General features: G+C 38.0%; 1 protein-coding gene across 3 annotated transcripts; it reads right to left on the bottom strand.

Annotated features, from left to right (window-relative positions):
* Window positions 1-42,061: 42,061 nt before the first annotated feature.
* Window positions 42,062-95,295, bottom strand: MDFIC (MyoD family inhibitor domain containing). Of its 3 annotated transcripts, none has more exons than XM_075059141.1 (5): window positions 95,195-95,295; window positions 92,905-93,060; window positions 81,251-81,382; window positions 58,133-58,408; window positions 42,062-45,716 (listed from the first exon to the last, which is right to left on the bottom strand). In XM_075059141.1, the coding sequence occupies exons 2-5, from the start codon at window positions 92,993-92,995 to the stop codon at window positions 45,469-45,471; spliced, it is 747 nt and encodes a 248-aa protein (XP_074915242.1). In that variant the 5' UTR covers window positions 92,996-93,060; window positions 95,195-95,295; the 3' UTR covers window positions 42,062-45,468. The 3 variants fall into 3 exon arrangements, with proteins under 3 accessions (XP_074915242.1, XP_074915243.1, XP_074915244.1); XM_075059142.1 differs by lacking the exon at window positions 95,195-95,295 and adding an exon at window positions 93,363-93,504; XM_075059143.1 differs by lacking the exon at window positions 95,195-95,295 and adding an exon at window positions 92,604-92,734 and having other exon boundaries at window positions 81,251-81,377.
* Between the last annotated feature and the right edge of the window lie 48,884 nt (window positions 95,296-144,179).

The following is a 144,179-nucleotide window of genomic DNA, read 5'->3' as shown; positions in this document are numbered from 1 at the left end:
TAAAGTCCACCTATGTGCTTAAGAAGAAGAGTCAAACTTAGCAGGACCTGAGCACTGAATTAAGTAGAGAAATATAGAGAAATTCAACAATACAGAGCTATGTTAACAGATGCTTTCAAACAAAAATAGAAGAGGAACTGTAGTGAATATCCCTGAAAAGAAGATATGAAATTAAAAGCCTTTTTTTTTTTTTTTTCATATGGGACCCAGAAGAGGACCAAGAGTGATTGCTGCTAGCACTGCCATTATCTAGAATACAGATCTCCAGGTAACTAGCAAGGGATAGTCTACTTTAAATAGTAGATGTGAAATAATCTTTCAAAGATGTTGAAACTCTGCCTACTTGCTATGAAGACTGAAGCTGGATTTTCCCTAATCAGAACAGTGTGTAATTGCCTTTGGACTCTTGCCATTGTTTTCAGTCCATGCAGTAGTTATTTTACATGAAGAAGCTGAAGCTAAACAGAGCTCTCTATGCCATTGATCGTATTTATGACAGTCTTGATCCTGTAGTGAAATGAGTTCAGACACAGACAGAGCACATTCTTGGATCTGCAGCTAACTAGCTGGTATGAAAGCTCCTGATTAATAAGCACTAGGTTCCATATCTGTTCCCTTGCGTCATTCCCAAGGCCATAACCCATCCCATCATCCACAACAAAATAAGATCAGCATCTCAGTTCATACCACAACACCAAATGTTGTGTTTGCCACCCGTTGAGTCTGCCTGGTATAGAGTACTCAACTTCACTGTTCCGTGCTTAAGGAGAACTGGAATGTCTTACGCTGTATTTAAATTTACGCAAATCTTGTTGGCACAAAATTTCACACGCTTGGTTACAGTATGCGAGATTACTTGGGCACCATACTCAAAAGGCAAAGAATATATCCTGTCTCCTCCCTGTGGCACAGAGAGAGGCGATCAATCAAAAAGGTGCTTGGAGTCAGACAAAATGGCCGTATGGTGCTTCAGTGTTCAAATTATGTGTGTTCTTTAAAAAAATTGAATGCTGGATAATGATTTGCCACACCGCTATACTACAGGTAAGTTCAAAAGCAGTCATTGTCAGTATGCTGATTGATGTAAAGCTTTCAGTCTCTGGGGGGAAGAGTATAGCACTTCCTACTGCTTGATCCATAAAGCAGCATTTACTGCAGCCCACCTTCCTGGTCTGTGCTGCATAATACATTGCCAGATTATGGGAGTTAGGGAATTAAAAGGAAAATAAAAGAATGGATGAAAAAGCCGTGACCCCCTCCTCCACAGGTGAAATATTTAAGTCCCTGCCTCAGGGTATTGGAAGTAGACACTAATTGCCATCCAGATACCCACTACTCACTTTCACCTAAATATTTCCCACTTCTGGCTGATCAACCAACCTAAAATTTAATTGAAAAAGTTTTCATTTAATGTTTGCATCCTGTGATGACTAGCTGGGACTGGAAGCATTCACTATCAGAGCTACAGTATAAAAAGGGAGAATAGCACGGTGTGAAGGAGCCCAAGTAAAAGGCAAGAAATGAGAAGGGTAAAAATAAAAAGCTTTTAAGGATACACACTTCAAGTTTCTTTTACTAAGAACCAACAACTAGCACTTCAAGTGATACTTCATGTGCCAGGTACTGTGCCAGCTGTTTGATTCTGTATTTGCTACTTAGTGATCACTATCTGGATTTTTGTAGGCATTTTCTCATGGCTGTTGAACAGAAACCTGCAACACTATCCACAGACAGGAAGGGGAAAGTATTATTGATCTGTGTCTGCTTTGATGTGCTGCTTTCTGGGAGTGAAAACCAATCTGTTACAATCAGATGCTGCACAGCCTGAATTATATTGAGGTTCCCATCGATATATAGAATATGTGGGAGCAAATAAACAGTAGCCACAAAAGAAAGACTTGACCAGATTATTAACCAACTGTGGGTGTTGAAAAAGGAAATTCATGTGGGATCCAGACAGGTCTCATTCTTAAAGACCTTTTGGGGACAAAAATACAAGAAAGGAAGCGTTTGATGTTGGAGACCACACAGAGAAGGCAAAGAAGAGGATTTGTGCTTTATGAAGCATTAAAGTGAGTTCTGTAATGATACTCTGTTCTATTTGGAACAGAAATGCCCCATTTTTAAAAAAAAGGGACGAAAGCAGCTGAGATTCAAAACTTGCAAACCTCATTGGCAGCCTTACAGATATTTTCTGTTACAGTTGTACCTAAAAGGGGGAGATGGAGTACAGAACACCAAAACCCAAAATCCTTGCTCAAAAGTGTTTACAGTCTGAGAGGAGGAACATGAGCACAAGCAGTCATGAGAAAGAAAGACTCAAAGGTGATGATTAAAGACAAGGGGAACAAGATGTGAAAGACAAAAGAGTAAATGGATTGATAGTGTTGAGCAGATAACATTCTCCCTATCTCCTTAGAGTTTGCCACCATCTGCCTATCAGCCTCCAGGCAGGGCAGGCAGGCAAAGGGGAATATTGCTTACAAACAGGGACAGATGCCAAAATGAGATTGGCCAAAGGCAGGAACAAATGACGGAATGAAATTTGTTCAGAAACAAAGTCCTTGCAATGATTAAAAGTTTAACAACAAAATTGAAACACAGATGTGTCTTTTACAGATTTAAAATATGTTTGGATTTGATTATGCAATGCTTTGCACCTTGTTTTCTTCCTTAAACTTAGAAATCATCTGCACATCAAAACAGTACTAATTTTTGCAGAGATGTAAACACACAAAGTTCAAGTGTTAGGCTTGTGCAGAAACAACTTCCAGCTGCCTCTCCACATAGAGATTTCTGGTAGGTATCTCACTCTAAATGCAGAGCTGGTAGCGTCTTGCCAAGCCAAAAGTATTTCATAACAGTGGTCAAATGTGGCATGAAGGCTGAATTCATCAGTAGAACAGGTAAAATGGCCAAATAAATGTTAAGGACAATAGCTGAATAGAAGCAGAATTACATAAGCCTAAGGGAAATGTGAAAATACGGGAGGATGGAGTCAAAAGGAGCTTAGAGAATATTACAGCATGACAAGTACTAGACTGACAAAGTAATATAAGGAAGATCCTTTCATTTTGCTTACCTCATCTGATGCATCTCTTCAGCATGCAAAGGTAGAAAACAGAGATAACTGAAACAAAACACTAAAGGCAATGTCAGTACCCTAAACACTGACTGCATTAGAATATCTGGGACATATATGTAGGGCACAGATATGACACAGGACCCACAGAAGACTCACAACCTTGTGAAGTCAAGCAGAATACCTTACAGCGTGTCTAATGGCACTTGACACCTACAACGAGGCACCTGAAATATTCTGAGAGAGAGTCAAAAAAAGTATTTTCTCTCCAAGAAAGTTCTTAAAGAAGAAAAAGGCAGGTTTCAAAGAGAATTGAGTGCTACTGGACTGATGCCTTTGGACATGGGTTATTTTTCTTGCAAATATAAATGGTCATGACCTAATGAGTTAGATGCAGAACAGTATACTGCATAATAAAGGCAGAGGACTCTGAGGCAGGGTCTTAACTTTAATTATTTGGAGAGGTTTATGAGATTCTTCTGTTCTTGGGGTTTCAATTTCTCTTTGGAAGAGTAAATAAAATTAACTCAATTTCCAGCTGTGGACAGATTGTGGGCAGATAGATAATTACCCTGCTGTACCCGTGGGTAGCCAACTTCCCCCACTGTTCAGCAGCATTTGAATTGTTTGCTTTATCTCTTACTGGTTTTGACTTTGTTGAGAAGACTGGAGGTGACATTTATCTCTTAACACAAACATATATTGGTAAGCCATTTTTAGAGATGCAGGTTAAGTGAGGCACCATAAGGCACACATATGGGCAGACATATTACAGCAATTTTAGTAACAACAAAGACCAGAAGGGAATTGTTACATTTGGAGAGAATGTGATTGAAAGTTAAAGGATAAATTCAGGTATGTGTCACTATTCTCTCAATGCTAAAAGAAAGCAGGAAAATAATGACCTGTAATTCCAACAGGGAGCAAAGAATCAGACCTTCTACAGACAATCACCCCATACTCCTCTTTTGATTTCCACATGAAGCCATACACTGAATAAATTCCTGGCAAGTTCTGTCACATTTCCTATCACTGTAGCCCGTTATTAAATATCTAGGTTTGACAAGAGAAGTGACAAATGAGTATTACGTGAAAAGTAAGTATTTTGGTATTGTGGTGGTTTCTTGACACAGCTGCTATGTAATAAATAAGAGCTGGATTCATCCAGATGGCAATGACTTCAGGGTAGGACTACACCACTTAAAGTAATTGTTACAAAAAGCAGGCATCTGACCCCAATCAGGAGCTCCAAAATGTGTTACCCTGGCACCAACATGCTCTACAATCAACAGACAGAGTCAAGGTACTTTGAAGAGACATCAGAAAAGCCCAAGGTTGGCTAGAGTTGGCCAGAAAGAGGGCTGTGTCTGAGCTTCAGCCCCTCGCAAAACCTCAGGTATGGCTCTGCTGTCAGGCTCCGGCCCCAGAGCTGTCGCCTGAGGTCTGATGCATAACTAAGCATGGGCTTTTTGCAAAATACCCTACTGACCAGAGCGCTCAGAGACGGGATACCTGCGTTCCAGCTTCTCCTCAGCTTAAAGAGATTTGATCCCCAAAACGCCGTACCCAACAAGAGTACCCTACCATCAAACTAGAGCTAACGGCAAGAGTAAAAGAGGCTAGTGAGCAGATGCTGCCTAACCTTTCTTTCCAGGCTGGGCCACTGTGCAGTCAAAAGGGCAACAATCTTGAAGTCAAAAGACGATGCAGAATTGAGAGTCTAACTTTCAGGTGTGTGGATAGATAGAGTTAAGTGGAGTCCACCTGTGGATAGATAGGTAGAGTCCACTCCCTAGCCATTTGTAGCATTTCTTAAAATTTATTTATGGAACATACAGTGGATAAAGGTACAAACATCTTGGAAGCCTCCTTTTACCCAATTAATGACCATTCTTGTAGCTTTCAATGTTCTGCAAGATGGAAGATGACAGAAAGAATTGTATATGGTTAGCAAATTAGCCAAACTGACTTTTTTTATATATTTTGAGTCAGAAGTGATGATAGAAACCAACACCTGACATGATAATGCTCAGAGTTTTGGACAAATTCTTCTGAAAAATTGATTTGATTGCATAATAAGTTCATCGTATTCTGTAACTAAAATTTTTTAAATTGTATAAAATTACATAAAATTGCCGTATGCTATCAGTACATTATTTTGTTATTATTATTAGTTTCAATTGATAAACAATGGGAAGGCAACAAAAATGACTTCACTCTCAATTCTAGACAAGAACGTGGAGGCAGCCAAGAAGAATGAACAGAATAGGAAAACGCCACGACGTCTGAGAGCTGGTTTTGACAGAAAGATTTCTAGCATGAATAGTGGCATTGTAAGTAAAATGTGGAAGACTTTGCACAGATTCATAGTCAGTACAGCAGTAACAATCCTTGACACGCATTATTTTTGTGCCACTGCTGCCCCTATGCAATGCGTTAAGACAACGAACTTCCAAACCCAATCAGAAGATGTCACAAACATTACCGCTCCACTCTGTAACACACGGTAGTGAGTCAGGGCAGGCCTCTGGGAGACTTTAAATGAGTGGTGGAGTACAGCACCAAGAGAAGCCCTTGGAGGTTTAAACTCTCCCACTTCTGTCACTGTAACTTGGTCTGACTCAGAGCCAGCAAACGCCGCAGCTGCTGCTCTTTCTCACACTATCTGTAAACAAATGTGCCCTGTGCACTTAGCAGGTCCTTGTTTAAAAAAAAAAACAAAAAAACAAACAAAAAAACCATCAAAAAAAAACAAAAAAGCATAAACCAAACCCCACGTTTTTTTCAGATTAGAAAAAACTGTCCTTTTCTTGTATTCTTTTTTAACCACAGATTTTACTTCACCAAGCTTCTTTTTTCACTCTTACAATATTGTACACCACCTCAGTTCAAAAGAAAGTGAAATTGATATATACATGTGGTATATATGGACCACAAAATTTCTCTGCATGTGTTCTCTGCTACTCAGTTTACATGGGCAATAAGGATAATAGAATTTCCACAGCTTTTTTACCTTTCATACCCGTTCCAGATTCTTTAAGGGTCTCCGAGGGACCGGTTTCAAGCATGCTATTTAATGGCCCATAGAAAATACAAATCCACTAATCTGATTTTAAAAATGCCCACTCACTTTGGTACATAAAGTTATTTGAAAAGTATTTTTTACCAGAATACATATGATACCATTGCAAATGATCACAGGGAATTTGAAAACACAAATTCAAAATATCTGTTGTATACAACCCCTGCATAAATGCAGCCTGATATTGCTCCCTGCTCCCTATATAAAGCTGCAATTAACATCAACAAAAGGTAAATACTTTCAAATTACTCCATATCCCTTCTATCTTTAGAGAGACAGAGTCCACAAGTATCTGATGCAGTCCCAGAGAGATCCAGTCTCTGGTAGCACACAACTATAGCGGCAAGTACAGGCGCTGCAATATGTTGAATGGTTGAGGATGCCAAGGGGTGAGATTTCAGCCTGCAGTGAATCTGAATTTGCCGACTGAGTTCATCTCTAACATACGCTCAGGTTCAAATATATATTTATTGTAAAAATGGTTCCAGAGTACGTATATGCTGAAAACATTTAGGATGCACTAGTTTTGCTTTCGGTGTCTTCTGAAGACTTTGATTGTGCTCTTGAACAGACAGGAGCTTGGAGACCATCAGTCACCATTTTGATTCTAGTTGCAAGAGGTGGAGTGCCATAATTGCGGGTTAGGAAATGCTGGACTGAGTAAATATTTTACCACTGGGCATTAGTGGGCATTTATTACACAATATTACTCACCTTTAGCACAGTGTTTCCTGTATTTCTAGTAAGAAACACTACAAACGTGGCAGTAAACAAAATTACATACAAGCCTCACTTTACATGGACTTCGATGTTTGCATATACAAGGACGCCCTAACAAATTAAATCTTTTATGCTTCATTAAACCTAAACAACAACAAGAACAACAAATCTTCAAACAAATGTTCTTCTGTGGGCTCAATTCTGCAATAGTTGAAGGCCTAATAGGTTTATCAATTGCTGTTTCATCTGAGGCTGAAAAGATAATGACCAAACGCCTTGCTCTTCTGCCATGCTCACCAGAACTCAAAGGAACAATAAACCAGTTACATATATTCAAAAAACTCCTGCCCTCACAGGTCCAGGCCTTTAATGATAGTTACAGATCAGGGCCAAATTGTGGACTTAAGTGCAGGCGTTTATAGTTTAGGGCAATGCCGTTCCTTGCTTCTCAGCGTGCAATTTAGCCAGAAAGGGTTTTATTCAAAACAAATGTGATAAAAGGGAGAATGACAGGAGGGAGACGTGGCTCCTCCTCCTTCCACAAAAGATGCTTCCTCGCTAGCAGAATCCTCCTCTCCTTCTCCCTCCCTCAGTTTGACAATTGCAGAGTGCCAAGACGTGGAAATCATCCTTCCACTGGTGACATCTGTCTCCCCAAAGAGCTCCGGAGGCAGTTATTGTGAGAGCTTTGGAGTCTGTCATATGATTAGGTGAATATCGAACAGTCTGGGACTTCATTCTCTTAATGCTAGTTCCTGTGACTCACATTTGATTGGCTGGAATTAACGTAATGTAGCATTTTATTGTAATTTTTTTGTGCTAAGAAAGGGAAGAAAAAGGCTTAAATAAATTTAAGCATAGGGCTTGCGGTTTAGGAATGCCTTCTCTTTCATTTATTGTGTGGTATATCCATAACTATCAGTCAGCATTGTCCATTTATGCATCTAGTAGAAATACTGAGTTTTCATTGTGAAAAGGCTGATGCTTATGAACATGTAAAAAAAGCTGTATGTGCCACTTCCTTGCAGAGACTTCAGAACACTCTCATTAATGAACCATAAAGGAAAAAGTTTTTTTAAAATAACAACTCTCGTAAGAAATGACATTTAAAAGGAGTACTGATTAAAATCAGAAACAAGTCAAAGAGTTAAAGAAGTTTCAAGTATTATCCTTTTCAGCATGGCTATCAATAGGAAGCTGACAATAGTATTATTGCTATTTACATATTGGTAACACGCTGGTATGAATTTGCATAACGTATTGTGGTTCTATGCTCTAGGGAGTTGCATTGTAACATATTGGTGCTTAATGAACTCTGAAAAAATTGATTTTCCACAGAGTAAATTAAGGAATGCATTATAGCTGTTAAAGCAATCTTAAGGGAAATCTGAGGCTTCCACTGCAGCACCATGCTTAGTAAGTAATAAATTACATGTTATACTTATTTGCCTTAATTCATGCTAATTTTGTCCAATTAATGTATCACAGTAATTCAGAAGCCTGTCACAGGAGAGCTAATTATTTATTGGATTTTTGTGTTCAGCTCCCTAGGAGTCTACTAGCAAACAAACTTGCGACTGTCTTTCTGTTAGGTCCACAATGACATTTTTATGTCTTACTGTGGAAAGAAAAAGAATGTTATTATTTTCTGGTTTCAGTTATAAAAATGGATCATTATTCATGTAAGTTAGTTTTTTGTTTACAAACTGGTGTCACGTCGTGACAGACTGCCATACTGCTAGGATGAGATCCAAGGTTTTTCCTCTTCCTGTAAATGCCTGAACATGACATAATTCTTATTAAAGACCATGGCAGTACTTTTCACAACCTGAAAGCTTCTGCTGAGTGTGTGTAAAGTTCAAAAAAAAACCCTTCTCATTCTTTTCTCTAAAACCTATGTTTTTCAAAATCCATTGGCTTGAAAAATCAAGCACAACGTGCCCATAGCAATTGATACTCTTTCACAAAAATAGATTTTTAACTGTGGCAGAATGTTAATTCACAGCAAAAAAAAAATAAATGAATTATTTATGAGATTAATTTGTGCAATTCATACCTATAAATAATATGGCAGTTGCTAAATAATTTGCACAGAGTGATAAGATGCAGACATCACAGTTAAACAATAAGAGAGTCACCAGCTGTGAAATACCCACTATCTGCTAGCATTCTGTCATGCACAAGCATTTACAGAAAATTATTTGTTGGGGGTGGAAAGTATTAGATCTGATACTTGGTTTCTGCTCATGGGTAGCGGGAGAATACTTGTCAGTTGATTACTGTCTTCTACCCTACGTGAAAAGAAGCGATATTTCTTTAAATGTATAATGCAAAGTGACGTTACCAGCAGGCTACATAAAATCATGTGATGTAACCTGCCATAATATGATGCACATGACCGACTGTGTCACAAATTTAAAGAGACTTATTTTAGAAGAACTGGTGAGAAAAAAAATATTACCCCTACTCCTTTTCAGTCAGTCACCATTGATCTGTGTTTGCCTATAGCCAAATGAATACCTGGTAGTTCAGTAAACGTCTCTGAGCAATACACCATCATACACTTACTGTAGCTAGTATTATCACTTAAAAAACATCTGTCAAATACTTCATAGTTTTCTACCATTGTTTTTCAATCTCTTCATTCCTAGCAAGCACACAAAGCTTGACAAAGAATTAATTATCCAGTCCTTGTTTCCTGGAAAATGGCTGTTTAATTGTTTATGGCATTTAGAATTTGAAATCGTTTTCTTCATTTTCTTCCTTGACTTTTCCACTCCGGAAAATATAAAGCCTACACTTAATGTTAAGCATGTATTAAATCCCATCAAAGTCAACAGGGATAATGAATGAGTTTTCCCCTTAACTAGGAGCTTTATTTTCAAACTGCATTACCTAGGCATTCTGGACAAGGGGACAGAGTATAGGCACCCCTTCCAAGGGTAGGAGCACGTGTGGCCAACCATACCATGCAAACATGATGGCTGTTTTATGAATGGTTCAAAAAAAGGGGGTGAACTGTGCAAAAGAGTAACAATCAACAAAGAAAACCCAAGAATCAGGAAGAAAAGACATCATGACAATGTCAGAAAATTCTTCCTGGCAGCAAATACATCGGTTTTGAAAGCCCACTTGCCTGAAAATATTCATAACTTTTTCCAACTCTCAATTCTTTTTCCTATGAGTAGTCTGCATCATTCCCTGTATGCAGAAGTTTAAATAGCCTTTTCTCGTGAGCCAAAACCTGCACAACCTGACACTGAAAATCATCTAAAACACTAATCATATGGAAGAGGTGACAGAGGGGTTGCATTGTAAAGATGTCACACTACGGATATACAGAATAGCAAAAGCCTAAAAAGTTAAAACAAGATTTGGAATCCCTAGTTGGAATGGACGTTTTAAAGTGCCCATGTTTACTCTCTTGTTAAGCTAATATGTTTGCTTCTGCTAGATGTAGCAGAAACTTATAAGCTAACTTTTGTGTTACTTTAACCTAATATAGAAACTTCAAAAACCACAATACCAAAACACCCTTGGAGAGGGAAGGAAGGCTGGCGATAAGGAACTAAATATTCATTAGAGACTCCATTTGTAACAGAGCTTTGACTATGTTTGCTCCCTCTTTCTCCAAGCCACTCTCCTGTAGAGCCCAGCTGCACAAGGAAGGTAGAGAGGAAGGGTATTGTACCTTCCCTCCGCTTCTTTCTGGTTGTGCCATCTAACAAATGCCTCACTTGAAAATCCTCTTCTTTCCATGGAGGCAGCTGCTATTCTGCTAGTTATTTCATTGGGTTCTGTTATGGTCATTCAGAATATGAGAAAAGAAATCAAGTTTCAAACACCTTCTTGTACCACAGAAATGTATGGAAATCTTGAGTCACACAGCAGCAAGTGGCAAAACTGCTATGAACTTCAGCAACCCGAGAGTTCATCCGCAGTCTCTTGTTACGCTAAACACCTGTAGATGATAATTTCTGGATCTGTAACTTTCCCACCGCCAATGTATTTTGTCATTCCTCCTGACAGCTGACATGTTCTGACACATCATTTCTTTCCAACACAAAGACAACTCCTTTCTCCACACCTGGAATGCCTTTGTCTCACTTCTTTCCCCTCCCATGCCCTCCTGCCACCTCCCTGGCAAATATCCATCAGCAAAGGGTTTCACATCTCCCTTTTCAGACGGACAAGATTTTAGTGGTCTTTCATCAGCCAATGGATGAAGAAAGGCTTTTTATGAAAGCAGAAGTATGTATTTAAGATCACATTCACAATTCAGATTATTTGTGTAATCACTGCCTGTACAGTGTTTCCTGCCATACAAAATCTGTCTTGTTATGCCAATAGGCTGCCTTTGCCAGTCCATAAAAGATATTAAAAAAAAAAAAAAAGTGACATTGGAGCAGGGTGTAATTTTGGGCAAGATCCCCACTGGAAGCAGTGTCTTCCTTCTTCTTTCAAAGGAAACAGAAAAGTTTTACGGATTATAGAGATTACCAAACCAATCCTGGTCTCGGTGGTTTCACAAAACGGTGCTGTTCAAAATAGCTGCATCCTTCTTAGCCACAGCTGGATGCAGAGCCAGCACAAATGTCTTTCTGGCAGTTCATATTATCATGGACGAAATCAGTGCAGGTATCACTAGAGAGAGAGAGAGAAAGATGTGGATACACTCATAAAACTGCAAGCTTATACAAATAGCATTCATCTACTCACTGAGTTCAGAAACAGATTATTTAAAGAAATGGAGGGCAATGATAGCAAGACTTTTAAATGATAACTAAGCAGCACCTTGGCCTCAATTACAACACTAAATTAAAGCAGAAATCATACAAAGAAAAAGGTGACCCAACTCAGCATTAATTATAGAATGACAAAACCACACAGGTTGGAGGGGAGCTCTGGAAGTCATCTCGTTCGACCTTCTGCTCAAAGCAGGTCCCTTGGATCCGGCTGCCCTAACGGTGAATGATCAGCTTACTGGGGCACAGTGGAAATCGGAGATAGCTAGACAAGGAAGGAGGTTAGTGGTTTGAGTGAATTGTAGCAATAGGAAAGAAAAGGGAAACGAAGCTCAAAAATGGCTGTAAAAATGAGGCTGACTATGGCTACAAATAGAAGTTACAGGTGACTACACACCCTGCATCTTGCTCCCATGCTGCCTGACAACATAGGTGACTGAATGAGTTGTCCTAATGGACACCCGCTGCAGATCTTTGCTTTCCTGCCCACCAGTGGTCGATCCAGACTAAGAATTCCCACAGCCCTGCTTCCAGGACTCGCTCATGACCAGATTCCTCATCCCGAGCACCATGAGCTGCTCCTAAGTTCCTGTCGTGTGTATGTGACTTACGTTCCTCTTTCGTGTCTCCCAAACGCTATCAAAATGAGTTATAACTATTTTTCTGTAATTCAAAAGGTGACTCTGATTTTATCCAGAGTTTGAAAACAAGTTTATTTGTTCCTTTTGATATTATCAAGCTGGTTAGAAGAAATAGCAAGAGTTCTGCTTGCTTATCAGTATCTCATACTACTGGGGATTTCCTTCTTTTCCAGCTAGGGATTCTGGTATACATTTACATGCTTTTGCAAGAGAGAGGAGAGAACGCAGCCATTACCTCTATACTGCTTGCTGCTGCACCCGCAGTTGCCGACTTCCTACAAAACTCTGTTTCTTGCAAATGATGGTTGCATACGTAAATATAGGACCTGCAGTGATCAACTTCAGTTGAATAAAATCACTTACGAATCGCCCCATTACACAAGTGGTGCCACTTGATGTGCGGTTGACCCAGTGGTCTATCGGAGGGTTGCACCTCTCCTGCTGCTCATACAAACCTCCTTTTTTCAGCATACTACTACAGTTCACTGTTCTATTTTGTGTTTTATATTGTTCTGCTGGAATTAACAGAGGGACCACTTTGAGATCTTCAGGTGAAATGTATTATAGAAATGCAAATAAACTACTACCTTATTATTTGATGCAGAGGCTGCTGTATAGCTCTACCTAGCCATTACATTTACTTTCCATGCCTATCAGTATGCACTCAGAGATTGATAGATGATGGTTTTATAATTCTTAAATACTTTTTTGATACCCTAAACCTATAGAGCCTTCAGACATTTTGTTCAGGAGATTTGGAATACTTTGCTACTTGAAATAAAAAGAGCTTCAATTGGCAGGGTTTTAAATCCAAACATTTAAGGCATTGATTTTACTTAGTTTTTCTAAAGTAACTCCTTTAGGAAATTGAGTGCTACATTGCTAATTTTAACTTTATTCATTTTAAAGTGCTCCAGGATACTAGCACAAAGGGCACTGTAAAAATTGCATTGTGCTGTATTAGGTTTGAATAGGATGAGTTATAGAACTGTTTGAGACTTTGAATTTCCAGAATTTAGTTATTACAATGCTTATAATACTAAAGGTTTCTTATGTATGCATTTTATGTTTGGGGTTTTTTTCTTAATAATCATAATTTCTAAGAAATATCTACTATATACAGTCTGTCACTAAAGCTTTGTAATATTTTCTATTGCGATACAGCTGTACAAAAAGATTTTATAGAACAGTTACTCACACCTACATAAATATCATTTAAAATGCAAATGTTCATTGCCTAAATTACAGTGGAAACTCATTTTTCATGCAATAAATCTTTAAAATATTTCCAGTGTTGATTAACCTGCAATAGGATTTTTCTTTTGCTATACGATAAATATACTCACCTTGTAGAAGTCTGAGTACAGCATGCAAAAATCTGTCTGAACAGTAAATAGTGAGAGCAAGTGGTTATGTATTTAGAGTAACCAATGCAAAAAGAAATAATTTTTATGTATTTTGAGTTTTAGAACATTTTTACTATAAGAGATTTGGAGGTTTATGGCCTACTACAGCACAATCAAATATACGACAAAAATACAACAAAGATTGTACTCATTTTCCTTTGATGATTATAAAAATTTATTCAGGACTATATAATTGATTTCAGTAAAAACTGGTTCATACTACTTTAACTTTTAAAACAATAATATAGTTTCATAGGTGTATTTTTCCCGTAAGCATTCCTTCAAAAAAATAGATGGCATAGTGTGAAAATGTAAAAGATACAGCAAAACGATTCTGATTTTTCCTATCTGTTTTCCAGTGGTTTGTCTCAATCTCAGGTATAATGTAGCATTCACTGCAAGTGATAAATATCTAACAGAAGCAGGCATAGAAAAACTTTACTTTCAAAGCAAAATTTGAAAAATACTATGAGTTAAGAGGGAAAAATAATCAAAAGTATTCAAAAAGGTAATATTGGCTTTGGAAGAATAAATGGAACATTCCCTAATTGCTTTTTCAAGACCAGTGGAAAATATTCCTCACACTCACAGTGGGGTTTTTTCCCCTGCCTCTCAACATGGATAATTTGTGAAGGGATAAATTAGTGTAGAAAAAACAAGGTGGATGAACTTAAGCAACATTTTAATAGATATACCACCAAACTTCAGCAGGTCACTGGGGAGACAGATCGATGGAATGTATGTTATCACTAACATCAAAAAGAATAGATCTATCACAGAAAAAAAAGCCCAAACTATTTAAAAATTTAAAGCATTATCTATAGCATTTTTATTCAAAGGCTTTTTTGAACAATTGTGTTTGCTTGCACACTTCTTTTTGACAATAGAAAGTTCCCACAAACCCTACTCTCATGGTCAAAGTACTACACGGGCTTTTTAGATTCCATGTGTAACTAGATTTGATACCTACTTCAGTTCTGTTGAGAATATATATGCATTAGTGATTATAAGTCATCTTGGTTTTAAAGAAAGAGGGTAACAGTGCAGTCACCCCAAAGCAAAAAAAAAAATGATAGAAAAGTCAGGCAATGATACACATTTTTACTTTTATCTTCTCTATATTAAAATACATGTTTATCACAATAAAACATGCACTACACAGCATTTATCTTATGTTGTCTGCCTGAGCCATATCCAAAAGAAATTGAAACCCATGGTTATCTTCTCATCTGTCTCTGTATTTCTTGGAGCACATCTTTTGTATATTTCCAGCGTGTCCTTTATTCTTGTACTATAGATCCACCTTCTTCCTTCCTCACTGAGACCAACGAAATTTGTGCTTTTATCATCACCCGCTTGTTCTGTGCCAAAGTACTGTAGAAGTTTTGAACAGAAAGTGGAGTGTTTGTGTTCAAGAGACCCATGGACTTGAATAGCCCAGGGCTTCTAAAGACCTCCAGCCTGCAACGCGTTTATGGCAAAACACGACCTGATGTGCCAGGAAGAATGTAGACGAGAACCGTCAGTAGCAGGGAGGCAACAAACCAGAAGCATCACGCAAAGTTTTGAGCGTGTACGCAACATTCACGTCCTGCTGTTCTTCCGAGGTGGTGAGACAGGGAGACCAGACTTTCTGAGAGAAAGACTAACTGCAGATTTATTACAATCCCGTGATAACCAGGAGGGGTAATTAAATCTGTGATGTGTTCCACAGCTTTAACTGTAAAAATAGTCTGATTAATCTAAATTAACTTAATCTAATAAACTACTTTTCTAGTAGTGAAATCTGCAGTGGGTTAGAAAAGAAGAAAACTGTTTCACACTTCTTATAAGCTGTACAATGGCCGCTCTTTGTATTTAGAAAACAGAAATTTACATCCAAGTGGGAAATGTTTCTCATCCCTAGGGAGAACAATTTTCATCAAAATATTCTGGTTTTCCAATGAAAAGTCAAAACTTTGTCTAGCAAGGAGAAAATAGTTATTTAAACGACGTCTTGCTTTTTCCATCAAGAGTTTCGAGTAAGTATATTCAGTTTTATTTATATGAGTTGCTTTTCTTGGGCAAAATGTTTGTACAAAACAAACAATGTTTACAATAAAATCATTTATTTTGGCTGAATTTAGCATGTTTTAATGTATGAATTAGGCTTGAAGTTTCATTCATCATGGTTATTTAGGACTGGATTACAACACATACCTTTTTTTCCCCTTGGGATACAAGGTAGAACACTGTAAAAAATTCATTGAAATATATTTGCAGTCAAAATTAGTCAGAAAATTCCTCCCATGGAAAATTCCAAATAGGATGCAAAATGTAAGAAATAGAAATATTTTTATGTGGAAATCCTGCCATGCTGTCCGCCAAGAATTGTGCTCCAAGTCTCCTTCATTGGGGGGGTGGGGTGTGTGCATGATCAAAATATTATACATACAGTAGTAGCCTTTCTTAGCTCATCTAACTAAAGAAAATCCCCAGAAGATGTAAGGTAGCTGGGCAATCCAGCTACCCATTTATTAGTACAGAGACAGGGAAGATGACCTACTGCTCTTCTAATCTCCACACTAAAAGCTCCTGACTGGCAGCATTCCAGCTTTCTGGCACATGGTTCTTACACTGGTTTTTAATACAAAGAACAGACCTCTTCCATGAATAAAGAAATGGGTTTAGGTCACAAACCCAGCTGACCATTGAAAACAAAAACAAATAGTGAGATATAACTTCTTGCACTCCTCTGACCCAAGAATCTCTTCATAGCTAGTGAGAGCAGCAGTCACCTCTGAGCCACAATTCCTCTGAAATAGGTCAGATAAACTGCACCCAAAAGCACCTGTTTCTCTCCATGGACTCCCAAAAATGTTGGAGTAACCAATTCAGATATGGATCTCCAATACTAGGTGAGGTCAATCCCAACTCTGGTCTTCAGTCACACGCTGTTCCAGTGGAAGGAGAGAAAAGAAAGGAAAGCAAGCCTTCCCTTGGGTTAGGAAGTTACTTTTTCTCTCTTCTGAGCTCTTTTTGTCCATGCCTTGATGCTATTTCACAGAGTGATTGTTGGATCTCTTTCAGGAGACTTTCACACCATTTTCTGAAGAGTGATGAAACAGAAATTTTCAGCCCTATTTCTTCTCTGTACTTTCATGTAGCTCCCACAAAATTTCAGCAATCAAAGCTACACTTATGTTTTGTAAAAGAAAACAACACAACGGTCTTGTTCTGAATAGGGGTTTTGGTTCAATTTCCATGTTCAGCTCAGTGAACTAAATAATAAAATTATATATGTACCTTTTGATATAGTCCTGCAATTCTAATTAATTTAACAGAAATCACATGTGAGCTTCAAGAAATGTCAGCCTGTGGTCTGTATTCACATCTGAAGTACAACACTTTAAATTTACATTGACTCCTTTGAAGTCAATGGATTCAGCCCAGTGTAAATGATAACTAAGTCTACTCTGTGACCCTAAAATTCTCCTAGTAGAAGGACTCCATCTGTAATCATACTTTACGGCACATTACAGTGTAGGCATACAAATTTGCCGCAGAAACCCACTTTTGAACTTTGCATTCTTTTCTTTAAACTGCTCTCCTAGTGAAAGAATTTAGGGATATTTTGCCATCAATATATGTAAAGAACAGATGAATGAATGAAACTTCATGAGCATCAGTCAGCAAGTATATTTTAATCCTTTCAACACCACTAATCAGCTGTTCTTACATCTATACAATTAAAATCATAGAAAATGGCTGCAAAGATCTGGAGAGATTGTTCAGTTCACCCTTTACCCCAAAGGAGGTGTCAGCACTTAGGACATTAACTAGGATACACAGTATAGCTTTCTTTTCGCCTACCACAACATGAAGGTATTCAGAAAGTCTCTCTTCAATATTTGCAGGAGTCCACTCCAGGAGCCTAGATATCTAAATGCAAATGAAATATTAGTTAAATGTTTGTATGATGAAGTTCCAGTTGGCAATTATCTATATCTGCACATAAGGCCTGACCTAACATCCCCTGAAATCAATGTGGATTACTTTACCGTTAACTTTCATGGACTTTGAAGTAAGCCCCTATCCAGGCCCCCATGTGGAATAATTATTTGCACAACTGTAAACATACAATGTTTCATACAAATTTGACTACATAAAGCTCACTTATTTGAAAGTTTCATCCATAAACGAACACAAATCAACATAAATGTTAGAACAAAATTTCTCCAGCTAAATTAAAGCCTCATTCTTAAGACCAGAATGTATTAATTAATTAATTAGCATCACCACTAGTGAATATAACAGCATTTCCCCCTCTTCTCACGTACCTTTGCTGGATATAACTTCATACACCTGAATAACTAGCAGTTTCTTCATGCAGCTCTAATAACAGCTCTTAACAAGGCTATGAGGACAACTCACATGAAAAATTTAGATATCTACAGAGAACCTTTAAAAAACATTACAGCTTTGTTTTACTTGTTGTTTCTTGAATAACAACCTTTTACCATTCTGAGTATTTACTGTACAATGGAGATGTTAATAGTTACCCTCAGAGTGTACCTTATCTTTTACTGTAAACCTCTTAGGCAGTGCATTCACATTTCATGTCCTTTCACAGCGCAGTTCACTTGGAGACAAAAGCGAGAGGAATTTGTTTCAGTTGAGCTATTCCTATTTAACAGACACTTTCCAGCTCACTTGCAGAAGCTGCCAAAAGGGAAATCAAGGACTGAGAATAGCATTCTTTTTTCAAGATTTGAAAGACCAGTAAAGTCATGGAGATTTTAAAATTTATTTGTCATTGATTAAAGTGTCATTAAAGTATTTGCTAATTGGTGGGCTTTCAATTATGGGGCAGTCCTACACTTCTAATCCTCTAATTGTACAGTCTTCCAAGATGTCATCATCAGATCTGAAACCTGTTCTGTTGGAAACTGCTTCCAAGTTTTACACTTTTCCAACCACTGCTATTGAATTTGTTTTGCTACAAGGACAATAAAAGACTAATTATGTTAGTTATGTATTAGTCTCAGGCTGGACATTCTAGACATAGTGGTGAACTTTCATTTGTTTACTTGCTGCTCAAATCTAATGTTATTATAGATGCATATTACATAGGAAATATTTTATCCAAATATTTTTAAATATACTAGTAAAAATAACAACAGCAATTTTTTTTCTAAGCTTTTGTAATTTCATATGTATGTTGCTTATACATAATAAAGAATGACGTCTCATCCTATCAGAATTTAACCAACTTAAAAGTGTACATGGAATTTTGACTATTTATGTTACATAAAACATAATGGCTAAATTAGATATTACCTAAAGACCTTAAAGATGATTACCACTTTGCAATACGAAATATTGTTTCAAGCAGAGATGGACCCAGTCATTGATTCAAAGCTTCATTATGAGGGAACCTATTTCATCAAGAACTTGTGATGAACTTTTTGGCTATCACTTTCCACTGCAGAAATGCTGGAAAGCACATCATGATTCTTCTATGCATCTTTCTACCCTATTTGCAGCCCCTGCACAAAATCTCACCACAGAGGGAGTGCTGTTATTCATGGAGCCCAAAGATTCAACTGTTTTTCTTGTCTCTAAAAGGAGAAGCGAAGTAAAGGTTCTCTCCAACATAGGTCTTAGCACTAGGTAAGCACAGACTAGAAAAAACACTGAGTAGAAAAAACACTGTATCAACTCCCAGTGTGGTGCTACAGCTGTTTTCACATTATATTCTCCAAAGCTCCAACAGAGTGACCTGTCTCCAGGCCCTCTTGGTGGCAAGGGCTGGTTCCCTGGCTAAAAACAGTACCAAGGTCATAACTTACAAAAGCACTTTAGTATTTCCTGGGTTAAAACATACTACAGAAATGTACACAATTTTCAAAATTATTAAGCAACAACAGGAGCAGAGAGCTAGAAGATTACTTAAAGGTGAAGGACACAACCCTGTTGTGCCTCTGTTGTGTTTTGTCAGGAAAGAGAGTAATAACCGTTCATTCTGTCCATTGTATGGTTACCAAACCTTTCTTTCAAGAGTGAACTGCTATGAACTAATTTTGGATACATTTTACTGTGAATATGTAGATTTTTTAAAAAACTGTGCATAATATAATGGTGACAGTATTTGAAAAAAAAATGCGTTCTTTAAAAAATATTGTAAGTAATTAATACAGTATGTTTCCACAATTTCTTTTAAGGTTTGAGGCCAGATCATACAAGATGGATTTCAGCAGTGGAAAATGTTATCATTTGGCATTTTTTATATATCTTCTAAACTGGGCTGTTGTTTTTTCTCTCTGGCAGAGGTCTGCACTAAGCACTACCGTCAACATTCCCACCAAGAAAAGTACTACCCAAACTGGTTTGGATCATCTAAGACCTACACAAGGGACAAGGCTGCCTATGGGGGTCTTTACCTTAATACTGGCATTGGGACTAAGCCTTGATTTAAGTTCCCAGGCAACAGATCTATTAAAGCTATATTACTAAGGTTCACACTGCCCCTGAAAGCTTTATTAAATGATTATTTCACAGCATGGAGGGAAATCTATTGAAAATTAATATGCAGCATCAGCCAGTCATGGCTCATAGCTGAGATACGCTCTTTGTGTCAAAAAAAAGTAGAATTTGCCAAATAAGAAAGTGTAAGTGAAATTCCTCTCATTAACTTTACTTGTCTAATCTGACTTCTAGGGCTATAGTCAATGAAGACAAATGGCCATTTGGAGAGTTGATTTCATCTTTCTTCTCTCTGAGGAGCCCAATCTGGGTAGGCTGCATTGCCCTCTGGCAGTGCCCCTCTGCTTCTGCAGACCACAGAAGGAGCCCAGCTGCCTCACCAGAGTGGCTGGAGTTAAACAACATGAACCCCAGCTTACGTGACGGGAGTAAGGGTTGATGCGACCCATGGGATTCTGACAGACTCAAAGAAGCGTCTTGAATATGTACAGGATTTAGCGTATTAGGTTATCCTTTTTGTAGAAAACAATTAGAAACAACTAATACCAAGTAAAATCATACCTACACATATTTCTTCAAAAGAAATGTTCAGAAATAGTTAATTAGCTAAACTTCTACAGTGTTGCCACAGTCAGAATACACATATTTTCTTCTATAAAAACACAATTACATGTTTTATGAAGGTGATTTTTTAATGAACAGTTAAGACCTCTAAATAATTTAAAGATACAATTTAATCTTAACAAAATTTGTCATTTTACATTATTACGTTGCTAAGAAATGTCATAATTCGGATTATACAGTCCTATAGTTATGAACAATTAAGTAAATGGGCGAGTTCTCTTGCTGACTGCAATTACTTTGGAAGGTGAGGGAGAGGAAGAGCCCAGGCAAGCAGCTCCTATCCCTGTGAGCACCAGGTGGCAGTCCGGCCTTGACTGACAGGTCTTAATTTTCTCCTGCACTCCCCAAACCAAAAGCTCTCCTTGTTACAGTACTTGTCTGACTACCCCTGTTCTGAAAATCTTCTACGCTTTTCTATCTGCTGAATAACATACATTCACCCTGGGGATTTAAGGACAAAAATATTTTTTGCGGAGAGTAAGATTCGTGTTTCTCATAAACTCATCCATACCACCTTACTGATGCTGAAATGCCAGGGAATTCCTCTTACGTAAAGCATATTTTCACAAAATTAAGCTCCAAATTTTGCTGGTAGGCCAGACCACACTACTACCCCCCAAAAGTTTAATAACCTACAAAACCATGTACAGGAAATGAGGCATATAAATCTTTTATCTACTAGGTCACGATGTTTTTCACAGCTTATTATGTTAATAAGTATTCACCAACAAACAGCTCAAGCAGTGTTCAAATTACTTGCAAAAAAGCAGGAAGTCTGTGTTCATCAGCTTGACTAGAGAACTGAAGATGTTTACTAGTCTTCTATCATATGTACTTTCATTTGGTTGCAGTAGATGTATCAAGAATTTTAGCCTACGTTCCTTGTATACTTTTTCTAAATTCTTCTCCACAGAATTCCAACATTTGTGAAATCTCATATTGTAAATCTTACGAGATTCTAACCACAGTAGGAGTACAAAATACATTTACAGAAATTACATATAACTTGTCTTACAAGGAAAAAAAATTGTTTCTTCCAGAGCACTCTCGTGTGGTTATAGTCACTTCAGTGGTGTTTAAAAATTAGAGACCAAGGACAATTTTACTCAAATTCTGGTGGAGGACCCAATAGTAGGGCAGAGTGGCCTCTCATGAAGGGGCAGGAATAAAATCCAGAAGGGATTTCAGCTATAATCATTCTTAAAAGGAACTGGGGATAGTCTTTAAAGGTCATACCTGCTCTTAAAACCTGATCTTAAATATGATCAAAAGTAATAAAATTAATACTAACTGGTTTTCAGTTGTAACCGGGGTGGGATGAAGATCATACATATGGCCCATGACCACTGCTTAGCTGATAGGCAATACCTTGCTATGCCACGGTAACTCCAATGTTTTCAGTTTCTATGTCCATACTCTTATAAATCAGTAGAGCACAATGGTGGTGTAAAGACTTTTTCTTGCGCTCTGATTTGAAAGTTGCACCTTATTATAGATACAGCGCAAAATTTCACCTTGGTTATCAGTAAATTGTTTAAAGCAGAAGTCTTCAACCAGTCCTTCATACATAGCTTCCTTCATAAATTTTATAGTAATCACTCCATTAGACAGTATTTTTAAACGCAAAATATAGATACATAAACTACTGGCACTTTCATGTGTTTGGGACAGTCATACTCCTAGTGTGCTGCAAAAACATGACAAAGCCATAGTTCTAGTACCACTAGCTGTGTTCTATGAGGACATAGACTTTGTAGGTTTTGCCTTCCCTGTTTTGAGATAAATTTAAAAAAAGCTCTCTACCAGAATTGTGCAATGGCTCTCTATACACATTTAAGTGTCGTGTTTCACCTATCTATTTTCAGGGATTTACAGATTTCACTAGAGTAATTACAGTTTATCATCTCAGAAGTATAAACTTCTGAGAAGCAGGTATCATAAAAAAAAATCCGCTCTTTGGTATCAAGGTATTCAAACATTATTTTATAAAGTTCAAATAAATTTAAAAAAAAGGAAATACCTGCACAAAGAAAAGAAATTAAAGCCAGATATTCTTGAAAAAGATCACTAGTGATGACCAAAAGACTAGAAATTTGACAAACTGTACACTAGCTAACATCAATGAGCCACAGGTAAAACAGAGTAGTCCTGCACTTCTCAAAAGTCTTTTTCCCTGCCCCTACCCTGAACTGTTACCATGTCTGACTAATAATTGCATGGTTTTATTCCACAGAGCCAGTCCTTTTGAGCATTCTGAGTGGGATCTGCTGACTCCAGTTAGGAGAAAAAAAAAGTTTTAATGCTTTTTATTGCAGCTAGACCTGCAAAACCAGCACAGCCAAGAAAGATGGATTCTGTTCCTTCTTGTTCATCTTCAATAGAATTCTTTAAAATGCCAATGAAAAAAATGCCTAGTTACCATAGGTCATTAAACGTGTAAGTTCCCAGGCATGAACTGTGCTATAGAAGCAGGATTCTGTGCCTGCGTATAGGCTTGCAGGACAGGTGCCTCCTTGGAAGCAGTACATACCTTCTCTGATAGAAGGGGACGTACATCATGCCCTGAAAACCAGCTCACGTTCCCAAAGTCACTTAAGCGTAATCGCTGGCTTTTTCCAGCCGGAATCCCCGTGGCTCTGAAGCAGATGAGGCAACCCTATAGTCGAGTCGAGCACAACTCTAGACTCGGCTTTGGTGTCCAGGTTGCCCCACGCCATCTCCATACCATCCCGCGTCCATATCATCCACAATGCTCAACACAGACTCCCTCAGTATCAACGAGAGAGAACTGGTGGCAGAATGCTTTTCCCAAAGGCATGTTGACATGTGAACGGGCTTTTGCCGTTGATCTCCCACAGCCTTGACTTCCCAGTCTTCAATATGTAACAAAGCCTGTTTTCTTCTTGGGTCATCTTCAGTGCAACTCTGAGCTTCAGTTAGAGGGGTGTATATTTGTTATGGACTATTTTCTATTATACTTGCCTTTGAATTTTTACCCATGGTACAAATTGAGACAATGACTGTTAATGTGGCTATGGAGCAAGCAGTGCATGGAACGGGCACCTACTGAGACTTTTTCATGAATCAAAAATAAATATTTTTCAAATCACACATGCAACACGTGATTTGCTGTGTCTTTTATAATGTGAACTGCTTGCGTGTCATTTTAAAAACTAGCTTTAATTGATTTTCAGATTTCAAGCATCACTACAAGGACCTATTTTTATTTTATTGCACTGGCTTCTACTTCATTGTTTCATTTTACGTTAGTCTGTTGAGATCTCTTTATATGAGGTATTTTCTTCTTAGCCATATTTTATTGAAATGTCAACTACTACTAGGGATCTTTCCATGGTTTTTTGAAACTTAGAAACAGCTTGGCTCTTACATGATACTTTAATAATGTTGCCAATCCTCTGATAAGTTGTTCACATCAGATATTTAGCCCCAATACCTAATGCTTGAGAATCTACATTGATTCTCTTCACGTTCCGCCTCTGCATTCCAAGATTTATGAATATTAAGTTGTGCTTGCCCCAAAGCAAAAGTATACTCACTAAGATATTTGCTGAGATCAGGAGTCTCTCTGCCCCATTTTTAAAACAAAGGCATTAATAAGGAAGCACTATAAAATGTACGATGCTGAAAAAATAAGGAAAATTCAGTATTTTTAATAAAGTGAGAAAAAAATCCTCTAGTTCAAAGCACCCTATCTGAGCTACCCTAAATAATGCAATAGAGTAACCATTTATGACACTTGTACAGAATTATATCTGCTGAGAAGTGTGAATAAACCCTGATTCCTAAAACTATGACCATTATTTTTAAAAACAGTGGTCACCTAGGGTAAAAAGATATCCTTCTCTACAATTTAACCCTTACAAATATGTGGGAAGATACTATATACAGCATCTATGGAGGTCAGTTAGACCCAGCGGCAATGGTTGCATCATTACCAAGCACACACATAATTACTTTGTGTACCAAGCACGAAAGTCATAGACCTATGCAGAGGGCACACGTGTATATCTTTCAGTGCTGAAACATCTGTCACAAGGACTCACTGAGCTTTCTAATTTTAAATGCATACATAAACATGCGAACTTTTAAAATTCCTGAGATGTCATCTTTCTTTTTTTTAATAATTACAATTCTTAAATTCTATTCCAAATGCTCTTAGCTTCCTTTGTGATTCGGTTCATTTTTATGCGTGCATGAAAATAAGGGACTTATTTAAAACAAGCTGAAACTGGTACAAATGAGAAGAAAAAAAAATCACAGAAGAAATGTGAATGAGGTGGTTTACTGGTTTACCAACAGGTGGAATAAATGTGCTATAGCAAAAACATCCCATTGAGATAAGTGCTGAAGCAAACCATACTAATCATTTATGTAGGCATATATCAAGATACTCAAGGCTCAGCTTCTAAACTGTGACTACATAATATTACTTCTGCCCCTCTGCTTGTAATTACATTCCTTTCAGTTTTATATATTAAACAGTTCCCCAGCTGCTCTTTAGAAAATAATAAATTGGTTAATTTTAAGAGCAACCACATATGGTTAAGATAATTCAAGAGATACAACCCAGTAATGCAATGCATCTTTTTTTTTTACACAAATCTTTATATTAAACTAAAAATAGAGCTCTACTGTGTTTATTACTGTAAATATTCTTACTGAAATCAACAGTATATGAGGTGTTCCCAGCAGGTTCTGTATAAGCCATTATTGAAATATCTCATTGCAATTATTTTTCAGCAATTTCCTCCCACTGTTATTCTATATATTACAATATATTGAGCACAAAATAAGATGTTGGTATCTCTCAGTATAGCTTCTATTGTATTATGAATTAGGATGGATATAAATTGGATTGTAAATTAAGAAACACAAAAAAGTCGAGGCACCCCTTGGATATCGAAAGCTCACTCTGGGCGGCAGAGACCTCATCTCCCCACCAGCGTCAGGGCTGACACTCGAGACACTTCAGGATAACACTCTTATTAGCCACACCGGCAGAAATAAGAAATTCCCTGGCTTCAAGAAGAAGTGCTAGAGAAATTTATTCTTCTCTTTACCGGCAATTGCTATGTAGGACATTATATGGATTCCCGGATAGCATTAATGGTTCTGGTTTTTGCATGCCTCGGGCCACAGGGCTGTGATTACTTTTAATCAGTTTCAAGACTCCCCACCCTAAGCTGTGCTTTGGTTATCTTCAGACTGGATCAGTACATTGTAGCCTACCTACCCTAACGCTGGAAAGTTTCTCTGAGGCTTTCAGGCTGTGCAGAATGCAGCCAAAATGAAAGTTTAGGTCCCTTTCCTTCCCCTTCCTCTCCCTACAGGAACTTTGCTGGCTGGTCCCCATTTCCCATCAGTAGTCCCAAGTATTACGCAGCAACCAGAAATCCTGCCCTTTCTTTTGTGAGGCAATACCATAAAACAAAAAAAAGGAAAATAAAACCAGAATAGAATAGAATTGAATAGATAAAATAATAAAATAAACCAAAACATTTTCCTGGAAGCTTGCAATGTTGTTTGTTATTTATAGTACTCTTAAATTCCTCCTGAATACCCATGCAAATACATGTAAATTCACTTTACACATATTCCTGCTAAAAAACAACTCTCAAAATCATCAGCCTGTATGATCAGAAATAAACATTACCCGTCTTCAACTCCCAAAACTCAGTTTAATGAGTGCAATGAGGAGGCAATCCTTGGTATTTGCCCATAAATACAGTGAAACAGATCCTGCCACTCACACTCACACTTGTTCCTCCCTCGTTAGCTGCCTTCATTTCAGCGAAACTTATAGTTTAAGTGTAATTGACCTCTGCCAATATAACAAGCACACTTTCTGTTTCAAAAGATCTATAAGATAACAGTCATTGCACAGGGATGCCAAAACCTAACACAAGTGCTTAAAGAGAGTGAATATTGTTGACAACAGTAAAAAATTTTCACTATCATACGCTAACTATCAGTAGCATAACAAACACCAGATTTTCTGTCACTGTGGTAAAATCATGTCAGTGTAGCGGTTGGGGAGCAACTGGGAAGGTATTGTGACGGTACCCTGTGCATATGCAATTCTTATTATTCTGGAAAAGAAAGAAGAGAAAGTTGGAGGAAATGGATTTATAAAAATCCCTGGTGAATAACATATTAATTATCAAAAAGGGCTCAGCCAAACACTCAGAAAATTTATATAGCACATCAGACAAAATACGCTAGCGATTCAGAAAACCGAGGCAGATGAGATTAGGCTTGTGCAGGTTGTCTCGCTGACATGCAGCGTTCTAGACAAGCAAGCGAACATGCTACTAGACAAGCAAGTGAACATATTACACAAGGACCTACGCAACTACAAAACGATCAAAGACTGCTTCAATATCATAATGTAAAATTGTAATGGGAAGGCAGACGGAATGATAAAAAGAAGCAGATCTCTTTGAAATGTGAGTCAAGAGAAAAAAAGTGACAGGCTCGTAACATTTCAGATGAGGATTTAAGATTATGGCACCTTCTGCAAGAACGACATAGGAAGTGAACACCAAAACATGCAGCTGTTAAAACAACAAGATTAGCATAATTTTTACAAGCTATCTAACTTCACTGTTAGAGACCTCAGCTAATTCCAGAAAGGAAGATATCCAAGGACAGAAGGATGGAAGGTCTAATTAAATGGGGAGCAATGCTGCTAAATAAAGTCTGGAGTGGTTTTCTGCCTTCAGTACAGAAACTGCAGCCTCCTATAAAATAACAGGACTGGGCTCCACTGTTTTCCCAGCAGCAATTCCAAAAGCAAGAAGCTGCAAAAGCTCTTTCTCTTTTGGTAGTTTTGTGATGAGCAGCCATAAACTCAAGCTCAACTGAAAGGAGAGTTTTGAAATTGCAAAACCAAGAGCTGCAGTACCACCAGCTTTGAAATGCTGCCACTTGCAGCACTGGCCGTGGGAAGCCTAATGCAAGATTAAGGCTCCAGCTGCAGGAAACCACGTGTTTTTATTTAATGTTGACTACAAAACTTCTTTTTACTCATTGTTGAAATACAGGTTGCAGGAAGAGCAGTTTTGTCCTTCAACTGGAAAAGTACCCAAGTTCCAGTTAACTCCTGCCGGCGAGACTGGCTCACCGGTCATGCTGTGATGAAAAGAATAAGGGCAGAAGCTCTGTACAAATAGGCAAGAGCCTGTCATGAGCAGCTATGAAAAAGACAGGCCAAAACACTTCACAGTGTGATAAAGGGGGAAGAAAAATAAATAAATAAAGACAAATAAGATAATGAGACACAGCCCAGTTACACCAGAAAAAGCAAAACCAAAATCACTGTTAAACCATCCGTGGGCAAAACGTCCTTCTCATACGATGGGGAAAGGTGTACATGGCTGCCTCACAAGTCTTGTAATTCCTCTGGTTTCAAAATACCACCAATATTCCTGTTAAAATCACCAGCAAAATTAAAGGAGAATTGGGACAATTTCCCAGTTTTTGATGGATTCTTAGTTTGGCTACTTCTTACAGTACTTCTATAATGTAAATCTCCATCTTGAGACATAACAAAACACCAGGTAGCAGGTTAAAAATGCTTCTAGAAGTATCAGCCAATTTGGTCCTACCAAGTAAGATATTCTAATATATAAACACAACACTATAGAACATAAAGAGCAAACCAAAGTCGCAGGTTCAGTATTAGGATCTACCGATTTCACGGTACGTAAGAAACACTTGGTAGTAGGCAGAAAACAAAGTGACTAATCACTTTATGATCAAGCTTATGGAGACAGACGTGGGAGTATAAACTGCTTCCACACACAGTCTTTTGTGTCCGCAAGCACGATTCAAATACTTCAGGATGAGCATTGGCTACTTTTCAAGAAGAAATATTATCTCTTTGATCATCTCTTTGAATATCTCTTTCTTGCCTTACTAGTGAACACTGGCTCAAGCCCAGGGTAGCTACAACAAGAAAACAAAGCAACATAAAAAGTAAATATTTACAAGCACGTGTACCAAGGAAGCAAAAGTGGGAGAAGCAGCTCAGAAGCAGTAGGTTTTCTCTCCGTGCCAGCTGGTAGGATGCATGCTGTAAGCCCCATGAGGAGGCAGGTCGCCTGGCCCACAGGAGCTCCAGCATTCACAACCGTGATTTGAGGCAGGGAGCAAAATTCTGAACAATTTTAAACAAGAGGATCAAATTCAGCCATTTATATAGTACCAATAACTGAAAAACAGAGGAAAAACCGCACCAATCGGATGCTTATTCAAAAATTAAATATCTTTTGTTCCAGGGAGAACAGCAATTTACTCTTGCTGTGTATTTCCTTTGTATGAAGGGTGGTGATTTGCTGGTGCGTGCAGGGAGGGGGAGGAAAGAAAAGGTGTTCAAGTTTTCAAAATACACTTTTATCAACAAATGCTTGGCTTTGGTCCAACAGTCTTTTTGTTTACTCACTATGACCTTAATACAGTCCTAAGCAAAGCAGTTCCTACGGAAGAATGTTGCATTTATAATGGGTAAAACTTGTGTATTTATGTGTTGGTTTGGCAGGTCAGGGTGGAAGGCTTTTTGGAGGCTTGTGGGATCTTCATTTTTCCTTATTTTGAGCTTAAAACCCCCAAATGTTCATAATTCTTCATTTCTGTGGAATCCTTAGAAATGTTTTTCTGCAGTTTAGCTAGTATTATGAATGATTCCCTTGCACAGCTCCACAAGCTACCCCCATACCAGGAACAGAAGAACAAGTTAAGAAAATGATAAGAGAAGTGCCTAGGGAAGACAGCACTGCACTGTACATTACAAAGATCAGAGGGAGCCCAGAAGCAGAACTAGAAAAAACTCTGTTCACAACATGCATCGCAGTGCAGAAATTCCCAGAAAACTCAAATACCATCATTGTCATTTTTTAAATCAAGAAAGCTGGGGAAAAAAATTGCAGAAGGGACGTGATAAAAGTACAAGCTAACGAGTCGCTTCTATGGGAAGATTTTATTGAGACATTTGACCTTAAACAACAGATACAGTAGATTTTTAAGTCCAGTCAAAAGACTATCAGCCCTTGAATCCAAATCACATCCATATCTAGTGAAGAAAGCTACAAAAAATGCATATTTTATTTGCTTCTGTGGAAGGAATTCACTGAAACAACCAACCAAACAAAAAAGCTTTCAGCCTAAGCAAACAAACCAAAATTCTGTTAGGAAGAGTTTGGAGCAGCATAGTCTTCCTGAAATATTTATGGTGACCGAGTAGTAAGCATTAGGTGAGAGAAGTAAAGGATGTGTCCAAAACACAGAAAGTGACAGGAAACAACCCTTAAATTTGTACACACACAGCAACACGAATCCCTCAGTTTCATTTGCTGTCACCTCTCGTTGACTGGCAACCTCAGTTAATAGAAGAAGTGATAGAACATGTTTTCCTGGTACGTTTACCAGGTCTATGACTGCAGGAGGGAACACCAACAACAGAAACCAAGTGACTCGTTTCTTAGAAATAGAAACAAAATTGAGAGAAATGACATCAGTGCTTTTAATAACTAACTGGAAGAAAACATGGAACAAATAAGGAATCTACCTGGCAACAGACAGAAATTAGAAATCTTCAGGATCATTTAGTGGACTAAATGACTCGGAAGACCATTCAGAAAAGCTGAAAAACAGACATCCATGCTGAACCTGATCCTACTCTACATAAATTACCAATCAATAAACTGATATCCAGTACACAGAAGCTTATTTAAATTACTTTAGTAATACTTATGCCACTCCTCTGAGAAGTATGCTGTGAGTTGGTGCAAAATCTGCTCATCAGCGTAACAGGGAGAAGAAGGAGGCCTCAGCTAGTGCAAGCATTGCTAATGAAATAAAGATAAACCTTTGTGCTGATGCCTGGCGTATCATTGTAAGTCATACAGTATCTTGCATTGTCTTTTAAATGTCAGCTATTGGAATAAACAGTTCATATAAGAATCTTTGTTTTCTTGACTTCGTTTCAAAGTTTTTTGTTTGCTACTGCTTTTTAAGGAAGCATTTAGCCTCTCTTGTTCCAATGAAAAGCTTGAAAATAAAAATTTTGTTTTCAGGCATCCGACTACTGGTCTGTCATCCAAGCTCTAGATAGTTGTAGATCATACAGTAGTAGATCAGTGATCTCTGTGGTTAAAAATATTCTAACATACAGCAGTTCATAAACGTTAGTACGTAGGGATTTGTATTTCCATGTAAAACAAATCTAGACGTCACTCTAATCTGTGATATTCTGACATTTTGTTTATTTGAAGAAGGAAAAATAACCCAAACCCAAACATGAATTATCGTATGGCTAAGTTGGGAATTACAAGGTCTACAGAAGGAATGATGAAGTCTGTGTCTGTGTCATTTGGGAAGGGCACATCAACATAAATTTTGCTCTTTCCTGGATGGCTAGACTTGTGACGTTACTACCATCCAGATAAGTCCAAATACTACATGCTTACATGTGATATTCCCCTGATGCAGTCTCCTCCACTAATCTTCTAAGTGTTGTATGTGATTCCTTCTGTGTGCAAAAGCTACAGGGCAAACTGCGATCAATGTGTAATTTGACTTGATGCCCTTTGAGTATCCCAGTACTCTGAAACAGGCAAAATCACTTAGAGCAGCTGATTCAATTTGTCAGGCAGCCCTGTGTGTAACGTGTATCGGCCCTAATTCGGCTGCAGCAGAACAGGGTGTCTCGTCAGTCCATCAGCACGTGGGGCTATTCACAGGAGCAGGGCAGAGCAGGATGTGAGCCATAAGCACTCCAAGCAAGAATATGAAGTTAGAGAAGAACTCGTGCACGTACAAATATTAACATCTACAGTCACACAGCAAAACATTTTACAGAGATAAATTCAGTGATTGTAGATATTAAAAGGAAAGTTCACAGGACAGGCGCTTTCCCACGTACCTCACCAAAGCTCTCTGAAGGAACAAAGAAATTCTCCCGTTGGCTGTTTTTGAACGCAGTTTCTAGTTTTCCAGGCTATCACCTCTCTGGAGGTTTTGACGGTTTTCTTTGGGTTTTGGTTTCATTTTGGTTTGGGTTTGGTGTTTTTTTTTTTGCTCTCAAACTGCCTGACACCATCTGTCCCAGCGCTCTGAGGCACAGTTCTGAGAAGGCAAAGGAAGAGGCAGATGCAGGTTCCTCCATTTAATAGTGGTTTCAGCTGCAAAGTTTTTTTATACAAATCAGCAAAGGCAGAAATTCCTATGCCATAGGAGACTGCTACTTTGCTGTCAGACCTTTATATGCAGTGTTTGTAAGCAGCTTAACAATACAAAATTATAATAAAACAAACAATGCATGTCTGTTTTTTAACATATTAATGTCAGAAAATAATCATTTACACTAATTGTATGTACATGTGAGCAATCGGTTCCATTGTTCATGGTTTAAAAGTCCATTAAAGACGACTACGTATTGATACAACCCCCTGAATTCCAGGATTTACCTGAAGGCTATGCTAATATTCATACAGGTAGGCAGACAGTGGGCCTATGCAGATGCAGATGGACATTTGTAATTCCCTTTCATAAATAATAGTTTCATAAAATATACAAATGTAGTGTTTGAGTTACAGCCCAGGATCTGATCTTATCTTCCATTTGAAATATGCTAGAACACCTTTGGCCTCTATTGAAAATACAAAAAGATCTAACCTGAGAAAAGAAGTGAGATATCCTACATTTATTTAAACCACACACTACACTGAAGAATCTTTTATCAAAGATGCAGGAGTACTTACCTTTCCTGATACACTCTTTCTTGAAATGTCAGGATCCTAGAGAATTACCATTAAGCCTCCAGACAGCATGTGCTTTCCCTGATTGTCTCTTCTGTTGTTTATCTGAGCTCAGAATTGGGCCCAAATAATTCAGCCACAAGGCTTCAACAAGCATATTAACCCAAGCAGCGCTGCACACAGTGTTTTGTATATAATCAGTAAAAAAATCAAGCATCTGAAATGCAGCCAGCGCAGAAGACTTCGCAAACAAATTGCGCCCTTTCCATTTTAATTTTAACAAAAGGCTTCCAAAAGTCTCTACACTTCTGTGCAAATTGCCTGCCCTTTGTGCGCCAGCATCCTCGCTGGGGTGCTGATAGCCAACTCAGGGCACCTACAGTCAACAGGATCTTGCTTTTCGCTCCCCTGATTAAGTAAGTAATGTTCGCTTCCCGGGAATCCCCCATGGAGCAGCACCGTACCTACGTGCCCGGCCGTAACGCCAGTAATGACTGGATTCTGAGAGAATTTGAAAACCTTCCTCGACACACTTGTTTCTGTTTTTTCAACCTATATTCAAAGCAGTACTTTGGCATTGTTACGTCATTTTTGACAGGGTTACAGTAAATTCATCATGCTAAACTGAAATGTTTCTGGCAGATGTCTACTCTGCAACAATCAAGCTATGTGTACAGTAAAATGTGACAACCGCAGTGCTACTTCTAGTTGTAAAACTTACGCATATAATCCTTTATTAATGCTAACTGGGAGCAGAATTATGCAGTATATTATTTATTGTTTTATTAGAAAATTTTTATATGGAATTAAAATTTTAAAAATTTAGTCTTGAGTCTAAGGTTGTAATTGGTAAAAAGATAATAAACAAGCATGTGTGCTAAAACCCCACAGTTTCTTTTTCAACCCTTCAGACTTTTTTTCTTAGCCACTATCAAATTATTTTTCAGTCATTTCTAGTTTTCACCATAAAGGCTACCCTGGAACAACACATTTAGAAAGCTACTTGGTGGGAAAAAAATCCCTGAATCACTGAAGGGGAATACCATAACTTTTCCAAAAGCAAACATTACAAAACATGAGACCAAGAGGTAGGATTTATTTTGAAAGCAATTTAAACTATTCATATTTACGGAAATCAAGCTTAAATCACGCAAAACAACTTGTTCCATAAGTAGCAGAATTAATTTTCATTTGCGTGATTTCAGTCTCTCAGCTTGACTCCCTTGCATTTAATAAAACGTGAACTTCAGCTGTAGGTTTCTCCACAATTAAATATTTTCAGTAAGTCTCCCTTCTGTGGTTTCTCAGACAGATTGTAAGACCTGAGCAAATTCTGCAAGTGCTCCCTCAGTGGAGTAAGAATAGGCCCACTCTCCTTTGTTAGGTTGGTTGGTTTTTTTGTTTTTTTTAATTGCTCTCATTTTTCACTTGGTTTAAATGGGACCAACAGGCTTAAAAGTTATTAGTAGGGAATAAGAAAATGGACAAACACACATGCAAGCATATACATCACAGTGGATTATAAAGCCCTTTTCTCTCTGGAAACCAGGCTAAGAAAAGGGGAAAATTCATTTCTGTCACTGGAGAAATCCCCACATGTCGTACAATACCGTCTAACAAACTACTTATGATTTCCACAGGGGTCAATTTTCATTTTATCATTTGACTCCCTCAAGAACACCACAGAACCAAGGAAGTAAACTGAGGGAAATAAATAAATAAAAAATCTAATGGTATAGTTTGTGAGTTAAATTTCTCCTGAAGTAGGGGAATGCAAAACTATTGCTGCATCAATGTAACGCAGCCTTGTATTAACCTCTAACTAAACAGCGGGGAAGCGAAATGTGTGGTAAATTCTCTACACACACCTGACCTTTCCACCTGCTCTATCATTTCCTGCATTGCAACACGTGGAGGGAGAGCGTACAAAAAAAGAAGCCAGTACCCACTTCTTTTCCCTGGCTCAGAGGAATTGGGCCTTCTAGCTCTGTATTTTTGCTCTTTCAACCTCTCAGAGCAGATTTGTAATGGTTATGATGAGCCTACCGACAGCTCACAACACACAGATCCCAGCGGTCCTTTGTTTAATACACCGGAATGCATTTTGTCTTGTAAATTTTCCATAAACTTCTATATCTAGGTGAACTTTCATGCTTTATTTCAGTGTGAGTGGACTATTTGTCTTAACACTGCTGCTCATCTTCCTTTCACAGCCCATTTTATTAACTTTTTTATATTAAGTAAATTCACTTTTTATCTATGATGTTTGTTTTACAGGTAATTCATCTAATTTAAAGTATTTTCTTAGGGACTTCAATTTAGCTTTGCCCTTGAAATTAACATTTAATGTGTTTTACATTTTTGCAATAGAAATTAATCTTTATTTGAATTATTAGTCCAGAACTATAACCTACATTCACCATATTTGAATGTTGGTATGGGAAACATCTGTGACGGCCACGTTATCCCAGACAGCTACCGCGAGAGAGGACAGACATCTTTGTGTTGTGGAGATCCTGCCCTAGCAAAAAAGCGCCCCATTTCAAGTCCATTTCAATAGATTAAACGCGTATACTGGTACTTCTCATGCTCCCACCAGTAAGGGTAAGGAAGGAAATAAAAAAACCCCACCAGATGAAACCTCAACCCACAGAGAAGTTATAGAACCTGTTACAGGGAGACAGTCAAGGAGCAATCCACCTTGTAGACCCCGGAGACCTGTCCCTGCTTTATCTGATGCACGTGTCTTACATGTACACGAGCACAGGTAAGAAAACGCCTCTTCCTCATAGATAATCTCACTGAATACAGGGGATAAACAGCCCAGAATACTGCTCCTTTTTTTATACACCTAGAATAGATAGAGATATTATGCCAATGAAAGTTTTATGGAAAAACATCTCTTTCTATTCTTTTTAATGTTTGACAAAAGTAAGAATTCTACGAACCCCATTCAAACGATTAAAATAATCGTTTACTGCCGCTAGACAACAAATCCATGAGGTGCACCACCTCATCTAACCTCTCTAACATGAAAGGAAATAAAATTCCATCGAGTTCAATATTTATTGATTATATATATTTTTTTTCTATATATATGTATGTATGTATACATATGCACACACAGCCTTTTAAAGGTAAGCGTATCTTTCAGAAAAGCATTCAGTTGTGAGCTAAGACTATCAGGAGGTGGGTAATCAAATCGTGGGTTTGGTAGCTTGTTCTACTCATTACTATCTTCACAGTTACGTTCAGGTAAGAAATTGGCCATCAATTTTTGTTTGGCTTTAGATTTTAGCTCTTTCTGCATCTCTGGCAGAATAAGAAAAGCTTCAGAACACAGTAATTTGTGCCTGTGACGATAGCGGTACAGTGTGGTGAAGTCACATCTCAGTCTTCTGCTGGAGAAGCTCTGAAATTCTCTCTTTTTAAAGCAATTTTATGTCTCTGAATAATTTCTGTGACTCTGTTTTGGACTCTTTCTGCTTTTCAAAACATGAAGGTCAGAAAGCAGTGTTCTGAAACTGGTTTCCTAAGTACACACTCTTCCCTGCTTCCACTCACTGCATTACCCATTTCAAAATCGAAAGGTCACCATGAAAGGCCACAGCATTTCAACTGAAAACCATTGTTCAGTACTACTTCCTTCATCATGACCCTCAAGTCTTTTCAAAGTGTTTTAAATTAATCCTTTTTTCTGCAAAGTAAATTCTAAATATTTCCTTCCCCTTTCATAGCATGGAAAAATATTTTCTCAGAGGAAGAGGTCTATCCTACCAGGTCTTGATTGCTCTAAATAAGCACCTTGTAACAAGATACATATTTAATTTACTGTTCCATCAACTATTGATTCATCTACAAATTCTGCTAGAAATGCTTCCACGTCATTGATGAAAATGTTGAATAGTGGCAGTCACAGTACCAATTTCCACAGAACCTCTGTAAAATCACCCTTTTTACAATGATTTCATTTGACAACTACTGTTTGAGACCTATCAGTTACTCAGTTTCAGTCCACATCATCTGCACATATTAAAGTATCATCTTGCAAATCAGGATGTCATATAAGTCCTAAACCAAGTGTGTTAAGAACTCAAGTATATTATGGCTATACAATTATTTTTATCAGCCAAACTTTTATTCTCATTAGTGAATAACAATCAAGAAGTATTTCCCATAAAACTATATTGACGTGCATTAGCATTTCTTCCATAATTTAGTCATTGTTTCCAGATCAAGCTTCCAATGATTTTCCCCAAGAATAAAATGAGCTTCCCCCAAATTCTAATTACCATTTTTGAACATGAAGAATAGTAAGGTAGCATCAACCTTTTGAAATGCAGTTTATGTTAAAATCCACTCTCGCCTAAAGTCTTAAAACCACATTGTAAGGCTACCACAAACTTGCAGGTAAGTTTAATAAGCAAAACACCACTCTTCAGTAGCAGGGGTTTTTTTCATAGATAAATATGTATTAGGCATCAAAGAAGCAATGAGAACCAATAGAACTGCACAGGAAGTTTTAGGGAAAACATGGATGATGCTGGAGTAGTACACAGAGTGCTGAACAGAAATGGCAAGAAGTTGAAAGCTGAGACAGAGCAAAAATACAGAAGTAACAAATGGAGATAAGCTTTAATGACATGGTAGACTCATTTTCTCTCTTTGTTTGCTAAGACAACACTTGCAGGCCTCCACCCTGGAAATTTAAAAAGTCTTCTACAAGTCCCATGCAAATCTTCCAAGTGTTTATGTAGATTCTTTGGACTGTTTCCTTTACAGAAGTTAAGGTGCAACTGAAATACTGTCAACTTTCTTGCCACAGAAATCCATGCGTGTTACAGACATGAATATATTTCTTTCCCCCATATACCATCCAACACCTATGTTTCTCATTAGCAGAGAAAGTCCCTTCACAAGTTGTTCCCTCAGTCTTGTGATACTTTGAAATGAGAAGCGTAGCTCATACCGTCTCTAATGCCCGAAATGAATGCCGTATTGAAGAAGACAGGTTGAAGAAACTAGACTGGATTTCTTTGGACTAGGTAAGAGAAAACTAGACAGGAGTACACAAACTGTATGAAAGGTTAATATATGAAAGGTTATGACAAGAGAATGGTGATTGTTCTACACATCCACTGGGAATAGAACATGGATACATCAGTCTTACTTGCAGAAATAAGATTAAATGGGATGTTAGAAAAAAGCTTTCTATCTGTAAGACTACAGTAGCGCTAGTGCCGACTATCCTTAGAGTATCCAAAATTCCCTTCATCTGAGGTTTTCAAGAACATGTTTTTAGACACTGTTTCAGCTTGGACTGCTGAACTGGAAGTTCTCTAGAAGTTCCTTCCAACCATGTACTTCTGTGTTTCCACAATATTTGTGTGCGCATTTTGGAATTAATATCTTTCACTGTTAGGCTTATTTGTACAGATGATTCTGCAAAGCAATTTCCAGCAAAAGTTGGAAGTTAGTATTACTCAGAAACACAGTATATTTTTGTCCTTTCCAAACAACGTGTGAGATAAAAGTTCAGTATGATATAGCCTTTTTTCCTTTACCTGTAGATACACTACAAAAATATTACAGTTCTGCTTTCAGATGGTATAAAAATTAATACCAGCTTTAAAAGGATGTGAAACATGTAAAAATATCATTTTAACACCAAAAAATACATTTTCACCACAGGTTTTTGTAACAAGACTTGCATATGCAATACATGGAAGAATTTAAAAATCATTTTGATGCATTATGAATCACCCGTAAAAAAATAAGTAAGTGAAAACATTCTCAATTTTGGTAAATATTTATAGAGCCAAACAATATGAAGTATATGTAACAATCAAATTTCTAGTGAAAATGTGTGCAAGTAGGTTTATTTTGAAAGGAAAATTCCTACTCCCAGTGTCATACCCAATTAAATTCTCCAGGTAATGACCCCATTTGCATAGAGAGCTGAACCCACAAGTGGGAATTTTAATGGGCACACCACCTGAGTACATTAATTGAGAGTGACACTACTTGAACTAGTTTTGTGCTTACCCCACTGAAAATTCTACTCATATTATTTTTAATGTCAAGCTACAAGTCAAATTTCAAGATGATGGATTTGTTCTTTTTTAAGCATTGAATTTGAATAAAAGAAAGCTTTAATTCTGTTATGCATTGCATAGCTTTAACTAATCTGTAGTTCTGATTCTCACCACTGCTTCATTTTTTCAGTGATTGGAATTTAATTTTATTCATTAATTTGTGAATAATTAGATAGAAAATAATGCCTTCAGCAGCTAAATTGCTTTTGGATTGCTGTTTAATGTACTTTTACCAGAATATGTGTTACAGTTAAGCTGGCATAATAGTTTACTAAAATGTAATTGTGTAAATATGCCTAATTACTCTTTCTGAAGAAACGAGACTGAATATAAAATTTCAGTCATGGACACCTTAATTTTCTTAAACTTAACCCCATGAAAGCTTGGTAGTTGCAAAGCAGATTACTGATGCAGAGACAGCAGTTGTCAACAGCAGTGGAATCCTTGCACCGCGTTTCCCTTTATCCTTCACACGCTACTTGTAATGACCTTGAAGTTATTGTGGATTCTAAACCACTGCTGTTAGTCTACATTAAATATGTAATCAAGGTGTCTCCTCCTCACATGAAGAAACAGACAAATGGAGTCGCTTTTCCTAGGAAGGAAAGCAAACCCATGCTGCTTAAGACATTACTTTTTCCCAGCTTCGTCTTACTAGTGTTCAGTAACTGAGAGTAGCACAGAATCTAAAAACTAGTGTACGTATGCCACTGTAAAATGTATTAATTTTAAACTAATGTACTGGTCTTATTCTCGTGAGTAGAAGAACTATTTTGAAGACTGCCAGTTTGCAAGACTCTGCAGAGTCCATCTCGACAGAACTTTCGGATCTTTATTTCAACGAGCAAGACAGAATCAATGTATTTCAAACTGCAAATATTCAAATATAAACCACTGTTGAGCTACAGTTACTTAGAAATATTCCGAAGTTCCAAAGATATCACTTTCACAAGTCTGTTTGACTACGAGTTGCATATAGCAGTGAACACAGAAAAGATGAAGAAATAACTTACAATGTAACAGAGACCTTGGTATTGTCCTAGACATCTATAATAAAAGCCCTTTCTCTTCTCTTTGAACAACAAAGATTTTAAAAAAAACACACTAAAACCAAACAAACCACCTTGTGATAAAGCTAAAGAAGCAAAGGCAGGTACTGTGGAAAAAGACTGTAATGTGAAACACACACAAGTTAAGAGTACAGCGTATTCACAGTGTGGTCACTTTGTGCAACCTGGAGATGAGACAAATTGCAGAAGCCTACACCACTGATTGAAGAGGAATTGTACAGTGCTTGGGCACCAATTACATACCCTACTGAGATGATATAAAGAGCCTCAATTATTGTGGAGTATTTTGCCCGTTAAAATAGCATATGCATATCAGAATAAAAATTAGTAAGATACTATTAACGTTATAAAAGGTATTATACAACCTTTCATCTACTATCCCATTTTTATGAGTATTGAATGGTAATGTACTAACAATTGCTATAATATACATACGTAACGGAGGCAAACAGGATTGTATGTAGTGTTTTACTAAATTAAGTTTTAAGTGAGGTGAACTCATATACTAAAAACCATATAGAGATTAAGATCACCTCATCAAACTCAATATCTGCCTGTTTTGCGTAATGGTAATTCAGAGAAACTTCTCTCTTTCCAACTATAGTAGAAATAGCCCATCATATCAAAGACTTCTGAAGAAGAGAAAGGCCTTCCTTTTATGTCACTAGCACCAAATCACTGGTAAACAGCATAAGCAAGTGCTTATGAGGAGGTTGAATTTTGTACAAGCAATCAATTTGACATTTGAGTATCCGGAGCACAGTGAACACGGGCATTATGGAAATGGGTGCAGAGTATTATTTTTATTGAACTTCTTTCAATATCCTGATGCTAAAATTCAGTTAAGGTCCCTCTGCTGTCTCTGGAAGTTACAAGAACTGGCAGAAGGGTTAAAAGGTAGGAAAAAAAGTAAGAGTAATGCCTGGAGGATTCTAGAGCTACTACAGTCACCATCAACGTTACCTGAAGTCTTCAAACACATGGCGTATGCACTCACATGTAGACAGAGAGAGGTACAGAGAGAAGATACCAGGGAGGTATTCCTCTAACCCTAAATTTAATTTGGGGGCCAAGAGTAAGACTTCAGATATATGATTCATTCTCTGATTCACTCTATGATGTACCTGTTGCCTTTCAGAAAGTTACAAGACAGCTGACATAAGGAGGTTTACTGTGAAAATACATCAACACAATTGGCATTGCTCTCCAAGAACATACATCAAATATTGCAATCATTGTGACAGTTTTTCTAAAAAAATGTGTGAAGAGCTCAGAAAAGCTTCTCCTTTAGAAGATTATAAAAAAAAATTATTTGCCAAACTCAACAAACAGTTATTAGCATGAGTACTATGGCTAAAATAGAGTCATTATTCAATCCAAAAGCTCCCAAATGTTCCTGATCCTTCTTCACTGAAGGCATTTTTTTCTAGAAATATTATGTATTATGGATACTGGCTAAAACACCTATAATAAGTCTCAAATGGTGCTCTTTGTCTATGCATTTATTAGTTCTCTTACACGAACAATTATTTTGGCACGCGGTCTCAATGGCAAGACTTCATGGCACACACTCAAGCACAACTTCTGCCAGTTTTAACATCTTACCTCTGTAATGCCCAGAAGGGAGACATGGCAGAATTTTTTTAGATCCTCTAAGGGCCCACGTATACACAGACATGGTAGAACATTCAATAAATTTAAAACAGACATAGAAAAATTAGTGCAAAAGACTGCAGACATGCAGTTTCTGCAGTTTTAAAGTAGCATAAGCGTGCTCACACTCAGCTTAAGCCAACATGAAAAAAAATCTTTCCTTCAATCACAGTTGAAACAGTCTACTCTATTTGTGTTTAAACTAACTGATTTTAAAAGCATACCTTACCTTAAAATAGTGGTACTGTGCGTAAGCCTTCGTTTCATAGGCCACATAGGCCATTCACCTTAATATGTCTACTGCAATACCATGAACCAACTACATTCTTATTCAGCTTGGTTTTAGTAAACTGAAGAGTATTGCTGCAGATGTATTAAAATAATCTTCATTTTGATCAAATTTAATCACTACTGGAATTTCACCTTATTAACACAATTTCACTAAGGAATGAATTTGCCCTCTTAATGACAAACTTTTTTACTGTTGGAGATTCATGCTAGCACAGCTTCTAGCACCTGTTCAGCTCCTGGTTTAGCTCCACCTGTAAAACAACTCATGTACACCGGCTCAGTCTCTGTGCAAATCACGCGAAGGCCAAAGCCTTCAGGAAGTGTTCTAACAGAAAAAAAAAATCACAAATAAGACATGAAATTATCATTCAGAAGAGTAACAGGGCAAGACAAGAAGAAGAAGATATCCCAAAGTTTCAAAATAAAGATCTTTATTTCAAAATAGTGTTTGAGAATAGCACATCCAGTTGATACAAAATACAAAAAGCAAGTTACCATTTTTTCAAATGGGCCAGTTTGCAGAACTATAAACTGAAACACTGTACAAGTTCACAAGAACTATTATAAAATAGACAGTTAAGTTCTGATGTTTTAATTTTATTTAAACTATATTTTCACATTTGACTCCTCCTAATTCTGCTTGTTTTAATTACACAAGGTGCTTACAAGATTGCCTATAGAGTGAGAATTACAAAACAGAATTTAACAATATAAATATAGAAAGGAATTCCTTAAACTACATACTAATATTCTCTGCTACAAGATACATTTTACAAAAGTGCTAATATCTCTATGACAAACAGTAGCAGGTTACATTTAAATGTCAAACAAATCACACAGTTTTTTATTTTTTTCAACTGTCTGTACTACTTTGATACTTCTAGTCACTATGAGGGTTAGTTAATAAACACTATTTTCACTTCCTAGTATTTCACAAACGAAGTGGGAAAAGAAATAATATATCTGCGTGTGTGTGTGTGTGTGTGTGTGTGTGTGTGTGTGTCTGAGAGAGTCTGTACACATATGCATATATGCATGAACATAATTCCTGTAATTATCATTTGTATTTTAACAGCACTGGAAGTAAATACTTAATAGTAAATACATTTCCCAGGTTTTCATAATTGCAGTAAATCAAAAAAACCCTCTGGGTTCCTGTAAGTAGAAACAAGGGTTTGTGCAGAGCAAACTGTATAAACATAAAAAATAAGATGAACTTTTACGCAGAAAAAGGACTCCCTAAATTGGTATCTTCTTTTTTAAAAAACTATCATCCTGCGGTAATTTTTACTAACATCCAGAATTCACTAAAAGCTTGATATGCAAATGTGCAGTTTTCCAAGCACAAAACTGGAACTGCTCTGGCAGGGCACGGACACAGGGGCAGGACAGGAGCCTGGAAGTCCTCTTCCCCATCCCCAAAAGCACAATCAGACAAGAAACAGCCACAATTCACCTCCCCGTGACCAGAAGGACACGAGGAAGGATAGTTCATGGTGCTGCCTAGCCCCACCACCACGGTGCCAACCACATACCTACGATGGGCAAAGCACTGTCTAGACTTTTTCCAAGGTGCCTCAAGTCCCAGTGCTCACTGTGATGCCCCCAATTTCCCCAGAGGCATTATGCCTTACAAAGGCAAAATGCCTCCAGGCACTGCCACTCAACCAAGGCACCTCTTCCCCCTTCCCAATGTGGTTCAGACTTTTAGGAGTCATAATTGAGCCCCATGGGCCTGATTCTGAGCTCAGGGAATTTATCAATTTAACTATATGATTCCTTATTAGCCTGCCTATTACCATAATATCTTTGTGCTCTCTAGCTGGAGCTAAACCAATGGAAAATACTGATGTTAATGGAAATGCACTTAGTTTATGCAATACAGATCCTAATCTGGTCCAATGTATGGGAAAAAACCCAAAGATATTAAGAATCAATTCTTGTAGTAACTATCAAAAAACAGGTAAGAAACCCTCTGAGTAAATCTGCATTACATCAGAATACACCACAATATTGCAGATGTTAAGGCAAAACGTAACACCTCCCAGCTCCCTAATATAGTTGAGGATTCGGCTATGTTTCCTTCAGTGATAACTTGCAGTAGTAGGCACTACTAGTCAGTGTTCACAGGGAGAAGCTTTGGTTAATACCAGACCACTTGTTGACTTAGCTTCACACTCCTGTGATCTTTAGCTTGTCACATTTGCATAAACTGAATTCACTACAGCGGAAAGAGACTTTTATGGTCAACTCACTCAACAGAAAAAAACTGGCTATCGATGACTCTTGTAACAAGGCCTTAATTTACGAGATCCAACAATCTACAAATGGGAAATCTGGAGGGTAGATAGGAAAGTTTAAGTATGTGAGATCAAGATGTGTAGGTGGTTTAGACAGAAAAGTTAATGAGCTACAGACATGGAGGGGAGAAACTAGCAGATGGTAAAGAAAATGGGTACCATTATTCCCTAAATCTGGGAATGCCATAAATGTCTTTATGTGTTGGACCAAATTCATTTCACAATTACAATGACAGAGACATATTTTTCAGAAAAACTTAATGGTATAACAGGGAAAAAGTTGCCCACCAGATCCTAACTGTATTTTTCAAACATTTGAAATCCCAATCCTTTTATTTGTAAAGGATATCATACATTTTTAAAATGTCTTTTTTTTTTTTACACAGTTATTTAAAAATAACACTTAAAACGGATCTGAGAATAAACATTTTTGCATTTGCTTTTTGCATTCAATGACAGAATTCCTTGATTAAGTCAGTTTTAATTTGGTCTTTATACCCCATTTAAGTTCTGCCATCCTCTGTGGATCTTTCTCACACAGTGAAGAAATAAATACCAAGTTATGTGACACTGGCTCTAAAGCCACAAACACTGAGAGGGCCACTTAATGTACAGATTTAGATTCTTGACTTAACTTGTAATAATTGCTGTTTCATAGCCAAATTTTGAAGATTTGTTAGTCTATTAGTCTGTTAGTCTAAGGATATATTTCATGTCTACACAGATTTCCAAAGTCTCTTTCTAAAAAGAAGCATTTCAAGTAATATTAGTACTGAAATAAAAATACAAGTTCTCTATTCTGTCTTGATTGATAACAATGAAATCTTGATACTCTAGTCCATGGCAAAACTTAAACTGAATTTAGTTTCCCAAACTTTCCCATAGTATCAATATTGACAATGGAAAATACCATGAATCTCTCTCAAACCAATGAGATATTCAAAACAAAAGAAATATTGCCAAGGTGACCACTGTAGTAAAACAGTGTAGTAAAATAGATTCCCGATGCTGACTTTTGAATTAAGTTTAAAATAATAGAACAAAGTTGCTTTCAACACAAAGAGATTGAAATAAAGGCATTTTGCTTTTCAGGATGCCTGTAAAGGCATGTTACGCATGGAAGCATTCGAGCATTTAAACATTAAAGTAGTTAAAGGCAAATACTTAAGGCTTTGCCCCATAGTCTCTTCTCTGACCAAAACCTGTCATTCAATTCAAATGGCAATTTTGCCCTCATACAGCCTGTGGTATCAGGCCTGTGATTCAGTTTCAATAAAGTCTTCCATTTGCAAAGCCAAAAGGAAGCTGGAATGTAGCTTGAGTTTCACATACAAAACTATACAATTTGTGTTAGAATACAGATTTGAGGATTGCTTTTTAAAAAAATATTTATATATAGGGAATTAACAGTGCAATACCAGTTGGTTGTGTGAAAATCTTACCTTGTCTTTCTTCAAATGTATTTAAAGAAAAGCTCTCCAGTTTCATAGCAAATAAAATAAAAAGGGATAAATATTTCATGATGGGAAGCAGATCCCACAGCATTCCATGCAGATCTCCAGGCAATCTGAAGATTCGCAACATGCGTCCATTATGCCACAGTCCATATCGCACGGGCAGTTACAGTCATCCCCCATCTCGTCCCCACAGCAACAGCAGCAGGCCTCCGATGTGCAGATGCCACAGGATGCTTGTCCCAGAACAATGTTACAGAGGGTGAGAAATTCACAGAACAAGCAAGCCAGGATACAGTGAACGCAGCAATCTTCATAGGTACCAGGTCAGTAGCATGTCATGTACAAACAAACAGAAGCAGCAAACAAACAAACAAACAAAGAGACAAAAGAAGAAATCATTAATAAGTTATTCTAAATACACCACACTGTCAGAAAAGTAGCTGAAAGACAATGATTCAGAATAGACATAATCTAATACCATACAGAACATGCTTCCCATCTTCAAGGTCACTTTTGCAGCCTAACTTGTCTCCAGTCCAGTATCGGTTTTGGTTTCCTTTCCCTGCTTCACTTCATGCAAATCCAAGTACTAAATATCTGCTTAGAACCATTTCTTCAGTCATTTATTATGTAAAATATCCATATCTATTCTCTTCAATCATAACTTCTTCCAGCAGGCTGGATTTAAAAAATCAGCTTATGAAGGAAACTACCTAAAACTATTTCCAGCCTCTCCCAGTGCATCTTGCCCTTCTGAATCTCTTTTGTTGGCTTGCTAGTTATTAAGAAAAATAAGGGAGTTGCCACAACATTTTTGCTTTCTTTATAGTTTTATGCACACCTTAAAACCAGCATAACAGCGTGTTATATGTATTTCTGTACTTTCAGCAATATATAAAATATTCAGTCAAACCCCAGATTTTTTCTATTGCCTTTCTACACAAATCTCTTGGCAATCATTTTAGTCTACCACTTTAATCTTCAATAGAGTTCATACCTACACCCAAACATCAATATTCATCTCTCATAAGTACTACTAAATTACATGAGATAATTGAGGTGTCCCACAAACTGTCTGCAAAAAATATGGCACTCAAAGAGTAATATACAGAATAGCTTCAATTAATACATCCATGAGACATGACAGGAAAACACAAAGACTGGAACTAAACATGCACCAGTGAAAAGGTGACTGCGAGTGAGGCATATACTCACCTGTTTTCACTCTGCTCCCATAGTAAGCACGTAACATGTGTAAAGCATATTTAATTTGTAAGAGGCAGTGAACAGTCATCCAGAAAGAAAATAAAAACTTAAAAATACAAGAAATGTTCACAATAGAGAATTCTTGTTCTTTCCTAGCCTCAGGTTTCATTCTTCTTTTTACTGCTTGCAACCTTTCAACTCCTTTAGCCACAGACAGTTGGAAGATTGGGAAAACGTTCTGGGGAAAATAACCTGCGCCATCTCATCCTTTCCCTGTCCCTACAGTCTATCACAGGTATCTGCTATGAGAAGCCGATAGGAAAGACAGGATATTGAGCTATATGGGCAATTGGACGTTATACTCTTACGGTTCACAAGCTGGAGACTGTTATCATAGGGGAAAGCTTGCTATTACTTGCAACAGTATTACAATTACCAAGCCCCCTAAACATATTTATAAATGTCAAAAATGATGCAGTAACCATAGCAAGTATCTTGACTGATTCAAAGTACCTCTAACATTGCAGAAACTTTGACTGCAGGATAGTGTAGCGATAACTTTACACAAGCAAGCACGAATACTTACAGCACTGCAGCAACAGAGGCTCAGACCTGCAAAACGTGTCCCAAGAAGCAACAAAACCATCTGAGCTTTCAGCCCGCTCTAAATACCACACTGCGGGGGATTGATTTCTCCTACTTTCTATACTACTTAGATCCAAACTTAGCTTGGGAATACCTGTACTGCAATGTGGTCACAGTCATAACATACATAATGAACACTTATGCCCAAAAGAAAAAATAGAAATATTGGGAAAAGCAAGAAGGACAAAATAAACAACCTCAAAACCTCCCTACTACTGTGCAGGAAAGCAAAATTGAGAGGAAACGGCAGGTCAGATTGAGCTGTTTTTAAAGAAAGTTGTTGCCTGGATTAAAAGGCTGCTTTTCCCAAAGAAATACTGTCGCTAAATAAATGACCTTCATAGAAAACCCAGAAGATACGTGAAATAAAGCTGGGGAGTATCAGTTCACTGAAGAGGACCAAAGCCAGACCGATAGCGATTAATTAGCTGGTTGTCATGGAGATGGTGTTAAATTTGTTCAGGTACAATCTCCTTTCAGATTTTCTTTTAATATGAAGGAAAAAGATAAAGAAGCCAAGAGTTCTATCTAAGAAACCTTCATATTTGGGCAACTGAGGGTTTTACTATTTCGCATCTTTAAAACACAGCTGAAAAAAGCTAATACCACAACAAATTTTGTTCTACAAATGTTTTTTTAAACAAAACACCATAATAAAACTTTATGTGTATCAGTAATTGAAAATAAAATGCTCAAACAAATCTTGCCTGCTTCATGCAGGGATATGTAAAACTGCAGGAAGACAAATAAACATTCACAGAAATTATAATATACATATTTATTGATAGGCAAGAGACAGAGTTCACAGGTTAAACAAAAGGGACTGCACTGAGACAGCACTTTCTGGACCCACAAAAGAACTTTTCCCTCCTAACCTAAAAAAACCCCACTAAATCAATACTTACAAGAAGAGGGTGTGTTGATTTAAATAAAGGTATTTCAAAGGAAAAAGCTATCAAAAATGGCCCAAGAGACAGAAAGAAATTTTGGCCATTAGTGCTATGATGGAAACTCTGTGGAGGGTCTTTCTTTCCATCTCTTCTTCACTGACTGAAATGCTGAAAGGATTTATTTACGTACTGTTTATTTTTATTTCCTTCTCCCTGGATGGCAAAACTAATTTTCCATTCAGAAAATCTTTATGTAACAATTTTGCTTAACCTACACAAACACATAACATAAAGTAGAGAAACCCTTTACTGCTCTCTTCATTCTTGCAATGATTCATTTGTACAATGAACATAAACTTTGATTCACATTTCAAGGACAAACCTGAAATAATCATGCTTTTATATTCTTCATGTTATTGACTTTTAATAGCTATCCGGATAGCAATTATTTAACACATGACAAAGCATGCTGTTACCCAGTCTTACGTAACTTGCTGAATTCAGAATCATGACTCTAAAGGTCTGTAGTATGTTTGCATAAAATGGGTGGAAGAAAAATTTCTTCCATGTAGGACTCCTACTTCTTAGCTTCTTATCTACAGATGTAATTATAAGGAAAAGGAAAAGATACAGTCATAGTGTTTTTTTGCAATAATAACAAATCTACATGCTACACAAAACTGACACATCCTTTTCTAGTACCATATTCCTACAGCAACCTGTCAGTTCCATACAAAAAAATTATACAGCTAAAAAACTCTTCCTTTGGTTGGTCTTGCCGGGTGCCATGATCAGCAGAATCCAGCCACAAAGAAGATGCTATGTAAAGCTCGCTCCAAAAGACATGACATTAGGTTTTTCGTTACCATGTTGGAGACCATAAAATATATTTCATTGCTTGCACAAGACCCTCTTAATAATTCTTTCCTGCTTCCAAGACCAAAGAGACTATTTTAAATTACAGATTATTTTAGATTTCAAAACTATTTCAGCACATTAAGAATAAAGACTATACTTAACTTCCACTCTTTGACCTTACCACATCAAAATCCTAATAGTTTTTGCAGATGAGTGAGTAGTGGAACACATTAATCCAACTGGAACTAAATTTATATATTTGGGAAGAATTTGAAGAAAAAAAAAAAGTAAATTTGATGATCTTAATGTCTGACAACATGTTTTCTGGAAACTTTGGATGTATTTTAGTCTTTTCTGATAGAGACATTATAGTAATATCAGTTATGACACTGTATTACTGTAAAAAGATGCTAGCTTAAAATAATCTATTTCTTTACGTTCTTTTTTTTGTTTTGTTTGAGAATTAGAGGCTTTCTCATTCTTCTTTTTCCACTAGATATACCAATGCAATTAAGAACTAGGGGCGTACCTTTATCAAGGACTGAACTCCATCTGCCTTGATGTTCATGATGCAGTGCTGTTGATAAACAGTTAACTCCCAAGTTTCTTGGGGTGTAAGTTTTCATTAAATACTTTCACAGAGAAAGAAGAAATTAGTCTATGTCTCATTACATAAGCCCACCATTAATGAAGATAAGCTTTTCCTTAGCACTTCCACACTACACCACACAAGTCTCAAATTTCCATTGCTTTTCAATTCTTCTATTACACTTTTCTCTAATTACACTATTCACTAATTAATGGAGAAATGCTGCACTACAGATCGGCACTACACAAAAGTGAGGATGTGGAGTGTCAAAGACTGTACAGAGGTATACTTTATACAAAAAAACCCACCCAAAACAGTACATCTCCTTAGTTCCTTTATCAAATGCATTTGATTTCATCAAAGCACAGTATCACATTTGTTGACTACGACTCAACGCTCCCAAGAGCTATGCTGAATGGCATAAATTATGATAGGCTTGGTCTGTAGGTGGTGATAGTATATTTTATTAGACCAATTCACAGCTGGGGAAAAAAAGATGAGCTTTCACACACTCCAGCTTATCTTCAATTATCCTTTCATTTTGCCTGGGATGAAAGTTAGACGTGAAGTTAAAAGGGTCATCCCATGCAGCACTTTTAAATTCCGATGTAAAGTAAAGCTGTTTCCTTAGTCCTTTGGCACGTCCCCAAAAGTTACAGATTTGTTAGGGAACTTCATCAAAACTGTTAAAACAATGCCAACACAAACAGAAACCCAACCAACTCGTCCAAGTTTCTTCTGCTTGTATCACACACACACGTCCAGCTACTTTGTGCTGATTTAACCAAAGAGTGTATACACTACATATAACATCTACTTTAACTGGCTTATAAATGTTACCACAGACAATATCCAGACAAGAAATAGCCTAAAATCCCTTAAAACTGTTTACACACTGTTATTCAAAGCCCCGAGGGCCCCACTCTATGCCTTATCCCAGTCGTAACAGCTATGCTCATTTAAGGAAAAGAAACAGTACCAACAATAAAACAATTTTTGTCCATGTCTAAACATTTGCATGTGCACACCACTTTTTATTTCTAAACTCTTTGCATACAGCTATCACCCCGATATCCAATTCCTTTGAAATACTGAAATATATATTTCTTTTATTTCAACTTCCCTTTTATCACCTCCTCTTCATTTTTACGAAAAGGTGCGGCTCTACTTAGAGAACTATCGACCATCGAAACTGTAGAAGGGACGCAGAAGTTAAACTGAACAATGTACAGAGAACCGCAGGTGCAGGCTGATCTGCGCTGCTTTTGTAATTTTTGACACTAACCTGTCACAAACCGACCCAATAAGCTTTCATACCAAGCAGGCAGGTCACATACGATAAAAGGTTTTCATGTCTGCAATGGTAAATAAGCTCACTTACAGGATGGTGACCCTGGTCAGCTCCTTACTAACTCTATATTCACCGAGCGCAGACAACTCGAAGCAAACCTCCAGGCGCTCTGCTGTCTCACAGCGAGAACCAGAAAGGGCAAAACCGCAATCAAAGTGGCAGCCGCGGTCCTCAGCGGGGGTTTACTGTGGTCCCCCGCCGAGCCCTGAACAGAAGAGCCCCAGCAGGGGCTACAGGCGTCCCGTGGAACCGGCAGCGCCGGCGGCGGAGACGGCCCACGGCCGCGGCACGGCCGGACGACGAGAAACTGCCCCAGCACCCGTTTCTTAAAAAGCGGGCGCTGCACGGAGCTGGGGAGCAAACTTCCCCAGCTGCAGCACGTGTGCCGCCGCACCACCGCGGCTACCCGTCATCCCCTTCCAGAAAACTCGCCGCAGCCGGCGAGACGCTCAAGGAAAAATAGGAAACGCAGAAGGAGCAAACGGACGCGTCGTGTGGGCGATAGTTATCTCTAGGTAACGGAGCTACATTTATTTAGACAGTTACGAGGCGCGGTATACATCGTATTTCAGCATTTTAAAATAGAAAACTGTCATCTCTATTGATCAAGAAAATGAAAATGTTGCCTGAACTGGCAAATTACACTGCAAAACACATGGAAACTGTCATCAAAGCTCATATTCTAAACTCTTGATACAGATATAACCTCAGGAGTAAAATGATCCGGTTCAAACGTACAGATACACTGAGAAACGTGCCAATTTCCAATATCTAAGCCTTCCTTAGAATACGAAGCTTTCATTGCCATTGCTCATCACTGCAAATACTGAGATTAGTTAGGTGTTAGCTAGACCATGACCTTATAAAATGGATACTGTGGGAACACCTTTTCAGGTTACAGGCCCCGTCTTCCACTGAGTCCTGTTACACAACATGTAAATCACCTCCCAAGACTTCTATGCAAACAAAAATATAGACCATGCTTAAAACACACCACTCTTCAAAATGCCTTCTTAAAAATCACAGGTTTGACCATACAATAATGTTATTTGCCCACTGCCTGATTGACAACTGTGTTCTGATACAATCTTGTCCAACAAAAAACCCCTCTGTTTAGCACTTCACGCTCAGATACAAATCCACTTTGAATCAACTTTTAAAAGATAACAATGGAAATTTGGGGCCAGGTAGAGAGATTTGCAGGATATTAACTAAGTAGCTGCCTAAATATGCTACTTAACGCTATGGGATGGATTTCAGAAATGTATGTATGTTGACAGGAGCGGGGGGGGGGGGGGGGGAACGGACAGGGAGAGAGACGGACAGGGCCAGCAGGTATTTCTGCAGTGTTAGGCTATTCATGGTATAATGCACATTCATACTGAATTTCAGTAAATATTACCAATCCAATGACATAACAGTATATAAAAGAAAACTTACTGCTGCTCTTGTGGCACTCAAGAGGAAAAAAAAATAAATTAAAAAATCATATTCAAAATCATATGCCCAAAAGGAAAGCTGACTGAAAACTATTTTGGTTATATAAATCAAAGTAAGATGCTCCCACTTCAAACAGAGGTCTGCTACCCTGCTAAGAGAACTACTCACTAATTCCCATGTATATGCACCTAGTGGTTCTTAAGACCCTGGCTTAACACAAAGGCTATTTGTCTTGAGTTAAGCCATCAATATCTTGGGATACTCTAATAAATTAAGGCAGTCAGCAGTGTGAGATAAACAGTGCCCACCACCCCCATGCTTGGATTCAACACCTACAACAGATGAAGTTGCATTATACTAAAAAGAAGGGGGAAAAAGTCTCATTCAAATGCACCCTGAAAAGTTGACTTTTAAACCTTGAATTTTAAAAAACCCCACAACCTACGTTGCCTGTCCTTCCACAGAGCCTCACCTCAAGCTGCAGTCTTTATCTACCTCACTCCTGCATCTAGCCTTATCACGCTTCGTAACACCTATCTTGAAAAAAATCCTTGGCAAGAAGATGCCTTCTAGTGCCTCTCCATTTTAGAGAGCCTGGGAAGGAATAAAGTGAAGATCTCACCATACATACAGGAGGCAGGCTCATGATCACCACAGTTTAACAAGCCACCGTTTCCAGATGAATACAGCAACTGTGTATGCTCTCAGCCTTTTGAGTATGTGAAGTACCACCCTAAACTCAAATTATCAGAAGTTACTGGAGTTGTGGGAACTACCCTGACAAACATAGTAACTTGTGAGGCCACAGCAACTTGACCAGAAGCAAGAGCTCCATTTCAAAACTGAATTAAAAGCTGTATTTCCTCTCTCCATCATAAACTTTTTATAAATGACTGCTTTGATTAAAAAAAAAAGCAAAACATCAAGCTTCATAAGGTTTTGGTAGGAAAACTTGGTTTGCTTTTCAGGAAATAATTAGTGCCTAGTTCATTTTGCCCCATCTGCCCTCTTAATTAAATTCCTCTTCCATCCCCCCCACTGCCCAGTTTTTTCCTCCCTTTCCTCCTTCGACTCTGCATATGTCAGTATTACTTACCTTCCATTACTCTGATATACATATGTACATATTCAGTTACCCATTTTTCTTCGTTTCCTAACATCTAGATTTCTGTTCAGCTGCCTCATTGCTGTCTGCTTTAGACCTCCTCCCCTCTTTAAGTTGCTTTGGACAGGTACCACTGCTTCCAAACACAGCAGCTAGACTGCCACCTTTTTACTTATGTACAATTGCTTTTTCAGGTTTCCAAGGTGTTTCTCTGCACTACACTTAACAGGTGCAAGAGAATGACAATTCTCTTTGCTAATGGTCTACCAACCAGAGTTTTGGAAGAACTGTGACACCTCTTGACATCAATAATTTAAAATATTATTAAAATTTCTTTGAATAAAAAAAAGTCCTTTATTCCCAATATGCACTGAAACCTATCCAGTCCCTTTGAAAAATCTTTAGAACCGAAACAGTGTTTAAAAACTGCTTTTTAAGAGAGACACTCCTACTATTTCATAATTCCTTTGTTTTTTGTAGTGTAAGTTACGGAGCTGAGTAAGATTTCTTCAGGGACACTATGGATTAATAATAGATGCAGAAGAAGAGCAGAGCTGGTGAGTGCACTCACACCCTCCTAAGCCTCACTGGATGTGAAAGTGTTTCTAAACAGCATATTCTGGAATGCTGACACGACTCCATACACTACAGGCTCATTTGAAAAGGCAGTTTTTAAAGCTTTTATACTACTGCTACCAAAATGTCTGTTACATTTGAAGCACTTCCAATGCAATTTCAGTTCCAGAAGCTCACAAGTGTAATCTACAGCACAAGTGGAGTTTTCAGCTGGAACAATTAATAAAAGAGCTGTGAACTATGGTAGGGGTGATTTTGGCGGGGTGGGGGACTGGGGGGCTTTATAGCTTGTGTTAGGGCTGTCTAGTACTTTGGAGACCAGCAGGAGCAGTACTGACCTTCATGGGACGATGTGCTATCCTGGGTAAAATAATACTGTCCTTCATTTAGCTTTCTGGTATATATACTGAAGTCTGCAGTATATGAAGCAGCACGCTGCATTTGCTAACCATTTAAATAAGCATGAGCCTAAATACGCTCCTGCGCAGGATGGGTGGCAATCCTGGATGTTTCTTGATTCTACCCTGCTTCAAGCACTACCAGGTGTTCTGTTCTGTCAATAGGTAAGATGTTCTAGAGCAAAATAACTACCAGACCTGGACTTATTTTATGTTACAAATAGGTGTGGTGCTCCAGAAATACTCACATCTTGCCTTTTAAGAAGAAACAAGAAGAATGCAGCTTTTGGGAGGAAATAAAAAAAAGTGAAAAATATTTTCTCTTTTCTATAGTCTAAACTCAGCTTGATGACCAGAATTTTCACTTTTCTTCCTTCTGAGGACATAATCTATTTCTTTTCTCTGGCCACTTTGCTTCACTTAAAACCAGTTATTCTCCTGGCAATAAAGCAGAGCACTCATGGTAGAAGACAAGGCAGATGAACTAAAAATACATGGCATGTTTTTTCAGGTTAAAAAAAAAAAAAAAAGCTATTAACTAGATTATAAAATCCACGGTTGTACATACGGAATAGCAAAATTAAAGCGAACTGGAATATCTGAAAGCATGCATGTTTACCTGTATTTCTTTCTACTAAAATTACCTGGACACTATAGTAAATCGAAGTACCTGATTTAATTCAGGTGATTGATTATTCAATACTCACAGCACAAAAATTAATATAATTTGTCTCTTTCTGCATAAGGTTACATAAGAAACTGCATAAAAGTTACATTATTACACTGTATTGATGTGCATAGACACAAACGCGCACCTTCAAGTAAACTCAAACCCAGCAGCTCTTCAGCAGTAACCTTCTGAGGTTAACATGGTACATGTTAGAGCAAAGCCAAGTAGTTAAGCAACGTTGCAAATAATTTCCAATAGTTTCCTATTTTTTCCATCTTCCTGTAAACCTTTTCAATAGGTTCTACAGAAATATCATTGGATCAGAAGAGACAACTGCTCACAAAAATGCCTCTTTGCCCACTAAAGGATGATTCATAATACAAAGAAGCTGCAGAAGTTAGGTTCAAATTAGTTTGTGTATACCATTTTGAAAGAGTATCTATGCAATCCTCAGTCACAGGGCTTACTAGTGTACTCTTCTGACTTTGTATAGTTAGACGAATTCATCAAGTATATATATTGCTGGTTTAAATGCAGTTAAACTCGTTTGAACAAATAATGTGGCTAATTACATCAAGTTTTTACTGTGTAGCCTTCTGGAAGTAGCCATAAGGGGTTAACATTTGTTAAATTAATAAACACAATTATTTTTAAGTTACGGATAAATAATTGTTTCCTTAAATAGTGATCTCTTCTTTGTGTTATTTTAGATATTTCAACTGACCATTGCCAGAGTCTCTGTGCATCTTATCAAAAACCTGAGGGATGACAGAACAGATTAAGCACATATTGAGACTTCCTGCAAGGTAACAACTTGATAAGAATTTTACTTATAGCCTATAGTTCCCCTACGCAGCCCCAGTGGGTAAGTTACTGAAAAAACTATCAGAAGGCCTGTACATGTGTGCATGCGATGTGTAGACACAAATATAAAATATGTCTACCAGAGAACTGTAAAGCAAAATAATATTAAAAAACAGAAAATTATTTTATAAAACAAATGTTCCCTTATAGCCATTATCACAATACCCTAGATATACTTTAATCATTGCACAATAAAACTTGTGCTTCACTCAGATTGGTTAACAGAAAACTTGGAGCAGCAGACATTAGCAGTGCAGGTCGAGGTATTCAGAGCATATGTCCAAGTTCCCACATTCAAAATGCAAACATCATAACGTTAGATGCATAACGTTGAATATATTCAATTATTTTAGCTATTACATGACTCAGGAAACTACATATGACAGTAAGGATTACCCTGTATTTCTGTACTTTGAAAGTAAGTAAAATAGACAGAGTGACAACACAGTGTAATTATCTATATTCTAATCAGATATGCCTTTAAAAATATCAACATTTCTGACTGCATATACAAAATCGAATATCGGCAGTTTCAGGCAACTAACACAATCACGTGCTGGATATTAAAATCAGACGTTAGAATTTAGAGCTAAATCTGAAGGTATCTTATTAATTTTCTCCTCAATCATTCAGTAATTTCACATAATCATTGCCAAGGTTATTAAAAACAAACAAAAAAAACCACTGGCTGTATTTATTCCAATATAATTTTAGAAGAAAAAAGGAATTGTTTGCTGTAAATAATTGTATAGGGGCATGAACAGGGCAGGCACCATCTCTTTAGAACTCTGATTTTTTTTTTTTCCAGAGGTTGAATTTCTTTGAATTCAGAGGCCTGTACTTTGTGCCAGTCCTGTGAACAGATCTAGGTCTCCTGACTTACAGTTTTTTGATACTGCATGAAGGAACAATGTATAAGAAAAATATCAGGCTGGAGGGTGAACTGGATTTCACAGAAAAGAAAGAGGTAAGGAGAATATAGGAAGTATGAAGTTGTGATTTTGCAAAGAAATGTTAGAGGACTGAAAGTGCAACAGAAGAATAACAGTAGATTCTTGAAGGTAAATACGAAAATAAAACACAGCAAGGAGGACCAGCCCATGGCACAGTCCGAGTGAAGCTGTTCTTGATATTACTACACAAATTCACTGAGTAGGTTTGACTGAAGTAGTTGAAGTCAAGAGAAGTCACTCCACGGACAACAGTAGGCTTCATTCAGGCCACTACATGCAGTCCTTCTGATCCCTCTTCCTTTCATCTAGGCTGAGAATCCTCCCCATTTCACTGAACCGTGCTGTCTCCCATTTCTCTAAGAATCTGCGTCTGTACCCACCCCCCAGAGTTTTTTTTAACCAGTCGCATCTATGCCTGCCTCAAACCAATAAAATTTATAGAGCCTCTGCACCCTTCTCGTAATGGGCAGGAACAAAGCCCATCGAGTATATTAGTGCTAATGGGAAAGCAGTGGATTGAGGAGAGGCTCAGGAACTCTGGGACCATTAGAGTAATTGCAAGCAGTGAAAACATACACACACAGCTAAAACATAAGGGAAATTATTTACTTTTGCTTATTTAAGCTGTGCATAGGGAGCACGAAGCTTTTTCATGCAAATTATTTACAGCCCAAATATAGCATAAGGCACGTTAAACATTGAAGCATAGGTCCAAATTTTATTATCTAGTGCTCAGACCTCGTGGCTAGTCAGAATATCTGCTAACAGAATGTTTTCAAAAGCAAATTCTGCCCTCGTGGAGGCTGCCATTACTGGATTTAAGTATTTACTATGCTTTGAACTACTGCTTTAACTTTTTTTTTTTCTGGTGCATATGTGACAATGTTGACAGGAGTTTCTATCAGTTCAGGATACTAACTAGAGAGACTAAAATATTATCAGGCTATGTTGGCCAAATGTTTGAAAGCAAGAAATCTCCCATTGCTTCAATTTCCTTCAAATACTTAATATTTTCCTTTGGGGAAGTAACTTGTGTTTTATCATAATGATTTCTATTTGCTTCTGGAGCATGAGTCATGCTCTTCAATTATTTTCAGTTGATTGTGTAATTATTAGTAAGAACGGGGTTTGGCTAGTCTTTATTCGGTTTGGGTTTTTTTAATAAGAATTTCTGCTTACCTTCAGGTGAAGTACCTGGCTTTTGAGAAAACGCTGAGCTTATTTTACTCTTCTTGCTGCTGTTGCTGTTGACAGACAAGGTGGACTGAATTTTTCTGTGCATTTTTTCTGAAACAGGAGCCGAAAGTTTTCTGTTGTCTGCAGGCGCGTGCTTGACCCCATTGTGAATTCCACTTCCATTACTCAGACCCACGTGGCCGTTTTGGATTTTGCCACTTTCTTCCTCACCCCTTTCCAGTGCTGAAGTATTCGGCTGCGGCAAACGTTGAGGTTGTGCTTAAAATGAAAGAAAGAAAGGGTTAATTTAAATTGTAAATTGATAACTGAACACTTTAGGCTAGACTGGGAATGCAACTTTCATTGCTCTTATTGATCTAAGAATAGACTGCAAAGTTAACATTCCCCCATCAAAACAAGAAAGCAAAAAATATCTCTAGGTTAAAAACAATCATTAGGTATTCAGAAAGCACCTCATGTCTGCACGAGGCCTAGATACCCCATTCGGCACTGCACGGAAGGTTTGCAAGGCTTTGTGAATTACACAGAGAGAAAGCGTAAGGCAAGCAATCTGAAGAAGGAAAAAATCGAGAATGGGAGAAGTAGCAAAACTGAGATAAACTTGGGTTAAGGCAGCCAAATGAGGAATGAGAGAAAAAGGTATGGGAAGGAAGATACAGACTGCAGTAACAGAAGTAAAGCCAACCTGCCAGTCTTCAGAAAATAACCTGAGTGACATGGTAGGGGGCCCCCGACACTCAGCCACCACAGACCAGTATATTAGAGAAGAATAGGAGCACCCAGGTAACTAACAACACTGTGAGCTTAAATTCTTAAAGATCGTGAATTGCTGGGAAGAACAAAACCAATCAAAATCTAGTTTTGTGGAGGAGGTGATCCAGTAACCAGAAGGAACACGCATTCAAACACCTCACAGCTGTGGCAAGCCAGAGTGTCCCCCCCTCCTCCATATTCCTTAATTCAGAACCACAGTTTTTAAAATGGATGTAATGGGCCAGTTCAGTCTTTAATGGCAACAAACTGAAGTGGTCAAAGGAAAAAAAATACAAAACCTGCCAAGGCAGGAATCTGCAGTGCCCTGGTTAAGACTCCAAGAGTACATGTTATATACCCATTGTAATGAGAGGGCCTGAAACTTGACCATTCTTTGTTGAGCTACTGTATCTTAAAGGAGCGGGTTTTTAATAACATGGAAAATACGTTGTCTATGTATTTAAAATCTGTATCTAAAGAAAAGAAAAGATGCAGGTTTGTTGGTTTTTTTTTATGTAAAGCTTTGTAATAAAACAAGTGGTTTACAATTAAAGATTCTTATTTAGGGAAAAAAAGCAGACTTCTTGGAAAACTAATTAAACTATACACATAGTAACACAACAAGATTTCATAATCAAAAAGCATCAGCCCAATCACCTCTCCTAATCAAAACACTACTGTATCACGCTTGGACATAAAGAGGTTTTCAGACAGCCCAATCTTCAACTATTTATAAATCTAACATCAGGGGAAAAGCCCAGATTCTACTGAACACTCAACTGAAGAGAGATTAGACAGTGCCAGTGGTAAAGAATAACAGTGCTGCAGTTCATTCTCTTTTCAAATGAATCACATCCATTTTCAGATGATTTCACAGTACAGCTTTGTACGTAGATTACACTGTGTCTAAGATAACAGTATGTATAGGTAATTATAGTTAGCTTCCTCTAAAAGAAACAACTCCACTGATCACTTCAGGTACAAGTTACCAAACTTTCGGACAAACACTACTGGGACACACAGACCAACATGTTCTCTAAAAAGACTCTCAGTTCTGAATTTGCCTAACAAACCCTTAATGCTTCCTCTTTATCAAGGACACTGATAGCATTCTCAGATTGCTTCCTCCAACTATCATAAACTTGTCCAGATTAAACTTCAGACAAATCTTAAACTTTAAGTCCTGGTCATGTTCACAGGCAAAAGGAGATACTTTTCTTGATAGTTTAAATATGAACTGGTTCATTTTTTCTTGCCATTTGATTTTTTTAGTCACAGAAACTAAGACTTTAAGAAGATATCCTAGACTGCCCACACCTATCTAGGTCAGAGTAACCCTGACTGAACCCGCTTTCCGAAAGTGATAATATTGTGTTGCAGGAAAGAAAGGGAGGGCTGAGGGAAACATTGGTGCTTTAGCCTCCCCAAAGATGCTGCAGGGAAGACAAAGACCATTCCCTTCCATTACCAGCACCAACTGCTCACAAACCTCCAAGCCAACAGAGCAGGAGCACAACGCTATCCTGACACCTGAACGACTGTTGCCCAAAAAGTTTTTCATTGGCGATATTCAAACTCCTTCTCCTTTCAATTTTGCAGTAGTGTTTGCAAAACCTATGAAGAGAAGAGTAAGCAAGGCACTTTCTTCACTCTGGAATTCAATTTGTGGTATATATTCTGTTAACATTTCCAGACTTTTGTAAAGGCCCCAAAAGAAATTTTTAGGGAGTTTTCTCCTACCTGAATAGGATTCATTAGAAGTATACTAGCAGGAACCCTTTGTGTACATCATCTTTCTACGTATGTGCAAAACTAATTTTGTTAAAAATCAAAAGATATTCCTTCCAATTTAAAAATAGTCAATGTAGACCTAACCACAGTCAAAAATAAGCTTTAGCAACATCAAGAATCAAAATTTTAGTCTCGAAAGTTCAGTGTTCATACCCACAGCTCCCCATAGCTTTATTTTCATTATCCCACTCAAATGTAAATTGTACTATTACAATGTTTTTCTCATGCCATGTAACAATGTTTCCTCACACAGAGCTCCCTATGATTCCCAACTGTGGATTGATACAGTTGCACCAATAACCTAGAATTACTGGGGAGGCAGTTAACTCTCCTCAATAAATAAATGCAATAGACTATACTAAAAATTCTGTATGTCTGGACATGTAAGGTTCTAAAATTGACAGTTATGACCTTTTCCAAGCGAGCTAAATTGGTGGTGGCAGCTTATAATTGTTTGTGTATTTTTGGTGCTTTGCTACAATATAAAAACTTGACAAATTATCCAAAATTCAATCTTCAAAATTAGGTGTGTTTCTGTCAAACTGTGGGTGAATGGAAAGTCTTGAGGAATCTAAACAGTTATATGCTTTTGTTTTTATTATTATTTTTACTAAGAGTTTGGGGAGTTTTTTGGTGTTTGGGGGTTTTTTTTTATTTTTTTTATTAAATAATCCTGTTCCCAAAGTACTCTTACTCCAGTCTTTTAGCATTAACATACAACTTTTTAGCTGACTGGCTTTACAGTATTCACTTGTGATACGTAGGTCAAATCAAAATGAAATAAAACCCCAAATGGATTAGTTATCTCAATTTAAATTTATTTTAACTTTATTGATAATTTTGCACCAGGGAGACTTGAATCTTATGGTTAAAACACACTTGAAACCAATTAGGAACCATATGACCGCATTCTAGCATAAAGAACAAAAGCAATTGACAGTTCCAAGATTAAGCCACAACCACTCAGTTTAAAACAGAAATATTTTTACCTTATTTTTTAAAGGTTGTGTATATCTTAAAAAAAAAAAAAGGTGTAATATGGGGAACGACACAATACTTCTTAAAACACAGTGATACCCAGGGACTCTCACTCTCTCTTTAATGATCCACTGCTCTCATTCAGCTGTCTTTCTTTTTTCAAATCTTTACATATGTGACAGCTCTCAAAAGTAGACCATAGACCATCTGGCATTTTCAGAGGTGTAACTTGTGCAAATTCAGCTCTACTGGGAACACAATGCTATCTTCTGCCTGCGTTATAAAAGATACAATAGAATGTAGAACTTATGAGTTGTTTTGAATTATTCATTTTTTGCCTGTATATTCAAGAAATTTTACAAACTCTGCATTTTGTACTACATAATCACATGCGTTAAAGGTACAAAGAAACTTTTTGACACCTCTTTTCTACAGAAAGATGGCATTTTGTTTGATATGTGAACATTCAGCGCCTGTTATATCATTCTAAACAGGCCGTGTGCTGCTACAAAAGATCCCATTTTACACTCTATGTATGAGCAAAAATTTTATTCTTGATATTCAGTAACTAATGCAATACACATCAAAATTTCAAATATGAGTTGGATGAACATTCAACATCTTCAAATCAGGATGGCACTGGTCACTTACTACATGTTAAAGATTTTTTAAAAAATAATTCCTCACACAACATAGAAATACTGTCATTTCAAACATCCACAATGAATAGTTTCAAATGTCCTAAGAAATAGTGTGCTTTTTAGGTTAATATGTTTTTAATCTTTAGCAAAACCAGTAGATTTAAGTCAATATTTTATACAGTGCTAACACTAGTGGATTTTCAATAAGAATGATAAATATTGGATTAATGATTCAATAGACTGAATCTTTTTTGATAGAAAACTAGCAGATAATGTAGCTAGTAATAACTATACATGAATCTGCTGCCTGTGGAAAAGCAATAAAAAGGCAATATATTGCTATAGCATATAATCTATTAGCGTGTTTCACTGCTTCCTTGTCATTGGTTTCCTTGCAAAGTGGGCCTTAATACAATAACTTCTGCTGTTATTTAACTGGCTTTACATAATAATTTAATTGTGAGGTTACTATCTGGTGAATAAATATTCGAGTACTAAACATTTACTATGGTTCTGATGGTTTTGAAGTAACTACGCACATTCTCATTCAGACTGGAAAATCCTTAGCACAGTTTAAATGAGTATACACCTATATATGCAGACTGACAATACGTAGTTTACACCTTGCAAAATAACAGCTATTCTTAGGAGAAAAATCCTGATGCATGCATTCAACAGAAAAATGCATGTCAACACAGGGAAACTCTCAACCAAAAGAGGACAGTCTAAGCTATCATTAGGGATTTTAGACAAAACACAAAAACAAACATACACGGAATACAGACTCCTCGGAGTCAAAGTGAATCAAAAGAAAACATCAGGAGGGAGGGAAGAATTGAGACAGCTAATTAGTAGCCTAATCACATCAAAAGCAATTCCAAGGCCGTTGATACAGATGCCCGTGGAGTTTGCTAGGCTGGCCAATGGCACCGACAGAAAAAATACTTTCCAGTTTACAGCCTGGGTCATCGGACCCCATAGCAAGAGAGGTAAGAACACTGTTTTTCTTTGTTTATGACACAATAGTTTATGACATCAGATCAGGCCACCGAAGCCATATTTTTGCAGGTGGACTAGGGAGGAATAAAACGCAAAACTCCTGGGTGTAAAAAAATGTAACCTTTGGTATTTTCAAATATTGAGAAAATACAAAGTATCATTTCATTTGAAAATATCCTCACCGCTCCTCTGCCTCCCAAAACAGTTGCAACCAGAGTAAGAGGATGGGCTCTTTTGAGGAAATACAGAGGTCCTGCTTGGGTCCATTAATGTTGAAAGCCAAGATCTACATGCTAATTTGAGCTGCAGAAATTGTTTGATCTCAGCGGTAGCTGCTCCTACTCCCTCTGCATGGATCACAGGGAAGAGACCACATGCAAGGGAGGTAAGAATCAGGCCTCTGTTTTCTATCAGTGCTTCTTCGGAACACAGACCTAAGCTTGAGGGTAAAAATAAAGCAGATGACAGATAGTCATGGGTTGCACAGTAAAACCAGGGGCTGCCTGGATTCTAGAGTAAAATTAAGGTGATTCCAAATTGCTTCTGGAAAAGACGTAAATTCCTGAGATATAAAAGGCAACATATCCAACTGACTAGCAAAAAAATCTTACCTTTTCAAAAATATTACAAATTGTATGCATTCACATGCTCAATAAGCATAAAATTGCAGTGAAGCTGGGAGAACTCAAATATCTCAATCTCTCCCCCTCCCCACTTTTCTAACTAAAATCCTGACTAGTCTCTACATGGATCTTCAAACTACATCAATAGTTTTCTCTGCCTAGCTATCCAGAACATTAACATTCAGATTACAAGATGTACCTCTGAGTCAACCTGTGAAGTGGCTTTTGTCAGCAATTATTTTTGAATATTTTCTAGGACATAAATAGCATATACTGCAGCTTCCATATCACAGAAGGCATACATTAACTAAATAACAAGGTACCATCAAGGTACAATCTATCTTTTAAAATCAATTTTTTACACTGAATTTTTTATACCATGCTGACTTTACAAGGAAAACAAAGTACCAACTAACAGCATCAACCACCTTTTTAGAATTGCTTCTTGTAAGACATGAGGACATCTTCAAAATGAATACAATATATTATTATGAAACAGGATGTCCTTTGTAATGAAAATACTGTAGTAAAATTGCTGGTACGAGTTTTACAGGACCCACACTGAGAACACTTTGTTAAAATATGTCTGAGAACACATCCAGGGAACACCAGGTATAACAGAAATGGGGCTGGCAGGGGACAAAAGGAAAAGACATTTTATCCCGTCAGCTCTCAGCCGGTGAAGGGCTGACGAGAATGGCAAACGCATGCGTGCATGTGTGTTTATGGGTTGAGAAGGCGACACAAGTGCACAAGAAGGTGCCAAGAGTACTCTTAAATCTGTGCAAAGACACCCGCAGTGCCTTCCTTTGGAAGCACTGCAGGACCTTACACACTGTTTGAAGGGCTGCAGGAATTGTATAAAGATGTCTTTGACATACGCAGAAAGAAGCAGTTACCACAGGGAAGCATGAAAAGGGCTGGTAGCCAGAGGTTTACAAAGTTGATAGGCTTTCCCGCTGAAAATGTGGAGTGAATTTCTTTATTTACAAATCCTCTTTCCTGACATGTTTTTACAAAATGAAGAAATGCCTGCTGATTTTTTTTTAATGACAGCAACAGCAAATTTTTAATCATTGCTGAACCGAGTAAATCCTTAACATTTTTAATTACCTATCTTTTAACAATTATCTCAAAATCCAAATATCCTTTTGTCTTCTAATTACCACTATCAGTAAATTCTCTTTCTTTATCATACACAATCTTGCCATCATTAGCAATGTTTTGCGAGACTGCAAATACTGGCATCTACGATAAACTTTGCAGATGATTTGGAAATTCTTGCTAGATCACAATATAGTTAAAAGTAAAGATGATTTACATAATGCAATATTGCTAAGCCACATCTACATGAAGGGGAATATAGTTCTTACTGTAGCATACAAACAACAGCAGCTCGCCATGAAAAATCCAAGAAAAGAGTCAAACACAAAACAGGACATTATAAGTAACAGGCACCCAGACACCTGGGGAATAAACTTCTATATAAAGCTGTGTTCAAAACTGGGAAGTTTTACCACAAGCTTTCCACCTGCAACATTTATTTATCCATTTTTCTCCCCATACATTCTGCTACAGGACTGGAAAGAATTGCAGCGTATTTGCTCTTATGTTTCATAGCATTACAACCACCTAAAGCAGGTGTAATCATTGCACAGACATGTGCAATGGCAGGTTAACTTGTGGTCACCATTCCAATGTTCCATGAGCATATTTATGGTGGTTTACACATTAATTACTACTGAAGCTGATTTTTTTTTATATTTAAGGTGAAATGCCTAGTTCTTTCGTCCTATGTTTTCTACATAGATAACTTATTAGGAGGCATCTTAATCTACTTGATTTCATCATTGTTGTTGTTAAATCTTGCTTTATAATGCACAGTGACTTGTAGAAATTGGTTTGAGAACAAAATAATAAATGCATTAAGAATCAGAAAATTAGGCTTTTTGTTAATTTCTGAAGTGCTGAAAGTGATCTGTTTCTCCAACACAAAACACAAATAATCAGTAATTTAATAAATCTGAAGACAGTCCCCCAAACTACGAAGGATACAAAGGGGTGCAAACCCAATACAATCCCATCTCACTGAGGAACAGAATGCTTTGCTTCTGCAGCTCTAATTTTAAACGGAAGGTTAATTAACCACTAGACGCAAAAAAGGTAATCCAAGCTGTTGGCATGACAATTACAGCAGTTATGCAATTAGTATCTATTACAACATATGGTTATACCACCGCAGAAAGACACACTGGTGTCCCGTGGAATTTAAGACATTAAGTCAAATATTTGGAACAGTTTTGATACCCTTCACCATTGTGTTACCTGTTCCCAAATCAAATAATAAACATCAAAGAGAAGCTACAAACAACAGGATATGGCTTGCTGGGTATTGCTTCATAAGCAGCACAGCAGGATGTACCAGAGAGGAGAGATAACCTCAATGTCATTAACAGCTGTAACCTGGGCAAGTGCACAAACAGGTCCTCCTGGCTCCAGCATCTCCTGCTCCCTTCCTCAAAACCCCAGCGACTGCCGACAAACTAGACACTGTTTCACTGCACAAAATAACATGGGACAGTGAGGCAAATAGCTTCTCAGCCTAGCCCATTCACCATTCGCCTCCGAGTGAGAAAATACTCAAAGGACAGGTTTATTCTCCACTGACCATATATACTGAGTTTTCAGACAACAAGATTACAGTGTTCAGTTAAACTCATACAAATAAAAAATGTCTGTACTTGGTTTTAAAAAGAACATGAAGGCAAATGCTTGGAATGGGCAATTCCCTTAATGTTCACCTTGATTTCTATTCTTCCACTCACCTAAGTGACAGAATTTCAGAAGACTCCAAAAAGTGCTCCACCTCAAGTAGGAATCTGACCCTTTGCTCTCAGTGCTCTTTTGGCATCTCTATAATTCTAAGTAATACCCAATGCTACTATTAACAAACCTAAGAAGATGCAGAAATAAAAATAGGAATAAAACCAGAATGACAGCAACAAAGAGACGGTAATGTAAAAAGGTAGCAGAAAAACACAGAATATCAGTACAAAAATAGTAATACATACATTGATAACTGAGTTTCTGATCCCTTTGCTGCACTTATTTTCCCTCTGCTATTCTTTCTCACAACCTAGAGCTAATACTAAGTTTGGCATCAGCTGATATCAAGTGCCAGAAAAGCAAAGGAAGAAAGAGAGAAAGCACAGCTGCAAGGAAAATGGAACAGGAGAAGCAAATGGGCAGTAACCACGAGGAACAGGCTATAACTCGGGATTTTACATTATTAAAACAATAGTAGGGCAAAAACATCAAAAGAAAAAAGAGCAGATAGCAACCACTGAGAAGAAGACAGCACTGGAGGGGAAGGAGACAGAAAGGGAAAAAATACATAGTGAGCTGAGCCACTGCAATCTGTGAGGGCAGAAAAGAATAGGAAAGAAGAAACAAAAAAATTCACAAGTAAAATCCCACTAGAGCCGAAGTATTTGCTACAGATTTTACAAGGAAGAAAAGAATTAAATGATAAATCACTAGTTGATAAGCGATGAAATAAAACTAAGATAAACACATTGTAGTTATGCAGTGATCTAGCATTGAAGCAATAGTTCCCCTTCTGCTCATGTCAGAGAGGCTCCTGGAGCCCAGGCCAAAAATCAGCCACATTCAGCAATTGCAGCATAATGGAAAAATGGAAATTCTGTGTCAGAAAGCAGGGCGAGGACTTGAGGTCCACAACAATAACTCTTCATGACCCAGCCTGTTGTTACTACAGACTGGATAGCTAATAGAGTGATTGTCAGCCAGAGAAAAAAGATATGGAAATGTAGTAGAGAGCGGGACAAGTGTCCATCTATTTCCCGATCCTGAAAAAGCAAAGCACGAGGAGAAAGAGAAGCAACCTGTGTCTCTGCACGGACAACATTAAACACACTGAGAAGAACTAGTCTCTGCTATGGATGTCCTTCAGCTACGGGAATTCTCTCAAGACAAGCAGGGTCTAGGACATGGGCACAGGACCCCCGTCACTGATCCACCTCGCTGTTATGCCCATGGACTGGATGAGTGGGGCTTCGCCATCCCAAAGCACTCCAGGGTCCCCAGGTCACCAAAGGATTTTTGAGTCACACACAGAAAGTCCAGGCAGAGCCACCACAACTGAAGCTGGCTCTTGGGCTGCTTTATGCTGCTAACGCATCAGTTTGGCATCAGGATGACCCAGAAATGAGAGTTCTTGTTCCTTTTTTGAACTGTTTTGGTGTGCCTTGAAGAGATATGGGACAATCTCACCCAAGATTTTGTGCAAGCTGTACAAATCAGATACTTGAGAATACACCTTGAAAAGTCCTCTTATCAGAGTCCTTGAAAAACCTAAATTCTCTTTTTTCCTTCCCTAGATTCAAAACTGCAAGCAATCATGGACTAACGGCTGCATCTCTGCATCAGAGCTCACTGTCTTTTCCCTTCTCCACCCCAGGCAGTTTTTAAAGTTTTTTAAACAGGCAGTTTAACTTTGCTTTACACTAAAACAGTAGCTTCATAGGCTGAAGGGAAATGCAACGTTGTATTTCAGAATGTAAAAATTTATCAGCTAAGAGATTTGTGTGTTCAATTCAAAGCTGATGTGCTTAACACACAATCATTGTCACCAATACTTAGCACAAAGGAAAATGGTTTTTACTTCTTATTTACTGTATTCTACCACAATGATCTAGGAAGTCCTCTTTCTGACTCAGCTGGACAAACCCACCCATCCTGGCCAAGCTTTCATACACGACCTCCATTACATGTATTCAATATAGTAAAAAAAAAATAAATATGCTAAATGAATTTTTGCCTGCTGCTCACACACACATCCCTTAGAGCAGTGCAAAAGTCAGATTGCTGACCATGCCTGGTGAAGACTGAACTTCCTGTAGAAATTATGCACTTCATTTCCTGAAAGGAAGCAAAGCATAAGCTGCTCAAACAATTCACAAGAAAGCTCTGATATCTGAGCCACACAGTTACAAATCTGTCCTGCTAGAAAAATACAGCGTCACATCAGTGACCAACAGCTACAAGCACAAAAATTCAGAGAAACAAATGCATTAAGACAAAGGAGAAAGCACCAGATTATCTGAAGAAACAGGTAAATTGTCTTAAGAGGATGAAATTACCTGTAAAGCTTTTTTCTTTCATTCCACAACTGAGCTAAAATTCTGATTCTCCACTCTGTTCATAAACAAGATATAAATCTCTATGAAATCATTGTGCCCAAAAGATTTCAGTGTAGTAGAGGCCAGTAGCACCTGCAAGTCCTTATACTGCCAAACTGACTGAATAGAGGCAGAATACTGGTTTTTATCTCTTAACATACAGAAAGGGAGTATTCTTATTTCAGCATGTTTAAAAATATTCAACAATACATATGGAATAATTTTCATTCTCTATTAAAAACATAAAAAATATTTATTTCAACTTATAAAACTACATAATTTGGCCCACTGAAGTTTCTTTAGTTTACCTTTTGTTTAAAAATACTTCTAAGTAGCATTTAAATTTGGACGAGGCCCATGCTTTGAATCAGTGCTTCTTGCAATAACGATCTTTTTTCTGAAAACCTTTTGTTTTGTCTTATTTAGAAGACATACTTCCTTTTACTTGTGTAGAAAAAGAAAATCGTCCTGTACACTAATCACAATTATGTTTTTTTAAATGGAGTGTAGATACAGCAGTGAAATCTGTGCTATGTCAATGTTATTCATAATACTAAAAAGTGTCCATTTTTACATGTAAAAATGTTTTGTTACAAGGTTTTGCAAATAAGATGAAGGATTTCACAGAAAAGAAACAGCATTTTAAGTGAAAGCATTAGAACTTAGTTACTTTTTTTTCGTCCTTTTTCGTCCTTTTACAATTCAAGAGCTCTAAAAAGTCACAGCTGAGGCAGCAACCTCCTCCTACCCAAAAAGATCCAAAGTACAGCAGCAACCCGTATCTCACAGCGGAGCCATGAACTACATCATATGCAAACAACCTTCCTCCGCTGCCGACACAAGCCTTTGGCCCCACAAAAGCATTCATTCGTGCCACCAGCAGCACCAGCAGCTCGACCAGGCTGGCGATGGGTGAGACAAACCGCTGCCTCCGTCCCTTTGTGCTCCGCAGCTGTTCCGTGCTTGGGAAACACCGCAGGCGCACTTCTTGCATTTCTTGGCCCCGAATGAGAAAGCTCTTAGGAAACCATTCAAACAACTGCCAAAAGGACAGAACGACGCTTTTTTTGGATACGTCCTTATCCACTCTACTAAAGATTCGTGCCATCTACCATTTTATTTGCACTGCTGCCATAGCCCTGCCACTTGATTCCGGCACCCTTTTCTTTCCTGTTCTTTCGGCACAACTAGCTACATTTTATTGTGCCGTAGCAGTTTCTTAGGCTGCTGGAATTAACAACTCATGATGGGAACATCTACCTACCACCTTATATTTAATGAGTGTTATGCTAATTTAGACATAACTCCTTGCTTCTGTACAGTGCAGTACTGCCAAGCCAAACTACTCAAAAATCATCAATATTTTATTTTTAAATACATCCTTTTTATTGGCATTCTCAATTTTGAGTCTTTAACTTTCAGTTTTTGTCAGTAGCTACAGACGAAGACCAGGTTAGTTTTTTGTCTATTTTATGAAAATTTAAATCTCACATAATCACCTGACTCCAGAAGCTAAGATTTTCATAGTGTGTTGTAATATTTAACAGTTGTTTGCGGTTTTTTTCCTGAATGCACAGTATCTTTTCATGATGTTTAATTTACTGTTAATTCTCCAATAGTCAAAACAGTCATTCGAATTGGAAGGTTCATTGCTACTTACAAAATAGCTTAAATGTTGATACCACACAGAAGCTGAAGTGAGCAGGCCTTTATACTGAAGCACTTCAAAAAAATTTCCAGTCAGCCTCTAAGCACAACCTTCCCGTCATTGCTTACAGATGCGTAATTGTAACAGAGAAAGAAGTGGGGAAAGAGGAAAAAGGACTGTTCAAACAAACAACAAAAAGAGGGAAAGGGGCACTAGAGAAAATTATGCAAACAGCAAAGAGAAAAATGGCTTAGACAGAAACTATGATAGCGATGGGTCAGTCTTTTCTCTCTCTTTTTACTTTATAAAATTAATATGGGAAAGAGGATGCAGAACAATTTATTAAGAATTGGAACAAGCCTTTAGCACTCTTCCAACTTTGACTCCACCAAGATAGCCACCGCTTCTCTTTCTATCATATCACCAATCCATATCCTCTACTTTCTTCCAAAAATACCATAATTTCTAAAGGAATTTTTTTTTTAATGATCAAAACTTTGAAGTGCCATTCTGTGATAGTCATTGTGAAATGGATTTCTAACTCTAAGTTTTGAGAGTAAAGGGGATTACTCTACAGGAACCTTCCCTGTGCTATCAAACAAGTCTTCTCTCCTTTTCCATATGGACCTGTTCCACAAACATCCAACAAAATGTTGATAACAAGACCTAAATTTCTTGCCCTATTCCAGCTATCCCAGCAGAATCCCCGGTGCGGATGCAGACGTGATAACGAATGCAAGCTATTGCCAGATTATTTTCTGTTGTTGAAGGAGAGAGCATAGCACAGCAAATGAGGTCTCTCTGTTAGGCTGTTCTCACAGAGCTAGAGTAGCAGATGCCCTGTAATACACTAATGGTTAAAGCCAAACAGTGATTTATTTAAAATTAAGATTGAGTTTATCAATTAAATTGTAGGGAAAAGATTCCTCAGGCGTAACACTACTCTACAGATGGGAATCAGAAGATCAAGTGGACAGAGAAGTACGTGAAGTAACAGTCAAAGGAAAGGAACAAGAAGAGGAAGGGAGAAAAAAAGATAACTTTTACTAGAATTCCTCTTTCAAAATGGTGTTGTGCACTGTTTTTTTCCCTTCCATATCTTTCCAAAGTTAAACGCTGTCTTATTTGTTGTAAATATAAATCTCACACTAGTTTCAAGTTTCCAAGTCTTGATCCAGCACAGAACAGTTTACAGAATGGCTGTGATGAAGACTGTTACAAAACATGTAGAAGATCTGTATAACTACTTCAGAAGCATGAACGTAGACTGCTAGATACGTTATAGAGTGATTAGCGTATGGTGCCACTGACAGATCTATTCCCATATAAAAATATTTGTCAATACTGATTTTACATTATAAATATGACAGTGACTGATCACTAAAAAGTCAGCACACAGTAAAAAGAATACATATTGAGGTAGGGAAATAGTTACAAAGTGAGGCAGGGATACTGAATTGTTAAATCAACTGGTGTAATTTAATAAAATTACATATATGAAAACTACATGTATATTACCCAAAGTTAGCTCTGTATCCTGCCTCACCATCCAAATACTTTTTTGCATCACATCTGTGAAAAACTCAGTTTGATCACTCAGACAAACGTTTCCAGGCAAGCTGAACCCAAATCTTCTCACCAAAACTTAATGTTTCCTTAATTTTGAAATGCAAGCAAAAAGAGTATTGTTCACTAATCATCTCCTGTATATCTGAATTGTACAGTTCTAAAAGATGTTCACTCTGGTTTGACACTGCTCTTATGGCCAATTTTGGTCAGTGTAATAATCTTTCATTGCTTTTCTGTTAAAATGTGAATTTTATTTCAACTTGCAACTTACAGGATGCAGTTAAAATATGCATCTGTCCTAATAAAGACATGGGAAAAGGCACATGCCTTCTAACTGGCTAACAGGTTTTATTCTTGAAGAAAGATGTATTTTAGAGCTACCCAGAGAGAAGGCAGGCTCGCTCCTGCTCTGCCGAGGAACGGGCAAACGCCTTATGCTGTCTCTCAGAGGCAAAAACTTGCCCTGAAGGTCAAATCTGACTCATAGGCCACATATTTTATAGGCTTGTCTAACAGTTTGCTCTACTTGACTTGTCTCAAAAGCAAACTTCATAACATTTTATGCAAACATTATACAACCTTAAGTCTGAGCTGTAAATCAATAAAACTCACTTAAGCTTGAGGAACCTCTGCAAAAGGAAATAGTCTCTTAGTTGAAATTCTGCTTTAATTAACATTAGCATTGCTAAATCTTACAATTTTCTCTAAACAAGTGTCATAATATTTATAGCTTCAGATTAGAGTAAAAAATTGATAATTGACATACTGCATAGAATTTGAGGGAAGCAGGTTTAAAAGTAAAATTTAAGTCTCTAAGTGTCATGGGTCCAGACACAAAACTCAGAATTTGAAAGCTCTTATGTTAGAATGCCATGGGTTTGCATTTCATGATCACAAATTTCAAGAGCAGTCTCCATACAAAAACAGGTTTCTCACATGCCGGAACACTACAGTTCATTTAAAAATCGTTAGGCTCAGGTGGCAAATAATTCATCATTCTCTTAAATCAAGCCTCAATATTTCTGGAGGCCTACCTCATCAGTATAATGAATTAACAAAACCTGTATTAGAAATAGCCTGAGTGACCACAGCTGTGTGACATTTGAATGTTTTTCAAAGGGATCCTTTGGGTTTGGATCATGAAGAAATTTTTTTAATTTTTTTTTTTTTTTAAAGGGAAAACAAAAAACCACCACCACAACACGCAAATAGGTCATAGGCTCCTATTCTTCCTTGTCCTTTACAAAAATACCTTCAGGGAAAGGTACTTGTGGGTCCTTTTGCACTGCACATATTACCAGAATGCAGAACAAGTAAGTAGTATTCAGACCTTTCTTTCCTCTGGATAGCTATATAAGGAAGAAAACTGTTTAACCATAATTACTTAGCTAAGCCTTCTGCTGTGACCATGAGCCCCTCTTCACCTTTAACTTTTTTTATCAGTAAATACAAAATTCAAAAGATTAAAAACTATTTTGGCTTTCTAAATTTTGAAGAATTAATTTAATTATTTTGATGTACACCCAATATACAGTACTACTTTTCAGCTCTATAAACTTATTCCAAGCATTCCATGTGACACATGACAGCAAATATAAAATAAAAACTAAAAAGAAAAAAACTATGAGAATTTTTGCCATATTTTAAGTTCAAGACATTTTTTTGCCAGAAAACAGGTTCCTAAAAGTACAACTTGCATGATGATACTTTCACGCACCTTGTAATTTGGTGTTTTCTTTGCTAAAAATGGCTAACTGAATACCGTTCGTACTGAAAATAGCAGACTGAAACCACACTGACTCATTGGGTTTGTAGTATAATATTTCACATAGAATGCAGTCAGAGTTTTACTACTCTTCCTCTTTAAGGAACCACTACAAATATATTGTACTTTTTCCCCTATAGGAAGAACTAATCAAGAAAAGAATATAAATACTCTTTCCCATCTAGGCATAACAGCACATTAATTCTGAGACAGTACCAGTACAACAAAGGAAAATATTCTGAAATTAAGATACAATTTACTTCAGGCTCAAACACAGCAAGCACAGTAATCTTCACGTTACTTGAAGAATTTCACCTTTGTGTGGTACTGATGATTACTGCCATCCAAACTTCCCCAGCCTCAGACCATAAATTCAGATGATGTTCTGAGAGTCAAAAGTAAGGTAAAACAGAAAATGAGAGGCTCCAGGTAATTCTGGCTACTAGTGATATGCAGAATACATGCATCTATCTTGTGGTCATCTGGTGTAGTTTAAAGTTCTCACTGAAGTATGACTACTGTTCTGTAAATGGATCAAGAACAGCAAGAAGTTTATTTCTCCACATGGAGTCACCATAGAGTATACAAACGCCTCACCTCTCGCACCTCACCATCATTAACTGCATTGCTTCAAAACATTCAACCTAAAGTCAAAGGGAAGATGCTACAGAGAAAACATCTGCATCCCACAGCAGCTCTGTTGACAAGTGAGGGACTACTAACTTCAGCAACACTCGGGTTGTTCCACAGGCGACTTCTGCAAACACCAAAGACCCAGTCTTAAACTCCGAAGATCGTAACTGTAAGGTTACAGCTATATGTGAAAATGTATCTCTACCCAGGAGAGGGTGAAATGAAAATTAAATGAAAATACTATGGTTGTGCTACAATGAGGTGTGAAAATCCCTGGATGTAAAATTGTCTCCGTTGAGAGTTGTGTTCCCAGAAATTCCTAGGGTAAATCAAAATGGTGAGAAGATGGATAAACTTTCAGCAAGAAAAGCCCTAACTTTCTGCAGAAGTCTTCCAGATAGAGACTGCAAAGAGTGCATCACCTCTATGCATTAAAAAAAGGAGGAGGGAAATATAAACAACGCCAGCTGAATCATCAAGAATCAGGTGAACAGTAGCAAACATAAGCTCCAGTTGCGTATGTGCGCACCAGCTGCAAACTCCAGTTAGTTTATTCGGAATACTGAAAATATTTGGTCTCTTGGTATCCTGATAGCACTGGCTTCTGATTTCTCATTTGTATTCCTCAGCCTACTGCAAGAGCACTAGTATTCATTCTTCTCGGCTTCAACTGGTGCATCACCAGTAGGAGGAAACCCATGGGTCCTTCACAGGTCCTAGTGCTTCTGATGCACAACACACTGGCCAGCCTGTAAGCCAATGGAACTCCAAAATTTTGTTCAACAGCATAATTTTCACTACCGCCTTTATGAGAAGCTTTATCTTGACTGGCATGAACACTCTGAATATGCTGTACAACTTGCTATACTTAGTTAGCTTTCTTCCAGTTTATATAATCAAAGTCATATTTCACTATTTAGTGGCTGAAAACTTGCCACAGTGTAATGCGGGTAAGCAGCTATGAAGAAAATTAACTCTTTCCCAGCCAAAAACAGTACAAAACTATTCTAATAAATCACATTTTACCACCTGTGTTGTGCTAATGGAACTAGCTGATGCACAGTATTTTTGAAGAATGTTTCAAAAAATGCATGTGTTGTCAGCCATGTACAGCTGGTTGGGAAGAAGTTAAAAACTAATCAGGCTCCTCAATAGGCATGAGAGGAGGTTTTTGAGGACTTTTTTTTTGAGGACTTTTGGAACAGAAGTAGTAAAAGATCTGCTAGGTCGGGGAGAAACAGAAGTAACACAGGCTTGTTCTCTGCTGGGGAGAGGATGAGAAAATCTGAGAGAGGAGTTCGCAAGGAGGACCTGCACACATCCACTACGTCTAGTGGCCAGATTGCTCAAAGATTTATCTTTTTTAAAGAAGTATCTATATATCAAATAGTGCATTCCTGTATTTAAGCACTGAACTGATTAAAGTTTTGTTCAGTCATAGGCTCACACTTTTTTATACCTGAGTATTTTTGGAACATGGTACATAAATCGCTTCTTTAACTAAAAGAATACACCTTTCAGACTCAGCAATTATTTTGAATAATTTCCATTAATCTATTCTGCACGATTTCTGTACTCACACACTCAGTTACGCTGCAGGAAGACCACATCTGTCATACTTTCTAGCTTTGAAGAGAACGGTTTAAATTATCTCAAGCACTCTGCAATATTTTTGGACAGAATAAACACAATCACCTGAAATCACAATAATTGTAAGATGACTGTGTACCATAAATGATCCAAGAAGATCTATTTGGATTTATACAAGACAAAAAGAACAGTTCTAACAGCAGATTTTCTTCTTCTTGTTGGGGAAAAAAGTCCCAAACCCAAACTGCATAATTTAAACTAAGGAAATCACTCACTTACTTAGCCAGAAGGAAAAGCGAATCTCCAGACGTTAAAATTAAATAAATAGTCATGTAAAGTAAAAATGTCAACATAAAAATACAGAAAACAAAAATAAAAATATCTAGGTTTATATCTCAATAAAACAAAATGCAATAAAGAAGAATGTAGTAAATAAAATAGTGGGCACAAGAACATGTAAAATTGTTTAATCCCCACAGAGCTGAATGAAGCATCCCTTTCTCTGAAGAACCACTCTTATCAGGAGGTTTTTTCATGGAGAAGAAAGAGGCAATTGAAGCTAGGAAATGATGGATAGAAATGACCTTTCTATCTGTAAAACATGGGCATATTTTAGGTATTTAATCTTGAGAATTGGATTATTATTAATCAATTATTCATGACAATTTGAATCTATGGTAGATGTTTTTTGTTTTCTTAAATATCACATAGCTAAGGTCCTGCTTGAGAACTGGAAAGGAGATTAAATCCTCACAAGTAAATAGTGTTCAAGACTGGCATTTTCTTCTCTCCTAAACATTCCTTCCTCTGCATAACAGCACACACTGATGACAACCCAGTACCCTCTGTAAAAATTCTGCCTAAATATTCTGAAATCCACCTTTTTCTTTTTTTTTTTTTTAAGAGGGGAAAAAAAAAATCCCCAACCTTTCCCAAAGAACAAAGCGGGGCATTGTGGTAGCATGGAGCAGCAAAAGCTCCTATGGCTTCATTCCTATAGCCACAAGTTTTAACAACCCTGCCGCATGTTTTAACATCCACTCTTCCTCACTTGCCAAAGGTGAATGATAACAGAAGCAGAACGTCTCCATTTCAGGCCACCAGATCATACAATGAAAATAAACAGAAGGTGTTTGCAGATATTTAAAATGCATTGCCGAAGACGGAAAAGCAGATGGAGCTATTCTAAGGCTAAGCTCTTTTGAAAAGTAGAACCTCTACAGCCTGAAATAAAATACAAAATATGTGCGCATCTGTGAAGGGAAAGGAATAGATCTCAACAGTACCTTGAAGAATACCTGAGCTGAAAAATATAGAGGTTATCCCAATTTGGGGGAACCGCTATGGACAAGAGACTCTCCCTTACTCAGATTCTAAAACTGAAGTATATGGATAGCAATGGCCACCTTGTGAAGAATAAAGCCAATTTAACACACCTAAAAACACCAACTATTTGGCAGTTCTTCCTGTTATCAAATACTCTGTTAAAAAATGTACACCTTATTTCTAGTCTAACTGAACTTCCAGGTATTACATCTAGCTCTCCTCTCCCTTTGTCTGCTACAGTTGAAGAATTGTCTTACCAAATTGCCGTTCGTTGTGGTATCATGCTTCTTAGGGACCAGGCAAGCCCCTCTTTACCCTCCTTGTTAACACTAAACAGACTGAATTCCAGGAGTTTTTCCAGAATAAGGCATGTTTTCAACTACTCCAGTCATTCCTGAGATATCTGTGGTTCTCCCCGACCCTTCTCCAGCTGAACACGGTACTCCAGTAACAGTTATGCAAGTGCATTAACAATTAATACAGAAGGGTAATATAACCATTTTCTCCTTATTTAGCTCTTCCCTTTTTATATGTCAGCGTACAGTAACCTTTTGACTCTCAAGCTCTCTTCAAAAATGATTAATTCCTTGGTTGAAGCTTCCCCTAAGATTACCCATTTACCCTGGGTATTATGAATGTTTTCATTCGGGGAGAGGAGGGATGCTCCAAAGGAGGTGAGGAAAGGGCTAATCTGGGGGAAATATCATCATCTAGAGATTAAAAAAAGAGGGCTTGAGAAAAGGACTGCAAGGGCAGGGCAACGTGAACTGAAAACATCTTACTGTGGAAAACGGGGGCAGCATTTGAGTTTATTGATGTTGCCTGGTAAACTGAGTTCACAAGTGCAAATGAGAAATCATACATAATGAAGTCATTATAGAGTCTCTAACACTGGACTTCGTTGTTGGCGTGCCAATAAAACTGATTAATCTACGTCCATATAACAGCAGGATAAAACAGCTGCAAACAAGGAAAACCTTGGAAATTAAACGCTGGAAACATTTATAAAGTGAAAACTAAGGCTAACACCAATGGAGTATGTATCAACTGTGGGGGTGGAAAACAATCTGTATGGGAAAAAAAGAAACTGAATCATTAGGATAGTGGTGAATAGTTGTTAATACCTGAGAAAATTGAAGTATGCCCTGTTTAAAACAATTTAAAGAAACAGTTTTAAAATAGACTGTAATAATCAAAACACTGTTTATTTCTAACCTCAAGCTTCTTTTAATATGCAATATTCTGCAAACTTTAGTCTAGTGGGGTAATAGATCTGGTTGAAACACAGCCATCCTGAGCTACGATACCTGTTATTTAAGATTAAATACCTAAGTAATGCTTGTGATAAACAAGCTTCTCTTTGCTCTACTTGTCCAATTTTTCAAACTTTAGTTACTAGGTCGATCAAGCTGTAAAACCTTTGTAAACTACAAGAAGTACTTGTAATTGAGCCAAACACTGTTCCTCAATTTTTTCAAGTAGAACAGACTTCTCTACTCATAGCCACAGCCCCCAAAAAAGAAGAAAAAGAAGCTCCTTTAATTTCATCTTTTTTGTTTCTTCCATCTAGACGACTTTAACATTAAAGGTTAATAAAAATCATGAATTTGAAACAAAGAGAGGATTGCATCATAGCACCTACTCAAATAAAGCCAATAGTTCCATAAAGCCACTACTATACAAAATTCAATTATTAAGATTAGGAATTTTAGAAACTTCCAGCTTTCAGCTTTCACCTGAACTTGCTTTTCACAAAGTCAAATGTAAAACTACTAGTGACTCCAGGAGGAGCACAGTTATGCAAACTGGAGCAGTACATTATACCTGCAAATTTTATCCTATCTTTGCCTTTTTCCCTGTTACTTTTTTAATTCAGCAGCAGATAACCCTCCCATTGAAGAGACATATAACTGCATATAACTGTCAAGTCACTTAGCAAGGACTTGCACAATCTGTTGCAATTTCTACTATAAGTTGAAAAAAATTATCTTTTCCTCTCCCACCTCCCCAGTGCAGCCACTACTATATGTCCTTGCAGTGAATGGATTAGAGGAGGCACAGCACCACCCTACTGTCCTTGCTCCCTTCCTCCATAGTTCACGCATGCTGCTAACTGCTATGAAATAAATCTGCTTTCCCACTGGTCTGGGCATAAGGAAGCCTCTAGGAAGAGGAAATGAGAAGGAGGCCACTCCAAAAGCTGCAGATGCCATACGCACCTTCCATGTCCTCAACACAAGCACAAAGCAATTGCTTGTCCAGGGACAGTTAGGTGTAAAATAATAATCTTTTGGGATTAAGCAAACTCTCAAGCTGTGCAGGACAATTCTCCCTCTTTACAGCCCTTTAAGAATTATTTTTTAATTGTCAGATAAACATCTGACATGCTAAATTCAAGTTTCCTGTAAAGGATCTAGATAACTATTCAATACATTGAGGGTATAAGTATTTACTGGGATTCATTATTTAGAAAAAAGGATTAACCAAGATTTGAAAAGAACTTCTAATGCTAATACAAAGTTCAGGAGAAGTTGATTGTATAGAGAAGATTAAAAAAACACCACAAAACAACCTAAAAAACACCTAAAAAGAAACTACCTCTGGAGGTAACTCCAGAGAATATCACCAGTTATGACAACAGCAGGTTCAGAAATATCAATTTATCCCACTGTCTACAGCGCAGTATGTATGCAGTGTAAAGAGAGACTGACCCTGAAGTGTGTGGTCAGACAACGATCTCGGAGAGCTAGAGCACCACTCAGCATTTAGTCCATTTGCTTTCTGAATACACCCTGTAATTAGAGAAGTTTCTCATGCTGCCCCTCCCTTGAGCAACTAACATTCAAGCATTCAAATAATTTTGAAATAGTATTAGCTCTGGCAGTTGACAGAAATATTTTCACCTCAGGAGGGTGCAATTGAAGATGATCTTTTGGACAGCATATGATCTTCAGTTCAAGACAGAAAAATGGGAATAATCTTGCATACCTTTTCATGTTTTAAAGCATCCAGGACATACAGTAGGAATGTGGACTTATAAAAACTAATTAAAAACCCCCACAGATCCATAGCACAGGTCTAAAACCTTGACCTTGTCTTACAGCATTCTTCTAGTTTTCAATGGAGTAACTACTTTAGGTTTCAAAACTCTACAAACTTACACCTGACCAGTACTCAGTGCATCTGGAAGCAACTCCTCTCAGCATAGTTTACTCTGCCACTTACAAGTACATCCTGAGAAATTAAGGGTGATGACACCTAGCAGAGTTGCATACTGCAGCTCATGTACCTAAAAAATATACAGATTCCATTATGAATGATAAGAGAAGAATATAATGTTAAAGCTTTAAAATTTAGACACTACAGATGTCTATATTATACTTACACCACTCAAATCACACCTTTCTTTGAACTCATTGCTTATGCATGCTGACAGGAGTCACTCAGAAATAAATTCGGTAGATAGGCATTACAGTTGCAACACAATTGCATTTGACACACATTTAACTGAGTCAACAGGCAGTATCCCGCTACACTTCGAAAGCAAGCCTAAATGACAGCAATTTGTTCTTGAAATACTTACTTCTGATGAGGTCACCATCACTGCGATTTCCCCAGACGGACTGGTCTTGTATCTCTGGTTGTATACTTTGGTTACTGGAAGGCTGTTTTATGTCTTTATCTCCTGCCACAGTATTCTCCTGGTCAGTCTTTTCTAAGTCAAAAGAAATGTGAAGATATTAGTTTCGGTGGTATTTTTCCTCTATGTGAATAAAACTCATCTTTGAAAATTAAAAACAAGAGAGCATAAAATCTAACTTGTCTTAGATTCTCATGCAGTTACCTTTGAAATAATTCCTAATAAAGTTGATTTTCAATTTGTTCTCTTGTCCAGACCAGAATAATTCCTCTTTAAAAAAGTCTTTTAGTCATATTGTGTTTAATCACGCAAAATAATACTCGGCAGCTTTTGTAACAGCAATTTACAGTTGACTTTGTTTATATTTAGTTACCTTCCACAAAATTTTCAGATGAAAATTTGAATCGCTTTGTCACACAAAAAACCATTCTTTTTTGCCCACATACATGTGGCCTTGGCATACAAAAGCCACAAAAATGCCACAAAAGTCTGTTCTCTATTATTTACAATTGAACATATAATTATAAGACAAATATTGTTGAACCTTCAAAACTGATCAGTACAGAAATTCAGAAAATTTATTATAACACAATTACCTATTTTTCATTGAAAAAAATAGCCTTTTAAAAGCCATTCCTGAATAGAAGTCAACGTTTAGCCTATGATGAAAGGAAAAATTATTTCTTCTCTTCGAGTAGATATAAGATGCAGGGAAATAACCGTAAGGTTATTTGATGGATTCTTAAGCTTATTTCACAAGATAGTAGATCTTGTTGTTTTGATGATTTCACCAGTTAACACACGCAGACCTGAATTTTCTCAAACCAAGGTAAGTGACAGCTTTCATTTTCACTGTCATTAATGCTTTAATTGTCAAATTCGCACACAAAAATCTTTCTGTTCTTGATTGCTACAGGTTTTTCCTACTGGCATTCAAGGAAACATTTCCAAATCTGGAATTACTTTGTTCATTATTCACAGTGACAGATTATCAGTTTATATCACTTACTCAAGGGATCTGTAAAACACTAAATATTTTCAGTCTCAAGTACTTTTTGAGTATACATAAAACATTTAATATTTACAGTAAATCTAAACAAGCAACTGTTGAAAAGTCTGTTAGCTCTATTTATTTGTTTCAAACAAGAACGTGTTTATAAACCACTTATCCCAATGTAATGATACTATATCCTCTAGTAAAGCAATGATTCCAGTCGAGACACAGAAAAAATCACTTATTGCTACTGCGACACATTAAAGGTTAGTTTCTTTATGTAACCAACAGCAGTTTGATTTTAAATCCTAACTTTCTGCCTTTGTTATCCACCCTATTAAACTGAGGCATTGAACATCACTCAAAATAATATATGCTATACTGTATGTATAGTAGCACCTGCCTTCAAGCACTGCTGCTCCCCTTCTATTAATTTCTGCCTCTGAAATGTCTGACCCAGCTGCGTCCATGGTACTTCTCTCTCAGCCCTCCCTCCTATCACCATTTCTTCAAAAACTTGTCAATACTTCCTCAAGCCCATCCTGAAATGAATCATTTCACTGGGATTGGCATAAAGTTACTGAAGTAACTGGGAAGATATCCATTGGCATCCATGAGTTTTGCATCTTGCCCTGATGACTTAATCTCACCTAGATACTCATCCTATCCAAAAAAACCACCAGATTTTTTCAACCCCTTTGACAGACATCAGAATCAAATTATTTCTACCTGATATGTATCAAATACAAATCTGACTGTATTGAAGTCTGATGATTTTGCCTGTGTAGTTAGGTATTAGGTGCAAATGTGTTTCAAAAGTGTTTGAAAAGTGCCGTGAAATAGACTGAAAATAAGTAGCGTCCTGGAGAGAGCTAGTGTAAAAGCACTCTGCTTTCCACACAGAGTAAGCTTAAATGAGCTATTTTAAGAGATTTTGCTCTTAAATTACTTTACTGCAGTTAACACCACCAAGATTACAACAATATCTACCCGGCAGCGGTAGGACAAAACTGCAGAGTTACTGTATACAATTTTCTTGTATAGGATACGACTTTGCAGAGGCCTACTATTTCAGGTAGTAAACAATGAACGGCTCTAAGGAAACATCAGTGTTAGTATTATGGGGCCCTCAGTGTTCTAGACTACATTTTTTTCTAACAAACCTGAAGGAGTGCAGAATACAACCAGTCATCATTATTCACAGGGATTTAGTTCTCATTCCTCTGCTTGGTTTTGGTTCAGTATCTTTTTTTTTTTACTATGTAGGCTGTATGTGTATTTTTCATGTTTACTTTTATTATTCTAGCTGGCTATGGTAAACGGCCAGTCAAAACCATGTAAACAACAGTTAACAAGAAAGAAGTAAGAAAGAGGCACTATTAAAAAGTAAAAAAAAAAAAAAAAAAAAAAGTTGCAACTGAACACCGAACAATTTCGATAAGAAGTTTACAACAACCAGCATTGATTGAGTGTCTGTTCTTTGACCTATTGAATTCACATGAAGACCTCCCCACGACTGTGCATAACACAAACCTGCACCCTTAGACATGCATTTGGCACCTCAGTTTGCACTCCAGGATCGCCCACCGGAGCCGCGGATCTCCTGGGGGATGCTGCTCCGTGGGTGCGGTGGGCTGACCGTGGGCAGCAGCCAAGGACCCCGCGGCAGCTCCCTCCCTCCCTCCCCAGCCCCCGGCAGGATGAGGGGAGAGAACAGAGAGCACAACTGGGGAACCTCGTGGGTCGAGATATACTTTAATAAGTGAAGGAAAGAGGAAGAAAAAACAAAACAAGGGATGCAAAGGCAATCACTCGCCACCTCCCACAAGCAGACCGATGCCCAAGCCAAGCTCTAAACAACAGCTACCTCTCCCAAAACCTCCTCCCCTCAGTTTTTATTGCTGAGCCCGACTTTATATGGTGTGGAATATCCCTCTGGTCAACCGGAGCCAGCTGTCCGGGTTGCGTTCCCTCCTAACCCCCTGCCCACCCCCAGCCCACTCGCTGCAGCGGTAGAGTGGGAAAAGAGAAAAGTTTGATACTGTGCAAGTGCTGCTCAGCAAAAGTCAAACCACTGGTGAGCTATCAATCTTGTTTTAGTCACAAATCCCAAACACAGTACCGCAGGGACTGCTATGAACAAAATTAACTCCATCTGAGCGAGACTTAGTACAAGGGGGCTTTAGAAAAAGTAGACCTTAAGCTATGCTTATTTAAGATTTTTTCATACATCCCTTATGATGCATCAGAACACTGAAAATAAGACAAATGCTGGTGTCCTGATTATTTGTTTTTTCTTGAACATGCACCAGGTCCCAGTTTTAGTGCAAAAGAATTTCTTGATTATTCTCTTATAATAAACAGCTGATGATGGAATCATAACTTTTTTATTATTATTATTCTAGAGGTGCAACTACAACATACCAACTACAACCAATCACTCATGAAGACAGCCTCAAGACTCCTGAGTCTGTGTCTTGTTGATGCCATTATTTCTGTGTTAGGTGCATAAGAATAGTGCATAAAAGTAGTTTATGAACACATTTATGAGTCCAGTAAGAACTGACGCAAAGACCTTAATCTTCTCTGACGTGCCATGCTTGTGGCACAGCAGCTTTAATAAAGCCTACAGCTGGCACAAATACTAATGGCTGGATCTGGCCATAGACAGGTATGGCTTTTTTCTGCTGCATCTTCAAATAAATTTGTAACACTTCTCTGTTTTACTCAAGCTTAACCTTAAGAATCTTTATGTAATGCTTCCTTAGTATTTTAGCTTCTGCTTCCTTTAGTACACCCCTTCCACTCTCATGTGACTAGCCTCCAAAACTGACAGCCAAGAAGAAATAGAGATGTTCTTCCTAGCAGTTCAAATAATGGAAAGAAAAGACTCATTATGCTCTGAGTCTGGCAGCACTGAGGTAGAAATCCAATCTCTCTTCAAAACCACAGTAAGTTACTCTAGGTCATGTCACAAAAGCAACATAGTCTTCTTACCTACACGGTTCAGCCCCCAGAACAGCAACGTGTGTGCCTATGCACCTCTCCTAAACTAACAGCAGTCCCTGGGCTGAAGAGCTTCTAGACAGAAGCCCCGCAGGAGTGACACCCACACAGAGTGCGCTGTGATTTATCCTGAAGGTAAGCATGGGCACAAACCCTACTTGTGTGGAGATTAATGCAAGCTTAAGGTTTAAATAAGGAAGAGATACAACATGCTGGCAAAGTACAGAATTGAGATGGCAACAGCCCAAATCATATCTGTATTCTGGACAACTGGTGAGCCACTTAGTGAAAAAATTTAAAATTTTAATCACATCTCAAAATCACTGTTTCGTGAAATAAGCAAACAGTGAAATCCTATTTTTTGGTCATTTGAAATTATTAAAGTATACATAAATCACTTTTATAGTATATACATTCATTTTACCATGATCATCTTATATTTGGTTTTAAAATTACACAGCAATACATGTATTTCATAGAATCAAAACTTGTTTTCACCATTGAGACTACTGTAACATTGATTGTTAACTCCCGTTTTAGTTTGGAGTATGTGCCTCTGGTTACACACATTGCTTTGCATCGTGACAAATACATTTTACAAGATTCCACCAACAGAATAGTGGTGGCAGTCTGGGTCAGCAACAAGGCTACTATTACAATAGCCCTATCAAAAAGAAAATTGAACAAATAGCCAGAACTGTCAAGAAAGACTTATGTATAGTTAGGCAAGAAGGGTATACAAGACAATCTCTCCAGATCCCTTCCAATCCTGTCTTCTGTGCCTTTATAAAGTTGCTGGGATATAAATCAAACTAATTCTTGAAAAGTTCTTAGAATATCCCAGTGAAGTATCCCTCTTTTCAGAGCTATATTTATTCTTTCTCTATGATAATGTAGAGCATATTGAGTGGATGTCAAATACATATACAAAACTGATAGAAAATACAAAAATATTGGTAATGCATGTACATTTGCAGGACACACCTCAAAGATCAAGTCTTTGACAAACAACCAACTTTTTGTTTCTAAGTGCTTGTCCATTTGTACATTCACACTCCAGCTGTCCCTACACGTCCCGCTATGTCTCTTGAGTTTACTCAGAAATGGGTCTCAGCATGTTCAAACATGGCATCGTATCTTAATATATCAGTAACTACGTAATATTCCATCTCTGAACACGCAAAACAAAATGGAAACAAGTACCCACATTAAGTGGGTTGCACATCCTCGGAGTGTGATTGGCAGCTGATTTCTATTCATTAGATAACACATAAGCCTATATACTGACTCGGCCATCTCTTCCAAGTACACAAACTGTAAGAGTGCTTGACTAGCCACATGACAATCTAGACTTGAGAAACAGGTTTTATAGTTTGCCTATTGACACAGGGATACGGTGGATGTAAAATGAGTTAAAAAATCCTGTTGCTGCAACGATAGAAGGCTTTGTTGCTAGGACACATTCATTTTCTGTTCACCAAGAATGGGGTGCACCACACCAAATAACAAGTAAAGCAAAAGCAACTGCTGGGAAAGGTTTCTGCAAACCTGAGAGCATCATTCTCACGGAGGAGAGAGGGACAAGCAGAATGGACTGCCACAGCGGAGTCATTGTGATCTCCAAAAATGCAGAGTCAGGAACAGTCCGACAGTTTTACTGTTTAAGGGCAGAGGAATGATGGAAGCACAGGGCAAAGCTTACTTCAGCACCTAAATTTGACCCAGCTGCTGGGATGCAAACATGAATCCTTGGGAGGCCCGCGTTATCCCTGAACAAGCAGACACAGATTTAAACATACATGTGCAAAGCTCAAACCATCCCGAATGGAATTTTGTCCTTCAAAGCAAACAGAAATTACAAAAGTGAAAAAAAAGAAACCACCAAAAACCCAAACACAAAAGTAGATCTATGAGGAACAAAAAAGTTGAAGAATGTTTCCAAAAGGAAAGACAACAAAACGGTTCTCTGTCTCAAGCCTACAGCGGTTGCGAGGGATTGAAGAGCATGTGGCAAACACTGCATTTCTAACGCTTCCTTTGTTCATTAATATCCTTGCTGGCAAGGAACCACTGAGGATGCTATTTCCTACCAAAAATTCCACTGTTCAAAACAATAACACAAAGGAACCGCGATAATACCAGGTTTCAGAATGCAAGCATTAACAGTAACACCCACCAGCTACTTCATGAAATGCCTAAAACTTTTAGGCATTTCACATAATAAGCAAGTTCAACTGTGCTATTCGTGTAACAGAATGCCCATCCCAGTTCATGATTTGCCTGAAACGATCTCTTTGCATTAATGACTGGTTGTACAATCTAATTAATATTGATAATCCACAAATTACGGAGTTGGAAGCCTCCATTTGGATGTTTGATTGCTTTAAAACTAAAATAACTAATTTGTTTTTATTTCATTTCAGTGGCTTTCATTTAAACGTCTCATTGCAACTTTCAATGGCCTCAAAAATGCCACTGAAAAAATCTGTCTCTTAAAATTAGAGCAATTCAACTGAACTTCTTGGAAAGCTCTTACACAGAATTTTCCAGGTGCAAGCTATGGAACAATTATGAATGTACTATACAAGTTTGACAGCCCTGGACAAATTTTAGTTGTGATAAATTAAAAATTAATAGCAATATGCAAATAGGTACTCTGCACTATTTAAAGCATTTAAAAGTTTAAATACATAGGTGAAAACTTCTTTTCACAAATAATCATACTAATTGTCATGTGGTCAGTTATAAATTTATGCATGTCATTCATCCAACAATGTTTCACATGTGTACAAAACTAGTTTCACTTAAGTGCTAAGCAATACTCAGTGGCTATGGCTGTATTAGCAACAGTGTGGGCCAATAAAAATGGGCCCGTACGGTGAAAGAGTTGATTTTAAGGACACATTCCATATTATACATGCTCCAGGGGCTTTCTACTTTGGACTAGCTCTCAGATTTAATCTCAAAGACTGAAGGCTTATTAGAGGCTGGAGTGCATTAGGCACATTCCTTCAGTGCATCTTTCAGATTATTTTGTCCAAAAGGAATCCATTCCAGGTCACTCCCCAGGATCACTCCACAATGCAAACCAAAGCAGGGGCCAACAGGAGATTCACTTCAAAACTGCACTGCTGATCCAAATGAAAACACTAGCAAAACACACTCATTGCTGGATGCTACTTATTAGGAAAAAATAAGTGTTCAAAACAAAGAGAAATGTAACTTCTGAGGGCCTGGAATGGAATTTGAGCATTATTCTGATAAAAAATTAGCCTACGAGATGAAACACAAGTATTTCAAGTTTGATGCAAGACCTTTACAGTCAACTCTATGAAATACAAGTCTATCACACCCATGTGGACATGAATCACTTTACTGGAATGGCACGCACGTGAAACTGAAAGCAGAAGTATATTTTTATGACAAACTGGAGTTACATACTTATGAAAGTTTTAGATATTTTAGTCAGTAACGTTCAATAATCACCTCAGTACTGACAGACAGCGACAAAAGAAATTAACACAGATTCACTCAACTCTTGTCAGATTGCAAGTGGGAACACAAATACAGAGGAAGTAGCTGGTAAATTTGAGCAATCTGAGTGCACTGGTGAACCGTTAAAATAAAAATCCATTACTCATAACACTGAGGCACTGCTGGTAAAGTGCAACAACTATGGTTATAGTAATCGTCGTTGCCTCAAGAATGTCCAAACATTCCCCACAGTAAGTCCCCTGTCACCCCATCTCATCTAGCCAGCACATTCCTTTAGTGCTCCTCATCATGAAAACAGTTAAGCACAGAAAACACAAAAAGGTTTGAGTCACATTCTTGAAAAGGAGCACATGGGTTTTGTACTTTTCTGAATGGAAGTTGGAGTTGCTGAATATGGTTTCTTCAGACACCAAATCAGAACTGCATCTCCATCCAGCAACACTGACATGATTTATACCAGAGAGAATGGCCACTTACAGAACTTGGCCCTTAATACTTCTACTAGACTCCTCCATCCTCCACCCCCACCCCACTGAAAAAAGATAAATTCTAGTGGACTTCCATCACCTGAAGAGTTATTAGAATGTGCTTCTAGTTGAATGGCAATTATCAGTCTCAATTTCATAATAGGTCTTCTATTATTACTATTATTTTATTTATTTTCTTTCTAAATTGAGAATGCTAAACATTATTCACTTGTTATTCTAGGTTACATTTAGTTACCAACAAGCAAAGGTAAAAGCGTTCCAAATACTTTATGGATGACAGTCCTACATTTTCTAACATGTGGCCTGATTCTCTAAACATAGTTTCACGTTTGTTGAATTTCTCTCTCATATTCCACGGTTTATTCAAATGCAGAGGATTTAATGAAAAAAGTCTACCCATGGCCCAGGCAATAATCACAACACGAGCTCTAACACATGAAACATTTTCCTTAAAGCAGAGAGACTAATGGCCACTAATTGTCACACTCCTTGCTTAGGGACATTATTTTGGTACCTACCAATGGAGAAAATACTTGATCACAGCCAAAATGAAGTGGTCTGAGCACAGAGATGACACTATTCACTGACTACGTTACACAGCACACAGGTAGAAGTAGTCCCAATTTGATTCCAAGGCCTGTGGAGCTACAGGAGAGGAGAGACGGCACGACCAGGATCTTGAACAAGGGTGCACAAGTAGAGCTACACTTTTGGAAGAATGTGGCAAATATTAACTGCATGTTTGCAGAAATTAGGTTAAACCTTTCATCCTGTAGCATGTGCCTTAGAGCAGCAGACTCGGTTGGCACAGATAATGGTTGAAAGACTGAAATTGAGTATTGACATTGCCACGAAAGAAGATGCTATGATTTCATTTGCTCTCTCTCATAGCACACTAACGGTGGAGGGGCAAAGTCCAATAATCTCACTAATATTTATGCATTAAGTCAAAAATGAACTAACAAGAACAGTGACAGGGGAGATATTGAGAGAGCGTATTGGTTAAAGTAACACACAAAAATTCTTTTAAGTTGCGAAAGCCAGAGCATGCCACATCTGTAGGCCAAACTATGTCTCAACCCACAGTTCTCACCATGTCCACAACTGATGTATAACCCTGCAATCTGCCTAAACTTTATTACTTTTGTCTGTTTTTTAATTAGGTTGTGGGATAGATGTTTGTTGAACATTTAAAATTCAGTTGAAGTTTCTGTTCCTTTCATGGAAAAATAACATTCAGCTTCAGCTTCTGAATGTATATGACAGCAAGCAAAAGGAGCACTTTGAAGATCCGGAGTTTTTTGGTGATACCTCACAGAACTACAGAAGAGAAGTTTGTTCTCAGGATATAAGGTATCTATACCAGTTAAACAAATAAAGAAAGCACATTAAAGTATGCTGTTACCAATCAAAAATTCTTCCTCACTAGAATGCACTTAAGATGTTATCACACATACAACACAAGCCGGTTTTTTCCTGATTAAAAAAATCTTTATTTCTAGGTGGACACAGATTTAAAGTGTCTCACTGTAAATATATGGAGTCATCACATAAATATGATGAAGTGATACTAAGTAAAGTAGTTATCATTTCAAATTATTGCAGATTTTTCCAAATATCTCTAGCCTATTTCCAGAAATAATATGAATTTCAACCACAGCTTTTAAAATTATTGCCAAATTCTAGCGAATTCAGTGTACTTTTGGATGTCCTGGGGATAGTATAGAAAAAGTAGGGGCTACTGAAAGTCCCAGACATATTATCTTAGTTCTTTAGTCCTGGAATATCTGGACTACCTTACCCTGTAACCACACACTGCAAAGCTGACAACAGAAATGCTGGAATATAGACTGGAAATGTTATGAACTCACCTCTTCCTCTTTCCACCCCCATTTCCCCAACAGACTTAGGCTAGAAAAAAGCAACAACTATCCACAGTTATCCTTAAATCTAAGTTCATTAGAATAAAAATTATGTACTTGAAGGATGAATTCTGTAAAAACCCACCCTTGTCTTTCTGTGAACTATAACATATGCTTTAATATTGAGCGTGTGCCTTGAAAGGTGTGGCCAGTGAACAAACCTGAAACAGCATGTACCTTACTGATCCCTAAGAAAATTAACTTTATAATCCTCCACCTCAACAGCTGTGATTGTGTCAGTCAGATTTCCTGCACATAACTTGTCCGTGGACAGGTCAGTATTTGTTTCCTTACTTTCCATAAGAAGAAGAGCACGTATTGAAAATCTTACAAAATGGAATCCCATAAGACTTTACTTCATAGTGAAAACTCAATTTAAAGTGGCACTGTAAGAGTGAGACCACTTTCCAGCCTAGTGAGTTCACTGACTTACAACTTCAGTAACTTTTATGTATGGCCTACATGCAGGATTTAACCAGTGTGGCCACTTGATCACATGACAGATAAAACCAACACATTGAAAATAAACATGTATCATCACGGATACTGATGTTTCTGGCAAAAACATGATTCTAACAGTTCAGTTCTGCATGCTTCATCCTCTGTATCTAATCTTTTTTTATTATTATTTTTTACTGTTTAGAAGTTATGAGTCATTCTCTAGACAAAAAAAAAAAGCCAACAATAAGATAAGTATAAGCCAATTTAATATGTCTCCCTGCCAGAACATTTTTTAACTTAGCTACGGATACTTTCTGGTTTCTCAAATGAGTCTTCAACTTTGATTTCACATAGCTATTGATTTTCCAAGTTACAAAACCAAGACTGCATCTTTAATCCACAGTTGCACAACTGTGTTACCAGGCTCTGCTCCAGTTAACCAGTTATGAATAAAGTTACAGTTTTTGAACAAGCTTATTTGTCTGTTCCTTCAGAGACTTTTTAAACTCCTGTCAGAATTCTGGAAAACAAAGCTGTAGCTGTAAACAGAAAAAAAAAAATAAAATTAAGTCTCATCTTCACAGACCAGGACTCAGGAGGCAAACACACTTCCCTATTTTGAGGATAACCTGCAAGACACCTTGTCAAACTTCCCCACGTGAAGGTGATCAGAATGCCAATGTATTTTGTGCAAATGCAAATAAGGCATAACTTAAAAGAAATTCCCTTTAAGATGAATGTACTTTTAAACAACCTTTTGAACAGCTGATACGGAACAAGTTAATACTCCCAGAAACGCGTTTTAGCTGCAGCATCACAGAGTAATTTAAGAAAGAAACAGCAAAGTGACCTCCAACCTGAACAACGCTCCTGGATCAACCTTTCCCAACTTACTGCAAGACCTGGAAGGAGAGCTTTACAGGAAGGAGCTTCTAAACACAAACACAAACCTGAGGAAGAAGCCAGCGATTTTTAAGGAGCAGCATGTGCCTCTGAACGACTGCAGTTTTTCAAGTACTGAGAACCGGTGCTGACAACAGTGCATCTCCGGGGTTTTTTTGCATTTTCTACATAGGAACTTCTGCTTAAAACAATAACGAGGTGGAAGCGAAAGCGTTACAGAGTCACAGCGACTAGGGGAGGTCGGGGGAGGGGAAGGAGAAGAGGGGTTAAAACCCACAAAACAAGTCAGTAAACGCATCTTTCAAGTCAAAGGCGCAACAATTACAGAGGAACTTTAAAGCAACTCACCTCGAGGGAGAGAGATCAAAGCGCTGCTTTCAGCCGGAGCTTGCTCTGGCCCTTCAGGCCCCGGAGGAAGAGGTTCCCTCACTTGGGACATCTGCCAGCCCTCACCGAGTCACAGAGAGCCTGCACCCCCCCTCCGACCAAAACTAACACGCCGCCCTGAAGGAACAACCAAACGAAAGGGCTCGTTAACGCGCTTCACGCACAAAACTCGCGGCCCGGGGCGGGGGGGGGGGGGGGCTTGAGAGGAGGGACAGCAACGAACCGCCGGCAACTTTGCGGGCGGCGGGCGCGCCGTACCGACCCCGCCGCCAGCACCCGCGGGGCGGGGGCGGCGGCGGGCCCTCAGCCGGGCGCCCGCGGGGGGTGCCCGGGGCGGGGAGGGAGGGCGAAAGGGAGGGAGGGCCCCGTTCGTCCGCCCGCCCGCCCGCGGAGCCGGCCGGCAGCGCGGCGCGCCCTACCTCCGCATTTCCTCCCGCTCCGCCGCGGGCGCCCGGCCCTCCTCAGACGCCGATCCGTCTCCCCACGGCGGCGGCCGCCCGCCCGCCTGCCTCTTCCCGCCGCCCGCGGGCCTTCCCCACACACACACCCCGGCTCCCGCCCTCCCGCCCGCGGGCCTTCCCCACACACACACACCCCCCCCCCGGCTCCCGCCCGCCACAGCCAGTGGCACTCGCCCCCCGCCGCCACAGTCACTCCTTCTCCATCATTTCCGGACAATGAAACATCCCACTGCGGCGGGCGGGCGGGCTGGTGCAGGTCCTGCCGCCCGTCAGCCGCCGGGCTGGGCCGGGCCGGGGGCTGTGGGGACGGGGACGGGTGGCTGGCGGGGCGCCTCGCTGCTCCCCCCCCCCCCCCGAGCCTCCAACCGGGCCTCCAGCCACGGAAATTCCCCCCGGAGGCTGAAAGCCGTCAAGCAGAAATAGGGGAGAAAATAAAAAATAAAAAAAAAGGCAATGTGAAAGGGAGGCTTTCACGCCTGGACGGGGCTCGCAGCCGTAGCAGCGAGGCAGGGGCACTTTGAGGGGGGCAGCCGCTGGCTCAGAAGTTGCCGGCCGCGGGGAGCGCTGGCCTTCCACCCGTTGAGCGGGCAGGTGAAACGGCGTGGGCCCCCACGCGTGTCCCCCCGGCCCTTCCACCCCTCTGCAAGGCCGGGTCGAACACAGCCTGACCCTCTCCGTAACCCTACCTGGTAACACACGTCTAGAAAAGGGACTTTAAAGCGGGCGCACACGAATGCTCAAAGGAAGAGGAGGGATAGAAGGAGCATTTTTCAGAAGTAAAACCCTGGAGTGCAAACTGCTTCCTCCAGTGCCAGCTGCCAAGCAGGGTTACCCGTGCTTTCTCCACAGGAGAAATACATTTCTTTCCCATGGCACAGATCGATTTGGTCGTCCCAAAGCGCTCTGTGCTTGCCCACACCATGGAGTACCTCAATTAGTGCTCGTGTGTGGGCCGGTGTCCATAAGCTGCGTGATTTAACCTTCCTTACGCTATCACAGTGTATGTCACCTTTCTCTGTCGAACTGCGTCCATGTTTGAACTGTAACTTCCTTAAAACTTACGAGCACATTTTTTACTACGGTTTGGTAAATATACTTTACTATTACGTCTCATTACAGTCTGCAGCCAGGTATTTTTGGGGAAACAAAAGTAGGAAGACAAAGCAGCCAAGTTATAGACTATCTACATCCTAACATAACAGACTGTAACTGATGGATATTTATTCTGATACCGTAAGTGCTAAGGAATACACTCGGGTATTAAAAGTTCACTTCTATAAAGTTTAGCATTTCCCTGCAAGGCTTGCAGACCAACCAGGACGGAGTGTAAGTACCTGAGCAGGAGCAAGTTCTTTGTGAGACTGCACACGCTTCAGGGCCTCCTCTTATTTGAGAAGCCATCGATAATTTTGCACCGCTGTATAGCTTTATTATTGGTCATTACTGGTGCAAAACTGAACAGCGTGATGAAAGGTTCATGTACTTTCCTCTGAGAAAGACAATCATTTTTAAGTAAAGTATTTCAGTGACCTAAGACGTTCTTTGGTACAACATAATCTTTCTTTAAACTTTTCCATGACAAAATGGGAAAAAAATGTTTTATGTGGGGAAGAAGCTATGTAAAAAATCCATTTTGGGCACACAAAATTATTATCATACTGCATAATAATAACATTGGTCTCAATATCTACACTTTTCATCTACGAAAACATTGCATAACTTTCCATAGTTCCTTCTCGCTTTGCTGTCCTGGGGTCAGAGCCATTGAGACATAAGGTAGAATGACTTACCTCAAACTCCCAAGTGAGTCAGTAGCAGTAGAGAGGTTATGACTCATACTCAACATACAAGCTTGTGTTTTTCCCTCTGAAACTGGAAACATAGAGAAAACAGTGGGAGGAGCGATAATTTAGCCAACCACACCCTGCCTTCAAAATATTTCATTGGATAATTACTGCCTATGAAGAGCAGATACCATCCAGGGTTGGTATTTAGGGTGGTTTTTTTAAGCTTATCTATGAAACCCACACGGTCAACTCCACGGCACTCGGTTTATCTCCTTAAAAAACTTGATGGGATGAGCTCACCCTGCCAAGCTTCAACTCTGTAGCAGCCTGCATAGAGTTTAAAACAACTAAATGAAGAGGATCTTCCGCTGATATCGCAGCTGATGCAGTGGGAGATAACCCTAAGCAAAATCAGATTAAAAAAAGGTAAGAAAATTCAATACACCAGAAGCACAATTCACTGAAATAGCACATTAAAAATATTGTGCAATACATAATACACTGCCTACTACAGACTGTGATGATTGTAAAAAGATGAATCCAGATGTGGCCACTGTTAATGAAATACCACAGATAAGCAAAGTTCATTGGCATAAGCCAACCGTACAGCACTTCCTGACAGTACAACATCGTTCTAACAAATACACAGCTAATCTAAAATAATTGCTTTATTACTTTCCTTGAAAATATGTATCATTCTAAAATATTATTGAAAATTCTCAGGAAGTGGGTAGTTCAGACAGTAACATCAGCAGCCTTTCAGGTGGACTACAAATATGAGATATGCTGTATCTTACTACAGCAACTGAATTATAGGCTGTTGCATGTATGTATTCCAATACACTCTTCTATTGCTAGATCATAAAATTCAGGTATGGTCTTCTAGACAATTAATGGCAGATTTTGGGACGGCTTCAAAGAGAAGCTCAAAACACTTGTAAAGTGGTAAGTATAGTTTGTAGTAGTAAGTATAGTTTGTAGGCAGGTAAAAATTTAGTGAAAGAAAAAAAAAAACAAAAAAAAACAAAAACCAAAACCCAAAACCAAAACATTATTTTTTTCCCTATTAAAAGTTTTCTGTAAAACAGATTCTTGTCAGAAGTGCACAAAATGCAGAATATAATCCTATGTCTTCACAGCAAAATTGGTCATCACTATTTTCTAATCTGAGGTCCTACCCAAGCCATACGATAGATGTTACCTCCAGCCAAAATGGACCTGTCACTGAATGAAAGTGGTTTAGAAAGACAGAAGTTGTTTATTTAACGTAAACCCATGATATCCCAAGATGAACTGCTGCAAAGCTTATTTACTTACATTATTAAAGACTCGAGCTATATTTCTAGCTTGAATTTTTCAAGACAAACTTTTAGTCTTTGAGGTTTTTTGGATATCTGATAGTTTCTTGTGAAGGAAGTGTTGGATAGCAGAGTTGCTTACCTCAACAATGCTGTAGAAAATTTGTACATAGCTCTTCAAATAAAAAATATTTTATTAAAAATATCACTGCTTACACAGTGAAGTGATCAATAACTATTTATTACTTATGGATCAATGCAGGTGTAGGTACCCACATTTTCTCCCCATGCTAACACTTCCCTTTCCCTCCTCAAGGCTGCTCTTTAACTGATGCTGACTTCCTTCCATCAGCAGGAACAGAGGGAACTGGAAATATTTTATGTCCGTGGATAGCTTAAATGTTCCTAAAAGATGGACAATAATATTTAGTAAATCTTTTTGTGATTGATTGCTTGTACCTAAGTACCTGTGAGTTAAAGTTATCCTTCTGCTATGTCCAAGAACATGATTTTCAACTTTGTAATATGCATTTTTAACCTATGTGTATTACTCTAAGCTTCATAACTCTTTTCAGTATGAGGATCGTGGCAGGATCTCTGTCCTAAGTATTTTATAGTGCAGCAACGCTGAAATGGGAAGGCTGTTATAGTTAAAAGAGCTAAATAAAAGACTTGCAGTTAAAACCAAATTGTATTATAAGAGTGAAGCTTACAAATTGTTGGGCTTTTTAAAATTTAGATCAAAAGCAGAAATACGTGCAGTATATGCATAAATGCACAGTTAAAGGGAACTTGAAGGCCAGTACCATGCCTGGTTTGGAGTATTTTTGGTTCCTGGTGTTCACGGCCTGGCCGGTGTAGTACCCTTCTCCAAAAGATCCTGTTTAAAGCCATGTAAATTGTCAGGTGCCAGAACAGATCTGGATGCAGCTGTGTTGTAGGTGAGGATTTGTACTCTATAAAACATAAACACCGAAGTGTTGTTGGGTTGATGGTGCCTTAGACACCAGCTGGTCCTAACAGAGCAACCAACCCCTTCTAGTCCAAGGAAATCCACCTCCAAGGAGCGCAAACATAGAAATAAATAAACAGTGGGATGCCTAAAATGAAATTAGAGACATGCAGATTTAACTCCTTCCATAACCAGAAATGGAATAAAGAAATGCATTCTCATTTAGAGAAGCAATTGGTTCCAGTAATGCTGTACATTGCCTTGGGAGCAAGAAGAAGTCTTTCTACCATAAATGATTCTTGCCCAGGTTTGATGTTTTTCTGCCACGGGATGGACTCCACAGTAGGGAGAAAGGGAATATGAGGCTTAATGACTGCTTTGTGCTGGCTCGAGCTGGCAATTAAGAATTAAACTCAGTGTAAACATGGATTTAAAATATGAAAAGGTATTTTTCTCCATTTTGTTTTTCTGTTTATAGTCAGTACAACAGCATAAGAAATATTTTGTTTCTGTAAAATATTTTCTAACACAGATGGCAAAGATTTCATTAAAATTGATAAATTATGTAGTAAAACAAAATAAAATATTCTGAGGTGAATTATTTCTGATCTAACTCCAATGAAGTCCAAGGAGTTGCACGAAGATGAATTCAGCTCAACAAGCTTTATCCTACCTAGGACAAAACACGTCACATGGCATGGTTTATGGTAGTTTCAGCTATTCCTTAGCAAGCTCAAGCAAGTAGCTCACTCAAGCAGGTAATAGATCTCACATGAAAAAGTAACAGATCATATATTGAGGCATGCAAAATGACGTTTCATCACAACAAAATGTCAACTAGTAATTCATTGCATTCCTACAAATAAGTCAAGAAGAAATATTCAGTATTCAATTACAACTAAGTGTGCTGGATTGCAACACTTAATTTATTTGCATATATTCCCCTCAGTTATTCAGCTTTTCACTTTGCAGTTAATATTGCACCTTATTAAAAAACTTACTTAGGACTTCAGAAGAAACTTGAAATTCAGCAAAAATGAGTGTTTCAAACTCTGTACTGATATTTTAATGCATTCAAGATTATTTGGAACTTGCCTTGACATTAAAGATCATCTCAGCAAAGACAAATGATGGACAACAGCATCTTTTGAGTTAAGGGGATAGGAAGTTTCAGGGAATTATTGATTAAAAAAGTGTGGCTAGCTGAACACAGAATATTGTAACATGAACTTTATAGAGAGTTAGTAAACTTAGAATAACTTAATGAATTTATCTAACCACTTAGTCATAATAATCCTAGAGGCTGTGTTTATAGCAAGCAAAAAAAACCTAAGCCAAATATTTCTGTTGCTTTTGAGGTTAACAAGGCTCCTTTTGCTTCTGCAACCAGAGCAGTATCTGGATCTGGCATTATTCTACATTAGTATTTTATACACATTCCTTACAATTGTGAGTATTCATGAAATTTACATTATCTTTTCTCAGCAGTATCAAACTAATTGCCAATATCAAATGACGTTTGCAAAAATACCATATGTAAAATAAAAATATTTCCATATGAAAAGAATACCTAGTCAATCCTTCCCAAAAATGTTAAAATGAAAAATACTAAACCAAGCATATTATACAAATAGAATAAATAATGCAGTGGAACAGTAGACTATATGTTATATTGCTGTGTGACATCATGTTATCACATCCAGAGCTCCATAAAAATTTAGTTAATTTTGTGCATCTTCAATATGAGTTCATAGTGCACAGTACAGTTGCTCCTTTTGAGCTGCCAGAGAGTACACTATGAATAAGTATTAAAAATATTATGCATTCTGTGTTATATTTTCATAATATAGAATGCTCTTAGTTACATATTGTGTATTATTCCTAATACATATTCAGAGCATATATTGGAACAAACAGCTCCTTTGGAACCACTAACATGTATACTGTGAATGTGTATTAACAGCAGAATGCATTTGCATATTATGAGTCCATAATACTGAATGCACAATCAAATCTTTGATAAAAAGTCATTGCTATACAGACAAGCAGAAGTTATTTTCTCATGCTTCTCACTCACAACTCTGCCATCTTGCACAGTCATTTCTCACCCATATCTTTACAACTCACAAAGAAAAAAAAAATCCAGTACTGCAACAGTTCTGTGAATTATAGTTTTCTTGAAATAAAATATTTCATGAAGTCTTTTTTTGCTCTCTTTTTGTTCTATCTCATAATCAATATTTTCTTTAATTGCCTGAATATATCCTCCTGGTTTTTCATTTCGGCATGCATATAAATGACTGGAATGAGGTCTTAGCATCAAATGTTCATTTGGATATTATATGTAAAATATAGGTCATAGGAAAAACAAACATAAAAATAAACCTTAGTCAGTTCTACTAGTATTTTTAACTATCATGGTTTTGTTTGTTTGTATATTTGCCTAGAATAATGGGGGGGTTTGCCAGCCAGGAACATACTATTCTCTAGATGGGACAGTACTAAAATTACAAAATAGCATTACAAAATAACATGATTACAAAACTTGATTTAGATCAAAAAGTTATTGTTTTTCTACATGGGCAGATGAGCATCCTGGCAACCCATGCAAGTAAAGATGGAAAAAGGCACAGTTACTTGTCTAAAACAGGGAATTAAAGAAAAATAGTTTTCTGCCTCCATTTCTTGCTTAGCTAAATGAAAGTAATGCACATCTTGGGTCCAGGTCTGATATAGTTCTGTGTCTTTGCTCCCAGGATGAGAATTTTCCCCAGGAAACAAAAGAAAAACTAAGGACAACTTGGCTTTTGCCCAGTTCCCTTCCTCATCCTATAGACTTGCTGGAATAACTAGAAAGACACAAGAGGAAATTACCTTTGCCGTTTCAAGGACTGCGTAGTGACCATACTGACTATTAGTTTTAAAATACTCAGTTGTATTATTTTAATAAGCAGTACTGAAAGGTATTTTATAGTTCTGATATCACCACAGAGACATTAACTCCAAAAAGTATTCAGATAAGCATTCTGGCAATTAACGGTGAGTATAAACTACCAACTATACAAGAACCAAATATTTATGCGTGACTATTGTAATACCTCAGCTAAAATATTAATAAAATCTGAAAACACAAATTAGATTCGAAGGGTCCCCCATATAGCTGGTACTTTTGGATCACATATCTGAGGATGCAGTCCTGCCCACTGAATGATGGACACGATTATATTCTCCATTAATATGTGTAATATCTGCCACATATCAGAGAGAGAGAGAGAGAGTGTGGACATAAAGTCACTGGAATTTTAGTGTTTTTTCCTTTAAAAGAAATGGTTACATTTTAGTTTAGTGAGGAAGGCTATTACACTGTACAAATTCCTTCATTTCTCTTTTCCTTTTTCTGTGGTTTATTTCAAACATTTTCAAGTATTAATGAAAATGCTGTAAAAGTCATAATGTTAAAGTATAATTTTATTTAACATTGTTTTACATTATAAGAGCAATAAACAGGCTTCTGTAAACTTATACGAGCAGTTATTTTGAGGTCAGAGCTGGTTTTTTTTTATTTTATGATTGTAAATAAAAGTAAGATAGTTTGTACTCCATTATTTTATAATTCTAACCTACTAGCTGCTCTCTCTCAGAGATTGTTCCAAGGTAAAAATGCCAGCAGTCTGTAAATTACCTTGATCATCAGCGATCAACAAAAACAAGTTAAATACTTTTTTGTGGTTTTCCAAAGTGAGCTTTACATCTTCTCAACAAATTATTTGGATTTTCAATTTAATACTCTTTATTATAATAAAAGTAAAGTTCTGATAACCACGATCTACAGCCAAGTAAAATTTGAGCAACTGTGACGTGGGTGCTTTCACTGTAGATTCTCTTATGTTCCAGTCCTGGATCTCTGACCAGTTCCCTGATTTTTGCCCTACTTTATTATGTTAGTAAAATATTTTTTTTTTTAAAAGTCAGATTTTTTAATGTAGTAGTGGTAAACCAGTCCTGAGTTTGATCCAATACTCTCCAGAGTCTAGTTAAGCTTTTGAGCACACTTTTATTGTGGGCTTCAAGAAGATTTGATGTCGCGGTAGAGACGGACACGACAAGTAATAGATCATGCAAAATGGCTACTTTATTGTTCTAACACACCTTTTTATACCCTTCTTTTGAGTATGTGTTAGTATATGATTGGTTTGGTTAGTAACTAACAACTCATGATTGGTGAGTTCGTTAGGACGGTTCTTCTTATCACTATCTTGTTTTTGTACTGGTCTTCTCGGATCTTTCCAGACTCTCAAGGATACACTACAAGCTGCTCAAGGTCGCACTGTTCTCGAACTGTCAGGAATTCCGTAGGCTCGTTGCATCCCCCGACAATTTGACACCTGTTTTGGGGGGTAAAAGGTATACTTTTAGTTAGTTTACACCATAAATGTAATGAAGGAGCAAATCAAAAGACTAGCACAAATGCTACTGCCGTTTTTTCTTGTATTTGTCACTTGTGGCAGGGACAGGAGGCATCCTAGCCCACTCCATTTTTCCCCACCTCAGCATTGGTCTGTTGTGAGGCTGGGAATGGGAATGCTCCTCCTATGGTCACTCTACATTCTCAGCCCAAAACAATTAATACTTACCGGAATTGTGTCTTGCCTCTTTGTATTACCATACAAAATTTAGAAAAGGGTTATTGAAGTGCTCTCTCGAAACACCATAGCATCACCAAGGTCTTATTTTCTTGAGGAAAAAAATACAATTTACATCTGGAAATTTATGTGAAGGAGCACGCAAGGCCTATATTCAACGAGTATCTCCTTCTGCCTGCCATTGTAATGGGATCAAATATGCTAAGAATTACAAAAAACATCTTAACTAATTTGTGACAATGTGAAAATTATGCAAGTTATGCTGTAAAAGCTTGGTGCCATATATGAAGAATTAGTACAAAAGGCCTAAATCTTCAGAAACATCTAAGTTATCAGCCATTCAATTTTCTTTTTATAAAACTGTAGCTGGAAAAGACAAAACATGAGGGTAAGTAGAAACACAAGGGTATGTTATTTTTTCAGTTTTAATACCAAAAAAGAACTTTCTCTTATAACATCCACAGCTTCTAATATCTTGTCACACTTTAAATTCTTCTCCTTTACGAGATTTGTTATGGAATGAGGAGTGGTGAATAGCACCAACAAGCTCTCATGACAAAGGAGACAGTATAATACTTTTCAAAATAAAGCAGAAGATATTTGATCTCATTTTTTCAGCATAAATGAGTGAACTTGGGAACAATTTTTAGGTGACTTTGGCCTCACATTGATTCAAACAATATCAGAATCTTGTCCCATGGATACAGCAATCTGTAAAATATTGCATTCATTTGCTCTGCAGTTTGCAGGGAAATACACAATTTGGGAATTTGGTAAATAAAGCAAAGGTTTTAGAAATACACAACAGATTTCTGTACACATACATTAATGTTTGTCTAAGTATCTGTCTAGACACCCATAGTTAACTACACTCACAATGTGCATGTGTAAAGGATATGCTACAGTAGACCATGAGATTATACATTTATCCTCATTTGTGAAGGTGGATGCCTAGAACTCATGAATAGAAAAAGATATGTTATAAAGTATTTAATCCTAATCAATATTTATTAAAGGAGACAAAGTAACAGTAAGGCAAACCTACAGTACTTTAGAAAAAAAGCAGCAAGCTGGATTTCTTATCTTGCAACAGTTAATGAAGTTTTATGATTTATTTTAACCCTGAAGAGGGTTTTAAAAAACCCTAATTATATTAATGTACTAAAAGAAATACAATTGTCACTTAGTTTCATTAAGCATGACAGGTGACAGTTCCAAAGATAAATGCTGAAACTTGTGAAAATTTCAAGTTCAGGTTGAAGTGACAATAATATGGTAGCAATGGGATGGAATTGTGCTGCTCACTGCATTAATCAATACTACAATTTATTTCTGAATGTATAAAGAATGTTTAATTTCATTAATTCATGACTAGGTTCTTTCTACTTAAGTCTTCCTTTCAGTCTTTGGATTTTGGTTTCATTTTAAAACATTCCGGCTTTTTATAAATCCACAGCCAATCTCATAAAACATCACTATGGGGAAAGAATCAGTTTTCTGCATGCCATGTGCAATTTGGGAGATTGATAATATAACTAAATCAATTAAAGGGACTGTGGCTCTATTAAGACCGGAAAAGTTGTACTGTTGTCACCTGTGCTATACTCTGTGCAAAATCAAAAGATTTAAATTTTTCAGTTTATGATATGTCACTTATCTTTGCAAACCACAGGCTACGCCTGCAATCCCTTAGCAAAACATAGCTTTTTTATTTCCAGTTGTGAATACATACACTACTGTACCAAGTCAGCGTTATATTTAGCTTAGCAGAGCCTGTATCATAGTGTCACAGATCTGCAGCTCTTGAACTGGGACTGAGAGGATACTACCATAAAATATTTTCATTACAACTTTATGATTCAAAACACAAACACACGCACATGCACACACTGTGCTGCCATGCACAGATGGGGTTTGCTTATGTTGTACTTTGTGATAGCCCACATAGTTGAGTTTTAGTACTTTAGGATAAGTGAGCAGTTAAAAACTTTAATTTCTAATGCAGTTAATGAGCAGTGGTAAGGTGTGTCTACAGTAGACAATTACGGACAGCTATCAATCAGCAAGAATGCTTCCAGCCCTAGAATAAGCAAATACTTGGACTATTTTCTTTAAGTATCGATAAATAACTTAGAGATGGTAGTTGATACATAAGTTTAAACTTCAGAAATGACAATAATGAAACCATTTAAGCAATCTCCTTCACAGTACTATAAAATCAATATGTGAAGGGTTTCTGGAGCAAACCTCTAGCTCCGGTTTGGCATACAAAACCCTTTCCAAGTAAAAATACAGGCAGTACCGAGGCTCAGACAGTACTGAAATCTACCTCTGTCAACAGGTCTAAGCTTGCCTTTGACACCATCAGGGACAAGAAATAACATAAACATTTTCACACTGAATGTAAATAAATATATTAAGCATAAATGACCACGAACCTGTTAGTAGCTTTCTCTGCTAATATCATGTATTTCTGCTCTCTGCATGTTGTATAAGCTTTAAGTTATGGACTTGCAACTTATATTGCTCTTTACATCTCCTGTACATCTGGCTCATTATTCTCATGACCTACCAAAATTCACATATAAATGCATAATGTCTCTTAAACTTATTAATCCAGTTTGATTAAGAGACAATGTTCATAGTGGAGGAGTATATGAGGCAATTTATGGCTTTTGAGGGTGATTAAATGCTGAAGTAGAGCCGAGGCATTTGATAATCACAAGAGCTATTTATTGCTGGAATATTCCAGCCACATGAACGTTTTTCCCATCAGCCAGTAAGAGAAGCACATTTAGCAAACAACATTAAAAAGACAGATTTTTCTAGGTAAATGAAGGTTTGAAATTCTGTATGTGACTGCAGTTGAGAGCCCCCGCTCATGTCCCATGAAGGGCAGGTATAGGTAAAGTGTATATAGAATTCAGAAGGAGTCTGTTCCTCTCCCTAAGAGCAGGGCTAAGGACAAATAATTGCATGAGGGAGTTACCTGTGTAGAAACTGAGGGCTGAGACTGAAGTGTGAACATACGTGATTTGAGTTAGGATTTATGACTCATTTTCATATTGCTACTGTAAATGAGTAATAGTTATCATCTGCCAAACTGGCCTGTTAGCACATGTCGGAAACAAGTCCGGAGTGGCTGCAATTCTCTGGTCTCATGGGAACGGGCCTGTTTCATTTATACCTCAAAAAATATAAATGAAGTAAGGAATGACGCCTTAGGAAGAGGCCACTGCAGAATTAGGAGAAGGGAGGTTCTGGTGGAAAACCCTCATAGAGCTTGGAGAGGAAGTAGGAATTGAGGGTTTGGGGAACTTTTTTTTTTTTTTAGTTAATGCTTTAAGTCACAAGTAAAAGGCCAATGCAGGGATACTACTTCATATTCATTTAGACAGTGAATACCGAGAGACTCAAATCATTCACACATCCCATACAGTAGTCTGCTATATGCAAAAGAGCCATGTTCGGTTATTTTATTTTTTTAGAAGGAAGGTGTTACTGGTACTCATGTAAAAACCAGGTAACATCTGCAGCTGAACTACTAAACCCAAGAATGTTAGGCTGTAATCTGGTGACTTCCAGAACTGGGGAAACCAATCTGTTCGCACCCAGTGACATTTCTGATCATCATTCTCCTTCGTCCTATTCCTCCGGACGCGTATGCATCAGTCTAAAGCTGTATCAAATTCAACCCTCTTTTCATTTAGTGGAAACAAAGGAGGAAGGTGGAAGGAAGATGCCAAGGAGCTGAGCAGGCAGGTTTGGAGAGTCTGTCCAAGCAGACTGCACAGAAAGCAGGTAATTTGCTTCCACTGGCAAGCTGGTGCTTCCTTAACCGTTAGTCAGAAAAGAAATACGACGTGTTTGTCCTTCTCACTGACCGTTATGAAGAAAAAGAAAAGAAGGCCTCACTTGCACCAACAGTTTTCTGTCTTCAGCTTTCTGACGTTCTCACTCCATGTCCACTAGCAATGATTCACAGAGATAAAAGGGAGGAAACCCGAATTGGTGACGATACCTAATAGTCTTTTTTAACAACATCCTGGCAAGGGCTGGAGACTATTACTGCACAGTAAAATACATGAGTACTTTTTTTTTTACGGTTCCTAGATGTCTAATTTCAGTGTCTGGTTTCTTCTCCCTAGGTAATTTCAGAAGGGAGAGAGGAAGGAGGTAGGAACACTGAGGAGCGCAGTGTTGCAGGGGGCACTGATTTTCACTCCCCTTTGCTCACAGGAGCCCTATAACTCCCATTACACACATGGTCTCGCGTGGCGAGAGGGCAGAACCGAGGAACGGCGGTGCTGAGTCACTCCGGAGACTCCCCTAGAGCAGTCTGTCTCAGAGAGCAGGCAACAGCAGGTATTTCAGGGAAAAGTACAAGAAGTGAGTAATAGAAGTGTGGAATAATTCCTTCACATCTACACATGATGGGATCTTATACTAATCTGCAAAGAGCTGCTTTTTCTTTACCTCAGACATCAGACTTTGTCCATGCAAGAGACCATCCCTACGCATAAATGCTTTATACAGCTCAATCATTACATTCTGTTCTTCACAAAGAAATGTATAAAATCTCACTAATGTGAGGAGGGATTCTATCTTTTTCTCTAAAAATCACTCAAACCTCAAACTGAATACTGTGTCAGTGCATCCAAATTCTGAGTCCCAGCTGTGTTTCTTTAAACACAGTTTCTTCTGCATCTAACCATTGCCTTTTTTTTTTTTTTTTTTTTTTAATGCAGGAAACCTCAACACTTTTCTGAAATCTACCACAAACTTTCACTGTGTCTACAAGCAAAGCACTTAATCTTTGCATGCCTTCTTTTTATTATCTATGAAATAAGAATGGCAGTATTTGCTTCCCAGGAACGTTATATTTGCCTGAGATTCTGGCATGGCAGGTACCAATGAATTCCAAGCGGTAATTATTTCTTAAAAGTCTCAAGACAAGAGTTTGGAAAATCAGTAAATACACCTGTCAATCGTCTCCCCCAGGACCATGTCAGGAGGCTCCATTAGGAGTTACCATTACCAGATTTTCAGTCTTGCCCGACTATCAGCATTCGAGTTTGGCCTATCTCACCTGTGGTATTATTGACAGAGATGGCTTTACCCGCTTTCGCTTTCCTCAGGCAGTCAGAAAGGATGTGATGACAAAATAAGAGCTACCACCGAGACAGCAGGGTAGTTATCTCTGAAAGCATACTGGGCCACAGTTTCAGAACAATCCCACAACACTATTTAGAAGTTGACTGTCTTCTTGTTAAGGACATAACAAATCAGTTTGTTCATTCTTGGGATGATAATGCCATTTCACTGAAGTACAACGGAGTTCCTTTTCCATTTTCTGTGTGCAGCAAAAAACCCCATAACAATACTGTTGAGCCTTCTGAAATGAATACCTCTTGAAGCAATAAAGCTGTTAAAGGAAAAAATGGTTTCTGGGCACCAGGGCTATGTGTTTAAGGATCTGAACTTTCTTAATGCCTAAAACCTGGAAAAAAAGTCCAGAAAGGACACCCAATTAGAAGGATATTGACTCATCCTGACAAAGAAGGGGGGGAGGGAGAAAGGGAGGAATGAGGGAAGAGATCAAGGCTCACAACAAAAGACCTATTCATTTATAACAGCTTGGCTGTGGAACCGTTCCAGCATGCTTAAAAATACTTTATCCATTAGTTGGGAACTATTTTCTAAATGACAACTCGCTGCCCACATCTGACCACAACCAGCTCCCTTTTCACATGGAACGTAGCGAGGTTCACGTTGTCAAAAGCAGCTTGCCACCTCTTCTGGACGTTGTAGGGGGGTGAAGCAGAGTAAAGCAGAGGTGCCCTGTGCAAAACAAAAATCCCTGACCTCCAGCATATAAAGAGTGGAAGTACCACGCCGTTCAGTTCCTCCCAGGCTATTTTAAGAAAAGAGGACAAACGAATACAACATTTAACCAGAGTTCTCCTCACACAAAAAAGAGGAAGAGCATTTTAGGTTATTGAGTTATTAAAAATAAGATCATTTAATACCTCAGTATATGAGCTCAACAATAGTCCTTAGCAATTTTATATGAGGCTGCTTTATGTTAAGCTCTGATCACACACCCGAATAAAATCATCAAACATATATCACCAATGTTCCTACGTATTAGCCAACAGATAAACATTTTTAATTACACATACTATATACTTGTTGAACAGCAGGACTTTTTTAATCAGATGACTCTCTCCCAGAAACACTTCCTCCTCAGCTATAAAGTGGTATAGCTGGAACTATTAATATTTTATGCTGGGGACTGTGGATACAACTTCATATAAAAGCTTTTCTTTATCTGAAATGTGTCTGTTGCTGTAAAGTTGGCATTTCTACCTCTTCCCAGTATTTTGTTGCATATGCTTTCAGAGCTTAGTTTGAGGAAAATGAATGTCTGGTTTAATGTGTGTTTATTTCTCTTGACACATACGTTGCATCCTTATGTTAGTTTGCATTGAGACTCTGGAGAAGATTCTGGGAGAATATTGTGCAGTTGATCTTCTCATCAAAGTATCAGCTTTTCTAAACGTGTCACTCAGCTACAGCAAAAAGTACTCTATATTACAATATATGCTATCTGATTCACCTTCTTACAGGGATCATCTTTGTAACCTTTTCTCATGTGGATATTCTTAATAACACCAGCCCTACGTAAATGCAAAAAGACTGCATCTGTATCTACAGCATCTGTTTAAAGTAAAAATGCAGTGAACAAATGCTTAAGTTCTTAAAACAAAGTATTCAATAATTTATATTTGGGGGTTAGATTTCAGATATAGAGCAACAAGGTTTGTAAGAATTCCTTGGTTTCTTTTCTTAGTTTAGTTGATTACTTTCAAGCTAGGATAGGGAAGCGGTGATGAAAGTTGGCATTGTAAATAAATATTCATATGTGTCCAGTTGCTCATGAACATGGTTGTATTGTACAGACTCAGTGAGTGTACAATAGCTGCCTTTTAACTTCCTGAGACATGATAGCTCTTAACTGAGGTTTGCAGGTACCTTGAAATATTTATGAATAATACAATACAGATTCTAAAATATATCTATCGCCTTTTATGAATACTGGAACATTGTAGCCCATCTCTGAAGAGGGCCTAAGAAAAATGGCAGGGCAAGATCAAACATTTGTTTACAACTCACCTCCAAAAAAATATAATTTTACTTTAGCTGACCTTTAAGTAGATATAACAATTATGTGATGAAGTAAACCACAAGCCAAATAGAGAAACAGAGACCACAGGTCACACAATCCAAAATGTACGAGAAACAAAATCTGGTTATGGTTTTATCACGAGAAGCGATATCTTTTATGTGCAATGCTGGACTTGTAAATGTGTCTAATTTAACGGGGAAATGTATCCAGATTTTAATAGCTCATTTCATTTTCTAGGCTACATCAAAGAGCGAGGTGACCTCGACGCAATACCAGGAATGAAAAGAATTCCTGAATTCTGAGCCCAGCCGCAGGGTAATTTCAGAAGCCATCCCGTCACTGCCTGGCTCCTGTCTTCTGACAAGTTGGGTGGCTGGGTTTTTTTATTTAAGAGCAACATTTACCTACTGCGTAGGAACACTCTGAAGATTAATTCATTTGCGTGCCACGTGAAATGTGAAATGTGCTGGGAAACAGATCTCAGTCATGGAAGTGCAAAGGGCCGTTACAGTGCTGCTAGCACGCAGTTCAGGAGAACGTACCTGCTTGTCTCTGGTGACTTTAAACTCCTTGCCCTGTCACTCCTCAGAGAACACATCAGGGAAGAAGGGAAGGGGTCTCGGGGACTGGCTCTTCTTTCCAATCCACAGTGGAAAACACTCCGTGGCCCTCAGCCCAAGCCAGTGCAGACCGATTCCATGTCCCTACAGCAGGTCAGGCCTTGAGCTCTGCATAAACTTCCCTCTCGTTCACGCCTGGGCTTCTCTGCCAAAAGTGTTTTTAGCTGAGGTGGGAGCTTCATGAATATGCAGAGTTGCTAATCAGACAAATTTGACCCTCAAGCAAAACAGAGGATGATCAACTTGGCTACACGGGTGTAGCCTATATATCATGTTCCCCTTGATTATTGAATTCTAATTTGTGGGGCTAGTGGACTCCTTAAAAAAAGAAAGGCTTAGAAATCCCTGCCTCCTCAAACATGAGCAGTCTTAAGCAAGATCTTAGCACAACAAAAACTAATTATTAATAGCAATATAATATTTTTACAATGAGCACCTCAAAATCAAAATGTCACTATTCTTCTGTCTACAGTAACAATGTCCTGTGCTCCATCCCTAGCATGAAAATTGAGGTATGTTTGCATATCATAATAACTTAAACTTGTCTACAGAGAAAACTATACCAAATACAACATGAAGCAGAATTAAGCACTCGATAATTCTGTTTATAGGGATATGTAAGAAAAGGAATGTTTGTTTAATGAAATATACAAAAACCAAGTAGAGAACATAATAGACCACTCGTGTCTATACCAGGTAAGACCAAGTTCAAAGTAGCTCATTACCTTGTCTCTGACATTAGCCAGCAGCAGATGCCTATGCAAGAACAGTTATATTTCCTGAGTCTACTCTTCCAGGCCACATATATTTGCAGTTCAGAACTAGCTGAACTAGATAATTCTTCTTATTCAATAGCTTTTTTGAGTAGTTCATGGATTTTTCTTCCAATTCTTTTTCAAGCCTCTACCAACTTTTAATACCACAAATGTTCCGTACTAGCTTAATTGGATGAAGAGGGGTTTTTTGTTTTGAACTTGCCATGTTCTAATTTCATCTGATAGCTACTTTTTCTCTCAGTGCACAACCATTCCCTGTTTCACTCCTCCATAACCTTGACGATTTCATAAACTGCTGTTACATCCTTCTTCACTTGTCTACTTTTCTAGCCTGAAGACTCTTAAGATGTTTAATGTAAAAATCATATTTAAACTGTTTCATACTTTTGATCATCCTTGTCGCCTTGTTGGTATCTTTCTGACTCGGAAGGGGAGGGCAGAAAAGTGAACCAGGAGTACACACAGTGTTCAAGGTGAGGGCACACTGTGGAGTTACAGAGAGACATAATGATATTTGCTGTTTGGAGCTGACATTTTCATAGAACTGTTTCTCTACAGTTACCCACTAGTTATAACCTGAAAATCTCATTCCTAAATGACAGGTTGTGTATGTTAAGTTAGGATTTATAGATAATTAAAGCTGAGGTTATTTTTCCCTGTGGACGTCACCTAACATTTGTTTACATTTCATTTCACTTGCTTTTTTTGTTACCAAGTATTATGTTCTACAACTCAGTTGGTCCTCATCCTGCTTGTTTTGAATAACTTCGTAATACCACCAAACTTTATCATCTCACTTTTCACCCACCTTTCCACCTCATTTTCTTCTGTGTTGAAAAGCACAGGTCTAGAACCCACTTTTGTAGGTCTCTGCTAGTACCCTCCCTCAACTGAGAAAATTGACTATATAAACTTACTTTGTCTCTACATTTTGAGCAATTATTCATCCATTCAAAGATCTTCTGTCTTAATGGCAGCATAGTCTGTTTTATAGGAACATTGTATAAAGTACAAGGAACACTGTAAAAAGCCTTTTGGAATTGCAAGATGACTTTGGCAGCTGGATTACTCTTGTCTGTGTGATTGCTGACTCCTCCAGCAAACTGTACTCAAGATTTTAGATGTGACTTTGCCTTACAAAAGCCACAATTCTTCCCCTCACACAATATATCATATTTATTCCCATGTCTATTAATTCTCTTCTTCTGTTCATATTTGCCTAGTTCACATGGGAACAAGTAGTTTCCTTGATACTCCTTGGAAATTTTTTTTTTTAAATCAGCATCATATATGCCAATCCATTCCTTAGGTATCAAAGCAGTTTAAAGCAAAAGGTTACATGCTATAGTAAATAATCTGGCATCCTCATACCTAAATTACTCTCAAGTTCTTGATTTCATACATGCTAAGTTATCTTTTAATCTTAATTTTGTGACTTCTTTCCATGAATTCTTTTGTTTAAACAGGTGCTTTGATGTTAGAACCTGTTTTTCAAGGGCTTCAGACATGGGACCTAAGTTTCTCCACAGTTAACAGAGATACAGAAAAAATGCTTGTGGTTCCAGCTTTATCCTCCCTAAATCTTTTTCGCATACCTTGATTATCTAATGTCTCTGCAAACTCTTGTTTCCTTCTTGTGAGTTTCTTGTTCTTCATGTGTTTGAAAAAAACCCTAATTCTCTTTCTATATCTCTTGCAAGTTTTTCCTCAATTCATATTAAGGCTGTCCTTTCCAGTTTCTTCTTTAAGAAGTTTCTTCATTCTGCTGTAGTTCCCTTTTTAAAAATTAATGGGATTTTTGGCTTTGTTTTTCTGGCAACGATTTTGAAATTAAGTACATTATTATGGCCACTGTGTCGTTCTAAGCTTCCTGTGTTGATTGCAAACCAAGATTAAAAAACTAAAACCTGCTATAGCTCTTCTTGCAATAACATTTACATTAACACCTTTTACTTCAATGTAGAGGAAATGAAATGAACTCTTGATGTACCTGGAAAAGGTCATGCTCGTAGTAAAGAAACGATTGTAGATCGTATTGCTGAGCTGAGGACCCCTGTCAGCACCAGTTCCCAGTTCCTTGGCCCAGGCAGAACAGATGATTGCTCCCACAACAGGCACTGGGATATCGCCTCACACGACAACACATTCACCTCCTTCCCAGAATTTCACTTCTTTTTGACACCTTTCTCTGATTTGTATTGTCTTACCACAGTGTAGTCGGGCAGTCAGGTCACTGTGGTGGTGAAGAGCAGCGACAGGCAGAGCCCCTGGACAGAGCTGCTTGCCGAGGTGATGGGTCGTACCTGGTGCAGAAAACATGGCTATTAAAAAGAAATAAAGGGCAGCATGTTAGGGCCGCAACCATTGTATTGGGCCTTCCACGAGTACCTGATGGCAGCCAAGCTGCAGTCCAGATGTCAAGATGATCCTCCAACCTAGAACAGTCTGTGTGTGGCCTCTGACCCCCCAGATGGGACTGTGACTGACCCCCACAGATTAGACGAAGTGGAAAAGCCCCAAATATTAAACCGAATACAATAGGCAACGCTGAATAGAAAGAGAAAATTGGGATAACATTGGCAAAAATAACATTAAATGGGACTGAGATGGTGACAGATTTTTATACAGAATGGTTGAAGAAAAGTGAGGGATGCTACAGTATGGTCAATACCTGACAGGGTGGTAAATTTTGTTCACGTAATAGGTAAGACAGAATTTGAACACAGAAGTTTGGATAATGTGGTAGCATTCGATGCTAACAGCTACGCAGTCATTCCCTATTTAGGAGGGCTGCCAAAGAGCAGTTCAGAATTTAGTCAGTCATGGAGCATGTTTAACATTTGGCTTACAATTTGAAGGATCCCAGCCAGACCTGCAACAGTAGGATCTCCATGACTTATCCTTCTGGCTCTTACCTGCAGCATTTGTAGTCTCAATCAGCTGTTAATGCTTCTCTTGTAAGATTATAAAATAATTGCAAATAGCTCAGATTAGGAGGTGTGAATGTCACTTAAAGCTCATTTCTGTTTCGTATGCTATCCAGCATTCTCTGTAGGCAGCAGATGAGGGTCTACAGAAAAACAGGAGCCTAGAAACAAACAATAATAACAAGCACTAATCAGAGTGTAATAATCTTTTGAGTTGCACTTATGTTAAAAGGTAATCACTGATATTCACACGGCACTGAATAAGTAGCATTTCATATGGACTTCATAGTTACAGAAAGAAAATAAAGAATTTGATTTCCTAAAGGGCATCAGGAACAAAATGTGAAGAAAACACAGCTTTGAAGTTTTAGCACTGGCTTTCAGGAGAGCTGCGTTTTCTCAGTTATGGCATAAGATCCTGTGCAAGCTTAAGCAAATTTTGCATCAGTTCTATATTAACGCTGCCACTGAACACCTTTTTTCAGTTGCGATATTGCAGCAGATGGGTGTCCACTAGGTCGACAGTATAGAGACAAGCACGGCTGGACGCACTTGAAAACAGGTGCCTAGGTAACTTAGCTGGTGGAAACTTCTATTACAAAGAGTATAAGCACCACCCTGATTAGATGGCAGACGAGGGGATGGTTTCATGACAAAGGGTCTGGAGAGACACCACCGACGTAAGGAGTTGCCATCCCCGTGTCCCCTGTTCCCGGGCAGCTGGGACAAGCAGGGTTTGCCGTACCCAGGAGAGCTGCTATTGCCCCAGCCGCCGTATGCGAGCGTGTGAGCCGAGAGGGCTGTCAACATCGCGATGCGGTTAGACACCGAGATCTGTGGATCTAACCGTATCGTCCTCCCATGTCCCACATTTCGTGTTTTTAAAACACAGGAGTAATAACTACTTCACCAGCATGTGCAGACATTCATTTCCAGCGTAGATGAGGTACCTGAAGAAAGGGTGTTGTTGAGCAAGGGCTTTACCTTTTTATTTCTGTATCATATGCAAGAAGGATGCCATTCTTCTAAGCACTGTTAAGATTTCTTCACAAAATTGAGATGCCTGAATAAAATAAGAGATTAATAGCAGAAAACTCAACACTAATTCCAAATATAGATGAACAGTATTTTTCACAACATAATTAATACAGAAAGCAAATAAGACTTTAAACCTCTACTTTATTTTATGCCTCTTTATATGTGTATACACTAAACCAATATAGACAGATACATTATATACATGCGTGGGCATAATGCATGTGGCCTAGCCACTTGAAAGCTTTTTATCTAATGAAAAACAAAGTGTATCATCTGCAATATGATACTGAATGCACATGTTTCATACAGTTTCATTTCTTTGTTTGATTAAGATAAAAAAATTGTGCTATGGGGTCTAAAATATAACAATTATAAATATCAGAAAGGAAAAAAATAGCCAGTAAATTATTTATATATTTATCATATTCCATCACATAATCTTTGCATTCATAAATATGGTAATCAAGAGCTGTGGACTTTAAAATCAACGATATAGTAGCATGTGAAAAGTAGTATAGTAGTTTTTCATGATAGTAACCTTAGTGATATGAGATTCTATATATACACAAATATGATCTTTAAAATGGCCTCTATCAGCTTAAAAAAATGGACAATATCATGAAACTTGTTAAAGGCAAGGTGAACTGTGGCACCATATCCAAATGCAGAAAAAGACAATCACATTTTTCGACATTTCTACAGCTGATGGCATTGAAATGTCAGCAAAGCTCAAAGCAAAAGTACACAATAAATTTGATATTACACCACATGTTTGATTAAGCCCAAGGGTGAAATCGTAACCTGCAATTTTATTCTGAGTCAGTAGATTTCTAACACATTTTGATTTTTAACAAAGGGAAACTCAGTCTTAAGGCTTCGCAGAATTCAGCAGGACTGTCATTGTTTTATTCAGACTCTCCTAGAAATTGGTCTTTACAAGCCCAGCGGACACAAGTACCTTAATAAATTTTATTATTGTAAAAACTGTTCCTGAGGAATTGTTTCAAATAACAAGGCTATGACTATACTCAAAACACAGACTATTAATTAATGGCAAGCATGCGGTGAAACAGTAACAGTATTTTCTGATGAAAATTATACTATTTTCTACTTCAGATTTTTAATACATTAAAAATAGTTTTATACATGTACCTGAAGTTGTTCACATTTAAAATGCAAGAGTGTTGTCTACGAAAACCTCAAGGAATTTCTGACCATACTTGGTTATTTTTAAAAATCCATTTACACTTACTATAAAGTATAGGATAATTCCAGTAACAGTTTAAAAAAAACCCAACCTGCCTCACAATGAAGACACGGAGAAACTGTATCAGTTATTGTGACAGGTCTTGGAGAAGAAACGCTTGACTACAGATGAAAGAAATACAAATGGTGAAATCCATTCTGGCTTATGACCATGGAGCATGGTAATTAACTGACACATATTCCAACGCTTTTTAAGAAATAGCCTATTCAAAAGCCAGGCATTGTTTTTGTTGTTTCCTAATTTTTATCACACTGCTGGATGGCTCAGAAGTGAGGCTGTCAAAGCGGCAGTCAAGGACCGAAGTAATTGGAACTGCTGGGTGAAAAGACAAGCTCCGTACAGGAATTTGCTGCCACTCCAGTGACTGTGACAGAAAAGCTCTGAAAATGCCGGTAGAGATTTAGAATGATGAATAGCTGCTACGGTTAGTGAGAAATCTTGGAAGTTCAGTTTTGTTTTATTTGCTGAAATATTACCAAAGAAGGCTTGAAGCCTGTGACTTGTAAAATGTGACTCCAGAATGACCTCTGACAGTTGGGGTTGCTGTGGATGTTATGCTTCTATTTATCTGTGAGTATTGTCAGGTCCTTTGTCTCATTTCTCAAAATAAAAGCGCAACCTTTGTCCCACTGTTGGTCATTATTTATACACTACAAGGTCAATTCCTTTATTTTGAGACCTCCTAATTTTCCTGACATTATTTGTTGGGGCTGTCTTTTCTACCGTTCTTGATAATTATCCCTGTATTCCATTCTCCAGGCTTCAGAGATAAACTAACAAGGCTATGTCCACGTAATGGACTTCAGAGTAAATTGTCGCAACGATGAACGTAATTACCCTGCTACTCGGTGGAATCTGTAACCCCGCGACAGGCACACGATCTGCTGCTGCCTTGAAGCTCCCAAGGAAATAGGCTTGTGGGAATAACATCCACCTAAGGCAGGGAAATGACACAAAGTAGGAAATGTGACTAAGGATAACCATCAGCACTCCCAGGCAGGGAGCCACCCATCTCCTGGCTGGACACTGATTGACTCTTTCCCCTCCTGAGGTTCTTCGACGTGAACTCTCTTCAGCTTTTAGGTGCTTAATCCCCGTGACCACAGCAGAGACCCAGGAGCAGCACATTAGAGAGTAGAAGTAACGCAGTAGACCCAACTAGAGCGTTCACCTGCAGGAGACCCACACTCAGATCCCACCTCTGAGGCTTTAAATTCTTCCGTCTCTCAGGTCTTTGGAGAGCATTCCCCATGGTGCAGTAGTTAGGATATCAACATGATTAGATGTAAGAGACAAAAAGATGAATTTGTGAAATCTTAACCATTGGCCTGTTTGGCACTGCTAGGACTGTGGTTGTGATATCCAGAAATGTAGGTCGAGTGCTTTATAGACAGCGCCTTGGACACATACAGCAGCAGTAGAGCAATGGCTTTGAAGATCTACCTGAAAATATTAGGCACCTGCAAGTTATTTGAAGTGAATGGGCCTTGACATGATTTCACCCAAGTGGATCTAACTGCAGAAGTAGGGCCCAAAGACTTATCTGGAGAGCCTCTTCCAGAAACATTAAAGCTTAAGACTAGTGAAAAATCCATTGGTACTGAAAGAGTGTCTGCTAGACACTCTTAGATATAAAACCAATACCCAGAATAAGTGCTAAAACAATTTTATTTTGTATATGATTTTCCAAGATAGCTACAAAACATCGCATGAAGCAGACAAAATGAAAGCAATAATCTTCAAAGCCTAACACCACATCCTTTTCCTTCCTGGCATAAGTACAAAAATGCAAGCTAAAAGAAGATAACTTCTCGCTGAATGAAACTGCTTTCACAGAGACTGGATCTAAACTGCTTTCCTCTCTTCTGCTAAAGTCTTTTTAAAAAACAGAAATAAACTAATCTGAGGGAGCAGGGGAGAAGGACTCCAGCAAACCTAATACAAAAAGAAAGAAAAATATTACATGGAAAATGTAAACTTATTGGTATATTTAAACATAAAGTTCTTTCGTAACTTCTTTTCAGGAATTACTGTAGTCGAACACTTCCAAAAGGAGAAGTTCACTTCAAAGTTATAAATGCAAATATATACAATTGATAAAGTTAATTGTCAAATATGTAGACTCTCACTTTCCATCTCAATTGTAAGATAGAGAATCCCACAAAAATATACACTTTTCACAAAGCCATAGTGAAATGAAGTTGCAGGCCTCTCAAATACTTTTGTTCTAGTTTCTCTTATGCTATTCACATGGCATTCTTTTTCCTATACAACTTCTCTTTTCCAATCCCACTTCTATTGTACTGTATCCCTATTACATTTATAATGATGAACTTTGAAAAGACTACAGTAAGCCTCAAAAATCATCTACCTAATAAATTAGAAACAAAAAACCTACAAAATTATTATCCACTTTTATTTACTTATTATTATTATTATTACCTTGGTTTAATTTACCTAATTACAATGGGTCCTGTGCTATACAGCCAAACAAAAACCCCTCAGACTGTTACCCACCATTAATGCCACAACCAATACAACCAAAATAAGAAAAAATAGTAATAAGGATCAATGCAATTAACACCTACCACCACCACTAAACAAATCCTTAAAAAAAAAGTCAACTAAAAAAATACTTTCTAAATTTAAGATGTAATAGATATTGAGAAGATGTGAATTGAAGAGTCAGTGTAGCACTACGTCCAGGACACTTTTATTGTGGCAGTGCTCAGCTACTTATCAAAACACCAGATAAACAGATGAGAACAGAAAACATTTAAATACTAGCCTAGTGCTGCTCTTCAAGCTACCAGTCATGCTCTGAGAATAACCTCCCAACTTTACCATTGCTTTTTTTGAGACCCACGTCCTCACTCTCGCCAATGTTCCCAAACTGACTCTTGTGTTTTCTCCTGAGCGTGCTGAAATCATACAGAGCAATCCCTTGCCAACCTTGGAAGAGTTACTGGTAATGGGAACACAGGTCTCACTTTGAGCTAGGTTGATATTTTCATTTAGTCTACCCACACGTGTATATTTTGAGCTGTCCCTTTGTCTTTGCCCAGTCTGATGGATTACCTGGGATTAAAACAATGCCATGGTCAGCATAGTCTTTCTTTCTGCTCTCAGCCTGCTGGAGCTGCTTTTTTGGAGAGAAAGAGTCACAAAACATCCTGGTACTCTTATAAAGGTAAATGCTCCTTGGCCAGTAGAAGAACAATAGACAGTTTTCCATTACATTCATACGATGTCTGTAAGTTATTAAAAATGCTCTAAGGCATGCAAGTCCCAGGAGAAGTGCCAGTTGAAGGGAATATCATTTATATTGTGCCTATTTAAAATATGTTCAAAGAGCATTAAAGTTGAATAGCCAGTGTTTCAGACAGGATTCACATATTAGGGAATGCCAGATGAAAGGCTATCTATCTACCTAAATTTGATACGTATCTGTATGTCCTTGGCTCCTCAATCATGCATTATTTTCCACTTCACAGAACATCATCTGGACCTTATGAGGAGCCTTTAGACCACCAACAAAAAATGGTTAGTCTTTAAACAGGTATAAACACTCTTTGCCAGTTGCAAGGCAGGCTATGGAACAAGAGTGAAATGCAGGTCAGTTCTCATCCATCTTCCAGGAAGAGGTTGATCTGCTCTCTACAGCCTCTATTAGCTAATAAAGTCAACCATGTTGATTTGGCACGTTCATTCTGAAGTGCATTATGCCTTTAAGTCTTGGTTCCTTAATATTAAAAATCAGTATTTTACTCTTTCTCCTAGAGACCTGTTAGACTAATCTAGCTCTCTCAGGTCCATGCAGTTTTACCAGAGCAAAATATTTCAGGGTTGTCTCATCCACATCTTTGTGTTTTTACCTACAGCATGATCAGCTGTGACAGGGATGTCATTGGTGTGAGCAGGATATGAAATCTGTCTGTTCAATGCCAGATACTCAGGTGTGCTTACTCCTGCCATTTCTTCTTCTCTTTGACCATCAGGACTTCGGACCATCCAAAAACCTTATCCTAATTTTAAAAGAAAGCTAAAGCCCTAGATGTTCTTTAATTGCTTTTCATTTCTCCAAACAATTTTCTGGTTATATTCACTTTCTCAGAGAAGGGAAAATTCACATCCAGGTAATGCCACCCCTTAGGAATTGGTATAGTCTGAGGGACACAAATTTCAGCAGAGAATGTACGTACACTTTCCAAACAGAAGGTTACTAGAGAATTTTATTAGACTTCTCTCCAAATCATCCTTGTGCTGAGAATAGGCTCAAAGCCAAAAAGGGAATATTTAGAGAGAGACAGCTGTCATTAATTTGGTGGTTTTAATTAATGTGTATCATCAAGTATCCTTATCACTTAATAGCTTGATACTGTGGTCCTGTAATCAGCCATCTCTGAGTCCCGACAAGCCAGTGACCATAGCTACACCTATGTCATTTCTGAAAGCAGGCAGTCTTAGCAGATCCATAGATCTTTGTGTGGCTGTATAGAACACACAGCTGGAAACTGAGAAAAGCCTTTAAAATGTCCTACTGTACATTTTCTCCAGTTAAAGTGAAGGGAAATGAAATATTCATATGATATGAAACTTCCTAGGCTGGAAATAGGGTTTCTCTTGCCAAAGGAAGCAAGCACCTTCTATAGAATATTTTGCTTGCCAGAAATATGGAATAAGCATTACCTGACTTCTTAAAATCACCCTTTTATTTGATTTCTTACCAGACTGAAGTGAAATGTGAACTGTAGCTTTAAGGCCTCTCCCAGACTTAATAAGCTCCAGGTGTACTTGGAGCAGTTAATTGCTTCTGAAGGGAGCTAAGAGAATATTGTTCCAAGAGCCTGTTATTTCTGAAAAAACACTAAGATCAGGGTTTGCTGCCTCAGTGAGTTCCTACGGTGAAAGTTATTCATGTGCAGGAGCTATCAGGCTTGAAAGAAAGAGCTTTTATGGAGAACCTCTTTGTGGAAGGATAAATGCACTGAAGATTCTCTACAGAAGGCTATTTGAATTACATGCATCTTAAACAGTGTATGTTGAGCTAAATGCCTCCAAATTTTGTGGAAATGGGCCCAAAGTGTGAAGCTGGGCTCATGATCCTGGTTTCCTCCTAATAGAGAGGGCTAAATTCAGTTTTTACATAAGGCTCCTCTCCAATTCTAATAACAATGAACTCTAGATGGCTCTTTTGACAACTGAACTGAAATTTCTTGGTGTAACTGACTTTCTTTTGAGAAAAAATAAAACCTTCCCTAACAGTAAGTCTGCAGCTCTACCATGTTCTGACACAGTTTCTGTTTTTCCAACACTGTACAATTAAAAATGCATTTGCACTATTTATGGTAATTACTAATAACAAGATATACATGAAGAAAAAAAATCTTCCAGATCAATTCCCTCCCTTCTAGCTTCCACATTATCACATCCTGATAACCAGCAACATGTTGCAGCCAAGAGATACCATAGGTACTTAGTTATGCTCTTGCAATTTTATGTGACCATCGTGTTTAAAGTGTGGAGGGGTTAATACAAAAAAATAACTTTGGCAACTGCTTCTCTCCAGGGACACAGATTTTTAGTAAGTCACCTTGAATTATGAAACATACATATCATGTTGATTTGTAAAGAAGAGCTACCTTGTGACTGAGACACTATGCTACAATTTCTAAGGTGCAGGCTTAGTTCATCTCTTTCAATTTTCCATTGTGGCCCTGGATAAGTCATCACATTTTTCAGTCTAATCTTGTTCTTGGAAGAAACTTATCTATTGGGATTGAAATTTTCCAAAAATTCAGTCTGTATGGGAAATTTTAGAACAGATGTTTCAGGCTTGGCAAAATTACAAGTAAAGAAAATGGGCTTTTATTTGGGGAAGCATGAGGCAATTTTAATGATTGATGAGCTCGCTCTATTTGAGTGTAAACAGGGTGTACACGAATAACTTTTAAAAAAATAACTGACTGACTTTGCCTAATTTTTTACATCCCACATACTTATCCTTACACTTCTGTCTTTATTTTTCTGCACTAGGTTCTTTACTTATAATTTCAAGATCTCTAACACTTTCAGAAGACATGAAAATGTCATCTTCAAATCTGGCATGACTCAAGTACTATAATATTTGTGTCATTTTCTTCTTATTTAAACTTCCTAAAGACCTTTTCCAGGCATGAGGTGAAAAATTTCAGTGAGACACTATCTCCATATCTAGCTATACTTCAACTCAATTTCTTCACTCTTCTTGTCATGCTAAACTTAAACATTTCTGTCCTAATAATATAGCTGTGTTTCTGGGTTATTATATATATGGCCCTTCTACACCTTTCCTTTCCACAGCTTTCAACACTACTTGAATTTCCATCAAGTCAGAAATCTGTTCATAATTCCAGGAAGGTATACACAATCTCATGTTTTTTCTGGCACTCTTTCTCAGGGGTTATTCATTGTTTGCAGGTGATTGGTGGCTGAGACATTATTTCTAAATCCAGGCTACCCTTGAGCATGATTAGAGTGTCATTAAATATTTTTTAATGTACATAAAGTGCTGGCTATAAACCCCAACCATCTGGCATTGCTGTGTCCTGGTGGTTGGTAAGACAGTAAAAGAATACATTCAACCCATTTTGCCCCTAGAACAACAATAATAATCCAACAGAAACCCAGGATTTGTTTGCCAGAGAAGGAGCATTTCAATGCTGCTGAATATTATTGTAAAATCATTATTATTATGCAGTATAAATATAGCTGTATCTTGGAGTGCCTCAGTATCAAGATTTCAGACACGCTCTGTAGTATCGGTAGTTTAAGGCACACTCTACTCTCAAATGATATTACAGTTAAGAATCTGGAACACTTTGGATTTCCAAGAAATTCCTAAAAAGCCTAATTCTTTGTTTATTTGGTTTTACAACTGGCAAAGTGTGAATATGTTCAAGATGCAGGCGAGCGTGCTTGACAAGGAGGAGTGTGAAGGTGGAGGGGACGTGCTGGGATGTCCCAGCAAAGCAGCCATGCCACTCTACGTGTCATACCTAAGAGCAGTAAATGTGGGGAGAGGGCCTACAACCCTTTACTCCCTCCCCCCTTAACTTCACTTTAAATATATTTAAACTTGAGGGCCTCACCTAATTTAGACATCTCTTTATCTTTTTTTTTTTAGATCTCAAAGAAAAATTCTTTAAGTGCTTCCTCCAGAACAGGTATAAAGAAGTCAATAAGTGATACTATACTTAAAAAAAACAAACCAAAACAAAAAAACAAAAACCCAACCAAACAAAAAAAAAAACACCAAAAAAATCCCACCAGTTTTCTATCATACCTTAAAGTGCTGTTCCACATCATAATTTGCCTTCCTCAGAACCTAAATAAGATCTGGTCTTCCTGCGTTTCCTGTAAACTGCTCTGTTTGGACTATTTCAGACCGAGGCAACAAGCCAGTATGAAGAGCTACTTTAGAGAACACGAAGTACCAGATCCCCTGCTCATATGAGTAAACTTTACTTTAAACTTCCTTCCAATTGCAGTTTTGGCACTGCATCTCACAGAGAGATAAAATCCTCACAAATAATTTGTTGAAGTTTAATTGTTTAAGTTGCATAACCCAAACCTTTACATTCTTCCCAAAACCAAATAGGAAACCAATTAATCTCCCGCTTTACTTAAGAACCTGATTTAAAGTGTATCTCCCCATAGAGTCTCTGAAATACTCCATAGCTGACTTGATGAAAGCATGGATTTCACTAACATCTGAAACAAAACAAGACACGTTGCCATTTCAGGAACTCGGCAACATGGACAACCATCCTGGCACTTTTAATTTAATTGACAAGTATTGTGCCCTTTCTAGAGTCCTTATACCCTCACATTACGACAGTAGGTTGAAATCTTAGGATGCGGCAGCTCTGTCCTCGTCATAGGATTTCTTAGTATCTCTAAAATTATGCCATCTCAAATTAGTCATGAAGCCATGAATGTGCCACCCAGGAGAATTATTTTTTTTTTTGGATAGTCGTCTTGTTCTAAGATATTTTAAGCCCTCCAGCAAATTATTCAAAAAAATCTCATTGCCTTTCCATTCTGCCTAGGCTGTATTTAAATGCAAGTAACTGAACTGAGGCAAAACGGTGTGCCCAGTGGAGTCAGGCTATGACTTCTAGCAACAGCACTGACCAGATGTGTTACAGGAATTTTACAATATAATGTTTGAAACGTATGTTACTATTCAACCTGCTCTGTCAACGCTCGAATCCCGCTGTACAGTGTCTGCTCCGATCATGAATCTTTTTTCTACATGTCCTGTAGTGGGAATGGCAAGCAAATGAACACTGTCTGTGATGCTAATGCTATCGCACACATAATAAAGGACAGTCTGTTTGCCGAGTTGGATGGGGTAATAGCCTTTGCACAGCACAAGAGGCAGGTTCAGAAACTGGTTTACAGTGGTACAATTTGTAATGTTGCCATTTCCATCCATGGCAGTGGCTAGTTACGCTCTGGGATTCCCTATGTGTTACCAGGGCATGTGACTAAGAATGGAAATCTTTGGGGTGAGGTGGTTCGTAGGCATTTCTTAGCATTCTCCTTCCATTCCAGGGTGCGTGAAATACAAATAAGGGCTATTTAATAGTCATGGACATTGAAGGGTTATGCTTTCAAACAAACAACAGAAATCTATTTTCCGTAATAGAAACCGCATCCTAAAGCCCAACACGAAGAGGCTGATTCAGTACTAATATTTTTTACCAGTTTGTTGACATAGAAGGTACACTGAAAATACATAGCTTCCCGTTCCAAATTTGGCTGTTGTCCAGTTTACAGGTCTGACTACTAACTGTCTATTCTAATACCAGTTCTGTAGTTGTCCAATTAGGTAGAGCTGGGAAACACACATCAGACATTCACATCCACATCTGGATGTGACAGACAGAACTTCTGATAGTCAGTGAAGCACACGGAAAGTGGCTGATTAAATTCTTCCATCTGAATTTGTAGGCTGAAAATCTGATCTCAAGTTTTTCCACTCTTTCTAAAATCTGACAGTTCGACATCCACCTCCCCAACTTCAACTGATTCTTAATGTGATTTAGAATGACATGAGGCTGCATTTTTACTCGATGAAATGTGCACTGTAATTTGTTCTAAATGTTAAAGGAGGAAGATTAGTTAGATTTCTATATTAATAACCACTCAAACTAAGCAAAAAATCAGTGACTTTTACCTGTTTAGACTTAGGTAAAATATGGAAGGATTTTTTTCCTATAATAAAAGCATTATAATTAATCTTTCTTTTAACAAAAGTTAAATTAATAAGCATAATTAATACAAATCAGCTTTCATATGTCTTGTTATGAGAATGTACACCCCTATCCTCTTATTGTTTTTGTTGAGGAAAAGCGAGGAATCCTTTAAGAGGATTAATACATGCAATGTGCTTTTAAATGATAAAAAAACACAACATTTGAAACATTTCTGAGCAGAAAGCACTTAATAAAATCTATTAGAAGTAGTAACAAAATATTCAAAAAGTCAATTTGTAAAGCATTTACTTATATTTCCTATGTGCAAATCATTTTGTATGGACTACAAGGATCAGAGAATGAAGTGTCAGCAAATAACTTCTGAAATACAAGATACCCTTGTAGTTAAATATTTCATTTCTGCATGAGTGGTCGTGAACATCTATGGATTTACCAGCCTTTTGTAGCCTATATAGCAGGATAATATGAGAATACCTTCTACAAGTGAAATTGAATTTTAAGATATTCAGATAAAGTGGGTCAGAATAGTATGGAATTATCAACAAACTTAAAACACTTCATGTCAATTTTTATTACATTCAGTAGAACAGAGCTCTCAAAAATGATATAATCTAACCTTTTCAATAATAAAAAAAGAATACTCCTTCTTTAAAAATCTGATCTCACAAGTATTTTTCTTTAGGGAAATACAGCTCATCTCAGAAATATCCCTCTCTTCCTTTCACTGTCATTTATCATTGAATTCAACTGAATCTCTTTCACCGAGACTTTATAATTTCATCTTTAATACCCCCCACTAATCTCCCTCATGGTGGCCTTCAGCCAACAAATGTTCTTTACATTACAATACCCTCATTTATTCAATTCCCAAGAAACAGATCTGTGAAAGGGTTAACCATTTGATTGTCAAAAGCTTTGGGTTCTGCTGAGCTACTAAATTTCATGTGCACTTATTACCCAGGTTAGGTTCAAGCCATTGCTGGGCTGGCACAGCGTTTGCCTAACAGGGATAGACCCCTGTAGGGAAAACTAGACAATTAGATGATACTCTGCACACCTAGCATTTATTCAGCCTAAGCCATACTGGTATAAACTCAAAGGTAAACCATCTTTCCCTGATTACTCACTGGGAGTGCCAGTTCCACAATAAGGGGTTGCAACTAAATCTAAATTAGAGGAATGAAATTAGTTTACCAGCTCACAGCTCCTGCTGCCCCTCCATGCAATACCAGGATGACATTGTACTTCGCTTCAAAAAGGGGGTGGGGAGAAATCCTTTCCGTCTTAGGCGGGTAATAGGAAAAGACTTACTTTTCACCATTTATTTTCTCAAAAGGAAATTACCTACCAAACAAGCAGATGCAATATCACAGGGGCTGAAGCGACAACAGCGATGTATTTGTCTCCTGCTCAGTCTTCCCACTTTCGGTATGTTTATCTGACAGCTGTTAGGTGAAACTCAGTCTCTCTACCAAGTGACCTGCATTTTGTATAAATAATTAAGCATTCGTTGGAACAGGTACATGAATATAAGTTTCCTGTGTCCCGAGAGAATGTCCTTGCTTCCTCCCCCCCTTAACCTTTCTCCTAATTCACATTTAGTTATTTAATACAGCATTTAATAGCCTTAACAGGAAATATTGAGGAAGCTCTGCCTCCTTTTCGAGAATCCTGGTGATTAGGACATTCCTACATTAGATGTGGAGGATTTGGCTTCCGATCCCCGTTTCAAATTACACTAATTGGAGCATCTTAAGGAGGTCCTGCCCTGTATATTGAGACACATGCCAAGTCGGTGTCTCTTTCCAGCTATTTTCTGTTACAGTGTCCAATTCCTGTAAGGCCTGAGAACACTTCTGAGGTTTGAACATGTGTCTTGGACTCAAGCTAGAGAATTGTGTTGGTATTTAGGCAGGTGGGAAGTCTGGACTCAGGAGCATCAGCACCCCACCCTGCTCACTAGCTGAAACTTAAGTACTTGCACAGCTAGCGAACAGCTAGCTGGGATGAGGATCCACGTAGCGCAAAATATTTCTCTATGAAGTGGATTCAAGTAGGCAGGTGCCTCACTCTCCCTATTTCTTTCATCCAAAGACAGGTCTTCATAATTGGCCACCCACAGCCAAATGGGAAAAAAATGGGTCTTACTTTTATCTTCCTGAAGAAACAGTCTGAAAAAAATGTTCTTAACCACCTTGCAAAGTCTTTTTACTGAGTTTCTGATGATCTTGCACTTTGAAATAGAAAAAAAAAAAAAAAAAAGCATCCTGTGGTTTATTTGCCAGTCTATATCATGGTATTATGAAAACCCGAGTACACTGTCCAATTTTACTGGAACAGAAGAATTGATCCAATCACTGGGAAATACAAGGGATAAAGTTCAGGCATTATAACATCCCATTCTGTGAGAACAAGGGCATATCCCACCCATTCATTCAGTGAAAATGAAGCAGAGATAATGGAGGAAAAGGATAAAATTTCCTTTCTTGTACCAAGAGAGACTGGGTGCGTTCTGGGCATAAAGAAAACTGCTACTTGTGATACCAAATGGCAGATAAAGGTTGTTTGATTGCACGGAAGAGGGACTAACAGCTTTTCTAATCTTAAAAACGGTCCTATTAGAGACAAATGAAGGAGTTCTAATCATCATTGAAACAACTCTTTTTGATTAAGTCAGACAGAAGAATCATTTAAGATATAGGAGACAATCAACCATGTTCAGATTTGAAGAGAGCATCTAACTGACATAGCACAAAACAAAAGACAGACATTCAAATAATTTTATTTATGAAATATCCCTTACTTATTAAATGCACATTCATATGAAACCACAGCATAATAATAATTGATATTTAGGCCAAGATGGGTAGGAATGAATATCTTTATAATAATAGATGAGATGGTGAGTTAATTAAGACAGAGAGGAGGGAAATGATCTACTTAAGGTCCTACAGAAAGCCAGTGAAAATAGTAGGAAGAAGCACCAGATGTCCTGTTTCTGAAAGCTCTGTTATAACTATTAGATCAGTAATTCCCAGTCTGGCAGCCCGTAAGGTCTTCTGGCGTGCTTCATGCCAGTATATATTAAAAAGCTAAAACCAAAGCCAACAGCAAAACGTTGCCCACGGCATGTTACTTGCTTACTATTTGGCTGATAAATGGAGCCAGTTAGAGGCCACCAATGAAACTGCCTAATTCTGCTTGACATGTCGCGTGTGTAGAGTCAGGTTTTGTCCAGTCTGTAAACCTGTCTCTTTTGACTTGTTAGAGAAAAATGAAAGGCATAAAACACTGCCAACAATGACGCAGCAAATGGAGGCAGCCACTGCCATAGTAAGAGAGCGGCCGCAGTCGCGTGCGCGGGCACCGCGGTGCTGAGGGGTGGCAGCACCCACCACCTCCAGCTCCAGCACCCACCACGCCTGGTCCAGCAGTGGAGGGTCACTACTCTAACCCAGGCACCACTTGCATATGACAAGCAAGTTACTTACAGACTGTCAGATAAATATGGGCCAAACAAGTTAAATTGAAGCAAATATGATTGTCTGCTGCACGCTCTAAATACTATTTCATGCTAACTTACATTTTTCAGCCTGATTCTTTGCATGTTTTGCGGTGCCACTGCATTAACATAGCTAAACATACAGTACAGGCTTTTCCTTAGAACCTTTTTTTTCAAACTTGATTGTTGCAGTCACCACAGAAATACTAATCAAAATTCATTGCAAGAGGACATAGCTAAAGAGATGTAAAAGTGCTTCTCTATGAAGCTATTCATTGAATGTTCTTGGTATGTGAAATGAAGTACCACATCACATCGTAGTAACTTTGTTCTGTAGATTGCCATCTCTCCCAGAAATCATGGGTAATGGAAGTTTTAATGTTCTTTCAGTCACATGAATGCATATTTCTTTAATTTTTGCTATTTAAAATGAATGTCTATTATACATTTTGAGAGCAGGCTAGAGTACCAAGACATATTAGGAAAATAACTACACTTTTGGCTTTCTGTTGACCATATATATGAGAAAAAAGTTAAACTCAGAGAAGATGATACTTCAATTATGGCTAATACAGAGGATTTTAAAATACAGGCAACACATTGTCTGTATATAGAGAGAGATTTGATTTTTAGAATAATACAGGTTTGAAACAATACAAGTTATCCACAAACTTAATCTTTCAGATTGTTTTTTCTCACCAGAGTATCTGACCAGAAACGTTTTAAGGAAAAACGACTTTAATAAGGCTACTGTATGTCTGGTTTTCCCTGATCTTGGTGATTTTCCTACTATAAGTTTTGCTTGGGCAGGATTCATCCTATTTCATCCAAGATTCCAAATATCTGGTAATATCAAAGGGGTTGAGGGATCTTAGGGAATCCTAATAGCCTAATGCAATCACATAGCTGTACATCCACATTCAGAGGAGAATAAACCAGGCTCACTGCAGGTAAGATAACCTGGTCACGGATCTGTATGTCCATGGGAAAAAAAATTCCCCCCAGAAGATTGCTATCCTATGCCTAAGTGTCTAAATATTGCCCCAAATGCTGTCCTGAAACTCAGATCTTCTAGGGGCTTTTTTCCCCTCACATGACAGACATACTGCCTCTTTGCCTCTGGGAGTTCCCCCACATTACCTTGCCAATATGCCTTAAATCTGAACTGGAGGCAGACTTGCTTAGCCCCTAAGTTCATTCATTTTAATATCTTTCCACTGACACTGCAGATAATAGGTGGCAATCAGACAAAAAGCAGTAATAGGCTGTCCACATGATGTGGACAGTAGCATAGGAAGAAACTAATAACAAAGATTGATATTTGTTTCATATAGTCACCCAATGGTTCTTTCTTTTAAGATAAATGCAGTATAAACCATTCTTGGTTTCTGAATCATCCTTTCCTTTGACAATAGATATTTTATATGAGATGAAAGACAGTAATAATGAAGAACCCTGAGAAAAATGTATTTGCCCCTCATACTGGTTCTGCCCTCCAAATATTAACGAGTAATTGAAATTATCTAAATGAAAGTGTATTTCCAGTTATCTGAGAATAAGCTTGAGACTACCAATAGGTTTGTTTTCCTCATTTGCATGGAAAATTGTACTTTTGCCTATATATACTACTACAGTTCCTTGAGAAGTGCCTTATATACATTCTTGATATTTTGATAAGTGAATGTTGTATATGAGGGCAACTCTCTTTTCATACATTTTAAACTGTCTGCATTTTGAGTCTATTCTGTTCTCATCTATCAGGAACTATTTAAAAATGCTTATAGCACAAAAAATTGTCACTGAAATGATGCCAGCAGGTGGAGGATGAATGCTTCCAATGCTTTCAAAAACAATTGGCCACTAGATTTAATATTAGAGCGTACGCATTTAATACTAGAGCTGGGCAGAGGGGTGGGGAAGATGGCAAATGTGGACTTTTCACTGAATTTCTACCCAGTTTACTTACAAAGACAGAAGGTCAGGTCTGAAAAGTACTGAAAATATGCCAGAAGTGCACAAAAGATGCCATGATGTGAAAGTCCAAGTCTCAGTTACCTGTGTATCTAATTTTAGCACTTTATATATGTATTTTATATATATATGTGTGTGTGTGTCCAGCCTTTCATATATTAAAAGATGTGTCCTGGTGATTTACTTTCAGGCATCTGAAATATACAATAAAATAGTACAGAAGACATAAAACGATTCAAAATGGGATCGGAGCAAGTGTTTCACAAGGAGTGAAACAATGGAGCAAGTGCTGGAGATAGATAAGGAATTATACTTGGCAAGTCAGACACAGACAGAAACTGTTCACAAGATCTCCAAGGAACAGTCTGTGCCTGTCAGAAGCACGGAATCTACATTTTGTTAGGTTAGATATCTTCGACATCCAAAGAAATAAATGTTCCCATATCCTTTTCAAATGAGTCCCAGGTTGACCCAATTTGCATGGAAATGTTTACACCTCCTTCAAGGTAAATCATCTAAACTTAGTTTTTACTGCGTTGAAATGAAAAGTAATTTATCATTTCCCTATTTACAGTACTGGACTATTTACAGCCAAATATAACAAAGACTTAACCAGCTCGAATCTTTAGCACTAAAAGCGACATGCAGACATAGTCCCTGTTATGAGATTTTTTTTCACTTGCTTTCAATAAATGAAATCAGCTTTTTAAACTACCACTAGGCACAGGAGAGTTAATAGGGTTGTGGCCCAGCTGTGTGAAGGAGCAACATTCCCATATTTTGGTGTCAAAGAGCCAGCACAAGGGCTGGCTCTCACTGCCTCAAGTATGCAATCTGCGAGGAATAGCCTTGGTCATAGCTTTGTGATACCTACCGCGGGATCCACTGGTTATTTGATTAGTGCCCAAGGACGAGTACCGATGACACCACTCACAGGATCTTTCCAACTGCCTGCAGGACTCGCTAGCAAGTCCAGGCTCAGCGAGACCCCCAGGACCACGGGGGGTTCAGGGGGTGTCTTCTGGGAAGAGGCAGCACTGCCAGTTTGTTTGAAATTGGGACATGGTCAATCATTGCCATAGTTGTCTGAAGCACATCAGTAGCGTCACCAACAGGGGTGGTGGAAGTTTAAATAAAAGGCACAAAACACAGCTTAGAGCGAGCGTGTGGGTCCATGGGATATTAATGCAGCATTGTGTTTGTATGGCATCTAACGAGATCTGTCGCTGTAGTCATTTTCTTGCAGCGGGAAAGAGCTGGCAATACCAGTATAAGTGTCGAGGGGAGCGTGATAAAGCTTTCAGGACCTGGCGGCAACATCAGGTTTCCCAACACACATGCCGTGGCTCCGATTCTGCCTTCGCACGTTAGGAAGAAACCCTCACTGCTCTCCTGAGCCTCCGACGGAGCCAGGTTAGAGGTTGGGCGGCGCGAGAGGAAGATGAGCTCGGCGCGGTATTACCGCACAGCCGCCGAACCACGCGTTCCCATCCCGACGCCGTGGGGCGGGATGGAGCTGGGGGTTCCCATCCCCGACGCCGCGGGGCGGGATGGAGCTGGGGGTTCCCATCCCCGACGCCGCGGGGCGGGATGGAGCTGGGGGAACCGCGGCAGGACCAGGCGTGGAGGCAGCAGGGCCGCCGCTGCCCCGTCCGCGGCGAAGCTGCTTTGCTGCTCCGACAGTCCGCCTGGGGAGCCGCCGGCTCTGCCCACACACGTGGGCTCCGCGTCCTCCGGTCCGAAAGCCTCTACGGGAAGGGGAGGCGCAGCCCTGCGGCACGGCTTCAAACGTGGGATTTTTTTTGGCCTCTCGGTGGAAGACAGTCTCCGCGTTCGAAAAGAACCATGAGCTCCTTCCTAGCCAGACAGGCACGAAAACATGAACGTGTGGATGGAGGTGTAAACACAGCTGAATTAGCTTTGACATTCAGAGTTCCTTAATTCAGGGGAGCCCTTGCTTGCAGGCATTTTGAGCCACAAAAGCCAGCCCTGATAACTTTATTTGCTCGTCATTTAGTAATTATACATTTCAGTCACCCAAAGATGTTCAAATGCTGGAAACTGGAAAGAAGTATCAGACATTTTTATAAGTACAGTGACTGATTCCATGATTTATTCATGAGGTTATAAGGTACTGTTGGGTTTAGCAATCACTCCATAAATAGGGCAATAAAAGCACAGACCAACACCTTTCACTTACCCTAGTAAGTAACTTCATGGTCAGATTTGTATGGTATACTGAGCAGAAAGTCATTTTCTATCAGATAATGAAAATATTTAGAAAACCTCTAGAGCAGCGAGGGCTATAGAACTCCTAAAACCGTAATTGTTTTACGCCATTATTAGAAATGAAAATATTGGGAAATTACTGAAGTTTCCCAGTAAATAGGGTGTTACACCAAAATAACCCTCAGGCTGCTAAGAAAAGCCTTTTTGAATTGCATGAAAAAGAGAGTGGTTACTTTTTCACTTATCTTCTTCTACCACATAACAATAACAATACCCTTGTTGTCATAAATCTTCTTTTATAAGCAAAGTGGCTATCATTCAGAGTACAGTGTATTTTATATAATTCAAAACCAGAAAAAAAGTTAAAATAATTGTTAACAAATGTAGTTGTATAAGGATCACCAAATGCAACCACACGTGCTCTGCAATAACTCTTTAGCATATCAACGCAACTCTAAAAAAGTTAAGGACAAATTATAACATTCATTATTTAAAATAACTATTTGAGTTTTCTTAAAAGTTGGGCCTGTTCTAAGCTAATATTTTTATTTGATGTGTTGGAGAAATATCTTTTCTCCGAGATGAGACCTGGTTCTAAATCTTTCTCCCCCACGTGGAAAAGGGAGCAGCCTGCATGAGATGTGTGGTTCTGATTTTGAAGAGTTTGTGTGGACTCTGCTTGATCAACAGCGGAGGCATCTCCCAGGAAAACCTGGGGAGGCTCAAGTGACAGCAACAGTTACGCTGGGTAATGTAATCCCACCAAACTGCTTTAAATTATTTGCATTCACTACACATTAGAAACCTATAAAGAACCAGATTTTATCCTGTGAGCAAAAGTACAATAGAAACTCCAGATCTCAAAGAACCCCAAAAAGCCTAAAGGAAATCAGAAAAGTATATTAACACGACTACGGTGTTCTTAAATCAACTGAAAAACAAGCTTCTGAATTTCTATACCCTACTCCAGTCTACTAAAAATATATACTCAGAAAGTCTGCTAAACCTTTCTTAACAGATTCAGCTCAATGACTAAATGTAATATTCATGTCACATAATGGAAGCTGTCCAACATTATTAAAAACAAATATACTTTGTAATAATTTATTTCACCAGTGCATTAGATCACATAGCTTGTTTTTCATGCAGTATTTCTGTATATTTTTGAAATGTTATCATAAAGTTAAATTACTTATAAAGCATGAGTACGTGGCATTAAAATAATTGGTAGATTGACAAGAAGGTACATTAATGACTGCAAATCCTGTTTAGGTGGTGTGGTTCAGTTAAGCCCAGGCAACAAGGCAGAGTTAGGCCTGGTAAGTCATCACAGCCTTCACAAGATTTGGCTTCCCAAGGACAACTGGATTGGCTTCTGAATACAGGAAGGAATTTTTTAGTCTGCATTTACTTTATTGGGGGGGGGGGGGGGGTTAAAGCAGTGATCCCACCTGCATTTAAAGCAACGATAGTGACACAGTACCAACACCAGCTATCTCGTAGCGTGTATTTCTGGGGAGCAAGAGGCTTTCAGTGGGAACACCAGCGTGGCTAGGTAAAGCCAGGTAGATTTCTAGTTGCAACTAGCCAAGGTACTTTAATGGGTGTAAAATAGTCTCAGCGATGAGGTACAGTGCGATTCCAGGGCTAAGGGGTAATCTTAACAAAAGAACAAAATGGGTCTAAGTTGGCGGTTCTCAAACTATCGCCAAGGGCTAGACTTGCTCTCAGCCATCTTGACCAACAGACTTATATGAATAAACCCTGCAAAAAATGTTTTTCTTTTTAAAATGTGGCACTTCAAGATCTCTGCCTACTAGAACAGCTCCTTCTCCCAAATAAACAAACCGGCAGTTAAGTTCACGCTCAACTACTGCCTTCCAAATCTTTCTTCCAGCAATAGTAAGAAATTTTTCATATGCCAAACACCTTCCTAATTCTCAGACAAATCATGAGCAATGTGAACTGTTTTACAACAGGTAAAACTAAGGAGGTTACACATGATTAGCCTAAAACCACAAAGGCAGCCTGTGTCTGAGCAGAATATAGAGCTGAGCCAAATAAAATAATTGCTGGTCCTGCTACCTGACTGCCTTCACAAGCCAATCAGCTTTGTGCTGGGATGGGAGAAAGTTACCGCTTACACTGTATGTTCAAACGTATTTATATACTTTATATCATTATGCCAAGAGTAGTTCAGTCAGCTTTTAGGAGCCTGTTTGGGAATTTTTCCACTATTGTTGGCCTCATCTGCACTTCCTGTTTTTATGGATGATTCATTTCAGGAAGTGCTGAGGCCACCAAAAAAATACACAAATTCATCATAATAAACCAAACCCAACCAAAGCTATGTTTTTCACGTAAAACCAAAGCACAATCTCATGACCTTGCAGAAAAAGCTTGAATTTTGTGAAATTTCAAGAATTATTTTCAGCATCTCACCATTTCCTCTGTTTCTCAGCTACAAAGTTTGGCTCTAAACTTGCTGAGTTTAAAAAAGCAGACTAAAAAGGCGGGAAAGATAAGGTTATTATGCACAGTGAAAAAGAAACTTGCTGCTCTGCACCAGCTTTTTTCCATCAGCCAAAAAATATAACTACAAATCATTCATTTACAGCAAATTAATTTGCGCAAGGACTTTGCAAAGTAAAATATAGTTGCACTCTCTATAGCTGCAGTATACTTAATTTCACATAAAATAATCTACTCCTATATCAGTAGCCTGATGCAAATTCCATGAGAATGTCAAAGCTGTGCTTTGTTAATGTAGTTGGGTTTTCTTCCTGAAATAGACTTCGAAAGAGTCAAAGACTTCTTTCCTTGTCTGATCAGGTCTGTAATGTTACAACGTCCTCAGTGCGCTCATGTCTCAGGAGTAAACTGTTCTGCCGGGTTTTTTTTCAAGGCAACTAACAAAAATTATCATTATTTTGGCCACTTACTAACCTTTTAACTGTTGCCCTAACTACATGCTCACCAGCATCTCTCTCATAAAACTTCCGTAAGAAATCACAGAAATGCTGAAAAAATTATTTTTCAGTAGAACTGCTAAGCTTTTGCCTCGTTTTTGATTAATTTCATGCCTGACTCAGTCAGAGATTAGGCCCTGACACAGGTTATAATTAAATATTGAAATCATGAAGTGCAAGAATGTTTAATTTTTAAAATATGAGTTTTAATTTACCTCATACAGAGAATAGCTCTGGTCACCTGCAGAGATGCATTACACACTACATTGCCTAATGTAGGATGCCTGAATAAGGCTGAGCATACAGTTAAAGTAAACTAATGCAATTTACTGAACAGCAGTCAAATATTTATCCAGTTGATGAAGCAGACTTTATGTGAAACTCAGACAATAATTAAAGAGAAGCCTTGCTTAAAACATGCTTATTCCAGTTTTCACAAATATGTTATACCAAAGCAGCATCTTCCTTTTCTCAAATATTGATGTTCTCCTAACACATTATACAGTGAGCTTGTCCTTGGCATTCTCTTGACTATTTAATGAATACATTTCCTGGCATTTGCCTTATCTTTGTTATGTTGTTCTTTGGAGAGCTAAAACTATTAGTTAGCCCTTGACAGAAAAACATCAGAGCAAGCTGGTAAAAGGTCTTACAGTATCAGAGTTATTAACATGGTATTTGATTAAACCATAGAAAGATGGGGAATAGATACTACAGAATATGTCCCCTGTACTTAGACTTTCACAGTTTTGGGTGTTTTTTCATAGAACTTTCACTTTTTGGGGGGGGGGGTCATTTTATCTGAGTCTGAATAGTCGCAGGCTGAATACTAATCCTATGATTTTGTAGTGCTGTATCTCTATCATTCCAAATAGAATTGAACGTGTCAGATATTTCCAGTTCTTCAGAACAAATATTTTTGCTTCAAGTTTCAATTTTCATAGTAAACAAAATTTTAAAGTCCTTTTATACCAACAACCTGAAATACATGTTGAGGAGATACATGTTTTACACGATACAGAGCAAAAGATAAACAGCATACAGACATTTATAAAACTGTAAATGGTCTCAATTTTTAATTTATAACATTAAAGTTTGTGTTCTGCATAATTTACAAGCATTATTAAATCTTCACATTTCAAAGCACTATCAGGAAGCCTTGAGTAATTGTTCATCAGAAACACCTAGTACTGATCACAGTAATAGAGGAGACAGAGTTTTGACCTGATCTGTATTCCCAAAATAGATGGAAACATATTTGCATAATAATCTACTGACCAGTAGGTAGTGAAGAAGAGATACTCAGAAGTACTCATTGGCTATGAACAATCATTAGGAAATCCCCAAATTTTTCAGTAATACAAAGCTGATGAAGCATTGATGTCCATCCCCTTCAAAATACACCATATTTCAGAATACACCCTACAAATGACACTTAATCCAAACACTACTATTTTTTGCAACACAGCTGGATAATTCAACACAAAGTGACTGCGTGAGGTTTCTCCTACACGGAAGCAGCATTTTTGTTTTGACAGCTTTTTTTACTTTGATAATGTCACACGTGCAAACAGCCCCTGCATCTGGAAGGCTAATGTTGCATTTTTAAGAAATCAGGATTATCTCCTCTAGATCAGAAAGGCAACAGAGACAAATGCCAACACCACCAAGTTAGCTCATCAGAAAAGCTCTTGAGCAAGAGCTTAACTGGCATAAAATACCATGACTACTTCACCGGAGCTGTGCCAGTATACATCAGCTGGAGTTCTGGCCCAATATTTAGAAGCTGCATCCAGGCACACTTCATTTTCCGCTGCAGTCTCCAACCCAAACCAGCTGCATCTACAAGCAGCTAGGAGGCTGCCTTGCAAACTCCGTACCTGGACTATTTCCATTCTTGAATGGGCAGCATCACCTCCATCCTTGCCATGCTTAAAGCCAGTATACCACAAATAGTTACAGATTTCAGTGCAATGCTGCTGTTCTTACGTGTGTTAGGGGTCAGGAAGATTTAGAGGATTTCTGCATTTTCTGCACGTGCAAGCTCTGTGAAGTCAGAAAATGATTAAATTATTAGCAATAGGACATCACAGCAACCAGTTTGAGCTGCAGAGGATTTGGCGTTGTATTCTGCCATTCTGTTGGCAGTATTCATGTCATTGCTCAAAGCATATAGGAAAATGACAAATCACCAAGTTTGACTACTCACTACTCATCAGTAAACTCATTTGGGGATTATCAACCAGTATTTTTTGTGGGGTAAGGCAACAGTCCCACCCAACTTGTTTCCTCGCACCTAAATGATGGAGGTTGCTGTCAGCCCATCTTTCTACCTGCCTTTTCACTGATAATTGAGGAACTGAGAAAAGGCAGCTGTTTTAATTTTAAGTCAGACATTAACAAACTCAGTCCTGTTCACCAGCTTTATTACTGTTCACATGATTATGTAAAGAATCTCTTTGCTGGCACAGGTACAACCCGTAGGAAGGACTGAAGCACCAGGAGCTCGGGCAAGACCACTAGTGTTGTCATACTGTATCAGATTTTGTGGCGATTTTTACAATCTGCTGTTGTGGTCGATTTGTACAGGATCTTCAGATTTGTTATGCCATAACTTAAGGATGGATCTGACCCTCAGATTTCCATGACTAATGTAATGTCAGAAAGGTTTGTCTTTATTACACTAATGTTTTGGGGGTTGGTTTTTTTAAAAGCAAGTGCCCAATTAAGTAATAAAATTATTGATTAAACTATTAAATAAGGCGGCAAATTTCAAATAATTTTGGCTACGTATTTTATAAGTAACCATGTTTTAAAGCATTTTAAATGCTTTTCAGTGTGGTTGGGTTTGTGTTCTTCTCCCCAAAGGTTTCAGAGCTAGTAAAAATATTTGAGCAACTATTGTGCACCACCAGACAGACAAAAACCTGACCTTTTAGCTGCAAGTAAAACAGGATCAGATTACAGAGCATTTGCCATTTTTTAAGAATCACTTTGGTTTGTCTGCAAACATTGTTGAATGTCTATAAACTCTGTGTCCTACTCAGCCAGCTCTATAGTGATTCACATTACATGACATTACACTGATTTTTTTTCTGTTCAGCTATTTCCCATTAAATATCCCATTTTAACATAATAAAACTTTTTAAAGACAGAAGAGTTTTATGGCCCATTTGTGTCCCAAAGTCACTGAGAACAGCCCAGTCCCTACCTCTCTGTCCATCAACACACACAGACAATCCCAGGAAATCACACAGTAACTGATTAATCCACAAAACTTCCACTCTATATTTCTTTGTATTACAACTATTGAGCATTTCCCAAGACCATACAGAAACTCACACTGCTGCTCCCAAAATTACTGACACTGCAAAAGATGCAATTTATTCCAGCAGGAAATATCCAACACATGCAGATGTCTTAGATGAAAATACCCCAAAATTCTTGTCTCGAAAGCTCACATTTTTACACCTTTATACCTCCTTTGTGTATAAGTAATACTGACTTATTCTCCTTCCATTTATACCCATTTACACCACAGATCTGAATGAGTCTAACTGGTGCAAGAGCACCTCATGCTTTACTGGCTTTCACATCATCTTAGCTATAATCCTCACACTTTGTTTGTCAAGATCTAAGATTTTATGTCAGGGAAGCTGTCACAAGATTGATTCTGTGTTGCCAAAAAAAAAATAAATAAAAAAAAATGCTTGAAAGGTCTAATACCCTGGCCCTCAATTACAACACTAATTGTACTTACTGGACCCACTCATGGGGGCTGTGGGAGTGGGTCTGAACGGATTAGGCATTGCTCCCTAGAAACCTGTGCTTGCTTGGCATGCACCCACTGAGAGCAAGGCTGATTCACATGCCAGAGCAGATGCCACTAATGCAGAGGGCCGTGAGTTTAGCCTGCCAGAAAGGATTCATTTTCACATTTAACCATTCGCTGCAGCAAGATACATGGGTACACACTGGCTTGTGACTGTTACAGCCCCATGCTATTTTACAGTGCATAGAATCTGTAATGGAAGAAATCATTCCACAATAAAAATTATTTAAGATGGCCTTACTTAGCCTGTATGCATCGCAGGGCATCAAATTATTTTACATGGTGCATAATGACCAGCTATTGATGTTCTCCACTCAGGCTTACCAAGTGAATGGAAAACTTCACCTATGCAAAAGGAAAGTTCATCGTGCCATACTGTACAGTGTCTTGCCTTGATGGCTACTACTGAAGATTAAATAACAGCTAATGGCTACTTAGACTAATTCCAATGTTCTTACAAGTATTTCTCTGTACCCCAGGCATGTTTACACACATACGTGTAAACGTACACATGTGTGTGTATGCCTGCAAATCTATACATGCAAGTACTAGTGTTGGGATCACATTAGCGTAGCGTAAATGTTTGTTTTATCTGAAATGTCACCTCAGCAGTAGAATCCTTTTGATAATTGCAGTGACGTATCATCTCGCTGTTCCAATGAGTAATACTCTTTAATAAATAAATAAACGAAGCTTTAGAAGACTTCATATTTCCTTCAAAGACTGGTTTTGTTTTGGCTTTTTTTTTTTAATGCAAAATTACCTCCTAAAGGAAGTGCCACTCACATAGTTTGATTTGGAGGCTATCTTCTTGATACTTTGGGAAAAAAATACTCCCCCCCCCCCCCCCCAAAAGCCATTCTTAATGCTGATAGATCAATTTGCTAGATTGGTTTTCCCATCTTTACATATGTGTGTGTGTAGACACAGACACCTTCTTTCATTTGAAATGTAAAAATAATGCCAAATTCTTGTTTGAAGTTGTTAGACGACAATTGCTCGTAGAACTATAACCTTACTTATGCAAATCACTAGAGTTCATGGTAAGTCTGACATTTACAGAATTAATGAACTAAATAATTAAGTGACCTGGTAAGCGAATTGGTAAACCAGAACTATTAATCTTTTAATGAATTCTTTACTATCACTTAAATAATAAATTTTTTGCATAATTTTAAAGGATTACAGTAAAGAAACATTAGAATAGAAAATCCATTATGTAAAGGAACGTTGCTTTTATAAATCTGTCATTATGTCTCTTTTTATTGAATTCATTTCTATTCAAGGTTTAGAAAAGTGGCAATTCCTGCACTGGTGACTAACAGTCCCCAACATTTTAGTGGTAAGATTTTTTTCTTGCTAAGACAAAAAGTCTAGGATCATTTACTGCTTCAGACAAACCACTGCCTAAAGTGAGTAATTAGCATACAACTGTAATTTAAGAAATCCCCTATTTGATGGTGTGCATCACACATGTTTCAGATTTTCAAAGCACTGGTAAGTTGACTAGGCACAGTAAATGACGTTTCTGAACCAGTTCCTCTCAGAGATAATTTTTTTCTACATGTTGCTGGCTTTCACCTTTCTACCAGTTTTGTACCACATCTCTTACTTTTTTCTGTTAGAGTATCCTGAACTCAGATACTCTCTTAAACTCCAGTATACCACTATTCCTCATATGGTATCCTGAGTGGTATGTAAATTCGTCTTTCCCCATCTTCCTTTCCATCAATGTCCACAATAGAATTAGACATAGAGTGGAAATTTGGAAGTACCATATACTTCTGTAGGTACCATTTCGCCCATTCGAGACACCATTGCTGTACAGACTTGAAGTACACATTCTTTTCTACTGTACCTAGGTGTCTATAGGTACCATGGGTAACATACAGTACAATACATGTGCATTTTTTTTTTTTGCTACATAATCTGATTTGACAACACTGCCAAAGATTTCAAGGACCTGTAAAAAATGCTTCAGCATTTGTTCCCTTTTTAACATTGCAGCCACTGAAAGCAGCCAAGTAAAAACAACAGTATGTATCCAAAACTATTAAAACAACATTTCAAGTCTTTTTTTTTTTTTTACAAAATTAATACAATTAATTTTCAATTTGTCTCTTTGAAAGATGCTACACAGTGTCACTTGTCTCAAAGTTACAAAACATTTCAAATTGATATTGAAATGTCATAGGGTGATAAAGGTAATAATGGAAATAATGAAATTAGCATCTGACTGGGATCTTTCTTTTGAAAAATTATCTCCATTCAAAAAAGCAGAAGAGCTACTAGTTGTGAAGGCAGAAAGAGCAGTTGGTGGCTCAAGAAAGAAGGAATGGGATTCTACACCATCTCATTGGCATGTGCCAGATACTCCAGCATCTTTCATTGCAATCCAGCAAGCGGATTATGTCCACACAACACCCCTGTGAGCTTTTTGAGCAACATGAAACCACCTGAGAAATCTGTAACATAGTGCAAAGACTTTAAGTTTTGATCTTACAAGTGTTTCTGATGATGTTTTCTTTGTGAGTACAAAGGAATGCACCGAAGATTGGCCATAGCTGATGTTTACTCTAGCCAGGTTTAGTTTTTATGAATATATCCACTTAAATGACAGTAAATAAAAAGGGCAAGGCTACATGAATATACTACTGTTACAGGTGTGCTTGGGGAACAACATCCTAAAAATGAAAGGCCACAGCCAACAAAGCCTTACTGTTTGAAGTGCGTTCAACTTACTTTCAGGAAACTGGTGAAACTTCATCAACAGAAAATCTAATTCTGCTGACCTATGCTGCACCCACACAGTGTGGCTTTTGCAGTTCATTATGCAGGCACACCAACTGCAGCAAGCAGTAACACCCACAAAAAAATTTCTGGAATCAGAATACTGTTCTGTCCCACAGAACATTCTATCATTAGGTAAAAAAAGCAAGAAGCAAAACACAGGCAGTAAGCTATTCAGCAAGTTCAGTCACTAATGGTAGCTGGTCAAAAATTTTCTACCAGACAAGACAGACATAAAAAAAACCAAAACAACAACACATAAACTTAAGTTTTGAATATATTTCATTATGAAAAGGGATGGGAAGCGTGCAGACAGAATCAGTGGGGCAAGGTAGAATAAGTTCAGTTCACACAAGTATTTGGTATACAGGTGTGCATATTTGTCGTTCATTAACTCCTCTGAACTAACACCCATGCAGAAACTTACCTTGTGTTAAACATTAGACAACCTATTCAACTTTTCAAGCCAAATGGCACATCTAGAACAAAATATCTATCATACAAAAAGGGCTTTCTAGTCTACAGATGACAATGTGACGTAAAGATGCCCAGGAGCTAGGGAATTCAAGGGCTGGGGGAAATTGGAAACCAAACGGAAGGAACTAAGGAGTTGTGTGAACAGTGGAACTACAACAAGACTGCTTTCAAAAGACATTACATTAAGGCTGAAGTGTAAGCCAAGGCTAGATATCAAATAATCCATATGGGAGAAAATAGCAAAAATGACTTAATTACAAGCAAAAAATGTACATCAAGATATGATCTCCAATAGAATATCAAAAATACACAGGACAGAGAAACATAACTGAAGATTGGATTATTTGATTTGTAATACAGGGCAAACTTTATTTTTATAGGAGTTCTTAATTTTTAGAAAAAGTTCTTTCCCTCTTTCCCACAACTTAATTGTTGATTCTCTGATGTCTAATAAAAATTGCGTCTAACACTGCAATGGTTTCTGCAGTAGAGGAATTACCAGGATCTGTCTTAAGTATTTTGATGAAATGGTAGGCATTTGCATTGAAATAGTCCAGTAGGTTTTAAAGCTCCTGGATCTCCCACAGACATAGCATGAACACATACAATGTGAACAGACTCTTTAGAAAACAAGATGAAAATGAGAACAAAAGAAGCTAGCATAAGCTAGAACAGTGGAAATCAAGACTTGGCAGAGAGATTATTCTTGGAGATTTAAAAATCCATAGGTGTATATCAAAAGGCTAATTTAAAAAAAAAGAATGGAATTTAATTTTGACCCTGAAACCAAGGGAGAGTCACAAAAATTTTGTTTATATCCCATTTAAGCTATGGATGAAATTACTTCTCCAAGTACAAAGAAACTGGTGGATGGGGTAGTGGGAATGCCGAGTAATTTATATAAAAAATGTTCTAGATGTCATCTAGCACAGTTTTTGTGTTTTCCAGCTATTGCTTGTAGTTGCACTTTATCTCTCTAGCAACCTCTGCAGGAGGTTCCCAGCCATAGCAATCACAACAGCCTTCAGCTTATTTGGAAAATAGAGTGTCAGGCCATAAAGGGTAAATATGCAATGGAAAATAAAGTGTATATGAATAAAAAGAAATAGCAGAGAGACCAAAGCAAGCACAATTTGCTAGAAAGACACTGAAATAATCTTTTTGAGCTCATTATTTTAAGATCACAGATAAAGTCACTCCAAAATGGTATCAGTTTAATGTGCACTGGCAGAACCCAACCATCAG

The sequence above is a fragment of the Buteo buteo genome, chromosome 28 (assembly GCF_964188355.1).
Source record: "Buteo buteo chromosome 28, bButBut1.hap1.1, whole genome shotgun sequence".
Lineage (NCBI taxonomy): Eukaryota > Metazoa > Chordata > Aves > Accipitriformes > Accipitridae > Buteo > Buteo buteo.
The sequence above is the reverse complement of the archived record's forward strand: the minus strand, read 5'-3'. Positions and strand labels throughout refer to the sequence as shown.

Coding starts and splice junctions, on each gene's coding strand:
- MDFIC (XM_075059141.1), bottom strand. CDS start 92,995: ATGTCCCAAGTGAGGGAACCTCTTCCTCCGGGGCCTGAAGGGCCAGAG. Junction 81,383..92,904: donor TTTGATCTCTCTCCCTCGAG/GTGAGTTGCTTT, acceptor CTTTTGACTTAG/AAAAGACTGACCAGGAGAAT. Junction 45,717..58,132: donor GCCAGGTACTTCACCTGAAG/GTAAGCAGAAAT, acceptor GTACCTATGAAG/ATTGCTGCGTTCACTGTATC.